This window comes from Bos grunniens, chromosome 19 (genome assembly GCF_055505025.1).
Source record: "Bos grunniens cultivar Pamir isolate PY7600 chromosome 19, Bosgru_T2T1.0, whole genome shotgun sequence".
Taxonomy (NCBI): Eukaryota; Metazoa; Chordata; class Mammalia; order Artiodactyla; family Bovidae; genus Bos; species Bos grunniens.
In genome coordinates, this window is record NC_141183.1 from 54,532,139 (window position 1) to 54,676,317 (window position 144,179).

Consider the following 144,179-nt stretch of genomic DNA (forward strand, 5'->3'; position numbering starts at 1 on the left):
TATAGCTTTTCACCCACCCAGAATCAACACCACATACTTTTTGAATATTGACTATCAGCAAAGTGTGCATGGTAGGGCATACATAAATTATAAGATACATATTTATACCTCTTGGAGCTGAGAGTTGAATTATAGAGGGAAAACATAGATTCATGAAACATCCATTCATATTATAATGTGTTAACTGTTGCTTGATAAATGACTGATACAAAAAATGTATTAGAGACTGGAACATGGGTTTATTTAGATTAGGACGCTACACAGAGGAGAGTGATGAACATTTATTATTCCAGATATGTTCTAGAAACCTTATGTGTTATTTAATTCCATGGAAAATTTCTAGAAAGGAAAACTTCTTAGAGATGTGGAAACAGACTCAGGTAAATACCTTACTCAAGGTCAAATCTCATGGAATATAAAGTTCTGAGATTTGACTCTGGTTCTGTTGGACTCTGTTTTCCCACCACTATATTACACTGAATCTTTGAAAAGCAGATAGCATGCATCTGGATGGCTTTAAAATATCTCATGAATGTGTATTCCAGCATCAACTAGTGAAATCTCCAAAGACTAGGCCACTTATATCAGAACATGGTATTATGATTTACAGATGAGGGTGTCCATCATTTGGACTTGGACAGTTGCTTTGAGTCACTGAGCACTAAAACAGCATGTAGCAACTTCATGCATCTCTGTCTGTGGTGTGTTTTCTTTAGGTGTATGGAGAAGACATCATGGCATCACGGAACCACACGTGTATGACAGAATTTGTCTTTCTGGGGCTCTCACAGACTCACGAGCTCCAGCTAGTCTTGTTTCTGGTGTTCCTGTTTGTCTACACAACCACTGTCATGGGAAACCTCCTCATCGTAGTGACAGTGACCTCTGATTCCAGGCTCCACACACCCATGTATTTTCTGCTCAGAAACCTGGCTATCTTAGACCTCTGTTTCTCCTCAGTCACTGCTCCAAAGATGCTGGTGGACTTGCGTGCTGAGAAGAAAACCATCTCCTACCAGGGATGCATGACTCAGGTCTTCTTCTTCCACTTTCTGGGAGGTGCCATGGTCTTCTTCCTCTCAGTGATGGCCTATGACCGCCTTGTTGCTATATCCCGGCCCCTCCACTATGTCACCATCATGAACACTCAGCTCTGTGTGGGGCTTGTGGTGACAGCCTGGATGGTAGGTTTTGTTCATTCCATCTCCCAACTGGTCCTGATGCTCCCACTGCCTTTCTGTGGCCCCAATGTCCTAGATAACTTCTACTGTGATGTTCCACAAGTTCTGAGACTCGCCTGCACTGACACTTCTGTCCTGGAGTTCCTCATGATCTGCAACAGTGGGATGCTGGATGTCATCTGGTTCCTCCTCCTCCTGGTATCCTACTCAGTCATCCTGGTGATGCTGAGGTCCCACTCAGGACAGGCAAGGAGGAAAGCAGCTTCCACCTGCACCACCCACATCATCGTGGTGTCTATGGTCTTCATTCCAAGCATTTACCTCTATGCCCGGCCCTTCACCTCCTTCTCCATGGACAAGGCTGTATCCATCAGCCACACGGTCATGACCCCCATGCTCAACCCCATGATCTACACCCTGAGGAACCAGGAGATGCAGGCAGCAGTGAAGAGATTAGGGAAACGCTGGGTGCTTTGTAAAAAGGAGTGATAGTGGGTCACTTCTCTTTGACTTTGTTTTCTATTTGCAAAGTGGAGAAAAAGCTGTCGTATCTGTCCTCTTCATAGCTTGTGGATGTGCTGTGAGGGTAATTGTAGAAGTGAATGAGTATCAAAGATAAGAAACTTGTTCAGATTTTTAGGAAAAAGTAAAATATCCTTTTTTTTTTTTTTTATGTGGTGGACTGTTTGAACACTCCAACGCAATAAGATGCGTTGCCATGGAAACTTTCTGGAAAGCCATACCCTCCTTTCTGCCTTCTTGGTGAACAGTTTCCTCTTAGGATGACAGCATTTCCCCAGAAGAACAGTTCTGTTTTCTGTATTTGACCTATGTAGGTGTGAGTCTGGATTGTTGGAAACTGTACCCTAACCCATCACTTACCAAATAGATAAGCTTGAATGAGACACTTGGCCTCTCTAGAACTCATAACTTCTTCTTCAACAAAGTTACTGAAATTAGTATCTGACTCCACACTTCCCAGCTTTATTATAAGAATCAAATCCAAAAAATTGTGAGAAAACATTGAGTAAACCATGTATTTTATTTGATTCAATTTTCAAGTTTGAAATTATCATGAATATGTAATTTTTTCTCTTTACCTTTTAATATAGAGTAATTATTACAAGCAAAAGATTATGTGTAAAATGCATGTAAGTTGTAAAACACTATTATGTGAACATTCATATACCTGCTACTCAGTTCAAGAACCATAGGGTACCAAAAGCTTATACCTACCTACCTGTAGATTCTCTCATCACATCACTTTTCCACAGATGAAACTATATTTTTGAATTTTGTTTATCATTCCATTGCTTATAAAAATAGCTTTACCACATTTTTACACAATCAGTTTATTGTAATGTTTTGCTTCTTTGAGTTTTATAATCATATCAGACTGCATATAATATTCTGATTTTTTCACTCAACAATTTTTTTTTTAATTTATTTATTTTAATTGGGGGCTAATTACTTTACAATATTGTAGTGGGCTTTGCCATACATTGACATGAATCAGCCATGGGTGTACATGTGTTTTAAATGCTGCATATTATTCTTTTTGGATTAGTTTAGTCATTTGTACTGCTGTATAATATGCCATTATGAAAATTAGCTTTGGAGGATTGTGCCGTTTTCATTTTAGCCAACAGTACTCTTTTGCATGTTCTTTTACTTGTCTCTAGCTGTTTTGTTGAGGAGCTATGGGCCTTACCTTGAAATGGAATTGCTGAGTCATGATATCTTCAAACATTTACCTTTACGTAAAAAGTGCCAAATGGTTTTCCAAAGTTGTGTCTCATTCACCTTCATCAGCAGTGCTGAAGTGTTCGCATTAATTCATGTTCTCCTAACAGTGGATATTGCTGAACTTCATTTTTGCCCATTAAGTGGGTAAAAATGGTATTTCACAGTAGTCTTAATTTTAATTTCTCTAACGTTTCTTTCCATATTTTTTATTGTATTCAGGTTTTCCATGAATGCATTTTGTTCACTTTTTCTATTGAATTTTTCTAGTTTATGTAGGAATTCTTATATAATTTGTTGATGATCTATTTTCAGTTATATTTATTATAATGCGTGTGTGCATGCTAAGTTGCTTCAGTCATGTCTGACTCTGCTACCCTATGGACTGTAGCCCACAAGGCTCCTCTGTCCCTGGGAATCTCCAGGCAAGAATACTGGAGTGAGTTGCCCTCCTCCAGGGGATCCTCCCAACACAGGGATTGAACCTATGTCTCTTAAGTGTCCCTGGCATTGGCAGGATTTATTGCTACAACTTCTCCCAGTTTGTGATTTGTCTTCTCCACTTTTGTTGTTAGTTTTCATGTAGTCAGGCATACCAATCTTTTATTTTAGTATTTGTTCTTATTGAGACCAAATTTTTAAACATTTTTTTCTTATTCAGAGGACAGAAAAATATTTCGCTAGTTCTTTTAACTTAAAAACATCCACTTTAAAAACATCTTAAGCTTTTTGAAAATTTTCAGACTTACAGTAAAGTTGCAAGTATAGTATAAAGGACTTTTTTCCTGACCATTTTAGGTCACTGCTTAAGTTGCCAACCTGATGCCCACCATTCCTTAATATTTGTCTACATTTTCTAGAGTCATTTCCCTCTATTACTGCCATACAGTCATTAAAATTGATATGCTATCAGTACGTTGCTATAATTTTTAGCCTGTACTCAAGTTTTGCCAAATATCTCAATAAAGTCTCATAGAAAGAAAATCTGCTTCAAAAACAAGTGTTGCATTTAGTTGTCATGTCTCTCCAGACTTTTTTGATCTGGAAGATCTCCTTGATTTTGATTATCTTGGGAACTTTAAAAAATTATTGGCCACTTATTTTGCAGGATATCCTCCAGTTTGGATTTGTCTGATGTTTCATGATGATTACACTCAGGTGATGCATCTCTGTTACCTTGCCAGAAACAACCCTCCAGTCATGCTGCATCCCTATTGCAGCCTATGAGGTGTGAATGGCTTTGTCCCATCACTAATGTGCCATCACTAGACTACTTGACTAACAGGTGCTCACTAGCTTTCATCCCTGATTTTTCTTAATTACCTTTTAATCCTCCTCCTTCTTTCTTGGCTCCCATCTCCTTTTCCCTTTCTCCTCTAGCTCTTCACCCTCCTCACATCATTAATGATTTTGAAGCTGGTATAGCTGAGTCCTGAACATAGGAAAATTATACACCTTTAACTGCCTTCATTAAGTCTTTGCTGAAACAGGATGGGAATATGAATAAACAGAGGAGCTGTACACCGCTCTGTCCATCCTCTCAGCTCTCCCCTCTTTCCTCTTCCCTCTTCCCTCTTGCCACAGAGGCCCTCCTCTGTACTCTTTTGCAAACTTCCTCCACTGGCTTCTAACCTCCCTCAAGGTAAAACGTAAATGTAGGCACCTGGTATCTTAACATTATTCAGAGTGATTTGTGCCTCCTCTTCTCTCTAATGTCCCACCACTTCCCCCTGTGCTCCAGCCTTGTCAAGGCTTTCAGGGTTCATGAAGTGTATGCTGTACCATTTCATCTCTAGATCCCTGTTCTGCCAGAAACACACTTTCCCTCCTTTGTCTGCCTAACACACTTGAATTTCACTTCTGTCTAAATGTTATATCCTCTGGGAAGCCATCCCCTCTTTCCCAGTCATGATTACTAAGTCTTTTAACCTTTCGTGTTCCTCTAGTTAAGCTATCTTTCCTGTGAAGTACATTTCTGTATTTCTGGGTCTGTTTTTCCCATGAGCCTGTAAGTTTGTTGAGAGGAGAATGTATGTCTTCTTTTTGTATTCTCAGCATTAAATATTGAGGTATACACAACTTGCCTTTTACTGCTCTGAGTCTGAGTGAACTCCGGGAGTTGGTGATGGACAGGGAGGCCTGGCGTGTTGTGATTCATGGGGTCGCAAAGAGTCGGACACGACTGAGTGACTGAACTGAACTGACTCTTAAAAAAGGATAACTTTCAGTTATGTTAACAAATGTTGACCTAAAACAAATAGCAAATATTTCTCCAGCAAAGATGGGTTTATTCAGCATCAGCAGAGAATTGGAATTTAGGCTCTGCACCCATGATGAGTGGAAGTGCAGCCATGTGCAAGTCCTTCAAGGCAAGAGACGAAGACTGTTTTTATGGAGAGGGAAACGAGGGTGAGAAGACAGGAATAAACAAAGAGTACATGGCTTTTCACTGGCTGAGTCCTTGCCAGGAAAGAAGAGGTGTCTTTCTTTTTCCTGTTGGGCTCTGCTACTGTCACGCAGTGTGAGAGCTCCCTGCTCTGGTCTCCCAACTCTACTTAACTGAGGTTTCAGCTTATTAACTTTTTACATTTATGAACTTTCAAAATAGCCCAATACAATAACTTCAAAACTACAAGCCATATTAGAACCATTTTCTAAAGCAGATAAATTATCCACAATCCTGATCTGAAGAATCAACTTTGAATTTTAGATGTGGTTTGGTAAATATTTTGTACTCATTTATGTGCCTTGAGAGGACAAATATATAAACTAGAGCATACAAAGTCTATCTTACTGAGAATTAACTCAGAATCATAAGGAATTAATTCAGGCAATTAATTAGTCACTTTATCAATAGTGACATCTGACAGTCAAGGAGATTGACAAGACATATTCACTTCCCTAGCATGAACTCAGGCTATCTTATTTTTTATTTTTAAATTATTATTTTATTTTTAAAATTATTATTTTTTTAGCTACAATGTGCAATTTGTGGGATCTTCATTTCCCAACCAAGGATCAAACTTGGGCCCTTGCAGTAAAAGTTCTGAGTCCTAACCAGGGAATTCCACCATGGAATTCCTCAGTCTGTGTTATTAAATGGTTGGATTTTAAAATGAACTAAAGCTAAGTGTGTGAGATGAGTACAATTGTGCAGTAGTTTGAACGTTCTTTGGCATTGCCTTTCTTTGGGATTGGAATGAAAACTGACCTTTTCCAGTCCTGTGGCCACTGCTGAGTTTCCCAAATTTGCTGGCATATTGAGTGTAACACTTTCACAGCATCATCTTTTAGGATTTGAAATAGCTCAACTGGAATTCCATCACTTCCACTAACTTTGTTAGTAGTGATGCTTCCTGAGGCCCTTTTGACTTCACATTCCAGGATGTCTGGCTCTAGGTGAGTAATCACACGATTGTGGTTATCTGGATCATGAAGATCTTTTTTGTATACTTCCCCAGTTTCCCCCATTGTCAGTCTCTCCTATCAGGAAGCTCCCATAAACCTCTTATCCTTATCTATGAGAAGGCAGACAGAATGAAAACCACAATCACAAAAAACTAATCAAATTGATCACATATACCACAGTCTTGTCTAACTCAATGAAACTATGAACCATGTCCTGTAGGGCCACCCAAGACAAATGAGTCATGGTGGAGAATTTTGACAAAATGTGGTCCCCTGGAGAAGGGAATGGCAAACCACTTCAGTATTCTTGCCTTGAGAACCCCATGAACAGTGTGAAAAGAAAACATACAGATGGCTAATAAACACATGAAAAGATGCTCAACATCACTCATTATCAGAGAAATGCAAATTAAAAAACACAATGAGGTACCATTTCACGCTGGTCAGTATGGCTGCCATTGAAAAGTCTACAAACAATAAATGCTGGAGAGAGTGAGGAGAAAAGGCAATCCTCTTAAACTATTGGTGGGAATGCAAACTAGTACAGCCACTATGGAGAACAGTGTGGAGATTCCTTAAAAAACTGGAAATAGAACTGCCATATGACACAGCAATCCCTCTCCCGGACACACACCCCGAGGAAACCAGAATTGAAAGAGACATGTGTACCTCAATGTTCACTGTAGCACTGTTTACAATAGCCAGGACATGGAAGCAACCTAGATGTCCATCGGCAGACAAATGGATAAGAAAGCTGTGGTACATATACACAATGGAATATTACTCAGCTATAAAAAAAAAATGCATTTGAATCAGTTCTAATGAGGTGGTTGAAACTGGAGCCTATTATACAAAGTTAAGTCAGAAAGAGAAACACCAATACAGTATATTGATGCATATATATAGAATTTAGAAAGACAGTCAAGATGTAGGTAATGATATAGGTTTCCCTATATGCAAAACAGCAAAAAAGACACAGATGTAAAGAACAGACTTTTGGACTATGTGGGAAAAGGCGAGGGTGGGATGATTTTAGAGAATAGCATTGAAACATGTATATTACTGTATGTAAAATAGAAGACCAGTACAAGTTTGATGCATGAAGCAGGGTACCCAAAGCCAGTGTGCTGGGACAACCCAGAGGGATGGGAAGGGGAGGAAGGTGGGAGGGGTGTTCAGGATGGGGGAACACATGTCGATGTATGGCAAAAACCACCACAATATTGTAAAGTAATTAGCCTCCGATTAAAATAAATAATTTTTTTTTTTTTTTAAGAAAACGCAAAAAAAAAAAAAAATCTGACTTCTTAGAGCTTTCTGAACTGCATAGGATTCCCAGGTTGGTCTGAATTCTTTGCAAATGTTTACATTTGGCAAAATAAAGTATCTGCCTATGATAAATAAGAATATACTGTGAAACTCTTCTACATACAAGAGATAATAGATTTTTAAAGTTATTTTTAATGCCATTAAATATTTTTATTATTTTTTTCATTTATTTATTTTATTTTATTCTTTAACTTTACAATATTATATTGGTTTTGCCGTATATCAACATGAATCTGCCACAGGTATATACGTGTTCCCCATCCTGAACCCTCCTCCCTCCTCCCTCCCTGTACCATCCCTCTGGGTCGTCCCAGGGCACCAGCCCCAAGCATCCAGTATCATGCATTGAACCTGGACTGGCGACTTATTTCATATATGATATTATACATGTTTCAATGCCATTCTCCCAAATCATCCCACCCTCTCCCTCTCCCACAGAGTCCAAAAAATCTGTTCTATACATCAGTGTCTCTTTTGCTGTCTCATATACAGGGTAATTGTTACCATCTTTCTAAATTCCATATATATGTGTTAGTATACTATATTGGTGTTTTTCTTTCTGGCTTACTTCACTCTGTAGAATAGGCTCCAGTTTCATCTACCTCATTAGAACTAATTCAAATGTATTCTTTTTAATGGCTGAGTAATACTCCATTGTGTATATGTACCACAGCTTTCTTAACCATTCATCTGCTGATGGACATCTAGGTTGCTTCCATGTCCTGGCTATTATAAACAGTGCTGCGATGAACATTGGGGTACATGTGTCTCTTTCCCTTCTGGTTTCCTCAGTGTGTATGCCCAGCAGTGGGATTGCTGTGTCATATGGCAGTTCTATTTCCAGTTTTTTAAGGAATCTCCACACTGTTCTCCATAGTGGCTGTACTAGTTTGCATTCCCACCAACAGTGTAAGAGAGTTCCCTTTTTTCCACACCCTCTCCAGCATTTATTACTTGTAGACTTTTGGATCACAGCCATTCTGACTGGCATGAAATGGTACCTCTTTGTGGTTTTGATTTGCATTTCTCTGATAATGAGTGATGTTGAGCATCTTTTCATGTGTTTGTTAGCCATCTGTATGTCTTCTTTGGAGAAATGTCTATTTAGTTCTTTGGCCCATTTTTTGATTGGGTCATTTATTTTTCTGGAATTGAGCTGCTTGTATATTTTTGAGATTAGTTGTTTGTCAGTTGCTTTATTTGCTATTATTTTCTCCCATTCTGAAAGCTGTCTTTTCACCTTGCTTATAGTTTCCTTTGTTGTGCAGAAGCTTTTAAGTTTAATTAGGTCCCATTTTGGAGAAGGCAATGGCAACCCACTCCAGTACTCTTGCCTGGAAAATCCCATGGATGGAGGAGCCTGGTGGGCTGCAGTCCATGGGGTCTTGAAGAGTCGGACACGACTGAGCAAATTCACTTTCACTTTTCACTTTCATGCACTGGAGAAGGAAATGGCAACCCACTCCAGTGTTCTTGCTTGGAGAATCCCAAAGATGGGGGAGCCTGGTGGGCTGCCATCTATGGGGTTGCACAGAGTTGGACACGACTGAAGCGACTTAGCAGCAGCAGTAGCAGGTCCCATTTGTTTATTTTTGCTTTTATTTCCAATATTCTGGGAGGTGGGTCATAGAGGATCCTGCTGTGATGTATGTCGGAGAGTGTTTTGCCTATGTTCTCCTCTAGGAGTTTTATAGTTTCTGGTCTTACATTTAGATCTTTAATCCATTTTGAGTTTATTTTTGTGTATGGTGTTAGAAAGTGTTCTAGTTTCATACTTTTACAAGTGGTTGACCAGTTTTCCCAGCACCACTTGTTAAAGAGATTGTCTTTAATCCACTGTATATTCTTGCCTCCTTTGTCAAAGATAAGGTGTCCATATGTGCGTGGATTTATCTCTGGGCTTTCTATTTTGTTCCATTGATCTATATTTCTGTCTTTGTGCCAGTACCATGCTGTCTTGATGACTGTGGCTTTGTAGTAGAGCCTGAAGTCAGGCAGGTTGATTCCTCCAGTTCCATTCTTCTTTCTCAACATTGCTTTGGCTATTCGAGGTTTTTTGTATTTCCATACAAATTGTGAAATTATTTGTTCTAGCTCTGTGAAAAATACCGTTGGTGGCTTGATAGGGATTGCATTGAATCTATAGATTGCTTTGGGTAGTATACTCATTTTCACTATATTGATTCTTCCAATCCATGAGCATGGTATATTTCTCCATTTATTAGTGTCCTCTTTGATTTCTTTCACCAGTGTTTTATAGTTTTCTATATATAGGTCTTTAGTTTCTTTAGGTAGATATATTCCTAAGTATTTTATTCTTTTCGTTGCAATGGTGAATGGAATTGTTTCCCTAATTTCTCTTTGTATTTTATCATTATTAGTGTATAGGAATGCAAGGGACTTCTGTGTGTTGATTTTATATCCTGCAACTTTACTATATTCATTGATTAGTTCTAGTAATTTTCTGGTGAAGTCTTTAAGGTTTTCTATGTAGAGGATCATGTCATCTGCAAACAGTGAGAGTTTTATTCTTCTTTTCCAATTTGGATTCCTTTTATTTCATTTTCTGCTCGGATTTCTGTGGCCAAAACTTTCAAAACTATGTTGAATAGGAATGGTGAAAGTGGGCACCCTTGTCTTGTTCCTGACTTTAGGGGAAATGCTTTCAATTTTTCACCATTGAGGATAATGTTTGCTGTGGGTTTATCATATATAGCTTTTATTATGTTGAGGTATGTTCCTTCTATTCCTGCTTTCTGGAGAGTTTTTATCATAAATGGGTGTTGAATTTTGTCAAAGGCTTTCTCTGCATCTATTGGGATAATCATATGGTTTTTATTTTTCAATTTGTTAATGTGGTGTATTATATCGATTGATTTGTGGATATTGAAGAATCCTTGCATCCCTGGGATAAAGCCCACTTGGTCATGGTGTATGATCTTTTTAATGTGTTGTTGGATTCTGTTTGCTAGAATTTTGTTAAGGATTTTTGCATCTATGTTCATCAGTGATATTGGCCTGTAGTTTTCTTTTTTTGTGGCATCTTTGTCAGGTTTTGGTATTAGGGTGATGGTGGCTTCATAGAATGAGTTTGGAAGTTTACCTTCCTCTGGAATTTTCTGGAAGAGTCTGAGTAGGATAGGTGTTAGCTCTTCTCCAAATTTTTGGTAGAATTCAGCTGTGAAGCCGTCTGGACCTGGGCTTTTGTTTGCTGGAAGATTTCTGATTACAGTTTCAATTTCTGTGCTTGTGATGGGTCTGTTAAGATCTTCTATTTCTTCCTGTTCCAGTTTTGGAAAGTTGTACTTGTCTAAGAATTTGTCCATTTCTTCCACGTTGTCCATTTTATTGGCATATAATTGTTGATAGTAGTCTCTTATGATCCTTTGTATTTCTGTGTTGTCTGTTGTGATCTCTCCATTTTCATTTCTAATTTTATTGATTTGATTTTTCTCCCTTTGTTTCTTGATGAGTCTGGCTAAAGGTTTGTCAATTTTATTTATCCTTTCAAAGAACCAGCTTTTGGCTTTGTTGATTTTTGCTATGGTCTCTTTTGTTTCTTTTGCATTTATTTCTGCTCTAATTTTTAAGATTTCTTTCCTTCTACTAACCCTGGGGTTCTTCATTTCTGCCTTTTCTAGTTGCTTTAGGTGTAGAGTTAGGTTATTTATTTGACTTTTTTCTTATTTCTTGAGGTATGCCTGTATTGCTATGAACTTTCCCCTTAGGACTGCTTTTACAGTGTCCCACAGGTTTTGGGTTGTTGTGTTTTCGTTTTCATTCTCTTCTATGCAAATTTTGATTTCTTTTTTGATTTCTTCTGTGATTTGTTGGTTATTCAGCAGCGTGTTGTTCAGCCTCCATATGTTGGAATTTTTAATAGTTTTTCTCCTGTAATTGAGATCTAATCTTACTGCATGTGGTCAGAAAAGATGCTTGGAATGATTTCAATTTTTTTGAATTTACCAAGGCTAGATTTATGGCCCAGGATGTGATCTATCCTGGAGAAGATTCCCTGCGCGCTTGAGAAAAAGGTGAAATTCATTGTTTGGGGTTGAAATGTCCTATAGATATCAATTAGGTCTAACTGGTCTATTGTATCATTTAAAGTTTGTGTTTTCTTGTTAATTTTCTGTTTAGTTGATTTATCCATAGGTGTGAGTGGGATATTAAAGTCTCCCACTATTATTGTGTTATTGTTAACTTCCCCTTTCATACTTGTTAGCATTTGTCTTACATATTGCGATGTTCCTATGTTCAGTGCATATATATTTATAATTGTTATATCTTCTTCTTGGATTGATCCTTTGATCATTATGTAGTGACCTTCTTTGTCTCTTTTCACAGCATTTGTTTTAAAGTCTACTTTATCTGATATGAGTATTGCTACTCCTGCTTTCTTTTGATCTCTATTTGCATGGAAAATCTTTTTCCAGCCCTTCACTTTCATCTGTATGTGTCCCCTGTTTTGAGGTGGGTCTCTTGTAGACAACATATATAGGGGTCTTGTTTTTGTATCCATTCAGCCAGTCTTTGTCTTATGGTTGGGGCATTCAACCCATTTATGTTTAAGGTAATTATTGATAAGTATGATCCCATTGCCATTTACTTTATTGTTTTGGGTTCGAGTTTATACACCCTTTTTGTGTTTCCTGTCTAGAGAAGATCCTTTAGCATTTGTTGGAGAGCTGGTTTGGTGGTGCTGAATTCTCTCAGCTTTTGCTTGCCTGTAAAGCTTTTGATTTCTCCCTCATATTTGAATGAGATCCTTGCTGGGTACAGTAATCTGGGCTGTAGGTTATTTTCTTTCATCACTTTAAGTGTGTCTTGCCATTCCCTCCTGGCTTGAAGAGTTTCTATTGAAAGATCAGCTGTTATCCTTATGGGAATTCTCTTGTGTGATATTTGTTGTTTTTCCCTTGCTGCTTTTAATATTTGTTCTTTGTGTTTGATCTTTGTTAATTTGATTAATATGTGTCTTGGGGTGTTTCGCCTTGGGTTTATCCTGTTTGGAACTCTCTGGGTTTCTTGGACTTGGGTGATTATTTCCTTCCCCATTTTAGGGAAGTTTTCAACTATTATTAAAGTTATTTTTTAATTGACATAATAGTTGCTGTATAATATTATGTATGTTACAGGTGTACAATATTCTGACCAACAATTTTAAAGGTTATACTCCATTTATAGTTGTTATAAAATACTCGTTGTATTCCGTGTTGTACAATACATCCTTATTCTCCATGTCCATTCACATTGCTGAAAATGGCAAATTTCTATTCCTTTTATGGCTGGGTAGTATTCCATTATATATAAAACATATATATAAAACATCTTCTTTGTCCATTCACCTTAGACACTTTGGTTGTTTTCATATCTTGGCAATTATATAAATAACATTGCTATGAACATTGTATGTGTGTCTTTCAAATTAGTGTTTTGGGGATTTTTTGAAAATATATCCAGAAGTGGAATTGTTGGGTCATGTAGTAGTTCTATTTTCAATTTTTTCAGAAACCTCTATACTGTTTTGCACAGTGGCTGCAACAGTCTACGTTCCCACCAATAGTATATGAGGGTTCCCTTTTCCCCACATTCTCACCAACATTTGTTATTTGTATTCTTTGTGATGATAGCAATTCTGACAAGTATGAGGTGATATCTCATTATGATTTCATTTGCATTTACCTGACAATTAGCAATATTGATATTTTTTTCTTCTGCCCGTTAGCTATATGTATTTTTCCTGAAAAGTATCTATTCAGGGACTTCCCTGGTGGTCCACTGGCTAAGACTCCCTGCTCCCAGTGTAGGGGGCAAGGACTTGACCTCATGTGGGCAAGGATCCACGTGCCACAACTAAGAGTTCACATGCTGCAACTAAAAGAGCCTGCATATTACAGCTAAAAAGATCTCGCTTGCTGCAATGAAAATCGAAGATTCTGCATACTGCAGCTAAGGCCCAGAGAAGCCAAATAAATACTTTAAAAAAAAAAGAAAAAAAAAAAAGTCTATTCAGTTCTTCTGCTCATTTTTAAATTGGGATTTTTGTTTTTTGGATGTTGAGTTGCATGAGCCATTTACATATGTTGGATATTAATCCCTTATCAGTCCTATCATTTGCAAACATTTCTTCTCATTCTCTACGTTGGCTTTTCACTTTGTTGATGGTTTCCTTTGTTGTGCAAATGCTGAGTTTAAATAGCTTCCATTTGTTTATTTTTGCTTTTGTTCCCTTTACTTTAGGAGACAGATCCAAAACAATATTGTCGCAATTTATGTCAGTGTTCTGGCTATGTTTTTCTCTATGAGTTTTGTAGAGGATGTTCTAATTTCATTCTTTTACATATAAGACTCCCTGGAGAAGGGAAAGGCTACCCACTCCAGTATTCTGGCCTGGAGATTTCCATGGACTGCATTGTCCATGGGGTTGCAAAGAGTCAGACATGACTGAGCAACTTTCACTTCAGTTCTACATATCAGTTCAGTCGCTCAGTTGTGTCCGACTCTTTGCAACCCCATCAACCAAAACACGCCAGGCTTCCCTGTCCATCGCCAACTCCCAGAGTTCACTCAGACTCACGTCCATCGAGTTGGTGATGCCCTCCAGCCATCTCATCCTCTGTCGTTCCCTTCTCCTCCTGCCCCCAATCCCTCCCAGCATCACAGTCTTTTCCAATGAGTCAACTCTTCGCATGAGGTGGCCAAAGTACTGGAGTTTCAGCTTTATCATCATTTCTTCCAAAGAAATCCCAGGGCTGATCTCCTTCACAATGGACTGGTTGGATCTCCTTGCAGTCCAAGGGACTCTCAAGAGTCTTCTCCAACACCACAGTTCAAAAGCATCAATTCTTAGCGCTCAGCCTTCTTCACAGTCCAACTCTCACATCCATACATGACCAATGGAAAAACCATAGCCTTGACTAGACCGACCTTTGTTGGCAAAATAATGTCTCTGTTTTTGAATATGCTATGTAGGTTGGTCATAACTTTCCTTCCAAGGAGTAAGCATCTTTTAATTTCATGGCTGCAGTCACCATCTGCAGTGATTTTGGAGCCCAAAAATAAAGTCTGACACTGTTTCCACTGTTTCCCCATCTTTTTCCCATGAAGTGATGGGACCAGATGCCATGATCTTCATTTTCTGAATGTTGAGCTTTAAGCCAACTCTTTCACTCTCCACTTTCACTTTCATCAAGAGGCTTTTGAGTTCCTCTTCACTTTCTGCCATAAGGGTGGTGTCATCTGCATATCTGAGGTTATGGATATTTCTCCCAGCAATCTTGATTCCAGCTTGTGCTTCTTCCAGCCTAGCGTTTCTCATGATGTACTCTGCATATAAGTTAAATAAGCAGGGTGACAATATACAGCCTTGATGTACTCCTTTCCTATTTGGAACCAGTCTGTTGTTCCATGTCCAGTTCTAACTGTTGCTTCCTGACCTGCATACAGGTTTCTTAAAAGGCAGATCAGGTGGTCTGGTATTCCCATCTCTTTCAGAATTTTCCACAGTTGATTGTGATCCACACAGTCAAAGGCTTTGGCATAGTCAACAAAGCAGAAATAGATGTTTTTCTGGAACTCTCTTGCTTTTTCCGTGATCCAGCGGATGTTGGCAATTTGATCTCTGGTTCCTCTGCCTTTTCTAAAAACAGCTTGAACATCAGGAAGTTCACGGTTCACGTATTGCTGAGGCCTGGCTTGGAGAATTTTGAGCATTACTTTACTAGTGTGTGAGATGAGTGCAATTGTGCTGTAGTTTGAGCATTCTTTGGCATTGCCTTTCTTTGGGATTGGAATGAAAACTGACCTTTTCCAGTCCTGTGGCCACTGCTGAGCTTTCCAAATTTGCTGGCATATTGAGTGCAGCGCTTTCACAGCATCATCTTTCAGGATTTGAAATAGCTCAACTGGAATTCCATCACCTCCACTAGCTTTGGTCATAGTGATGCTTCCTTAGGCCCACTTGACTTCACATTCCAGGATGTCTGGCTCTAGGTGAGTGATCACACCATCATGATTATCTGGGTCATGAAAATCTTTTTTGTATGTTCTTCTGTGTATTCTTGCCACCTCATCTTAATATCTTCTGCTTCTGTTGGATCCATACCATTTCTGTCCTTTATTAAACCCATCTTTGCATGAAATGTTCCCTTGGTATCTCTAATATTCTTGAAGAGATCTCTAGTCTTTCCCATTCTATTGTTTTCCTCTATTTCTTTGCACTGATCACTGAGGAAGGCTTTCTTATCTCTCCTTGCTATTCTTTGGAACTCTACATTCAAATGGGTATATCTTTCTTTTTCTCCTTTGCCTTTTGCTTCTCTTCTTTTCATAGCTGTTTGCAAGGCCTCCTCAGACAGCCATTTTGCCTGTTTGCATTTCTTCTTCTTGGGGATGGTCTTGATCTCTGCCTCCTGTACAATGTCACAAACCCCTGCCCATAGTTCTTCAGGCACTCTATCAGATCTAATTCCTTGAATCTATTTGTCACTTCCACTGTATAGTCATAAGGCATTTGATTAAGGTCATACCTGAATGGTCTTGTTTTTTCCCTCCTTTCTTCAATTTCAGTCTGAATTTGGCAATAAGGAGTTCATGATCTGAGCTACAGTCAGCTCCCAGTCTTATTTTTCCTGACTGTATAGAGTTTCTCCATCTTTGGCTGCAAAGAACATAATCAATCTGATTTCCGTATTGACCATCTGGTGATGTCCATGTGTAGAGTCCTCTCTTGTGTTGTTGAAAGAGGGTATTTGCTATGACCAGTGTGTTCTCTTGGAAAAACTCTGTTAGCCTTTGCCCTCCTTCATTTTATACACCAAGACCAAACTTGCCTATTACTCTAGGTATCTCTTGACTTCCTACTTTTGCATTTCAGTCCCCTATAATAAAAAGGACATCATTTTTCATTGTTAGTTCTAGAATGTCTTGTAGGTCTTCATAGAACCACTCAACTTCAGCTTCTTTAGCATTACTGGTCTGAGCATAGACTTGGATTACTGTAATATTGAATGGTTTGCCTTGGAAACAAACAGAGATCATTCTGTCGTTTTTGAGATAGCATCCAAGTACTGCATTTCGGACTCTTTTGTTGACTATAATGGCTACTTCATTTCTTCTAAGGGATTCTTGACCAGAGTAGTAGATATAATGGTCATCTGAGTTAAATTCAACCATTCCAGTCCATTTTAGTTCGCTGATTCCTAAAATGTCAGTGTTCACTCTTGCCATCTCCTGTTTGACCACTTTGAATTTGCCTTGATTCATGGACCTAACATTCCAGGTTCCTATGCAATATCGCTCTTTACAGCAACGAACTTTACTTCCATCACCAGTCACATCCACCACTGGGTGTTGCTTTTGCTTTGGCTCCGTTTCTTCATTCTTTCTGAAGTTAGTTCTCCACTGATTTCTTTCATTAGTGTCTTATAGTTTTCTGTATACAGTTCTTTCATCTCCTTAGGTAAGTTTATCCCTAGATATTTAATTCTTTTTGTTGCAATGGTGAATGGGATTGATTCTTTAATTTCTCTTTCTGATTTTTCATTGTTAGTATATAGAAATGCAAGTGATTTCTGTGTATTGATTTTATATCTTACAACTTTGCTAAATTAACTGATTAGCACTAGTAATTTTTTGATAATATCTTTAGGGTTTTCTATGTACAGTATCATGTCATCTACAAACAGTGAGAGCTTTACTTCTTCTTTTCTGATCTAGATTCCTTTTATTTCTTTTTCTTCTCTGATTGCTGGAGCTAGGACTTCCAAAACTATGTTGAATAATACTGGTGAAAGTGGACACCCTTGTCTTTTGCCTGATCTTAGGGGGAATCCTTTCAGTTTGTCACCATTGAGAATAATGTTTGCTGAAGGCTTATCATGTATGGCCTTTACTATGTTGAGGTAGGTTCCTTCTATGCCCATTTTTAAAAGAGTTTTAATCATAAATGGGTGCAGAATTTTGTCAAAGCCTTTTTCTGCATCTATTGAGATGATCATATGGTTTTTATCTTTCAATTTGTTACTATGGTGTATCACATTGACTGATTTGCATATATTGAATAATCCTTGCATTCCTGGAATAAACCGAACTTGATCATGGTGTATGAGCTTTTTGATGTGTTGCTGAATTTTGTTTGCTAAAATTTTGTTGAGGATTTTTGCATCTATGTTCATCAGTGTTATTGGCCTGTAGTTTTCTTTTTTTGTTTTATCTTTGTCAGGTTTTGGTATCAGGGTGATAGAGGCCTCACAGAATGAGTTTGGAAGTGTTCCTTCCTTTGCAATTTTTTGAAAGAGTTTTAGAAGGATAGGCATTAGGTCTTCTCTAAATGTTTGATAGAATTCTCCTGTGAAGCCATCTGGTCCTGGGCTTTTGTTTTTGTGTGAGATTTTTGATCACAGCTTCAATTTCACTGCTTGTAATTGGGTTGTTCATAATTTCTATTTCTTCCTCGTTCAGTCTTGGAGGATTGAACTTTTCTAAGTATCTGTCCATTTCTTCCAGGTTATCCATTTTATTGCCATATAGTTTTTCATAATAGTCTCTTACAATCCTTTGTATTTATGCATTGTCTGTTGCAACCTCTCCTTTTTAATTTCTAATTTTGTTGATTTCATTCTTCTCTCTTTTTCTTGATGAGTTTGACTAAAGGTTTATTGATTTTTTTATCTTCTCAAAGAATAGCTTTTAGTTTTATTAATGTTCACTACTGTTTCTTTCATTTCTTTTTCATTTATTTCTTTATGATTTCTTTGCATCTACTAATTTTGGGGGGTTTTGGTTCTGCCTTTTCCAGTTGTTTTAGGTGTAAAGTTAGGTCATCCATTTGATGTGTTTGTTGTTTCTTGAGGTAGGATTGTATTGCTATAAACTTCCCTCTTAGAATTGCTTTTGCTGTATCCCATAAGTTTTGAGTTGTCATGTTTTCATTGTCATTTGTTTCTAGAAATTTTTTGATTTCTCTTTTGATTTCTTCAGTAACCTGTTGGCTACTTAGAAAGGTGTTGTTTAATCTCCCTGTGTTTGTGTTTCTTACAGTTTTTTTTCTTGTAATTGATATCTAGTTTCATAGCATTGTGGTCAGAGAAGATGCTTGATATGACTTCAATTTTCTTAAATTTACTGAGGTTTGGTTTGTGACCAAGATGTGGTTTATCCTAGAGAACGTTCCATGTGCACTTGAGAAGAAGGTGTATTCTTCTGCATTTGGATGGAATGTCCTGAAGATATCAGTGAGATCCATCTCATCTAATGTATCATTTAAGACTTGTGTTTCCTTATTAATTTTGTTTTGATGATCTGTCCATTGGTGTGAGTAGGGTGTTAAAGTCTCTTACTATTATTGTGTTACTGTCAATTTCTCCTTTTATGTCTGTTAGTGTTTGTCTTATGTATTGAAGTGTTCCTATGTTGGGTGCATAGATATTTACAATTGTTGTCTTCCTCTTGGACTGATCCCTTGATCATTATGTAGTGTCCTTCCTTATCACTTTTAATCTTCTTTATTTTAAAGTCTGCTTTGTCTGATATGAGGATTGCTACTCCAGCTTTCTTTTGCTTCCCATTTGCATGGAAGATATTTTTCCATTCTCTCACTTTCAGTCCACATGTGTCATGAGGTCTGAAGTGGGTTTCTTGTAGACAGCATATATATGGGTCTTGTTTTTGTATCCGTTCAGCCAGTCTGTGTCTTTTGGTTGGAGCATTTAATCCATTTACATTTAAAGTAATTATTGATATACATGTTCCTATTGCCATTTTCTTAATTGTTTGGGGTTGATTTTGAAGATCTTTTTTCTTCTTTTGTATTTCTGAACTATACAAGTCCCTTTAACATTTGTTGTAAAGCTGATTTGGTGATACTGAATTCTCTCAACTTTTGCTTTTCTGAAAAGGTTTTGATTTCTCCATCAATTTTGAATGAGATCCTTGCTGGGTACAGTAATCTTGGTTGTAGATTATCCCCTTTCAGTACTTTAAATATATCCTGCCATTCCCTTCTGGCCTGCATAGTTTCTGCTGAAAGATCAACTGTTAAGCATATGGGGTTTCCCTTGTACGTTACTTGTTACTTCTCCCTTGCTGCTTTTAATATTCTTTCTTTGTGTCTAGTCTTTGTTAGTTTGATTAGTATGTATCTTGGTATGTTTCTCCTTGGGTTTATCCTGTGTGGGACTCTTTGTGCCTCTTGGACTTGATTGACTATTTCCTTTTCCATGTTGGGGAAATTTTCAACTATAATCTCTTCAAAAATTTTCTCACACCCTTTCTTTTTCTCTTCTTTTTCTGGGACCCCTATACATCAAATGTTGGTGCATTTGATATTGTCCCAGAGGCCTCTGAGACTATCCTCAGTTCTTTTCATTATTTTTACTTTATTCTGCTCTTCAGAATTTATTTCCACCATTTTATCTTCCAGTTCACTGATTCGTTTCTTCTGGGCTTCAGATATTCTGCTATTGATTCCTGGGCTTCCCTGGCTCAGATGGTAAAGCGTCTGCCTGCAATGCGGGAGACCTGGGTTTGATTCCTGGGTCAGGAAGATCCCCTGGAGAAAGAAATGGCAATCCACTCCAGCACTCTTGCCTGGAAAATCCCATGGATGGAGGAGCCTGATAGGCTACAGTCCATGGGGTCGCAAAGAATCGGACACGACTGAGCGACTTCACTTTCACTTTCAGAGTATTTTTAATTTCAGTAATTGTGTTGTTTTTCTCTGTATGTTTATTCTTTAATTCTTCTAGGTCTATGTCAATTGATTCTTACATTTTCTCCATTTGGTTTTCAAGGTTTTTGATCATCTTAACTATCATTTTTCTGAATTCTTTCTCAGGTAGTTTGCCTATTTTCTCTTCATTTATTTGGACATCTGTGTTTCTAGTTTGTTCCTTAATTTGTGTAGTATTTCTCTGCCTTTTCATTATTATTATTTTTAATTTATTGTGCTTGAGGTCTCCTTTTCCCAGGCTTCAAGACTGAATTCTTTCTTACTTTTGGTTTCTGCCCTCTTAAGGTTGGTCCAGTGGTTTGTGTAAGCTTCGTATAGGATGAGATTTGTGCTGAGTTTTGTTTGTTTGTTTTTCCTCTGATGGGCAAGGTTGAGTGAGGCGGTAATCCTGTCTGCTGATGACTGGGTTTGTATTTTTACTTTGTTTGTTGTTTAGATGAGGCGTCCTGCACAGGGTGCTACTGGTGGTTGGGTGATGCTGGGTCTTGAATTCAAGTGGCTTCCTTTGTGTGAGTTCTGACTACTTGATACTCTCTAGGGTTAGTTCTCTGGTAGTCTAGGGTCTAGGAGTCAGTGCTCCCACTCCAAAGGCTCAGGGCTTGATCTCTGGTCAGGAATGAAGATTCCATAAGTGGTTTGTTATGGGATTAAGTGAGATTAAGACAAATATCCAAAAATGAGAAGCCAAGGATGAACCCCAGACAAATGACAGTTACAAAATCAGGCAAATATTAATTAAAATAATGGAATATATACATATACATCCTATGTCAATCCTAAAGGAAATCAGCCCTGAATATTCATTGGAAGGACTGATGCTGAGGCTGAAACTCCATACTTTGGCCACCTGATGGGAAGAATTGACTCATTTGAAAAGACCCTGATGCTGGGAAAGTTTGAAGGTGGGAGGAGAAGGGGACGCAGAGGATGAGATGGTTGGATGGCATCACCGACTCAATGGACATGGGTTTGAGTAAACCCTGGGAGTTGGTGATGGACAGGGAGGCCATGCTGCAGTCCATGGGGTCGCAAATAGTTGGACATGACTGAGCGACTGAACTGAACTGAACATACACACCCATGAGCAAAGTCAAAACAGTCCAACAAAAATAAACTACAGTAGATTGACCCAGTGAACAAAGGAAATCCAAAATTTTATTTACCAGTTAAGAACAAAACTAACTAAAGCACAAACTGGAAAACAAAACTAGAGCAGGGTGCCAAGTGCGGAATAAAACAATGAAAACACAAACTAACAAATACACTGAAAGGAAAGGAAAGAAAGAAAAGAAAGAAAGAATAGATATTCAAAGTTAATTAGAGGTAGATAAAGAAGATTTATATATATTAAAGGTTAACTGTAAGGGGAAAAAACAGTAGGGAAGGCAAACAAAGGAATAAATGTAGAAAAAACTATAATAGATTAAAAAATTAAAAACTAAAATTATAAAAAAGAGAAAAGTAAAAAAAAAAAAAAATGGAAGGAGAAAGAAAAAAGGAAAACTACACAGAACTGGCACCTTGTTTTAGTTTTGTTTTCCAGTTTGTGCTTTAGTTAGTTTTGTTCTGGTAGATATAATTTTGGTTTCCTTTGTTTGCAAGGTCAGTGTATTGCACTTTATTTTTGTTGGACTGTTTTGATTTTGCTTATAGGTGTATGTGTATATTCAGTCACACTTTTTATTGTTATTATAAACCTCTGCATCTACAGATTTTGCAGTTCTGTGTAGTTTTCCTTTTCTTTTTTCTTACATTTTTTCTTTATTTTTCTCTTTTTTTATGATTTTAGTTTTTAATTTTTAAAACCTACTATAGTTTTTCTACATTTATTCCTTTGTTTGCCTTCCCTACTGTTCTTTTCCCCTTACAGTTAATCTTTAATGTATATAAATCTTCTTCATCAACCAGAATTGAAAGAGACACGTGTACCCCAATGTTCATCATAGCACTGTTTACAATAGCTAGGACATGGAAGCAACCTAGATGTCCATCAGCAGATGAATGGATAAGAAAGCTGTGGTACATATACACGATGGAATATTACTCAGCCATTAAAAAGAAGGCATTTGAATCAGTTCTAATGAGGTGGATGAAACTGGAGCCTATTATACAGAGTGAAGTCAGAAAGAAAAACACCAATACAGTATATTAATGCATATATATGGAATTTAGAAAGATGGTAATGATGACCCTATATGCAAGACAGCAAAAGAGACACAGATGTAAAGAACAGACTGTTGGACTCTGTGGGAGAAGGCGAGGGTGGGATGATTTGAGAGAATAGCATTGGAACACGTATATTGCCATATGTGAAATAGATCACCAGTCCAGGTTCAATGCATGAGACAGGGTGCTAAGGGCTGGTGCACTGGGATGACCCTAAGGGATGGGATGGGGAGGGAGATGGGAGGGGGGTTCAGGATGGGGAACACATGTACATGCATGGCTGATTCATGTCAGTTCAGTTCAGTTCAGTTCAGTCGCTCAGTCGTGTCTGACTCTTTGCGACCCCATGAGTCGCAGAACGCCAGGCCTCCCTGTCCATCACCAACTCCCGCAGTTTACCCAAACTCATGTCCATAGAGTCTGTGATGTCATCCAGGTATCTCATCCTCTGTCATCCCCTTCTCCTCCTGCCCCCAATCCCTCCCAGCATCACAGTCTTTTCCAGTGAGTCAACTCTTCGCATGAGGTGGCCAAAGTACTGGAGTTTCAGCTTCAGCATCAATCCTTCCAATGAACACCCAGGACTGATCTCCTTTAGAATGGACTGGTTGGATCTCCTTGCAGTCCAAGGGACTCTCAAGAGTCTTCTCCAACACCACACTTCAAAAGCATCAATTCTTCAGTGCTCAGCTTTCTTCACAGTCCAACTCTGACATCCATACATGATTACTGGAAAAACTATATCCTTGACTAGACAGACATTTGTTGACAAAGTAATGACTCGCCTTTTTAATATGCTATCTAGGTTGGTCATAACTTTCCTTCCAAGGAGTAAGCATCTTTTAATTTCATGGCTGCAGTCACCATCTGCAGTGATTTTGGAGCGCAGAAAAATAAAGTCTGACACTGTTTCTACTGTTTCCCAATTATTTCCCATGAAGTGATGGGACCAGATGCCATGATCTTCATTTTCTGAATGTTGAGTTTTAAGCCAACTTTTTCACTCTCCACTTTCACTTTCATCAAGAGGCTTTTGAGTTCTTCTTCACTTTCTGCCATAAGGGTGGTGTCATCTGCTTATCTGAGGTGATTATTTCTCCCAGCAATCTTGATTCTAGCTTGTGCTTCCTCCAGCCCAGCGTTTCTCATGATGTACTCTGCATAGAAGTTAAATAAGCAGTGTGACAATATATAGCCTTGATGTACTCCTTTTCCTATTTGGAACCAGTCTGTTGTTCCATGCCCAGTTCTAACTGTTGCTTCCTGACCTAAATATAGGTTTCTCAAGAGGCAGGTCAGGTGGTCTGGTATTCCCATCTCTTTCAGAATTTTCCACAGTTTATTGTGATCCACACAGTCAAAGGCTTTGGCATAGTCAATAAAGCAGAAATAGATGTTTTTCTGGAACTCTTGCTTTTTCGATGATCCAGCAGATGTTGGCAATTTGATCTCTGGTTCCTCTGCCTTTTCTAACACCAGCTTGAACATCTGGAAGTTCAAGGTTCACATATTGCTGAAGCCACTACAATATTGTAAAGTAATTAGCCTCCAGTTAAAATCAATTAATTAATTAATTAAAGGAAAAAAATGAAGATTTATATACATTAAAGATTAACTGCCAGGGGAAAAGAACAGTATGAAAGGTAAACCAAGGAATAAATGGAGAAAAAATATAATAGTTTAAAAAATTAAAATTAAAAAAAAGAGAAAAGAGAGAGAGAAAAGAAATTAGGAAACTCCACAGAATTGCAAAAGCCCAATGTAGAGGCAGAGGTTCATGCCAACAATAAAAAATGTGACTGAGAAAAAAGAAAAAAAAAGCTCAAAAGCTTAATTAGATTCATAGTGTCAATAAAATCGACAACTACAGCAGAGGGGAAAAAAAGAGAAAAAAGTCCAAAGAATCTACAGAACAAGTCAAAACATAAGAATAATAAGTGTTTTTCTTGAGTCACTGCTGTCAGAGACCTTTCCCTCGCGGGGTGTCACAGTCCACCTTACCTCCCTGGGATGCCCTCCAACACTGTGCTGATCTCTGAACCTGCTGTGGGGGCAGCTCAGATTCTAATCTGGTCCCACTCCTATGTGTTCTTGCCTTCGATGTCCACAGTTAACTAGTGTGCTTTCTTTTGTGGCAGCTCTCAATGTCCTTTTATATATTCCATAGACATAGTCTGCCTAGTTGATCATGTGGATTTAATCTGCAGCTTGTACAGCTGATGGGAAGATTTTGGGTCTTCTTCCTTAGACACAGTGCCCCTGGGTTTCAACTGTGGTTTTATTTCCGCCTCTGCATGTGGGTTGTCCACTGGGGTTTAGCTCCTGAGGCTGCCCTGGAGGACTTGGGTTTGCCCCTGTGAGGGCCAGGTGTGGAGGTGGTGCAGCTGCTTGGGTCGCAGGGGTCTGGCAGCACCAGGTACTCGGGGGAGTTGGTGGCTAGGGAAGAAGGGAATTTAGTGCTCTAGAAGGGTATGGCAATCAGTATTGGCCAATATGCTCCAGTATTCTTGCCTGGAGAACACCCCCTTCCCTGACTGAGAAGCCTAGATGGCCACAGTCTACAGGGTCGCAAAGAGTCAGACACTGCCGAAGCGATCCTGCCCATAGAGATGGAAGACTTTTTTGCCTTTGGCAGCTGTGCTCCAGTGAGAGTTGAGCGTGAAGGTGGCAAAGCTACTTGGGTTTTGGGGACCCTGGCAGCACCAAGCATGCAGGGACACGGACTGCCCCCACTGAAGGACTTGTGGCCCTCTCAGAGTCTTTTTTTCGAGCCTCTTGTAGCTGGGGCTCAGAAGGTCTCTTTGGCCAGTCTTTCTCTGTAACTATGCCTATTCAGGCACTTAAAAGGCTCCCTTGCCTGGGGTCCTTCTCTGTAGATCAGTGCACCAGGCACTTAAAGGGGCACCCTGGGTGGGGTCCTTCTCTGTAGTTCCCTGTGTCAGGTGTTTGATTGGCCAGCCTCTCTGTTGTTCAGCTGCCATAGCTGACATGTAGGGAGAGAGAGGCTATGGTAATGGCTCCACCCACTACTTGTGACTCAGCAGTATCTCCTTGCTTCAGTGGCTGCCTGACTTTCCTCCACAGGCATTTCCCACCAGTCTCCTCCCTCACATCCCTTCAGTCTGTCTGCAGTCAACAGCAGCCCTCGCCCTGGGATTGCTCCACAATCCCTCAACTCCAGCTCCCAGCCACTGCATCTTCCAGGACAACTCTGTGTCCCTGTCCAGGGTATGTATGGCTGCAGCAAGGACTCTCTGATTCTCATTGCCTTTAGTTTGCTGCAGATTAGCTATTTCACTCTCAGCCTTAAACGTTTCTCCTCTGACTCAGACAATTGCCCCGATGTGGGGATCAGAGTTCTCCCACCTGCCAAGGGCAGGTCCAGTCCTACTAACACTCCTGTTTTTCCCCCTGGTTCCTTCATCCTACCTAGTTTTGCATGGTTCTATATATTCTTTTCTGCTGGTCAGGTACTCCTGTCCGCTCTCAGTTGGTGTTCTGCATGCACTTCTGTGTCTGAAGGTGTATTTCTGATGTATCCATGGAAAAAGAAGTACTCCACGTCCACCTATTCCTCCGCCATCTTATTCTCTATTTTTACTTTTTTTATAAGCAGGTAATTTTAAGTAAAGAAAATCATCCTAGCTAATCTGCATGTACCTGATTCTATAAGTTAAAAGACCTTAAGAGCAGGACCAAGCTTTCTTTGAGAAAGACAAAATCCTGGACTGCAGCTTCATAGCTAAGAATTTCAGCCTGCTCTTCCTGTTGGCCTGCTCTACAGATTTCATGCTTACCTCGCCAGTCTCACAATCAGGAAGGAATTCCTTGCAATGAATCTCTCTCTCTCTCTCTCTCTCTCTCTCTCTCTCTCTCTCTCTCTCTGTCCCCTATCTCTCTCTCTCTCTGTCTCCTCAGCATGTGGATTATTTTGAGGTGAAAACAATAAACCCAAAAGACTCAGGAAGAAAGTCTGACCTTCCTCTTCAATTTCAAAACAAATTTAGATGGAGGACCTGTTCCCTGAATGGAGATATCACCAGAAACACCTGCAAATAATGTGGGCTAACTATTGGTGGTGGTCGGAGCGGGGGAGGGGGGGGTGGGGGTGGGGAGGCGGTTCGGCAGGCCTAGATAGTGTCCACTCTGTGTTCCGTTGTCTCCACATGGCCCAGCAAGCATTTATTTACCAAACACTTTCTTTTCCATCTCTGTGCAAACTGTCTTTCTCCCTTTCAGAGCCCCATACCCCTTCCTCCAACACCTTCTTTTGTCTTTAGCTGAAGACAGTATTTAAGTGAAGGTTCCAGCCATTTTGTTGAGTTACTCAGTTTGCCTGGATCTCTCCCATGTATACATGTTCTCAAACTTTTATTTTCTTCTATCAGTCTGTCTCATGTCATTTTCATTCTTAGACCAGCGAGAATAACTTAATAAAGTAAAATTTCTCCTTCCCCAAATAGTATGATTTCCATATCATACTAGTCCTGTTTCTCTGGTGGAATTCTGACTGATACAACACTTTTAATGGATTGTATGTGAAGTAAACTTCATAGGTAAAGTTACTGAGGTTATTTCTCTCCTTACATTTAAATTACCCATAAGCTTGATTATTAGTACAAGTGGAATGGCAAGATCAAGGGATTAATGAGGCTGTTGTTGTTAAGTTCCTGAGTTGTGTTTGACCCTTTTGCGATCTCACGGGCTGTAGCCCTCCAGGCTCCTCTGTCCATGGGATTTCCCAGGCAAGAATACTGGAGTGGGTTGCCATTTCTTTCTCCAGGGAAATTCCTGACCCAGGGATTGGACCCAAGTCTCCTGTGTCTCCTCCACTGGCAAGTGGATTCTATACCACTGAGCCACCACAGAAACCCAATGAGGTGAGAACAAGTAAATTATTCTCTGGACCATAATTATTCCAGTAGAATCATATATAGCTTTCTCTCAACAACTTTTAAGAGAGCTGCTTTCACTAATCATGTAAACAAAATAACTGAAAGGAATTTCTTGACTTGATTGTTCAGATCCTGAGTAACCTGATGCCTAACTATCTTGGCTTAATAGTAAAATATTGATGGGAGTTTTTTTAAATGATGAATGGGAATGTGTGAAAAACTAATATTAATTGAACACTTACTATTAATATGTGTTAAGTGCTGTGCTGGGTGTTCTACATTTACCTCATTGGTACACACCACGCTGTGAGGTGAATATTATGTAATTTTTGCAGCTAAAAATCTTGAGATTGAATGATCTCCAAGGGGCTCTCTTGGTGGCTAGGTCAGTAAGGAATCCACCTGCAATGGATTCAAACCCTGTGTTGGGAAGATCCCCTGGAAAAGGAAATGGCAATCCACTCCAGTATTCTTGACTGGGAAATCCCATGGACAGAGGAATCTGGCAGGCTACAGCCCATGGGGTCACAAGAGTCTGACACAACTTAGTGACTAAACCACCACAAGAGGAGGAAGACCTGGGGGGATCTGAGTCCCATAGCCTCACAGACTGTAATTGTTCCACTGTACTCTTCAAGACAGATTTTATTTTCTTAGGCTCCAAAATCACTGCAGATGGTGACTGCAGCCATGAAATTAAAAAATGCTTGGTCCTTGGAAGGAAAACTATGACAAACCTAGACAGCATATCACAAAGCAGAGACATCATTTTGCTAACAAAGGTCTGTCTAGTCAAAGCTATGGCTTTCCCAGTAATCATGTATAGATGTGCAAGCTGGACCATAAAGAAGGCTGAGTGCCAAAGAATTGATGCGTTTGAACTGTGGTGCTGAAGAAGACTCTTGAGAGTCCCTTGGACTGCAAGGAGATCAAACCAGTCAATCCTAAAGGAAATCAACCCTAAATATTCATTGGAAGGACTGTGCTAAAGCTGAAGCTCCAATACTTTGGCCACTGATGTGAAGAGCTGACTCATGGGAAAAGACTCTGATGCTGGGAAAGATCAAAGGCAAAAGGAGAAGGGGTGGCAGAGGAAGAGGTGGTTGGATAGCATCATCGACTCAGTGGACATGAGGGTGAGCAACTCTGGGAGATAGTGAAGGACAGGGAAGCCTGGTGTGCTGCAGTCCATAGGGTCACAAGGAGTTGGACAGGACTGAGCAACTGAACAACAACAGAGGAGATGGCCAGGACAATGGAATCAGGAAATTTGTCACAATAGGAACAATTAAAGGAATGTAGATGCTGCATCTGGAGAAGAGAAAAATTAGAGGATGAGAAAAGTATCGTCAGATAGTTAAAGGACTTTAGTGTAGAAGGGAAAATGCTGTTCTGAGGGACATTCAGATTAAACATGACAGAGTCCATTTTCTGTCCCCTCATCTCCAAACACCCAGCATGAATGGGGAAAATGTGTGAAATGGGGCAGGGAGGTAGACGTGGAGAAAGAATAAACTCAGAGCTGCCATGATGGCTTGAAGAGCCTGTAACTTTTATTTCCTGGATGGGATAGTTGCTGGGAGGGAAGCAGAAACAAAAAAGCTCTGCATTATCTTCTTAACTTCAGATCAATATTATACATTGCCCAAGACTCTCACAAAAGAAGCATACCTCAAAGGAGATAGAGTAAACATATATAAGCTTTAGAAAGATAAATGAAAAGTGGATTTGAACTTGATAGGGAAAGAACAGGGTGCAAGAAAAAGTAGAAATGCCTCTCTGGATAAGATACTGTTCAATGTGTTGAGCAAATTTAAAAGTGAATAAAGCATGGCCCCACCCTCAAGGAGCCCTCATTCCGAGGCAGGAAGTCAAAGAGAAAGGCAAAAACCCATGAGGTGGCAGCCTTGGATTGAACCCATATCTCAAATCTGGACCACTAATAGACATGGCTTTGCCCTCTCTGGCCTTGGATCCTCAACCATACTACAGGACCCTCCTCTCAGCCATATTATGCAAGTGATGTGAAGATTAGGTTGGGAAACTAGAATAGCTTTCAGATTATCCAAGGAATTTTTGTAGAAAAGGAAAAAAATCCAAAAGGAAATACTCTTATGGGAAATAGTTAGAAAATGTGAAAAGTGAGACCACTTCCAAAATACCACAGCAAGGAAGGAGGCAGAGAGCAGGGAGCAGAAAGAAATGATTGTTCCAGAGTTGAGATGAAAGTGCAGGCTATAATTAGATTGAGAGAACATTAAAAGGTAAGGATTGATAAGATTATTAAAGTTGGAAAGTTTAAATGGGTTTTATATAAAGAAGTTGTGCCTCCTTTACCTGAATATTTTAGGGAAATGGATATTGTGTTTAGCTTGGGGAACACTTCCTTTGCCTAGTATTGTAAAACCAAAATCTATTGGGTTGGCCAAAAAGCTCATTTGAAACTAACCTTTTCTTGGTTTGTGTCAAAAATTTTTAACAAAATACTTTCTATATAATGGAAAAAAATATAGCCAGTGTCTATGTTGGTTATCAAACATAATTACAAAAGACACATCTGAAAACCATCTCTTAAAAACCAGACCACTACCTTTGAAATGACCTAGATGTTTCCTCCTGATTGGTTGACCTGTGATAAGGAAAACTCTAAAACTTGTGTTCATCACTGCACCATTTTAAAATGTATATCTTTACCTGTATATCTTTAAGCAGTACTTGGTTTGTTTTTGAGCCTTATAAAAATGGTACCATAGTGTATATATACAATGGAATACTACTGAGCCATAAAAAGGAATGAAATTGGGTCATTGGTAGTGATGTGAATGGGTGAACATAAAGTCTATCATACAGAGTAAACTAAGTCAGAAAGAGAAAAACAGATGTCACACATTAATGCATATGTGTGGACTCCAGAAAGACAGGACAGATGAGCCTATTTACAGGGCAGATATAGAGACACAGACATGTGGACACAGTGGCAGAGAGGGCAGAAGAGCTGGGAGAGCAGAGCTGACATGAATACACTATTGTGTGTAGAACAGATAGCTAGTGTGAAGCTGTTGTGTAGCACAGGGAGCTCAGCTCAGTGCTCTGTGACCTAGATGGGTGGGATGGGAGTAGGTGGGAGGGAGGTTCAAGAGGGACGGGATATAAAAATCCAACTAATGTTTTGGCCAGCCCAATATGACTAAAGTCCTAATGGAGGCTCAAAAAAAAAAAAAAAAATGAAAGTGTTGAGTATTCATCACAGATATTCATCCATAGATGAGGAACTCTCTAAGTTCTCCCTTGTGATTATTTGAGACTCTGAGTTTCAAATTCCATCCATACCTCCTGCCTCGAAACGGAGTCAGAGGAAACATCTCCTGGCCAAGCTCTGCCCCTCACTTGCTCTTCATTGTTGAGCAAGTCACTTCTCTCCTAGTTTTCTGGCTTGTTAAACTGTTTAATATGATAATAACATATTCACTGTCAGTTTTGTGAGAATGAGACAAAAGTACAGAAGTGCCTAACATCTGACACAGGAGTAGGTACATAGAAATATTAGTTTAATCTCAACTGCTGTACTCCACAAAGACTTTCCTCCACTTCTTACATGGGAAAACAAAGGTTCAGAGAGATTTGTCATTTAAATTACCTATTTTAAGTTCACTCCTTGCTGGAAATCACTAGGCACTTGCCAAATCTCTTTATGGCTGCCTTCATCTCCTGGTTCCTCAGGGTGTAGATGATGAGGTTGAGCACAGGAGTCAAGACCCTGTAGCTGATGGATGCAGCCTTGTCCATGGAGAAGGGAGTGAAGGGCCGGGCGTAGATACAGATACAGGGAATGAAGATCATAGACACAACGATGATGTGGGTGGTACAGGTGGAAGCTGCCTTCCTCCTCGCCTGCCATGAGTGGGACCTCAGCATCACCAGGATGACAGTATAAGAGATCAGAAGGAGCAGGAACCAGATGAGGAGCAGCATCCCACTGTTAGAGATCATAAGGAACTCCAGGAGGGAGGTGTCCATGCAGGCAAGCCTTAGCATTTGTGGAATGTCACAGTAGAAGTTATCTAGGATGTTGGGGCCACAAAAAGGCAGTGGGAGCATCAGAACCAGCTGGACAATGGAGTGGACAAAGCCCCCTATCCAGGCAGCCACCACCAGCCCCACACACACTCGAGTGTTCATGATGGTGACATAATGGAGGGGCTGGGAGATGGCTATGTAGTGGTCACAGGCTAACACTGGGAGGAAGAAGACAGTCCCACCTCCCAGAAAGGGGAAGAAGAAGATCTGGGTCATGCAGCCCTGGTAGGAGATGGTCTTGGTGTCATGCAAGAAGTCCACCAGCATCTTTAGGAAAGTGACTGTAGAATAGCAGATGTCTATCACAGACATTCTGAAGGAGATCAGCCCTGGGATTTCTTTGGAAGGAATGATGCTAAAGCTGAAACGCCAGTACTTTGGCCACCTCATGTGGAGAGTTGACTCATTGGAAAAGACTCTGATGCTGGGAGGGATTGGGGGCAGGAGGAGGAGGGGACGACAGAGGATGAGATGGCTGGATGGCATCACTGACTCGATGGACGTGAGTCTCAGTGAACTCCGGGAGTTGGTGATGGACAGGGAGGCCTGGCGTGCTGCGATTCACGGAGTCACAAAGAGTCGGACACGACTGAGCGACTGATCTGACCTGATCTGATCTGATCTGATGACAGACTGATTTCAGAGAAGAAATACATGATTATGTGGAGCTGAGAGTCAATAGTCACTGTGACCATGATGAGGAGGGTTCCCACAATGGTGATGACATAGACAAATGGGAACACCACAAACAGGAATTTTTGGAACTCCTCCATCTGTGAGAACCCCAAGAGGACAAACTCTGACACCTGTATGATGTTCTGTGTTTCCATGGGACCTTCCCCACATGCCTAGAGAGAAACCATGCAAAATGAAAACCATAATAATTCAATCATTCTCCTTTGGAGAGTCAGGATTGAATTGATCAAAGTCACTGTTGAGTACCACTCCCAAGTGGAACTTAGAAGAGCCTTCCAAGGAGATAAATATATATTTCAAGGCTTTCACACTCATCTCCCTAACCACACCCTACATTGTATTATAAGCATTAATACATTACATTAGTTGTACAATGCTGTCCTTGTCCATGGGTCATGTCTGATTCACACTTGCTGTGTCTGTGAACTACAGGCTTCACAAATATAGTTGAACCAATCAATGGATTGATACACATGTCACCAAGTACCTATGACCACAAACATTATCAACCTAGGTGCATAAATCCTGAGAAGATATTGAGATTAATGATTAATGAAGTTAGATAAACAGATATTCTTCATGGTGAACATTTGATGGGCTTCCCATGGTTAATTTGCTAAAGAAAGAGAAATGTGTACTAGAAGAAATTGATGTGTACAAATTCAGAGGAAAATGTAAAGAAAAATAAGCAGTAGATTTTGGCCATAATGAAGCTGGGATGCTTAGAGTTTCTCAAATCTTCCCACGTAAATAGTTCTCAAGTGGTGTTTGTTGTCATGGGCCATCTGTGGGATAACTCAAAGCAGCCCAGGACAAGTGTAAAATCTCTTTAAATCCTCCTGTGTTATATTTTAAAACTTATGTGAATTTTCTATTAAACACATATCTCTAGATAATCTTTGGAAGTCAAATTTTGTGGCTTGTAAATCTTTGTAAGACCAAAATATTATAGAAAAATAGGATAGGGAAGGGAGGGGGATCGAGATGGTGGAGGAGTAGGATATGGAGTTCATCTTCTCCCACAAAAATGTTGAAAATGTATCTACAAGTGGAATGATTCATGCAGAACAGCTACTGAATGCCAACAGAAGACCTCAGGTATCCACAAAGACAAGAAAACTGGTAAATGATATTTGATTAATAAATACAAACAGGAAATCACAATGGTCAAGAACATTTAAAATATATTTATTTATAAATAATACTCTACTAGAAAAAGGACAAAGGGAAAAAAAGAGTGAAATGTCACTGGCCAATATATTAAAAAGAAATAATGCAGATTATCTAGCAATCAAAGAAATCTAAATTCAAGTCAACATTTTAAAAAATCCACTTATAAAGGCATATTGAGATAGCTTTTCTCACACCCTAGTGGTAAAAGTATAAATTAATATCACTTATCTAGAATGCAATTTGTCAATCTACTTCTGGATTTTTAATATATACTAAATCTATTGCGACTTCAGGAACTTGAGCCTGTAAAAATACCAAAAATGTAAACAAACACTTATGGAAATAGATGTACAGTTCACTGTTATTTCCAGAAGAAAAACAGGAAATAATCTAAAACCTAACTACAGAAAAAACAGAAGAATCTACAATAATTAATCCCCCAGTGAAAGATGCTCAGTAGCATCTGATTCTTTGCAACCCCCATGGACTATACAGTCCATGGAATTCTCCAGGCCAGAATACTGGAGTGGGGAGCTATTCCCTTCACCAGAGGATCTTCCCAACCCAGGTCTGCCACATTGCAGTCAGAGTCTTTACCAACTGAGCCACCAGGGAAGCCCAAGAATACTAGAGTGGGTAGCTTATCCCTTCTCCAGGGGATCTTCCCAACCCAGGAATCAAACCAGGGTCTCCTACACTGCAGGTGGATTATTTATCAGCTGAGCTATCAGGGAAGCCCTAATTGTTTCTGTTTACTGAGTTTTCTTAACATGCCCACTTTTGTCAAGGGCTTTGTAGACGTGATATTATTTTGTCTTTATAACGAGACAGAGAAGTAGGACTCTTCACATTTTGTACTCAAGAGAGTGCTATCAGAGAGGTCAGGATCATAATGGACATTACCAAACTCATACCTGGTAAGGTTTGTATTCATGTGATTGAAAAGTGAATGTTCTTCAATATTATGTCAATATTTCTTTACTCTGTAGTAATACCGTGCATCCATTTTAAATGAGCTGTTTATTTGTTGAACCATCACTAAATTGACCTAGAAAAAAATGTTGGTCAAATACAAATGTTATCTCATTAAAGTTTGGTTCAGTTCAGTTCAGTTCAGTCACTCAGTCGTGTCCGACTCTTTGCAACCCCATGAACTGCAGCACGCCAGGCCTCCCTGTCCATCACCAACTCCCGGGCTTAACCCAAACCCACATCCATCAAGTCAGTGATGCCATCCAACCATCTCATCCTCTGTCATCCCCTTTTGCTCCTGCCCCCAATCCCTCCCAGCATCACAGTCTTTTCCAATGAGTTAACTCTTCGCATGAGGTGGCCAAAGTACTGGAGTTTCAGCTTTAGCATCATTCCTTCCAAAGAACACCCAGGGCTGATCTCCTTTAGAATGGACTGGTTGGATCTCCTTGCAGTCCATGGGACTCTCAAGAGTCTTCTCCAACACCACAGTTCAAAGGCATCAATTCTTGGGCGCTCAGCTTTCTTCACAGTCCAACTCTCACATCCATACATGACCACTGGAAAAACCATAGCCTTGACTAGACGGACCTTTGTTGGCAAAGTAATGTCTCTGCTTTTGAATATGCTATCTAGGTTGGTCATAACTTTCCTTCCAAGGAGTAAGCGTCTTTTAATTTCATGGCTGCAATCACCATCTGCAGTGATTTTGGAGCCCCCCAAAATAAAGTCTGACACTGTTTCCACTGTTTTCCCATCTATTTCCCATGAAGTTTGGTTATTGATACCTATAAAAAGAAAGAAAGAAAATATAGAATGGGGAATAAACATTTCTTTAGTTCAGTAAGTAAAAGTTCTAGAAGACATCTATTTGAAAAATAAACTGCATTTTTTGGTATTAAATCTATTCCCCTTGGGGACTTCCTTGGTGGCCCGGTGGTTAAGAATCTGCCTTGCAATGCCGGGAATGTAGGTTCGATTCCTGGCTGGGGAACTAAGATCTCACATGCTGCAGAGCAACTAAGCCCAGGCACTCAACTAGAGAATCCTTGCACCACAACTAGAATGTTCTTGTGCCACAACTAAGACCCAATGCAGCCAAATAAATAAATAGATTCATTCCCTTGGATTACACTTTTCCAGAATTTTTTTCTCTAATCATTCAGGAAATTTTGCCCCGAGGCTCCACCCTGTGAAGAAAATAGAACATAGAAAGATCTCTCCTCCCTGATCCCTTCCTGAAATATGGGAAGAGCAGCAGCAAAAGCACTGATGTTCATTTTACAAGGGAATTTAATGAATATATGTAAAAATATTTCTATCAACCTGTAGACAAATATAAAACAGACTTCACTCTAAAATTATCTGTGAGGTTAATAATCTATGAAGACCTACAAGACCTTTTAGAACTAACACCCAGAAAAGATGCCCTTTTCATTATAGGGGACTGGAATGCAAAAGTAGGAAGCCAAGAAACACCTGGAGTAACAGGCAAATTTGGCCTTGGAATATGGAATGAAGCAGGGCAAAGACTAATAGAGTTTTGCCAAGAAAATGCACTGGTCATAACAAACACCCTCTTCCAACAACACAAGAGAAGACTCTATACATGGACATCACCAGATGGTCAACACCGAACTCAGACTGATTATATTGTTTGCAGCCAAAGATGGAGAAGCTCTACAGAGTCAGCAAAAACAAGACCAGGAGCTGACTGTGGCTCAGACCATGAACTCCTTATTGCCAAATTCAGACTTAAATTGAAGAAAGTAGGGAAAACCACTAGACCATTCAGGTATAACCTAAATCAAATCCCTTATGATTATACAGTGGAAGTGAGAAATAGATTTAAGGGCCTAGATCTGATAGATAGAGTGCCTGATGAACTATGGAATGAGGTTCGTGACATTGTACAGGAGACAGGGATCAAGACCATTCCCATAGAAAAGAAATGCAAAAAAGCAAAATGGCTGTCTGGGGAGGCCTTACAAATAGCTGTGAAAGGAAGAAAAGCGAAAAGCAAAGGAGAAAAGGAAAGATATAAACATCTGAATGCAGAGTTCCAAAGAATAGCAAGAAGAGATAAGAAAGCCTTCTTCAGTGATCAATGCAAAGAAATAGAGGAAAACAACAGAATGGGAAAGACTAGGGATCTCTTTAAGAAAATCAGAGATACCAAGGGAACATTTCATGCAAAGATGGGCTCGATAAAGGACAGAAATGGTATGGACCTAACAGAAGCAGAAGATATTAAGAAGAGATGGCAAGAATACACAGAAGAACTGTACAAAAAAGATCTTCATGACCCAGATAATCACAATGGTATGATCACTCACCTAGAGCCAGACATCCTGGAATGTGAAGTCAAGTGGGCCTTAGAAAGCATCACTACGAACAAAGCTAGTGGAGGTGATGGAATTCCAGGTGAGCTATGTCAAATCCTGAAAGATGATGCTGTGAAAGTGCCGCACTCAATATGCCAGCAAATTTGGAAAGCTCAGCAGTGGCCACAGGACTGGAAAAGGTCAGTTTTCATTCCAATCCCAAAGAAAGGCAATGCCAAAGAATGCTCAAACTACCGCACAATTGCACTCATCTCACACGCTAGTAAAGTAATGCTCAAAATTCTCCAAGCCAGGCTTCAGCAATATGTGAACCGTGAACTTCCTGATGTTCAAGCTGTTTTTAGAAAAGGCAGAGGAACCAGAGATCAAATTGCCAACATCTGCTAGATCATTGAAAAAGCAAGAGAGTTCCAGAAAAATATCTATTTCTGCTTTATTGACTATGCCAAAGCCTTTGACTGTGTGGATCACAATCAACTGTGGAAAATTCTGAAAGAGATGGGAATACCAGACCACCTGACCTGCCTCTTGAGAAATTTGTATGCAGGTCAGGAAGCAACAGTTAGAACTGGACATGGAACAACAGACTGGTTCCAAATAGGAAAAGGAGTACATCAAGGCTGTATATTGTCACCCTGTTTATTTAACTTCTATGCAGAGTACATCATGAGAAACGCTGGACTGGAAGAAACACAAGCTGGAATCAAGACTGCCAGGGAAAATATCAATAACCTCAGATATGCAGATGACACCACCCTTATGGCAGAAAGTGAAGAGGAACTCAAAAGCCTCTTGATGAAAATGAAAGTGGAGAGTGAAAAAGTTGGCTTAAAGCTCAACATTCAGAAAACGAAGATCATGGCATCTGGTCCCATCACTTCATGGCAAATAGATGGGGAAACAGTGTCAGACTTTATTTTTCTGGGCTCCAAAATCACTGCAGCCAAGAAAGTAAAAGACGCTTGCTCCTTGGAAGGAAAGTTATGACCAACCTAGATAGCATATTCAAAAGCAGAGACATTACTTTGCCAACAAAGGTCCGTCTAGTCAAGGCTATGGTTTTTCCAGTGGTCATGTATGGATGTGAGAGTTGGACTGTGAAGAAGGCTGAGTGCCGAAAAATTGATGCTTTTGAAGTGTGGTGTTGGAGAAGACTCTTGGGGGTCCCTTGGACTGCAAGGAGATCCAACCAGTCCATTCTGAAGGAGATCAGCCCTGGGATTTCTTTGGAAGGAATGATGCTAAAGCTGAAATGCCAGTACTTTGGCCACCTCATGCGAAGAGTTGACTCATTGCAAAAGACTGTGATGCTGGGAGGGATTGGGGGCAGGAGGAGAAGGGGACGACAGAGGATGAGATGGCTGGATGGCATCACTGACTCGATGGACGTGAGTCTCAGTGAACTCCGGGAGTTGGTGATGGACAGGGAGGCCTGGCGTGCTGAGATTCATGGGGTCGCAAAGAGTCAGACACGACTGAGCGACTGATCTGATCTGATAATAGTATTCAAGATATTTCCATGTTTATCTCATCTCAAACCTACTTTTATCCTCAAATATTTATATAAAAATGTTTCAGGAACATAAACATTACCATATGTAAAACAGATGACCAGTGCAAATTCAATGTATGAAGTAGGGCACCCAAAGCTGGTGCTCTGGGACAACCCAGAGGGACGGGGCAGGGAGGGAGGTCAGGGGAGATTCAGGATGCAGGGAACACATGTATACCTGTGGTAAATTCGTGTTGATGTATGGCAAAAACCATCACAATAGTATAAAGTAATTATCCGCTAATTAAAATAAATAAATAAAATTTTTTAAAAATGTTGTTTCAGGAAGATGCATTTTGTTCATTCTGTGGCTACATCGACTGTCAGCATAGGACCACTGGAAAAGCATCCCCATGGGCCACCGGGACCCTTGCAAGACCTTGGGAGGGAAATGATATGATGAAACAGGGTAAAAATGGGCTTATCCTAGCACAGTAGGGCCTTGAGACAGGCAAGAGCACAATAATACTTCCTAAGATGTTGTCAGAGCCACCCCAACAAAAGGCAATATGCTTTAGTCTAGCTTTGTGTCTTTGCTCCTCCACATGTCTTGCTCTTGGGAAATTAGTTTACACAAGACTAAGAGAGAGAAGGGAAGGAGAAATAAGTGGTTCCAAAAATGGGGATGAACCTACTCTGCAGTCATCTTGGGAACACTAAGAGTTTTTATTAAATACAAGATGTAAGAGAAAGGAAAAGATGGAGGAATAGCAGTAAAGAAGGAAATGAAAACCTGGAGTGGGAGAGGCAGCGAGGAGGAGGAGGAAAATAGGCTTAAAAGGGAAACGTTTGAGGGTGGGAAGGGAGAGAGAAAGGCCTGGTTTGTTTCTCTTTGGTGTGGGAAGGAGCTGTAGCACATGCGTGGGAGGTGGAGGAGAAACCATTGGAATCTATATACTGCTCTCCCTCCCACTCTCTGTCCTAAATTTCACCCAACACACAAGCTGGTACAGACAAAAGTCCTAGTCCCAAATAAAACCAACTGTTCCCCAAATCCCATTCCCCAGCCTTCTTGCCCAAAGACATCTCCATGGCTTCCCTCCACACCGTGCTTATGTTACAATAGGCTTTGGCAGGAGCTTTCTCAGTGCTGACTTGTCCATGGGAAGGACCCTGGGGCCATCACCTAGCTCTAGCCCAAGGAGGTCAAGGAGACAGAGCTTCCCGTCATCCAGGCCACCCTTTTCCTGTAGTTCCATTTATCTCCTGGCCTCTCTCAGACCAGAAACACATATAGGATTGGTCTTAAGGGGACTGACAATCCTCAGAGGACAAAACTCAAGCTTAATTCATGAAATAAAGCTAGGCTCAGGCTGCTGAGGGCAAGGGCAACAGGAGTTATTAAAAAGAATGTGAGCTGTTACATCATATGTATATTATCACTGAGAAACTGTCTTGGGGCAAAACACTTCAGGGGCACTAATCATAGGGCCAAGATGAAGAAGGATAAAAGCGCTTAAGGGAAATAAATTCCCAGGGAGGTTTAAAAAAACCAGATTCCTTGAGGTCAGCACCACGGGCAGTACAAGGCCTCTACCCTCTCCTCCCACCACTGTCAATGAAAAAGCGAGCTAAGTCCTAGGACCTGGTCCAGGTCATGCTCTCTATAGTGTACACTCTATAGTGAAGCCTTTTGCACATGTATCCCTCACCCCAGCCTCTGATCTGCAGTCCTTTCAGTCAGAGTGAATTTCTCAATATAAATCAACTAAGTTTACTCTCAAGATAGAATTCATATACCATAAAATGTGGACTTCCCAGGTGGCGCTAGTGGTAAAGAGCCCACCCGCCAATGCAGGAAGCATAGTGGGTTCCATCCCTAGGTAGGGAAGGTTCCCTGGAGGAGGGCGTGGCAACCCATCCCAGTATTCTTGTCTAGGGAACCCCATGGACAGTGGAGCTTGGCAGGGTAGTGCAGTTCATTTAGCACGCACGCTTGCAGACCGCTATCCAAGTCCCAGACTGGTCGATAGGTGGCGCCCACCGGGCGCAGACTGAATAGTACTGAGAAGGCTTTGAATAGCCGCTGGCATTGGAACCACACCTCACACCACACAGATCAGGACTCACGGGGCTGACTGCTAAAGCAAACAACAAACAAGATCAACGTTCTGCAGAGGATGTTGACAAGACTAAAAATCTTACAAAAATAATATTTCCAGGATACAATACAAAATTTTCAACTAAAAAAAAAAAGATAACTTCAATAACTTAAGAGAAAAAGACAACCACAAAGAAAGACCAATTCTAACGTTATGCTGATGCTGAAATTATAAGACTTTAAAGTAGCTATTATTACCAGGCTCCCTGCAATAAAAGTGAATACCGTTGAAACGCATGGAAAGATAGCAATTCTCAACAACAAAAACCTGAAAGCTGTTTTTTTTTTAAAAATAGAAATGTTAGAACTGAAAAAGACAACAATGGAAAAGAAATTCTCTGAAGGGGTTTAACGGAGATGGCAAAGAGAAGAGTCAGTGAACTTGAAGACAGAGCAGTAGAAAATATCCAATCTGAAAACAGAGACAAATGATCACAATCATGGTTGAGTTCATGCGTGGTCAGAGTTCACCTTAGAGATGATGTGTCTGGGTCTGATGATGTAGACTCACCACCTTCCCACTTCTCCAGGGTCTCATTTCCTTGTGCCTGCATGTGTGTTTGTGTCCTCTTTTCTGCTTTAGCTGTCCCTCCTTGCCGTAGAGAATGGGAGTTCATGGGAGCTCAAGAGCTCTGAGGTCTCTGAGCTTCCCTGGGCAACTACCTTGGATTAGTTTTCCTTACCCAAAGGCTTAGCTCATTCCCGCTTTAACTTCAAGGCTGTTTTATAGATTCACCAAACTTCTGCATCTGCCCTTGGATAGGTGCCTCTCCTATCTCCCTGCCACACATTATCTTTCAAACATTGTCTCTGTTCATGAAATCAGTGTTATTCTTATCTCATTCTTTTAAAATCTGCCTTACTCAAGTGGTGCTGGGAAAACTGGTCAACCACTTGTAAAAGAATGAAACTAGAACACTTTCTAACACCATACACAAACATAAACTCAAACTGGATTAAAGATCTAAATGTAAGACCAGAAACTATAAAACTCCTAGAGGAAAACATATGCAAAACACTCTCTGATATAAATCACAGCAGGATCCTCTATGACTCACCTCCGAGAGTAATGGAAATAAAAGCAAAAATAAACAAATGGGACCTAATTAAACTTAAAAGCTTTTGCACAATGAAGGAAACTATAAACAAGGTGAAAAGACAGCATTCAGAATGGGAGAAAATAATAGCAAACAAAGCAACTGACAAAGAATTAATCTCAAAAATATACAAGAAGCCCCTGAAGTTCAATTTCAGAAAAATAAATGACCCAATCAAAAAATAGGCCAAAGAACTAAATAGATATTTCTCCAAAGAAGACATACAGATGGCTAACAAACACATGAAAAGATACTCAACATCACTCATTATCGGAGAAATGCAAATCAAAACCACAATGAGCTACCATCTCACACTGGTCAGAATGGCTGTTATCAAAAAGTCTACAAACAATAAATGCTGGAGAAGGTGTGGAGAAAAGGGAACCCTCTTACACTGTTGGTGGGAATGCAAACTAGTACAGCCACTGTGGAGAACAGTGTGGAGATTCCTTAAAAAACTGGAAATAGAACTGTCATATGACCCAGCAATCCCCCTGCTGGGCATACATACCAAGGAAACCAAAATTGAAAGAGACATGTGTGCCCCAATGTTCATCACAGCACTGTGTATAATAGCCAGGACATGGAAGCAACCTAGATGTCCATCAGCAGATGAATGGATAAGAAAGCTGTGGTACATATACACAATGGAGTATTACTCAGCTATTAAAAAGAATGCATTTGAATCAGTTCTAATGAGGTGGATGAAACTGGAGCCTACTGTACAGAGTGAAGTAAGTCAGAAAGAAAAACACCAATACAGTATATTAATGCATATATATGGAATTTAGACAAATAGTAACGATGACCCTATATGTGAGACAGCAAAAGAGACACAGATGTAAAGAACAGACTGTTGGACTCTGTGGGAGAAGGCGAGGGTGGGATGATTTGAGAGAATAGCATTGAAACATGTATATTATCATATGTGAAATAGATCGCCAGTCCAGGTTCAATGCATGAGACAGGGTGCTCAGGGCTGGTGCACTGGGATGACCCTAGGGAATGGGATGGGGAGGGAGGTGGGAGAGGGGTTCAGGATCGGGGACACGTGTACATCCATGGCTGATTCATGTCAATGTATGGCAAAAAACACTACAATATTGTAAAGTAATTAGCCTCCAATTAAAATAAATAAATAATTTTTAAAATAAAATAAAATCTGCCTTACTCAAAATTAAGGATATGTGACAAAAGTTTCATTGCTTTCCCCAAAAAGTGATTTGACCACTTTCTACCCAAGATTTCCACCAATAATACCCTGGATCATGCTTCCTTACCATCCAGATTTGTTCTTTTTCTTAAATCCAGCCTCCCATCCTCACCCCTTTTCCTTCGCTCCTGCCAAGTCTTTCTACCCCAACAATGGACAGGGAAGAAGGAGATAGAAGTCACAGCACCCAGTCATCCTGGAGGAAATTCTCATGGAAGAACTCAGATTATTTGTCGAGTGATCAGATAAGTATGGCAATGGCAGCCCACTCCAGTATTCTTACCTGGAGAATCCCTTGGACAGAGGAGCCTGGTGGGCTGCTGTCCATGGGGTCGCACAGAATCAGACACGACTGAAGTGACTCAGCATGCCAGCATGCATTGGAGAAGGAACTGGCAACCCATTCCAGTATTCTTGCCTAGAGAATCCCAGGGACAGAGGAGTCTGGTGGGCTGCCGTAGATGGGGTCGCACCGAGTCGGACATGACTGAAGCGACTTTGCAGCAGCAGCAGATAAGCATTGGACTAGGGACCCAAAACTGGATTCTTACCATGGTTCTGTCACAAACAAGCCACACAACTTTCAATAGGATGTGAAGTCACAGAATTTTGAAGTTCTATGAAGCCTTAAGAGGCTTAAGCCTAATTAGCCTTAAGCCTAACCCAACTTTCTACTTTCACATATGCAGAAACTGAGGCCTAGAAATATGATATAACCTGCTTCAAGTCACATGATTGGCTAATGGCATAGCTGGGTCTTACACACAAGGACAACTACAGCAATGGCCTTTCCATCACCCCTTGCTGAGTGTCTCCATCCCTCAACTAACAATGGGCAGGATGAGGATTACAGATGAGAACAAATGAGCTAATGCTGCTGTAAGATGAGAAACAGAAAATAGTATTCAGATGAGAGGTTATTAACTTCATTGACAATCCCTCCTGGAAATTGACTCACTACTGTGCCTCAGTGGAAGGTCAGAACCCAAGGGAGGTCTAAGATGGCTCATCCATTTCTCTTGGGACCCATAAACTTTTAATGGAAACAGTGGGCAAAGAGCCATGGCCACCACAGCTAATAAGGCTCACTGGAACCACTTTAAAAGTTTTGTTCTAAAATATCCAGAGTATATACCCAGATCTTAACAACAAATATGTTAAGAGATGTGGGATTGTGGATGGTTTATCCTCTTCTTTCTATTTTACAAATTGATCACAATTTGAGTTATTGTTTTGGCATATCATACCTGGTCTATTGTGGGCATTCAGCCAATTTTGTTAAGTTCGGTATTAATAATTTGAAATTAAATTTCCTGAAGAGTTAAAAAGCAATGAGAGGCAGTTGGGGGCACACCTCTATGTTCAATGTTGAGGATACAAAAATAGGACTTATATTCTGCTCTCAAGGAACTCACAGGCTGATGGGGGAAACAGATCCAGAAACATATAAATGCACCTCAGGGAGGAAATAGCTGTACTAGGAGAATGCTCAAAGTTAAAGGTATGAGCAACTAACTATGCTTAGGAGAGAGGTGAAGGCTTCCCAGAGGAGGTGACATTTGAACAAAAGGGAAATTTATGTCTGTAGGTAGAACTGTGCTTCTGGCAGGGAAAACGGAGATCCAAAGACTTAATGGCACAATATACACTCCAGGAAACTTAAGTGTCTCAGCAAGGCTGGAGAACAGAAGGAGTGGCCTCTGGAGAGCTTTGAGGGAATCAGATTAATAATATAGACTTTATCCTGTAGGACATGAGAAGCCAGTAGAGGACATCATATAGAATAATGACCTATAGATGAAGGCCCCTCTAGAAGTAGGGAGGAGGAGAGATGGGAGGGCTGAGAGGATGAACATAGCAGTGAAGCTCCTTTGTTTATTCATACCCCATTTTGTTTCAGAAGAGACTTAACGAGGGCAGTTAAGGACCTGTAGCTTTTCCTGTGTCCTTGTATCCTGTGTGTCCTGTGTTCTTGACTCAGACCATCCCAGCTTCAAAAGCATTAAATATGTGAAGAGGGTAAGAAGAGAAGAATAAGGGAAAAGGAGATGGGAGCTCAGAAAAGGAGGAGGATAAAAGGGTAAGTAAGAAAAATCAGCAGTGAAAGCCAATGAGCCAACAGAGACCCACATCTCACTGATAGCAGGACACGGGTTCAGTGAGTCTGCAGGGCACTTGGCCTCTCCCTCACGAGTCAAGATGGCCTCCACGCTCTTCCTCATGAGTCAAGATGGCCTCCACGCTTCATTATCATGTGTGTCCTCACACATAGCATTCAAAAGTTGGAGGGGAGTAAAGGGGACTGGGACAAAATCTTTTTCTTTCTGAATCTCTTGCCTTTAATCATGGAAGAGAATTCCTTTCCCATAATTCTTTTCCCCTATGTCTTATTGGCTGATACTAGATTGATCACATGACTCTTCCTGGCTACCAAGTAGCAACATAATACTTGGGGTTTTGGTTGAAGGCAGGCAAGAGAGAGGGATTTTGAATGGAAGTGCTGGGTAGGCAACTTTCAGTGTCTGCCATGTTGCCATAAAGTTCCTGGCAACAAGAATGAATATGATTGGACAAAAGCAAGAGAATCTTGAGAATGACACAAAGTCTATCTTGTACAAAAAAAGTTCTTATAATATGGGTCACAAACTCAAATGTAGATAATATAAATGAGAGAATGTAGGTGGGAACGTCCTTGATTAAAAGAGGACTTAAAAAAAAATAAATAAAAAAGGACTTAGTTTCATCTCTCTCCTTCAATTCAGTTCCATTGCCCAGTTGTGTCTGACTCTTTGCAACCCCATGGATTGCAGCACACCAGGCCTCCCTATCCATCACCAACTCCTGGAGCTTGCTCAAACTCATGTCCATCGAGTCAATAATGCCATCCAACCATCTCATCCTCTGTCGTCCCCTTCTCCTCCTGCCTTCACTCTTTCCCAGCATCAGGGTGTTTTCCCAGTGAGTCAGTTCTTCTCATCAGGTGGCCACAGCATTGGAGTTTCAGCTTCAGCATCAGTCCTTCCAATGAATATTCAGGACTGATTTCCTTTAGGATGGAGTGGCTGGATCTCCTTGCAGTCCAACAGACTGTCAGAAGTTTTCTCCAAAACCACAGTTCAAAAGCATAAATTCTTTGGTGGTCAGCTTTCTTTATAGCCCAACTCTCACATCCATACATGACCACTGGAAAAACCATAGCTTTGACTAGATGGACCTTTGTTAGGAAAGTAATGTCTCTGCTTTTTAATACGCTGTCTAGGTTGGTCATAACTTTTCTTTCAAGGAGCAAGTGTCTTTTAATTTCATGGCTGCAGTCACCATCTACAGTGATTTTGGAGCCCTAAAAAATAAAGTCTGTCACTGTTTCCCCATCTATTTGCCATGAAGTGATAGAACCAAATGCCATGATCTTATTTTCTGAATGTTGACTTTTAAGCCAACTTTTTCACTCTCCTCTTTCACTTTCATCAAGAGGCTCTTTAGTTCTTCTTTGCTTTCTGCCATAAGGGTGGTGTCATCTGCATGTCTGAGGTTATTGATATTTCTCCCGGCAATATTGATTCCAGCTTGTGCTTCATCCAGCCTGGCATTTTGCATGACGTACTCTGTATAGAAGTTAAATAAGCAGGATGACAATATACAGCCTTGATGTATCCCTTTCCCAATTTGGAACTGGTCCATTGTTCCATGTCCAGTTCTAACTGTTGCTTCTTGACCTGCATATAGATTTCTCAGGAATCTTTAGTCTGGTATCCCCATCTCTTGAAGAATTTTCCACAGTTTGTTGTCATCCACACAGTCAAAGGCTTTGGCATAGTCAATAAAGCAGAAATAGATGTTTTTCTGGAACTCTTGCTTTTTCTATGATCCAACAGATGTTGGCAATTTGATCTCTGGCCTTTTCTAAAGGGACCCCAGTGATCCCAACTGAAAATGAGAGATTGGAAAAAAGAACTCCTTGCAAATAGAAATAAAAAGAAAGCTGGGGTAACCATACTTATATCAGACAAAATAGATTTTAAAACAAGGACTGTAGCAGGAGACAAAGACATTACATAATGATAAAAGGATCAATCCAACAAGAAGATACAACAACCATAATACATATGTACACAACAGAGTACCTAAATATATAAAGTGAATATTAACAAATATAAAGGGGAAAACTGATAGTAACACATAATAGTAAAGGATTTTAACACCCACTTATGTCAAAGGATATATCATCCAGGCAGAAAATTAATAAGGAAACACTGACCTTAAATGACACATTAAATCAAATGGACTTCATAGATATATATATAGAAAGCAGAAGAATATACATTCTTTTAAAGTATACATGAAATCATCTCAGTATAAAGCATATGGTAGGCCACAAAACAAGTCTCATTAAGGAAAACTTAAATCATATCAATCATATTTTTCAACCATGATGATATGAGACTAGAAATTAATTACAAGAAAAATCTGCAAAAAAACACAAACACGTGGAGGCTAAATAATATGCTACTAAACAGTCAATGGCTCACTGAAGAAATCAGAGGAAATTTTTAAATAACTGGATACAAATAAAAACAAAAACACAGCAAACCAAAATCTACAGGATGCAGTAAAAAAAAAAAAAAACTTCTAAAACTGAGGTCTATAGTGATGCAAGCCTACCTCAGGAAACAAGAAAAATCTCAAATAAGCAATCTAAACTTAGCTCTAAAGAAAATAAAAGAAAGAGAACAAACAATAGGCAAAGTTAGAAGAAGTAAAGAAATAATAAAGATCAGAGCAGAAATAAATGGAATAGACTTAAAAATAGAAAAAAATCAATGAAACCAAAAGCTGGTTCTTTTAAAGGTAAACCAAACTGATAATCCTTAAGCCAGACTCATCAAGAAAAAAGGGAGCAGGCCCAAACAAAATCAGAAATGAAAGAGAAGTTTTATCTGATTCCACAAAAATACCAAAGAGCTTTGGGACTAACATACTACTATATACAAAACAGATAACCAACAAGAACCTACTGTATTCAATATCTTGTAATAGCCTACAACAGAAAGTATTCTGAAAAAGAATATATATTATTGTTGTTCAGTCACTAAGTTGTGTCCAGGCTCCTCTATCTTCCACTGTCTCCCAAAGTTTGCTCATATTCATGTCCATTGAGTCAGTGAGGCTATCTAGCCATCTTATCCTCTGCCTTCCCCTTCTCCTTTTGCCTTCAATCTTTCGAAACATCAGGGTATGGTCCAATGAGTCAGTTCTTTGCATCAGGTGGCCAAAGTATTGGAGCTTCACCTTCAGTATCAGTCCTTCCAATGAACATTCATGGTTAATTTCCTTTAGGATTGACTGATTTGATCTCCTTGCAGTCCAAGGAACTCTCAAGAGTCTTCTCCAGAACCATTAATTCAAAAACATTATTAATTTTTTTTAATGAATTAATTAATTCATAAAATTCTTTGGCGCTCAACCTTCTTTATGGACCAACTCTCACATCTGTATGTGACTACTGGAGAAATCATAGCATTAGACTATACAGACCTTTGTTGTATATAGGTCATGTATACATATCTATGTATATGTGTGCATGTATAATTTTCATTTTGCTGTACATTTGAAACTAACACAACATTACAAATATCTATGTGCTGCATGCTGAGTTGCTTCAGTCATGTCTAACTCTTTGCGACCCCATGGATTCTAGCCTGCCAGGTTCCTCTGTCAATGGGATTCTCCAGGCAAGAATACTGGAGTAGGTTGCCGTACCCTTCTACAGGGGATAGTTCCTGGAGAATTAACTACACTTAAATAAAAAAAAGAAATACTAAAGATCATAAAAGATTACTATGAACAGTTAGGCACCAATAAACTTGTCAATGTAAAAGAAATCAATAAATTCCTAGAAACATACAATCTCCCAAGTCCGAATCAGGAAGAAACAGAAAATATGAACAAACTGATTACCACTATTAAGACTGAATCAGTAACTGAAAGCCCCCTCAAAAAAACAAAAACAAAAACTCCCTAAAAGCAAAAGTCCAGGATCAGATGGCTTTATCAGTAATTTCTACCAAATATTTAAAAAACAGTTAACACCTCTCTTTCTGAAACTATTCCCAAAAAAGTCGAAGAGGAAGAAATGATTCCAAAATCATTCTACGAAGCCAGGATCATCCCGATACCAAAAGCAGACAACTATACTACACAAAAAAAGAAAGTTACAGGCCAATATCACTGATGAACATGTATGGAAAAATCTTCAACAAACTACTAGCAAACTGAATTCAACAATACATTAAAAGGATCATATACCATGATCAAGTGGGATTTATCCCAGGGCTATAAAAATGTTTCAATATATATAAGCCAATCAATGCGATACACCACATTAACAAAGTGAAGAATAAAAATCACACGATCATCTTAACAGATGCAAAAAAAATAAAAGCTTTTTTCCCAATAGGCCTTTTTTAAAATTGGGGTTTAGTTGCTTTACAATGTTGTGTTAGTTTCTGCCATACAACAAAGTGAATCAGCTACATGCATACATATATATCCTTCTTCTTTGACTTGCCTCCCACCACCTCCAACCCCAGAAAAAACTTTTGACAAAATTAAGCATCCACTTATGATTGAAAAAAGAAACTTTCAACAAAGTGGGTATAGAGAGAACAAACCTCAACATAATAAAGGCCATTTATGACAAACCTATAGTCAACATCATATTCAGTGATGAAAAGCAGGAAGTATCCTCTAAGATCAGGAAAAAAGATTCACACTCATCATTTTATTCAACAGAGTATTGGATGATCTATAATCATCCACAGTAATGAGACAGGAAAGAGAAATATAAGGTTGGCCAAAAAGTTCATTCTGGTTTTTACATAAGATAATATAGGAAAACCTGAACATACGTTTTGGCCAACCCAATAATATGAATCTAAATTGGAAAGGAATAAGTAAAACCACTGCTGTTTGTAGATGACATGATACTATGTCTGTGTGTGTGTTAGTTGCTTAGTTGTGTCCAACTCTTTGCAACCCCATAGACTGTAGCCCACCAGGCCCTCCGTCCATGGGATTCTTCAGGCAAGAACACTGGAGTGGGTTGTCATTTCCTTCTCCAAAATGAACTATAGAAAGAAAGAAAGTGAAGTCGCTTGGTCGTGTCCAACTCTTTGTGACCCAGTGGACTGTAGCCTACCAGGCTGCTCCATCCATGGAATTTTCCAGGCAAGAGTACCGGAGCGTGTTGCCATTTCCTTCTCCAGATACTAAGTCTAGAAAATCCTAAAGATGACCAAAAAAAAAAAATTGATTGGAAATAATTAATGAATTCAGTAAAGTTGCAGGATGCAAAATTAATATACAGAAATCTGTCTCATTTTATACACTAACGCCAAACTATCAGAAAGGGAAATTAGGAAAACAATTCAGTTTCAATTGTATCAAAAAGAATAGAATATACAGGAATGAATCTAACCAAAGAGGTACAAGACTTGTGCTCAGAAAACAATGAACACTGATGAAAGAAACTGAAGACAATGCAAACAAATTGAAAGGTATACTCTACTTATGGATTAGAAAAATTAATATCATTAAAATTACCATAATATCCAAGACAATCCACAGATTCAGTGCAATTCCCATAAAAATACCAATGGCGTTTTTCACAGAACTAGAACATAAGTCTAAATTTTTTATGGGAACACAAAAGACCCCAAATAGCAAAATAATCTTGAGAAAGAACGAAGACTGAGGTATCACACTTCCTGATTTCAAATAATATCAGAGCTACAATAATCAGTATGGCACTGGCACAAAAACAGACCAGTGGAATAGAATAGAGAGCCTAGATTTATATCCATATTTACATGGTCAATTAATCTACGACAAAGGAGGCAAGAATATAACCTGAGGGAAATACAGCCTCTTTAATAAATGGGGTTGGGAAAACTGGACAGCTACATGCAAAAGAATCAAACTGCACTACTTCCTCACATCATATACAAGAACAAACTCAAAATGGATTAAATAATTAAGTGAAAGAGCTAAAACCGTAAAATTCCTGGAAGAAAATATAAGCAGCATGCTTTTTGACATTGGTCTTAATATTTTTTTGGATCTGTCTCTTCAGGCAAGGGAAACAAAAGCAAAAATAAACAAATGGAACTACTTTAAACTAAAAGCCTTTTGTACAGTGAAGGAAACTATCAACTAAATGAAAAGCCAGCCTACTGAATGGGAGAAGATATTTTCAAATATATCAAATAAGAAGTTAACAGCCAAATATACAAAGACTTTATACAACACAACACCAAAAAAAAAAACAACCTCTGAAAAATTTGATTAAAAATGGGCAGAGAGGAACTTCCCTGGTGGTCCAGTGGTTAAGAATCCACTTTGCAATGCAGGGGACACCAGTTCGTTCCCTGGTCCAGGAAGATCCCACATGCCACAAGGCAACAAAGCCCGTGTGCCACAGCTACTGAAGACTGCATGCCCTAGAGTCTACGCTCCACAGCAAGAAATGCCACTGAAATGAGAAGTTTATGCATCTCAGCTAGAGAGTAGCCCTTGCACTCCACAACTAGAGAAAGCCCACGTGCAGCAACAAAGACCCAGTGCAGCCAGAAACAAAAATAAATAAACTTTTTAAAAAACTATTAAAAAATGGGCAGAGGACCTTAATGGACATTTTTCAAAAAAAAGACATACAGATGGTTAACAGACGCATGAAAAGATACTCAGCATCACTAACCATCAGGAAAATGCAAATCAAAACCACAATGAGATACCACCTCACACCTGTCAGAATGGCTATTATCAAAAAGACCATAAAAACCAAGTGTTGAGGAGGATGTGGGAAAAAACGAACACTTGTACCTCATGCACTGTTAGTGGGAATGTAAACTGGTGCCACCTCTACAGAAAATAGTAAGGAGGTTCCTCAAAAACTAAAATATAACTGCCATGTGATTCAGCACTTTTGGCCATTTATTCCAATAAAACAAAAATAGCAATGAGAAAATATATATGCACTTTGGTGTTCACTGCAGAATTATTTACAATAGCCAAGACATGGAAGCAACCTAAGTGTCCATCTACAGATGAATGGATAAAGAAGATGTGGCATATATACACAATAAAATATTACTCAGTCACCAAAAAAATGAAAATTTGCTATTTGTGAAAACATGGATGGATTTAAAGGGTATTATGCTAAGTGAGATCTCAGACAAATACCATATGATCTCACTTATGTACAGAATCTAAAAAACAAAACAAATGAAACAGAACAAAAACAGAGACAGAGAACAAAAGAATGGTTGCCAGAAAGGAGTGAGAGAGGGGTGAAATAGATGTAGGGGATTAAAAGGTACAAGTTTCCAGTTATACAACAAATATGTACAGAAATGTGATATACAGAATAGGGAATATGGTCAATAAAATTGTAATAACTTTTCATGGTAACACGTTTACTAGACTTACCATGGTGATCATTGCATAATGTATGAAAATGTCAAATCATGATGTAGTACACCTGAAACTAACATAATATCATCAAATATATTTCAAGAAAAATTATATTAGGTAGGCATAAAAATTCTTAGATGAAGAGTTGTGGTTTTTTGTCCTGTACGAACTGGGAAGAACATGCAGTCATTTGTAATATGTTTGTGAAACCAGCAACTGATGCAGTTCGTAATTATATTGATCATAAAGAGAGTTGAAGTGTAGTACCCATACTAAAACGAAATTATTTTAATCCAGTGGAGTTCAAGAAGGAAAATGTAAAAAAGCAATGTATGGGTGTATTTTGAAATATATAAGCCTTCAACATTGCAAAAAGTTAATTTTAAAAATCTTAAGAAATAATCAATACAAGTTGGTGTATCTACAGCACCTATACCAGAAACAACACAAAGATTCAAGTGATTAATTTTTCCTTTTTGTACTTAAATTTTTTTACTGGCATTATACATATGAAGTTCAAAAAAAGAAAATTTTTACTCTGTGTTTCTTTTTGATCCCTTGTTATTACTGGTTTTATTTCATGATTATCACTGTAAATAAAATTGTCATACAGAGGAGTGTCAAAAAATGATCCATGGGAATTCCCTAGTGGTCAATGGTTAGGAATCGGAGCTTTCACTGCCAAGGGCCCACGGTTCAATCCCTGGTTGGGAAGTAAGATCCTCCAAGTTGTAAGGACAAAAAAATATCCAAACAAAAAGAAAAAAAGAAAGAAACGATCCAATCTAGGCATCATATATGTATTGTGGATGTTGATTCAATGGATAGTGATGAAAATTACATTTGGAGGATGAGAAGAGGTTGCGCATACACATGTTAGGATGAGGGCTCAGTAAATTATCTAGCACCTCAACTGCCTCAATAGCAGGAAGTCAACGCTTTGGGATATGAATGTGATGGCAAAGGAGATCGCTGTAGGAGGTGGAGATTTGGAGCAGTGAGCCTTGGATGAATGAAGACTTGAAGCAGAGAAATGCTGTTTCATTATGAGCCAAGTGGTAAAATTTGACTTTTTAATTATGTGCCTATATTCTTTGAAAACAAGTATAAAATCAAAAGAACTTAAGGAAGGAGTAAGACAGTGTAAAAAAAGCCAGCCTTTATTAGTATTTTCTTTATTAATATGAGGCGGCTGTGACGGGCAAGCTAAGCGCGACGAGAAGGGCCCCCCACGTCCAAGGTCAGGGGCAGAAGCCGGGAGGACCCTATGCCCAAAAGGCGGCGGCCAACAGGAGTTACCCCACGTCCGAGGTCAGGGGCAGCAGCCGAGAGTACCAGACTGTGACAGCGCAGGAACGGCCAAGAGGAGCTACCCCAGGTCCGAGGTCAGGGGGGGCGGCCGAGAGGAGATACCCAGCTTCCGAAGTCAGGGGCGGCGACAAGAGGAGTTACCCCGTGTCCGAGGTCAGGGGCGGCGGCTGGAAGGAGGTACCCCACGCCCCAAGCCCGAGGCCAGGGGCGGCGGGTGGGAGGAGCTACCCCATGCCCAAGGCCAAGGGCGGTGGCCGCGAGGACCAACCCCAGGTCCAAGGAGCCCTGGCTGCGCGGGTGCAGGAAGGCCTAGAGGAGCTATCCCACGTGGAAGGTCAGGAAGGACTGCGGTGAGGAGACACCCCTCGTCCAAGGTAAGGAGCAATGGCTAAGCTTTGCTGGAGCAGCCGTGAAGAGATACCCCACGCCCAAGGTAAGAGAAACCCAAGTAAGACAGTAGGTGTTGCAAGAGGGCATCAGAGGGCAGACACACTGAAACCATACTCACAGAAAACTAGTCAATCTAATCACACTAGGACCACAGCCTTGTCTAACTCAATGAAACTAAGCCATGCCCGTGGGGCAACCCAAGATGGGCCGGTCATTGTGGAGAGATCTGACAGAATGTGGTCCACTGGAGAAGAGAATGGCAAACCACTTCAGTATTTTTGCCTTGAGAACCCCATGAACAGTATGAAAAGGCAAAATGATAGGATACTGAAAGAGAAACTCCCCAGGTCAGTAGGTGCCCAATATGCTACTGGAGATCAGTGGAGAAATAACTCCAGAAAGAATGAAGGGATGGAGCCAAAGCAAAAAGAATACCCAGCTGTGGATGTGACTGGTGATAGAAGCAAGGTCCGATGCTGTAAAGAGCAATATTGCATAGGAACGTGGAATGTCAGGTCCATGAATCAAGGCAAATTGGAAGTGGTCAAACAAGAGATGGCAAGAGTGAATGTCGACATTCTAGGAATCAGCGAACTGAAATGGACTGGAATGGGTGAATTTAACTCAGATGACCATTATATCTACTATTGTGGGCAGGAATCCCTCAGAAGAAATGGAGTAGCCATCATGGTCAACAAAAGAGTCCGAAATGCAGTACTTGGATGCAATCTCAAAAACGACAGAATGATCTCTGTTCATTTCCAAGGCAAACCATTCAATATCACAGTAATCCAAGTCTATCCCCCAACCAGTAAGGCTGAAGAAGCTGAAGTTAACGGTTCTATGAAGATCTACAAGACCTTTTAGAACTAACACCCAAAAAAGATGTCCTTTTCATTATAGGGGACTGGAATGCAAAAGTAGGAAGTCAAGAAACACCTGGAGTAACAGGAAAATTTGGCCTTGGAATACAGAATGAAGCAGGGCAAAGACTAATAGAGTTTTGCCAAGAAAATGCACTGGTCATAACAAACACCCTCTTCCAACAACACAAGAGAAGACTCTATACATGGACATCACCAGATGGTCAACACTGAAATCAGATTGATTATATTCTTTGCAGCCAAAGATGGAGAAGCTCTATACAGTTAGCAAAAACAAGACCAGGAGCTGACTGTGGCTCAGACCATGAACTCCTTATTGCCAAATTCAGACTTGAAGAAAGTAGGGAAAACCACTAGACCACTCAGGTATGACCTAAATCAAATCCCTTATGATTATACAGTGGAAGTGAGAAATAGATTTAAGGGCCTAGATCTGATAGATAGAGTGCCTAATGAACTATGGAATGAGGTTCGTGACATTGTACAGGAGACAGGGATCAAGACCATCCCCATGGAAAAGAAATGCAAAAAAGCAAAATGGCTGTCTGGGGAGGCCTTACAAATAGCTGTGAAAAGAAGAGAAGCGAAAAGCAAAGGAGAAAAGGAAAGATATAAACATCTGAATGCAGAGTTCCAAAGAACAGCAAAAAGAGATAAGAAAGCCTTCTTCAGCGATCAATGCAAAGAAAGAGGAAAACAACAGAATGGGAAAGACTAGGGATCTCTTCAAGAAAATCAGAGATACCAAAGGAATATTTCATGCAAAGATGGGCTCGATAAAGGACAGAAATGGTATGGACCTAACGGAAGCAGAAGATATTAAGAAGAGATGGCAAGAATACACAGAAGAACTGTACAAAAAAGATCTTCACGACCCAGATAATCATGATGGTGTGATCACTCACCTAGAGCCAGACATCCTGGAATGTGAAGTCAAGTGGACCTTAGAAAGCATCACTACAAACAAAGCTAGTGGAGGTGATGGAATTCCAGTGGAGCTATTCCAAATCCTGAAAGATGATGCTGTGAAAGTGCTGCACTCAATATGCCAGCAAATTTGGAAAGCTCAGCAGTGGCCACAGGACTGGAAAAGGTCCGTTTTCATTCCAATCCCAAAGAAAGGCAATGCCAAAGAATGCTCAAACTACCACACAATTGCACTCATCTCACATGCTAGTAAAGTAATGCTCAAAATTCTCCAAGCCAGGCTTCAGCAATATGTGAACCGTGAACTTCCTGATGTTCAAGCTGGTTTTAGAAAAGGCAGAGGAACCAGAGATCAAATTGCCAACATCTGCTAGATCATTGAAAAAGCAAGAGAGTTCCAGAAAAACATCTATTTCTGCTTTATTGACTATGCCAAAGCCTTTGACTGTGTGGATCACAATCAACTGTGGAAAATTCTGAAAGAGATGGGAATACCAGACCACCTGATCTGCCTCTTGAGAAATTTGTATGCAGGTCAGGAAGCAACAGTTAGAACTGGACATGGAACAACAGACTGGTTCCAAATAGGAAAAGGAGTTCGTCAAGGCTGTGTATTATCACCCTGTTTATTTAACTTTTATGCAGAGTACATCATGAGAAACGCTGGACTGGAAGAAACACAAGCTGGAATCAAGATTGCCGGGAGAAATATCAGTCACCTCAGATATGCAGATGACACCACCCTTATGGCAGAAAGTCAAGAGGAACTCAAAAGCCTCTTGATGAAAGTGAAAGTGGAGAGTGAAAAAGTTGCTTTAAGCTCAACATTTGGAAAACAAAGATCATGGCATCCGGTCCCATCACTTCATGGGAAATAGATGGGGAAACAGTGGAAACAGTGTCAGACTTTATTTTTCTGGGCTCCAAAATCACTACAGATGGTGACTGCAGCCATGAAATTAAAAGATGCTTACTCCTTGGAAGGAAAGTTATGACCAACCTAGACAGCATATTCAAAAGCAGAGACATTACTTTGCCAACAAAGGTTCGTCTAGTCAAGGCTATGGTTTTTCCAGTGGTCATGTATGGATGTGAGAGTTGGACTGTGAAGAAGGCTGAGCACCAAAGAATTGATGCTTTTGAACTGTGGTGTTGGAGAAGACTCTTGAGAGTCCCTTGGACTGCAAGGAGATCCAACCAGTCCATTGTGAAGGAGATCAGCCCTGGGATTTCTTTGGAAGGAATGATGCTAAAGCTAAAACTCCAGTACTTTGGCCACCTCATGCGAAGAGTTGACTCATTGGAAAAGACTCTGATGCTGGGAGGGATTGGGGGCAGGAGAGAAGGGGATGACAGAGGATGAGATGGCTGGATGGCATCACTGACTCGATGGACGTGAGTCTCAGTGAACTCCGGGAGTTGGTGATGGACAGGGAGGCCTGGTGTGCTGCAATTCATGGGGTCCCAAAGAGTCGGACACGACTGAGCGACTGATCTGATCTGATCTGATCTGAAAGCAGTCAGCTTTAGATACATTTAATAATAATGTGGAATTTATGATTACAGAACACGATATAAATAATATAAATCTCAATGAAAGGAAAAGCAACAGAAGTAACAAATTGGGACATTGATAAAAGGAGGAGGATGTATAATGTGCTAACCACATTAATTTTTATAGCAGGGAATCAATCAATACTGTCTAACACTGAAATATGAGGTTTGAAAAATCAATGACTCTAACCTACTTAACAGTTTTATGGTTTTCATAGTCATTTTTCTTTATCTTTGGTGGGATCTTTTAGAAATTAATATCTCCTGTGAAGAAAAAATATTTAAAGTACAGCATTTTCTTCAGATCTATTTCAACTTCTTGTGTTGGGTTTTATTAAAATTAAGCCTCAGTCAGTCAGTTCAGTTGCTCAGTCGTGTCTGACTCTTTGCAACCCCATGAATCGCAGCATGCCAGGCCTCCCTGTCCATCACCAACTCCCGGAGTTCCTCAGACTCATGTCCATCGAGTCAGTGATGCCATCCAGCCATCTCATCCTCTGTCCTCCCCTTCTCCTCTTGCCCCCAATCCCTCCCAGCATCAGAGTCTTTTCCAATGAGTCAACTCTTCGCATGAGGTGGCCAAAGTACTGGAGTTTCAGCTTTAGCATCATTCCTTCCAGAGAAATCTCAGCGCTGATCTCCTTCAGAATGGACTGGTTGGATCTTCTTGCAGTCCAAGGGACTCCCAAGAGTCTTCTCCAACACCACAGTTCAAAAGCATCAATTCTTCGGCACTCAGCTTTCTTCACAGTCCAACTCTCACATCCATACATGACCACTGGAAAAACCATAGCCTTGACTAGATGGACCTTTGTTGGCAAAGTAATGCCTCTGCTTTTCAATATGCTATCTAGGTTGGTCATAACTTTCCTTCCAAGGAGTAAGCATCTTTTAATTTCATGCCTGCAATCAATATTGATAAAATGTAGAGTAGGGACCATTTATTACAATATCATTTGTCTAACTTTATCTAAAACTTCCTCTCACTTCACTCATTCTTCTTTTTGCATATAAGCATAGAAAGATATTTAAATCATGTTTATAAGTTTCTGTTTTCATCCTAAAACACAGATTTATTTTTTCACATATAAGCAGCTTTGAAGTCTAGTGAGTTCATGCAATAGCTGACATTGCTGACACCTTCTGGCAAGATAAAGAAAGTGCCAGCATCAAAATGCATCACTGGATATCAGTGCTTTGGTAAAGTCCAGAGATGATAGGTGAGCACTCTTTTAAGGAGAGGGTGGGATGTATAGCGAGAGTAACATGGAAACATACATCACCATATGTAAAATAGACAGCCAATGGGAGTTTGCTATATGACTCAGGGAAATCAATCTGGGGCTCTGTAACAACCTAGAGGGGTGAGATGGGGAGAGAGATAGGAGGGAGGTTCAGGGGGGAGAGGACATATGTATACCTATGGCTGATTCATATTAATATTTGGCAGAAACAAACATAATTATGTAAAGTAATATCCTTCAATTAAAAAAATAAACATTAAAAAAAAAGAAATGCTGCATCACCCACATGTGCACACGCACACGCGCGCACGCACACACACACACACACGACTTGGAGTCAAAAAGTGATACAGAAAAGTTGAACTCTAAATGTGAAGATGGTTTAGAAATATATTGCTCAATTTATTTCACATATATTTTCCTTTCCATGTTTGCATAAGAATAATACATGTTAAAAAACAAAGAATAATACATGTTTACATAAGTCTAAGAGTCTTTCAACAAGAAGTCTAAGTGAAAAAAAACATTGTGTCATGGCTTAACTGGCAGCATTTTTGTATGATACAAAAAAAGATTTGTCTTAGAATCAAGATCAATATTTGATGAAATATGGTATTCCTGAGTAATATAACTGGCTTGCTGCTTTCATCTTTAAATTTTTCTATATGGCTTAACTTTATAATGAATATATAATAAGGAATTTATAGCTTAATTATATATCATGTATAATACATTTTATGTATAATATATATTATAAATGTAATATATAGAATATATTAAACAAACAATATTTCACACTATAAATATACAAAATACACAATAATATGCAATGAATATAAATTTCCATGTGGCTTGATTTTATAATGAGCATGTGATAAAAAATAAAAACTATGGGCTCTTTGATGTAATAACTGATATCACTTCACTAGAACCATCTTGATATTGCTCTTTCAATTTTATCCATATACTCACCCACATTTGCTTAGGTTGGTATACAGATTTGTACACATTCTTCAGCTTTTCAGTATTTTAGACATTGTGCAGGTCAAAGGTCTGTCTAGTCAAAGCTATGGTTTTTCCAGTAGTCATATATGGATGTGAGAGTTAGACTATAAAGAAAGCTGAGTGCCGAAGAATTGATGCTTTTGAACTGTGGTGTTGGAGAAGACTCTTGATAGTCCCTTGGACTGCAAGCAGATCCAAGGAGTCCATCCTAAAGGAAATCAGTCCTGAATGTTGATTGGAAGGACTGATGCTGAAGCTGAAACTCCAATACTTTGGCCACCTGATGTGAAGAACTGACTCATTTGAAAAGACCCTAATGTTGGGAAAGATTGAAGGTGGGAGGAGAAGGGGATGACAGGGGATGAGATGGTTGGATGGCATTACTAACTCAATGGACATGAGTTTGAGTAAACTCTGGGAGTTGGTGATGGATAGGGAGGCCTGGCGTGCTGCAGTCCATGGGGTCACAAAGAGTCGGACACGACTGAGCAACTGAATTGAACTGAACTGAAGGTGATTTTGTTTTTTAATAATTATTTATGTATTTGGTTGAGTGGGGTCTTGGTTGTGGCACACAGGATCTTCGTTGCATCAGGCAGGATATTTCATTGCGGTGCATGGACTCTCTAGTTGTGGCACATGGGCTCAGTAGTTGTGGCACACCGCAGGTTCCAGAGCACAGGGGCTTCCCTAGTTATTCTGTGACATGTAGGGTGTTAGTTCCCTGACCTGGGATCAAACCCACGCCCCCCTACAATGTAAGGTAAATTCCTAAACCACTGGACCACCAAGGAAGTCCCTAAGGTGATTTCTTTCATGGTAGAAACAAATATTTCAAAACCTAAACTCTTTGGCAGTCTTTTGGAACTGTGCCTTTCTCACAGCCTCTTGTATTTTCTCCCTTACTCGCTCATGTGCTCACACTTGCTCTCTCTTGATGCCTGCTATTTTTTCCTCCACTTTCTTATTCCTTATCTATTTCACGATCTCTAGGAGATGTTCCACAGAACTCCCTAATGTCCCTGGGTTAGAAGAATCAGGCATATCCTAAAGAGTAATGATGATATTCATTATTCATTAAAGCAGAGATATTCATTAAAGCAGAGGCATTACTTTGCTGACAAAGGTCCATCTAGTCAAAGCTATGGTTTTTCCATTAATCAGGTATGGATGTGAGAGTTGGACCATAAAGAAATCTGAGCGCCAAAGAATTGATGCTTTTGAACTGTGGTGTTGGAGAAGACTCTTGAGAGTCCCTTGGACAGCAAGGAGATCAAACCAGTTAATCCTAAAGGAAATCAGTCCTGAATATGCATTGAAAGGACTGATGCTGAAGCTGAAACTCCAATACTTTGGCCACCTGATGCAAAGAGCTGACTTATTTGAAAAGACCCTGATGCTGGGAAAGATTGAAGGTGGGAGGAGAAGGGGATGACAGAGAATGAGATGGTTGGATTGCATCACCGACTCGATGGACATGAGTTTGAGCAAGCTCCGGGAGTTGGTGATGAATAGGGAAGCCTGGTATGCTGCAGTCCATGGGGTCGCAAAGAGTCGGACATGACTGAGTGACTGAACTGAACTGAATGATGATATTCAGGACCACGGACAGTAACATGCAGCCAAGCATATGCAAACAAGCTCCCAACACTCACCCAGCAAGTTCCTCCCATGGAGACCAGTCAAGTCTGGTCCTGGGACCTTGCAAGTCAAATTCATGCTCTTATTTCACATTAGGCTTAGAAAACTCTCCTGAGCAAGATATCATATAGTGTTTGAGGAACAAGAGCCCAGTGTCGGTTTCCCTGGTGGCTCAGACAGTAAAGAATCTGCCTGCAATGCTGGAGACCTGGGTTCAGTCCCTGGGTCAGAAAGATCCCCTGGAGAAGGGAATGGCAACACACTCCAGCATTCTTGCCTAGAGAATCCCATGGACAGAGGAGCTTGGTGGGCTACAGTCCATGGGATCACCAAGAGTCAGACACAACCGAGTGACTAAAACAAGAGCCCAGTGTAGCTATGGCAGCTGAGAATGGAAGAGCATGGTAAGAAATTACCAGTGAAGTCATGTTGATTATTTATATGTTAATTACAGCGCAGCTCTGAACCACATGGAAAATGTAAAAAGTATATATAGTCAAGTCTTCTTCACCCATGTCCTCCAGCTCTGCAGTTCCCTTCCTAGTAGGCAACTAATGACATTGGTTTCTTGTATATCCTGTGCATATATAATTAAGTGCATACGTTTATACAATAATTTTCTCCTCTTACTGAAAAGGCAATGTGCTATACCTTGTTCTTTACTGTGCCCTGTTCCCTTAACAATATACCTGAAAATCTTCCTGAATATTTTGTTTATAGCTGCATATCTTGTGAGGATGTCTTGTAACTTGTTTAGCTAATCTCCTACTGATGGATGTTTATATTTTCAATCTTTTGATGTAATAAAAAAACCCACCACAGCTCTACCATATGACCCAGCAACACATTCCTGGGCATATATCAAGAGAAAACCATAATTTTAAAAGATACATGCTCCCCAATGTTCACTGCAGCACTATTTACAATAGCCAGGACATGTAAGCAACCTAAATGTGTCCATCAGCAGAGAAATGGATAAAGAGGATGTGGTACATATATTCAATGGAATATTACTCAATCATAAAAAAGAACAAAATAATGCCATTTGCAGCAACATGGACAGACCTAGAGATTGTCATACTGAGTGAAGTAAGTCAGACACAGAAAGACAACTATGATACCGCTTATATGCAGAATCTTTTAAAACAGGGTACAAAAGAGCTTATTTATAAAATAGAGTCATGAATGTAGAAAACAAACTAGGGTTACCAGGGGATACAGGGGGAGGGATAAATTAGGATATTGAGACTGACATATATGCATTGCTGCTGCTGCTAAGTCACTTCAGTCGTGTTTGACTCTGTGCGACCCCAGAGACAGCAGCTCCCCCATCCCTGGGATTCTCCAGGCAAGAACACTGGAGTGGGTTGCCATTTCCTTCTCCAATGCATGAAAGTGAAAAGTGAAAGGGAAGTCACTCAGTCGTGTCCGACTCTTTGCAACCCCATGGACTACAGCCTACCAGGCTCCTCCGTCCGTGGGATTTTCCAGGCAAGAGTACTGGAGTGGGGTGCCATTGCCTTCTCCGATATATGCACTACTACATATAAAAGAGATAACTAGTAAGAATCTGCTGTATAGCACAGAGAACTCTACTCAATACTCTGTAATGGCCTATATGGGAAAAGAATCTTAAAAAAAAAAAAGAATTGCATATATGTGTTTGTGTATAACTGACTCACTTTGCTGTACACCTGAAAGTAACACAACCCAGGAAATCAATTATATTTCAATAAAAAAAATTTTTTTTAATCACAGCCTTTAGACATAAGGCCAAGGCTCAGAGTTAGTTCAACCAAGGTTAACATTCTGTTTTTATTTACAAGCTAAATTAATTTGGGCCAGCTATTCAGGCTCCCTGTGCCTTTCTTTCCTCATTTGCTAAGTGAGGGTAATAATACTATGACATCCTTTGCAGAAGGCTCAAAGGAAAAAAAAAAGTATGTAAAGTGCTTCTTAGCACAGTACCTGGCTCAAGAGAGTAATACTGCTAATAATAGTCACCAAGTACTGAGTACTTACTATGTACTACACTCTGTACTGAGAATTCACATGCTGTCTCCTTCCATCACAGCTGTAAAAGGTAGAGACAATTGTTTCCACATTTACCAAAGAATAACAGAGAGGTTAACCAATATGCCCCTCAACTCATAGGTAAGCAGAACAGGATTCAAACTCAGGGTTTCCTGACAGAGACATGTTCTAAACCATTACATCCATCTGCTAGTGCTCAACAAATGTTGTCACCATCATCATCGTCTCCATCGACAGCATCACCACCATCATCACTATCCTCACCATCAGTAGCATGACCTGCTTTAGGCCTGTTGCTCTCTGTACTGACCTGTGCCTTCAGGCTCCTCAGCAGCTGGTGCAAGCTTTTCCAGAAGCAATTGGTTTTTGTTGATTTCAGGTTATCACTTCCTCTGATCTCAGCTTCCTGAACATGCGTGTGTGTGCCTGGATGCACATGCACAGACTCGGGCAGATTTAGGGATTTTTATTACCCTACAACATCTGTTTGAGACGGTCCATATTTTGTGATTATATTTGACCAACGTGACTAGCAGAGGCAGCTGGGCAAAGTGAAGTGGAATTGTGAGGTGAATGGGGAGGGTGGTCCAAGATGTTTATGGTCCATCATCTCCCTCACCCATCCACCTCCCCCAGGGATAGCAGACAGAGGAAAAGAAAAACTCAGCAACCATTAAATGACTGTCTACAACATTACAAGAGGTGTTTTATGTGTATTATCTCTAATCTTCAAGGTAGGCACTCTTCACTTCATTTTACAAATAAACTGAAGTTCATAAGAGGTAAAGTGAGTGGCCAAAGGCCAAAGCTAGTGTGTACCTGAGACGAGTCTATGGAGATGGAGCCCGTCTGCCTTCTGAGGGAACAGTCAGTGTGTCACCACCCCAAAATCCAGACAACCAGGGTTAGCTGGGGAGAGTCTGAGCCCCTGAAAGTGGTCTCTGACTTCCTAGACCCTTTCCTTCCAGGCCTTCCCTGAGGCTGACGCACGGGCCAGGAAACGCACTGACATTGTCTCTCTGTCTTCCTTCAACCTGTGAAATCCTGGCTCCTCTGTCGTATCTTCAGGACAGTTTAGGTCATACTGCTTTAACACATAAACTCCAAATCTCATGGTCAGCATGGAAGTGTGGGCAAGATCTGCTCATCGTCCTTACTCAGGAATCCAGGCTAAATGAGACTTTATTCAGCTGAGGGACAGGGGATTGGCAACTCAAGCCCTGGCTCCTAAAGTTTCCACCTGGAAGGGACATATGTCAATTTCACTCACATTTCATCAGCCACAGCAAGTCTCATGGTCCACCTACCTCAGAAATACCTGGTGACTAGCGCTGTGGGTGCCCCAGTCAGAGGTGCTGCCCCACTTGCCTGCCCACTTCTCTACCACCCCACCACCCCACTGATGGGGCACAGCTTTTTTGTACTCTCTTCCCCTTCCCCAAGGCCATGAGGGGCACTTGACTTTACTACAGAGTCCACAAGATTTTATTCAGTCACTGGAGTGCCACGTGCTTCATCAGGGCATCAACCTTGGGCTGGAATTGCAAAGAGTCCTGGGAAAGTCTCTCTGTCCCTGTCTCTGGGCTAAAAGCACCACAGTAAGACAAGAGAATTCCCCAGTCCTCTTGCAGGGCCTGGACTTTCTCCTGCAGCATTAGCTGCTTTTGTACAGTAAGGCAGAATTTAGGCCAAACTGGAAACCAAGGCTGTGGATAAAAAGCACTCCCCTTCAGAGTGTAACTCAAGGAAGAGCCACAAATCCACCAAAAGGAGCGCTGGCTGGTGGTCCCCTGAGGCCTCTGTCTCAATGACCCCAGGAAACAGCTTCCTTTTCCCTCCTGCCCACCCAGGCCAGCCATACATAGTCGGAGAAGTTGCCCCCGAGGTCTAGTATCTGAGGGGGCAACAAAGCACACGCTTCTCATCTCCAAGTATGGGATCTTCTCTTCTTAACTTCCACTGCTCCCTGAGGTTCCCACCACTAAAGATCGAGATTCCAATAAATATTTTCCAGGAAAACTAAAAACTACACATTCTTCCTATCTTGACCAAGATGCTCTGGATCTCTAGTAACAAGAACTTATCTAAACTACCTTGGGCAGAAAAGGGTAATTTACTGTGAAGACACAGGTCTAGATCACAGAACTCAACAGCTGGGCCTCCCAGGGGTGGAGAGCAAGGAGGTGTCTCTCTCAGATTGTCTTTCTCTGCGGCACTTCACTGAATACCAACTGGGTACCAGGCACAACAGAAGCTCTGTGACTAGTCAAACACAAATGAGACAAGGTCTGTTCCTTCAGGAAGTTACTGCCTGAATGGAATGATAAAACAGAACACATAAAAGAGAGCAAAGGTGGGAGGTGTTACAGGGGCGTAGGCAGTGACCACACAGAGATGGAGGACAATCCAGGGGCTGGGTGCAGAGGGGCAAAGCCACGGTGCCCTTGGCTAAATTATGGAGATGGTGAACGTGGGTCATGAGAAACAGGCTGGGAAAATAGGTTAGGATGAGATCATGGAGGGCTTGGGTGCCAGGAAAATAAATTTAGCTTTTATCTAGAAAAAAGAAAATCAGAAGACACAGAAGGTCTGATTACAGCAGAGTGGTGGGATCAGACATGGACCCATCTGTCTTTGACCTGAGGGAGGGAGGGGGACAAATGACCGTGGCTTTCGGAGCAGCACGGAGAGGAAGGGACCGACCAGCCGATTGAGAAGCAAGCTGGGTGGGAAGAGCAGTCAACACCACCTGCGACCTCCCACACACAGACACGAACACACAGATGTCCCTTTCAAGCATCCATCAGCCCAGAGGGCCAGAGAGAAGGGGCCCAGGCCAGGGCCTCTGTCTGGAGAGGGTGGTGGGACTATCAGGCAGAATCCAGACCATGGGCACCTCCATGGGGCAGCAGGGACCGGGGTGGGGATGAACAGTTGATGGTGGTGAACACAGATGTACCTAATCAGAATCACACGTGCATGCATACACCACACCAAGCACACGAGGCAGTGACTACAGGAAGAGCTGAGAATCGGGCAAACTCTGGTTCAAGTCCTGGCTCTGCCTTTTCCTAGCTGTGAGATCTTACGTGACTCTCTCAGTGTCTCTGAGCCTCAGTTTTCTCATCTGTAAAATGTTGATGGTAAGATCTACCTCCCGCCTTGCTGTGAGGATTAAAGTGAAATAATAGTAACTATTGATAGATGAATCCTAAAAAAACAGTACACATTCTTGCTCTCCTGTATTTACGCCGTGGCAATCTGACCTCATAGCTCCTCCCAATAAGAGATGGAGTCTATTTCTTAAGCTCTTGAATCTAGTTCGTAACTTACTTTGGCCAAAGGGACGATGGCAGAAGTGATGCTAGAATAGACTTGAATCATGGGCCCTTGCTCTCGTGTGTTCTTGGTACCCAGACACCCTACGAACAAGGCCAGGTTAGCCTGCTAGGTGATGAGACACGTGGCCCGGTTGCCCCCGCCACTCCAGCCAACAGCCACCAAATGCCCAGGAAGCAGAGTATCAGGCTGACTCATAGCTGACTAACAGGTCCATGTGTTAGCCCAGCCAAGACAGCAGGCCTGCCCAGCCCAAACCGCCAACTTGCCAAATCATGAGCAAATAATGGTTACATCACCACATTTTGGGTGGTTTGTTATGCAGCAAAATCTAACTGATAGACTTATGTTCCTGCCCAAGATGAAGTGGCAGGGATCAGATTTATCTTCCTGCTTGAAATAGCCAAAATAATTAAGCAAGACTTTGGACATTGGGTGAGTATTAAAGGATGGTGATCCCCAAAAGACAGGAAAAACAAATGAAGGGAGCCCTAAGTTCACCCCAGCTTACTGTCCAGGCTTCAGTTCAGATGAGGGGACCCAGATGGAGCCTGAGCTGAGGAGACGTAGCTGAGAGCCTTGAGAGACCAAGGAGGGTGGAATTCTCAGAACAGAGAGCTGGAGAATGGAGAGCTGCTCACAGAGAGAACCCTGGAGACTTGCAGAGGCTCCCCCTTGAGTATTCAGCAGGGTACTTATCAGTGCACACATATCAGGGAGCTACCTGAGGCCAGGAAAGACTCATTTGAAAAAATGAGAAGACGGTGCTCTGCACTCACCCAGGGCCAGAAATGGAGACTGCTGCCCGAAGCCAGACCGTAAAAACTCAATCCACAGGGTGCTGAGTAGAGTACTCAGGAAGGCCATGCCTCAGTAGTGGGGGAAAACTCATCCTAGACAGAACACTCCTCCAAATCTGCCTGATAAAAGCAAGATCCCAAGTGGTCAGACTGTGTCCAAGTAACTTCACTGTATTCCAGAAAATCTAACTGATACAAAACCTAAAATTTATGGAGTGTTTATTATGTTCCAGGAACTTTACATATACATTAACATTTTACATGTATTACTACATGTCTATTACTTTATTAACATTCAAACAGGTTTTTATCCCCACTGTACAGATAATAGAGCCTAAGATAACACATGTAAAGTGCCTGGTGTGTTCAATAAATGCTATTTCTCTCAACTCCTCAACATCACTCCCTGCCTGCAACCATCAACAACCAAATCGTTTTTCCCAAATTGCACATGTAGTTCAAAGAAATTATGGATTTTAAAAGCCAAATAAATACTGTAGCCTTCAGGAGGAACGGGTTCTCTGGCTGGGGTCGTGGAGAAAATCCTTAGGGAAGAGTTAGGAGTCCTAGTTTCTGGGCTCTGCCACTGTCTTGCAAGGTGATCTTCAGTCAGCTCTCACCTCTCTGAGGCCAATTCAGCCACCTGCGATGGGGGGAGGGATGACTTCTCAGAGCAACCGTCATTGCACAGGCCAAGATGCCTCCGTCACTCTCAGCCTACATTCTGATGTGGAGGATGGCAGAGTCGGAAAAGTAGAGCGGTATCTGCCACAGTTGGAACATGTGTGCGTACACACACACGGAGCCTCTTGTCGAGTGGTATCTGCCATGGTTGGAGCATGTGTGCATACACACACACACACACACACACACACACACACACACACACACGGAGCCTCTTGTCGAGCCTCTCTCCAGAGGTCTCTTCCCCATGCAAGTAGCTCTTCCTCGTCCGCCCCAGTGCAGCATTACAGCCTTAGACCAGAAGATGGTGCTGCTTCTCCGTGCACTTTCAACCGCATTTCTTAGGTGCGTGTTCAGAAGATAACGGTATTCCTCTCCAGAATACCACACTCCAATCACAAGCAACCAAAGACAATTTGAAATTAGAAAGGAATTGGGACCTTTTTGGAAGGAAACTAAATATTATCAGAATGTGCCAAGCACTGTGCGAGCTACTTTACAACCCTTCTTTTAAAAACCAGGCATGCCAATGCTCAGAGACAACAAAAAGAAGAAGCAGGTGCTTAGTAAAAGTTAGTTTTATTTCCATGTCTTTGTAGCCTTCATTACATAGGACATTTGATTGATGATCAAGTATTACTGCAGATGGTGACTGCAGCCATGAAATTAAAAGATGCTTACTCCTTGGAAGAAAAGTTATGACCAACCTAGATAGTATATTCAAAAGCAGAGACATTACTTTGCCAACAAAGGTCCGTCTAGTCAAGGCTATGGTTTTTCCTGTGGTCATGTATGGATGTGAGAGTTGGACTGTGAAGAAAGCTGAGCGCCGAAGAATTGATGCTTTTGAACTGTGGTGTTGGAGAAGACTCTTTAGAGTCCCTTGGACTGCAAGGAGATCCAACCAGTCCATTCTGAAGGAGGTCAGCCCTGGGATTTCTCTGGAAGGAATGATGCTGAAGCTGAAACTCCAGTACTTTGGCCACCTTATGTGAAGAGTTGACTCACTGGAAAAGACTCTGATGCTGGGAGGGATTGGGGGCAGGAGGAGAAGGGGATGACAGAGAGTGAGATGGCTGGATGGCATCACTGACTCGATGGACGTGAGTCTGAGTGAACTCTGGGAGTTGGTGATGGACAGGGAGGCCTGGCGTGCTGCGATTCATGGGGTCGCGAAGAGTCGGACACGACTGAGCAACTGAACTGAACTGAAGTATTGATTGGTTAATTGAGTTGTAACTGCTGATAGAGAACTAAAGGCCAAGCAGGTTGTAGCAGGACCAAAGGGAGCATTTAGTCCTAAACTACAACTTCTGGATATAAAATGATGCCCAGAGAGAAATGAGAAGAAAATAATGTGCCTGACACAAAGCAGGTTCTCACCAAACATCTACTGAATTAGTAGATGAAGTGCTTTTGCCCACATCATCCCTCACTCCATTAAGCAATACTTTTTTATCCCCCTTTACAGATGGAAAAACTGAGGCCAACACAAGGAACCTAGCCAAGTCACAAGTGTCTTCAAAGCACTTTGAGCAATTTCCCTGGTGGTCTAGTGGCTAAGACTCTGTGCTCCCAATGCAGGGTACTCCGGTTCTGTCCCCGGTCAGAGAACTAAATCCCACATGCTGCAACTAAGACCCAGTGCAGCCAAATAAATAGATTTTTTTTTCAAAAAGCACATTGAGCCCTGCTCCTAAGAATAATGTTTGTAAATTATTTCTATTGATCTTGACATGTTGTCAAGCACTTTCCTATACACTTTTTCATTTATTTTAATCCTCATAGGATCCATGAGGAGTATGTATTACTATTACAGTTTTACAGATGAGGAAACTGAGGCTCAGCAAGGTTGTCTGCCCAAGGACACAACTGCTGAGGGTCAGATCCGAAAGTGAGGTCCCTAGTCTCTGAGTCTACCCTCCATCAGCAGGGGCTGTTTTTGCCGGTACAAGAATTCACTGGAATAATTTTTCACTTTGTTTTTTCATTGTTAACTGTCTTCCCAGCTTTACTGAGATATAATTGACATAACATTGTGTGAGTTTAGGCTTTCCTGGGCGGCTCACCGGTGAAGAATCCACCTGCCAATACAGGAGACACAGGTTCGATCCCTGGTCCAGGAGGATCCCACAAGCTGTGGGGTAACTAACTAAGCCCATGTGCCACAACTACCACGCCTGTGTTCTAGAGCCCAGGAGACGCCACAGCTGAGCCCACGTGTCAAGAGCCCATGCTCCACAAGAGGAGACATCGCACTGAGAAGCCTGTGTACAGCTAGAGAGTAGCCTCTGCTCTCCACAACCAGAAAAGCCCGTGCGGCAACAAAGACCCAGCACAGCCATAAATAAATAAATACAATTATTTTTAAAAAACAACATTGTGGGAGTTTAAGATGCACAATGTGATGACTTGATGCCAGTATATATTGTGAAATGTTTACCACGGTAAGGTTAGTCTTCCTCCTCACATAGTTACCCGTTTGTTGTTGTTATGGGGAGAACATTAAAGCTTTATTGTCATAGCAACTTTTAACTATACAAGACGGTATTGTCAACTATAGTCACTACCTTAGACCCCTGGAACTTACTCGTCTTTATTTGGAAGTTCGTACCCTCTGACCAACATCTCCCCATTTCCCCCATCCCCCAAGCCCTTGGCCAGCTTCCTTCTACTCTCTGTTTCTTTGAGTTCAGTGTTTTTAGATTCCACATATAAGTGAGCTCATATAACATTTGTTTTTCTCTGTCTGAAATTTAACTTAGCACAATGCCTTCAAGGGCTATTCATATTGTCACAAAAGCTTTTTTTTTTTTTTTTTAACGAATGGGCACTTTAAAACTAATAGCTGCCTCCCAACTTCAGTGTCCTTGTTTATATTTTCCGATGGCTTCAGCCATTTTAATTATTCAGAGCCAACGAGAGAGAAGAAAAGAGAGAGAGACCTAATACCTAAATGATGCACTCATACCACGTGAAAGTCAAATGGTTCGAAGATACATTGTTAGAAGGGAAGATTTATAGGGGTTTAAATCAAGGCAAGGCTGGGGAGGAGTGAGTGAGCTGCCTGGCACACCCCCGGGCGTGCCGCCGCGTGCTGTGGCTGCTGAGTACTAGTGCCTGTCGGAAAGTGCGACTTGGATGTAGAAAGAAAAAAATAACATTAGTGTCGCTCATTTGAATTTTAGAAATGTTGTAATTCTGTTTGCATTTAATCTGTAAATTTGCTTTTGGTTTCATAGTCACATAAGAGCTACAAGCATATGATTATACCGAGCTTCATGCTTCTACCTGCTTAAGTAATATAATGACATTAACTTGTCAACACAGAGTCCCTGGGAGTATTTTTCCCTTTAAAAGGATTGTGCACACAGTCAGGTTAGACCTGTCTTCCACACTTCCTGCCCTCAAAGCCGGGGCCATAGCCACGGATATCTTTTTTCCTCTGGTTGGGAAGGAGCTCTCTCCCTAGAGAACAGGCAAGAGTTCACTCCCAGGCCAGATGCAGGGCAGCGGGGAGGCAAGCCCTTCTCTCCTTCCCAGCCCTTCCCTGCCGCCAGGCACAGGCACAGGGAGTGTTTGCTTTGAGGCTAAGAGGAGGATCCCGGTAGAAGCTTGGCAGCTCTCACCTGGTTCAGTCAGGAAGGCAAGAGGGTGGTGGACCTTAAAACTAGGGTGAAGTGGAGCCACGTTCCTCTCACCTGACTCACTAATAAAACAACTGGGATTCACGTCCAGGCAAATGAAGGTTAGGTCCAAGGCAACAGTTAGGTCCAAGATCTTACTGTTGGTTTCCTTTAGAATTTTACTAAACTCTTCAAAAATCACAAAAATAACTTACGCTGATTGCATTCAATGAGACAACTGTATAATATCCCCCTAAAAAAAGAATAAGTGATTAATCTCTTCCCCACCTCCCCAGTACTAGCTGCTCAATGTGATTCTCTACTCACGTCGCCATACTCACACAGCCATATCCAAACACACACATCCTGCTTAGAGGGTGCTCTGGTCATTGTTTGACAACACAGGACCATGCCACTTGCTTATCTCCCCTAACATCATCTTAAACTTTCGGGTCAAAGGATAGACCCTCAGCTCATTCTCTTTGAAGAGCTACATGACGTTGCAGACTGCAGACGGGACACAATTTGCTCACCCACTCCCTTGAGGATTGACAGGTTGTTTCCAAGTTTTCCTTCCTGACCATTTCAAGCAAGGCTGCAAACAACCATCCTTGGACATATGGCTTTCTCCTTCACACTCCTTTCTGATGGATCTTAGACGTGAGCTGGGTCAATATACGTGGGTCACTCTTCTTTCGTTCAACAGTTACTCCCCACATTATTATTCTTGTGTCCTTTTCTCAGATCTGCACTGAGCATCTGCTGTGTGCAGAGCACTGTCTTAGATGTGCAGAAGTAAATGAGACAAGGCTCTGCTCTCAGGCACATGAATACTAAGGAGATTTACACAGCTGGCATATATTAGTTACATATGCAATTATTAGCGATGTGCTAGAAAATCCCATGGATGGAGGAGCATGGTAGGCTGCAGTTCATGGGGTCACTACGAGTCAGACATGACTGAGCGACTTCACTTTCACTTTTCACTTTCATGCATTGGAGAAGGAAATGGCAACCCACTCCAGTGTTCTTGCTTGGAGAATCCCAGGGACGGGGGAGCCTGGTATGCTGCCGTCTATGGGGTCGCACAGAGTTGGACACGACTGAAGCAACTTAGAAGCAGCAGCAGCAGTTATATAGTATATAACTAGTATTTACATTTAGACAACAGACAAAGTAATAACACCCTAAGGGAGGTAAATACAGTCAAAGGGGTGAGTGACTATGTATGAATCTGTGTCCTCTTACTCCAGGGCAGCCAGAGAGTGAGGGTGATCTGAGGGGGCTCTGCCCAGCACGGGCAAGTGCTGGGGCCTTTCCCCTGGGTCCATCTTTCTCATCCCTGGTTGCCCACGAGAGAGCACCACTGGAACTGGAGGCCAGCTTTCCCACTCACACTAGCCACCATTTATCATGGTGGCCCTTCTACATGTTAAACATCTCACATACATTCCCCTACTCACATGAATCCTTACAAACCCACTGCATTCATTAGCTATTGTGTTGTTTGTGTTAGTTGCTCAGTCGTGTCCAACTCTGCAACCCCATGGACTGTAGCCCGCCAGGCTCCTCTGTCCGTGGAATTCTCCAGGCAAGAATACTGGAGTGGGTAGCCATGCCCTTCTCCAAGGGATCCTCTCCACCCAGGAATCTGCATAGCAGGCAGATTCTTTACCATCTGAGCCACCAGGGAAGCTGTCATTAGCTATTGCTATGTAACAAATTACTTCAAAATTTAGTGGCATAAGCAATAAACTTCTGTTATCTCACGGGTTTTATGTGGCCTTTTGGATCCAACTTCTTTCACTTATCGTAACATTTTCAAGGTTCATCCATGTTATACACATGAATACATATGCCATTGCTTTTTATGGCCAAAAAAATTGCATGGTATGGATATACCACTTTCCTTCATCCATACATCAGTTAACAGACATTCTTTTAAAGTTGCCTTAGATATTATCAAACTAAGTGAAGCAAGTCAGACAGAGAAAGGCAAATATCATATGATATCACTTATATGTGAAATCTAAAAAAATTGATACAAATTAACAAAGCAGAAACAGACTCACAGAAAAAGAAAACTAACTTATGGTTACTAAAGAGGAAAGGTAGGGGGAGGATAAATTAGGAGTTTGGGATTAACATATGCACACTAATAGGTATGAAATAATCAATAAGAACCTACTATATAGCAGAGGGAATTCTACTCAACATTCTGTAATAATCTGTGACTTGCCCGGCAATCCAGTAGTTGAGACTCTGTGCTTCCACTGCAAGGGGCACAGGTTTGATTTCTGATCAGGGAACTAAAAGCCCACATGCCCCTTGGCAAATGTGTATGTATGTATATGTAGGTATATATATACACACACATACATAAATACATATATATTCTGTAATAACCTATATGGGAAAAGAATGTGAAAAAGAATGGATATATGTGTATGTATAACTGACAACTTTGCTGTACATCTGAAACTAGCACAATATTGTAAATCAGCTATACCCCAATATGAAATAAAAATTGAAACAAAAGAAAAATCTAAGCAAGCAAAACACCTAAAAATATTCTGAAGAAGAATAATGGCTAGTAACTCTCTCTACTGGATAATAAAATATTTTTTTAAATCTATGATAATTAATGTTGTTGACATGTTAAATAAATATATAAATGCAACAGAATAAAAATTCTACATTATTCCCATGTAAAAAGTACTATTATAATAGCACAGAAAAAGGAAATGGATACAAATTAATAAAATATATGTAGAATCTATATGCTGAAAATTACAGAGCACTTATGGGGAAAAAAATCAAAGAAGTCCAAAAAAAAAAAAAAAAAAAATTCCAGGTTCATGGATCAGAAAACTCGGCATTGTTAAGATATCAGTTGTCTTCAAATTGATCTATGAATTCAGTATAATTCAAACAAAAACCCCAGAAAGATAACTTATAAGCATTAACAACACGATTCTTAAATTTATATGCAAAGGCAAAGAGACTAGAATATCCAAACTAATTTTGAAAAGGAATAGCCTTGGAGGATTTACATTACCCAAGTTCAAGACCTACTATAAAGATACAGTACGATGTTGGCAGACAGACAAATACATGGATGGAATAGAACACAAACTCCAGAAATAAAAATATGGCCAATTGAAAAATAAAAAGGGGCAAAAGCAATTTAATGGAGAACACAGTCTTTTCAAAAATGATAATGAAACAATTGGAAAGGACTACAACATACAAATGGAGGGGAGAGAGGGAGGGAGGGAGAGAGGAGCAGAGAAATAAACCAGGACCCATACCTCGTATTATATATAAAGTTAATTCCAAATGGATTATAGATCTATATGTAAAACTCTAAAACTTGTAGAAAAAACATTAGTAGGAAACCTTTGTTACCTTGGATTAAGCTAACTGTCCTTAGATACACCAAAAGCACTATGCAAAAAGAAAAAAAATTAGACTTCTCTAAATGTTTTAAATGTTTTCTCTATAAAAGACAAGAGAATGAAAAGACAAGTCAGACACTAAGAGAAAATATTTGCAAATCGTATATTTGACAATGGACTTGAATCCAGAACACATAAGAAATTTTTAAAACTCAACAATGAGAAAACAAACAGCCCATTAAAAAGATGAAAAAAGGTATACAGGTAGCAAATAAGCACATGAAAAGATGCTCAATATCTTTTACCATTTGGGAAACATAAATCAAAATCACAACGAGGCATCACTACAGTTATCGTCCAGTCACTCAGTCGCGTCCGACTCTTTGCAAGCCCGTGACTACAGCGCACCAGGCATTCCTGTCCTTCACTACCTCCCTAAGTTTGCTCAGACTCATGTTCATTGAGTCGATGATGCCATCCTACCATCTCATCCACTGTTGCCCCTCCTCCTCCTGCCCTCCACCTTTCCCAGAATCAGGGTCTTTTCCAATGAGTTGGTTCTTCACATCAGATGGCCAAAGTATTTGAAAAGTTAAAATTAATAAAGAACAACTGACAATAGCTAGTGTCAACAAGGTGAAAGCAAATAATACTCTCATATATTCTTGGTGGGAATGTAAAATGGTGTGGCCACTCTGGAAAATAGTCTGGCAGCTTTCTTTATTTTTATTAGAGTATCGTTGCTTTACAATAGTGTTAGCTTCTGTGGTACAGCAAAGGGAATCTGTTATACATATATATCTATCCCCTCTTTTTTGGATTTCCTTCTCATTTAGGTCCCCACAGGCAATCTCTCTTAAACAAACACCATAAAATACAGTAATCCCACTCTTATTTATCCAACATTAGCATTAAACCTGTACACATTTATATTAATAGCAGTACTCGTAATCATCAAAATAGAAACCCAAATGTCCTTCTGTTGGGGATTAGATTAATACATCTTACATATTCATATGCTGCAATATTTCTCAACAATAAAAAAGAATAAACTATGATACACAGGAGAGCAACATGGATGAATCTCAAAATAATTATGCTGAGTGAAAGAAACCAGACCCAAAAAGAGTACATTGTATGAAAGAGTGAATGGTATGATTCCATTTTTATAAAATTCTGGAAAATGCAAACTAACCTCTAAGTGACAAAAAGGAGATCAGTGGTTGTCTGGTGAAGGGAGTTGCAAGGGCAGCAAGGACGGGAAAGGGCAGGACGACAAGCGGTTATGAGGAGACTTTTGGGTGTGATGGGCATGTTTCTTAATTGCAGTGATAGTTTTAGCAGTAGCTACCTGTGTCAAAACTTATTAAATTGTCCACTTTAAATGTCTGGTTTTTCCAGTAGTCATGTATGGATGTGAGAGTTGAACTATAAAGAAAGCTGAGCGCCAAAGAATTGATGCTTTTGAACTGTGGTGTTGGAGAAGATTCTTGAGAGTCCCTTGGACTGCAAGGAGATTAAACCAGTCAATCGTAAAGGAAATCAGTCCTGAATATTCATTGGAAGGACTGAAGCTGAAGCTTCAATACAGGAGAAGCTGAAGTTCTCCTGATATGAAGAACTGACTCATTAGAAAAGACCCTGATGCTGGGAAAGATTGAAGGAGGGAGGAGAAGGGGACAACAGAGGATGAGATGGTTGGATGGCATCACCGACTCAATGGGCATGAGTTTGAGTAAACTCCGGGAGTTGGTGATGGACAGGGAAGCCTGGCGTGCTGCAGTCCATGGGGCCGCAAAGAGTCGGACACGCCTGAGCGGCTGAACTGAACTATTGTATGTCTATTACACTAAAATAAAGCTGTTTTTTTTTTTAATGACCTGCCTCTTTGAACATGTTTGGATTCCTCTATAAGAAGTTGTAACTTTCTCAGTTTACAAACTCTGTTGGTTTTGTGTCATCTTGGTTGGGTTATGGTACTCAATTATTCAAATATTAATAATAACATAGGTGTTGCTGTGAAGGTATTTTGTAGGTGAGATTAATATCAGTTGAAAGAAAGAAGGAAAGGAGATTATCCTGGATAATATTGATAGGCCTGATCCAATCAATTGAATGGAACTGAGGTTTCCCTGAGGAAGAAGAAATTCTGCTAGCAGACTGAAGCTTCAATTCCTATTAGAGTCCCAGCCTGCCAGCCTACAGATTTCAAACTTGTCTAGCCAGCCCCCCAAAACACATAAGCCAAGTACTTACAGTAAATCTCTTTATATAGAGAGAATATATTACATATTAATATATTATATATCTTATATCTATTATAATGGCAATATATATGTATGAATGTATGTTATATATGGTTGGATATATATACACAAGTATCTCAGTTCTTTTTCTTTGGTATGAAGTGGCCCAAATATACATAGTCACTACTCCTGCCACATTACCTTTTCTCTCCCAGTCTGCCCCTACGACCTCATGGTGAGTTCCCTATAACCAGCTGACTGAGGAAGAAAAAACTCAGGACTGGCTTGAAACCATTCATCTCAGATTGGGGCTTAAACCCACGTGCCTGGACTCAAACCCAACCAAAACCCTGTTTGGGACTCTAACCCACCATCTTTTAAATAGAACCACTCACCTGGTGTCTGGACTTACTGAGGCTGAGGATCTTTGTGTCTCAGCACAGAAGGAATTCAGCCAGAGGCAAAGTGATAGGCAAGAAACAGATTTATTAGTATGGAATGCTTGTAAGAGATGCAAGCAGACAGGCGAGGGAGCTCTGCCCCAAGGATTAAGTGGGCTACAATTTTATAGTCAAAGAAAAGGGGAAGGGGTAAAGACTGCCTTCTTCAAGGCTCACATCACTAGCCCCTTCTTTGTATCAGGCAGGAGAGTGTCTGACCCTGAGGTCAAACTAGGATTATTATAGGCTTATTCAAATCAGTAGAAGGATGGTGACATTTTTCTTTGTCCTAATGACCTAAAGCACATCTCGTGCTTTTATTTATAGCTTTATAATTAAGCAGGGCTTCTCTGGTGGCTCAGTTGGTAAAGAATCTGCCTGCAATGCAGGAGACCTGGGTTCAATCCCTAGGTTGGAAAGATCCCCTGGAGAAAGGCATGGCAACCCACCCTTGTCTGTAGAGTTCTTATCTGGAGAATTCCCATGGACAGACGAGCCTGGCAGGCTACAGTCCATGGGGTCGCAAAGAGTCAGACACGACTGAGTGACTAAGCACAGCATAGTTAAGCAAGCCTACTTCATCCCACAAAGTTCCAATAGCCTTCCTAAGCGATCATTAACTTACAGTGATCTCCCAAAGTTTCCTAGGTTTCCCTCTATCTAGTCCGCTACTGGAACTTCTACAACTACCTGTTATAGTCACCAAGTCCTGTCCAACTCTTAGTGACCCCATGAACTGTAGCCCACCAGGCTCCTCTGTCCATGGGATTTCCCAGGCAAGAATACTGGAGTGGGTTGCCATTTCCTTCTCCAGGGGATCTTCCCAACCCAGGATTCGAACCCACATCTCCAGCATTGGCAGGCAGATTCTTCACCACTGAGCCCCCAGGGAAGCCCCACAACTACCTGTGTAACCATCTGATTCTACCCCTATCAGGCTTACAGATGGTTTTGCACAGTATGTAGGCACCTCCCTAAAAACGTGGACAGCTACAGCACTACAGTGGTAGTACACCCCTTTCTAGTGCATTCTCAAGGACAGCAGTGGCAGTAAATCTCCCCAGTGGGCAGCATTCTGATCAGGGCACCTGTCTGTTCATTTTGGGGAAAAAATGGCCAGAGGGATAAGTTTGATTCGTGCCCGTGGCCAATGGTTTGGCTAGATAGCCAGGGACTTGGAAGGAACATGATTGGAAAATTGGTGACAATCAATCTAGGTCACAGTCCTATCTGAATGAACATAGAATGTGAAGACATTTATATCTGATGTGAATGCTCACCAAAGGTGACTTTAATAATCAGAGGTGGATTTTAGTAATCAAGTAGAGAGGGTGACCAGCCAGCCTGTCATTGCCCACTGGCTTATAAACAAAGTAGACAGATGGCAGGGATGAAGGTTATGCATGGGCTTAGCAGCATAACTTCCACTCGCCAAGGCCTAACTGGCTACAGCTACTGCTGAGTGTCCAGTCTGCCAGCAGCAGAGACCAAGGCTGAGCCCCGGCACCCTTCCCTGGGGTGACCAGTCAGCTACCTGGTGGCAGATCGATTACACTGGACTGCTTCCACCACGGAAGGGACAGTGCTTTGTTCTTATTCTGCACATGGATTTGCTTTCCACGCACGTACTGCTTCTGTGGACTTCTAGAATGCCTTATCCACCATCATAGTATTCCACACAGCATTGCTTCTAGTCAAGGAATTCACAACAGATGAAGTGCAGTAATACACTCACGTTCACAGACTTTACTGGTTTTACCATGTTGCCCACCATCCTGAAGTTGCTGACTTGATGGTTGAATGGCCTTTTGAAGACCCAGTCACAGATGTAACTAGGTGGCAACACTTTGCAGGGCTGGGGCAATGTCCTTCAGGAGACTGCCTGTACTCAAATTAGCATTCCGTGTATGGTGCTATTTCTCCCACAGCTAGGATTCATGGTTCCAGGAGTCAAGGAGTGGAAATGGAATGGCAGCATTCAATATTAACCCTAGTGATTCATTTGAAAAATTTTGTTTCCTGTATCTGCAACCTTATGCTTGCTGATCTAGAGGTCTTCCTTCCAAAGGGAGGAACGCTTCCACATTCACATGAGGATTCCACTGAACTATAAGTTAAGACTGCCACTTCCATTTTAGACTCCTCATCCCTCTGAATAAACAGGCAAAGATGGGAATTACTACACTGGCTGGGGGGATTGATACTGGCTACCAAGGGGAAAGGGGGCTGCGACCACATAATAGAGATAAGGGAAAGCATGTCTGGAATACAGGAGACCCCTTAGGGCATCTCTTAGCACTATCATAACCTGTGACTAAAGTCAATGGAATACTGTAACAATCCATAAGTCAAGATTTCTAATGGCACAAACCCTTCAAGAATGGATGTTTGGGGGCATCCCACCAGGAAAAAAACAAAAACAAAAACAAAAACAAAACACACAACCAGTAATGAGGTGCTTGCTGAGGGTAAAGGAAATACAGAGTGGAGAACAGAAGACAGTAGTTGTAAATACCAGTTATGACCACCTAACCAATTTCAGAAATGAGGACTGTATGAGTATTTATTCCTTATTTTATCGTGAATACGTCTGTGTATTTTTTCTTCCCTCTCTTATCTCCTTGCCATCTAATATAAAATGTATTAATAAAAGCTAACTTTACATTAGTGAAGTTCAGTTCAGTTCAGTTCAGTCGCTCAGTCATGTCCAACTCTTCGCGACCCCATGAATCGCAGCACGCCAGGCCTCCCTGTCCATCACCAACTCCCGGAGTTCACTCAAACTCACGTCCATCGAGTCAGTGATGCCATCCAGCCATCTCATCCTCTGTCGTCCCCCTTCTCCTCCTGCCCCCAATCCCTCCCAGCATCAGAGTGAAGTTACAGGATTATTAACATCATCCAAGGACTTGGCCTCCTCTTTTGGGGGAAGTGTTAGTATATTTTCAGTCATACACAGGATAAATGTATCATGTTAGGTGGAAGCATGACTTTTTTACTGTCTTTATAAGGAGATTAAATGTGGTTTAAGGAGATGTGTATTGGTGTCAGGTTGACTGGATATAATCTGTGATCATCAGTTTTATGTGTGATCAGTTGACTAGGCTCTAGTACCTAGATATTCAAACACTAATCCAGATGTTGTTGTTAAGATACTTTGTAGATGTTGTAACATCTACAATCAGTTAACTTTATGTAAAAAAAAATTCCTGGATAATCTGGGCGGACCTGATCCAACCAGCTGAAAGGCCTAGAGGTTTCCTCGAAGAAATTCCACTCCTACCCAAGTGTTTCCAGCTTGTCCTTCCTTATGGCCTGCACTACAGATTCCAGACTTGCCAACCTGACCCCTACCACTGCAAAAGCCAATTCCTTGCAATAAATACAGATGAATAGATAAGACGATTGATAGATAGGAGAGAGAGAATAGATATCCACAGGTTGCATCTCTATCTCCTCTGTGGTGGAAAATCTTGCATCCCTTGAGAGTCAGAGCTTGTTTTACATCCAAAAGGGATCACCCAACATATTCATCAGGCATGTCCCCTAAAATTCCTGGGGAAATCCCAGGAGTTCAAAGGATTATTCTAACGGAGGAGTCAATTGGGCAGGTCAGGGCAACACTCCTAGTATTTTTTCAGGGCATGGCTTCAGATATGTTAAGTCCTTTCATATTTATTAAACTATCTGTAACACATTGGAATGCTACACAGTCACTTAAAAATATGCTCTTTATCAACTGTCTCTGAAAGGGGATACAAAACCTCTTAATAGTAATTGCTTCTAAGGAGGGAACCCAGTGGTGTGGGAACAGGAATGGGAGGAATAATTTTCACTGTTTGTACTTTAGGAATGTTGGATTATGTGAATCTATCATCAAAGCTAGGGATTGGCAAACTGCAATCCACAAGCCAAATCTAACCCACTGCCTGTTTAAAGTTTTGCTGTAACGCCTTCATGCCCATTTGTTTACATACTGGCTATGGCTGCTTTCATTCTGCAATGGCAGAGTTCAGTCATTGAAACAATTACATACACTACAAACATGATGTCATATGGCCCACAAAGCCTAAAATATTTACTATCTGACCTTCTATGGGAATTTGCTGATATCAATTTAGATTTTTTAAAAATAGAAAAGTAAACTGACATCAAAAGATTAAAAGATACCCCCAAAAGAACTGAAAACACCTGTCCACACAAAAACTTAAATGTTAATGTTCACAGCAGCACTAGTCACAATAGGCAAAAAGTAGAACCAACCCAAAAGTCACTCGACAAATGAATACATTAAACAAAAGATATATCCACACAACGGAACACTGCTTGGCAAGAAAAAGGAATGAAATGTTGATAAATGTTAAACACAGATGAACCTTGAAAACATTATGCTAAGTGAAAGAAGCCAGACATAAAAGGCCACATTTCATTTATGTGATACACATTATGATTTCATTTATGTGCTATGTCCAGACAAGGCAAATTCACAGTGACAGAAAATACATTAGGGGTTTACAGGGGTTGCGGAGGAAGGAAGAACAAAGAGTGACTGCAAGTGGGTTTCTTTGAGGAGTGATGAAAATGTTCTGGAATTAGATAATGGTGATAGTTGTATAACTCTTTGAATATATTAAAACCAGTGAATTGTATACCATCACCAAGTAGAAGGCATTTCACAGTAGGGGAAAGTTCTACATCCCAACTATTCCAAACATCCATGAGATCTTAGGTAAGTTTCTTTCCCTGTCTGGTCCTTAATTTCCTTCTCTATAATACAGATGCAATTGGACAACGAGGGGAAAGGCCAGTACAATGAGATGTGAGGGGAGATTTGGGGGGCCTGACTTCCCAGAATCCTTTATTCTTTCTTCAAGATTCATAATCACTGACTCTAAAAACCACTATTTTCATCATCATCATGTTCCAATTTCAAAACACTTTCACATACATGTCAGTTGATACTCATAACCACCCTTTAGGGAAGACAGGTATTATCCCCATCTTACAGATGAAGAAATTGAACTTCAAATGACTTGCCAAAGTTCATACAGTGGTTAAATGTAGAAGCTGGGACTCAGTCCTAGGTTCTGTCCACACCACCACACTGGCCTCTCTCTAAAGCCCTAGACACCACTGTCCAGCATTCTCATTACAAACTATACATCGTCTGGATAAAGCAAGGGAGGAGAGGCACAAGGACTTGGGCCCTCCTCGGCCTTTTCTTATGAACCTCTCTGTTTCGGCATAGCAGCAGCCTGTGCATAGGAGTAGACGTACACTGGTGAGGACACCAAGCCCACGGTGTCACAGAGACGTACATAAAGGTATACAGGACCTGCTCGACAGGTGACAGGTCACTCCTCGTTACCAGAATGGTGGGGAAGCTGTGCCTTAAGTTCAGGGGAGACCTGAGAGTTCAGAACTCTGGGGGTCTGCTCTCTCCTAAATCTAGAAGACTCATTAACCCTTCTCATGAAATTTCTAGAAGGGACAGCTCCTCAGTGCTTAATAGACAAGAGAAATGAGGAGGGAGGGCCTAGGAATTATCCTCATTGCCTTTGCTGAAGTAGAGTCTAGGAAAGGGAATAACAGTGAATAAGGCATTCAGTCCTAAGCTCAGAGAACTGGACCTAAATCTCAAGGAATATCTTTGAGACGACTGCTGTCAAACCCAGGTCAGTCCTTGTAAGTCAGTGTCTGAGCACCAGTAACACTACCAGCTATGTGCGCTTCAGCAGGTCATTCACCCTCCCTGATTCAGTTTGCGTATCCAGAACTGTGGCTAATGACTGCTGGGGTCTAGCTCAGAGAGGATTTCAGTGGCATAAACTGAAATGCTTTAAAAATAAAATGTACTTTATGAACACTCTTTCATTTTCCCATGGCTGCCAAGAAAGAAGGGCTGAACACACTTGGGGAGTGACCCACTGACTTTCCAGAGCTTGCCAGCAAGGGGGAGTCAAGCCAAAGGCTAAAGTCTCTTCAGAAAAAGCCAGGTTGCCCATGTTTGCTTGTCCTTTTTTTTCATTTTACCAATAACATTTATCAAGTATTTCCTACAGCATACAATGTTGTTCTGGGAGCTTGAAGATTAAAGCAGTGAAAAAGAAGAAATGGTTCTGCTCTCAAAAAGCTTATTTTCTACTTGTGAGAGATGAATAAATTAATGAATGTCAAGCTTAGGGCAGGTGCTGTGCTGAATTTAACTGGGTAAGATTAATAGTGATAGGGGAGTGGTACTGTTTCCTATAGGATGTCAGAAAGCCCCTCTCATAAGAGGGTGTTTGAACAAAGACGTGAAGGAAGGAGATAGTTTAGGAAACAGCCACACCCCTGGTCTAAGTTCTGGGGAGAGACAGACACATTGTCCAGGGCAACAGAATTTCCTACCATGCTGGTTTGGTTTGCCCTTCTTGGATTCATCTCCATACTCTTCTTCCTGCTATGCTCCCTGGGGAGAGGCGGGCTGACCCCTAGACTGGATCTCTGGGTCATCCTTGCCATCTTCTGCCTGTTAGGTTCAGCCAAAAGGAGGCCCCAGAAAATTGGAGTACAGGATGGAAGAAGTGGAATACTGATGCTCCAGCTTTCTCAGCCTGGCCACAGCTCTGACTGGCTGCATCCCTCTGCCACTGCTCCCATCAGCTTTCCACAGCCCTTTTGTAGTCCATCCTCCCATGCGATCCTCCTGGGTCCCAGTGGGCAGGAGTCTTGCAGGATTCACCTAGATGAGCACCAACTACCTACCTGGGCCAGAGTGCCTTGTCCATAGTTGCCACCTAGACTGCCCCTCCCATCAGGACAGGAAGATGAGTTTTGACCCTAGAGGCATCCATCATAGATATTGTGGACCGTGGCCTCACTCTCCTCCCTCAAACTCCAGTTCTGTCGAATTCTTCACACCAGCAAAGGTAGGAACAGAAATTGAGGTTCTAGAGGGCCCCCCCCATTACTTCCTTAGGACCTCACTGCCCTGGAGGCTTTTCTCCCTAAGATCCAGCCCATAGACTTCCTATGTGAAGGAACTTGACCTACCTAACTCCCAAAACCAACAGCTCATTGCCCAGTTCATTTCCTTGATAGCATTTATCACTATTCCCTGTAGCTCAAACGGTGAAGAATCTGCCTGCAACGCAGGAAACCCAGGTTCGATTCCTGGGTCGGGAAGATCCTCTGGAGAAGGGAATGACAATCCATTCCAGTATTTTTGCCTAGAGAATCTCATGGTTAGAGGACCCTGACAGGCTACAGTCTGTGGGTCGCCAATCGCCAAGAGTCAGATACACCTGAGTGACTAACACTACTACTATTTATTACTGGCTTTTCATTGGGTATGTCAGCTCTGTCCACTAGAATGTACATGTCATGAAAGAAAACTTTGCTGTTTTATTCTCCTTTGTGAACAGCATCTTAGGCTCAAGTATAAAACTCAAATGTTTCTCAGTGAATGAGAACAGAAATGAGTATAAAGAATCTCTGCTCCCTAGCACCCTCCACAAGGATTATAGCCATAAGCCTAGACATAAATGGCTTAGGGTCACTGGCCTGGGCAGCTACTCTCAGAAGCATCTTAGTACCGCTGACTTCTCCAGGTGTATGTGGGCAGGAGCCCCAAGCAAGCCAAAAGATAACCCAGGAGTCAGAGAACTACTCAGGTTCCATCTTGCTGAAATGAAGGCCCTCGGCTTCTCCATTCCCAAGTGGCCAGAGAAGGATTTAGCTGAGACACGGTCTTCTGGTCTCAACATCTATCATACAGAAGAATCAAAATGTGGCTCACCAAACCATCTCCACCAATAACCCAAGAAATCTCGTAGGTGAGTGCTGCTGGTTATTTTCCCTCACTTAAGGGCCCCAAGCCTTGGCCCTCCAACTAAGACCGGATTCAGACCAATCAGTATCTCTTTAGCCCCATTCCACTCCATACTATATACCCACCCCACCCATGTGTGGCACCCCTGCCACCAACTAAGCCATCCCCCCTTTACCCCCAAAGAAACCCAAACAGCTCAGAAGTGCATCAATCGACCTTTAATGTCCAAAAGAGGCGTGGATGCAGAGCACAGGAGATGTGGCGGGGTCTCAGCCCCTGCTCCAGAAATGAGGGAGAGATGAACACAAACTAGACATTTCCAACTGGCCACACAAGTCTGGGAGGGCAGAGGGAAACAGATCTAGACATTCATAAAAAAATAAAACCTAAAATCAAGCACTCAGCTTTGTGCCCACCGAATGATTTGATATGGGGAACTCACTCACCATCCAAGTCCCCACCCTCCCCTGTCAGCATCAAAAAGAAAGCTCAGTACACACTAAAGGCTTGGGAAGGGGGCATTCTCCTGCCTCCCCGCCAACCCCAAGGATGGACTTGGAAGAAAAAGAGAATGAGCTGGATCCCAAACCCCCCCACAGCATCAACCCTACACATGAGAGTTTTCAATGCAATTTATAAGAATCAAAAGCTCAATCAGCAATGACTTTCCCCCCACCCCATCCCCCACCCCATCCCTTTTGATCCACAGATAAGATTTCCCTAGCACTCCCCTTGGAATCTCCTACCACTAGTGACCCTGCTCCATCCCCAAATTCCTGGCTTCACCACTGTAAGACTGACCTCCTCTGAAGTTCCCCCAAAGCCCCTCAACAGCCCTTTATCACTTCCATCCTGCCTCCCACAAGAGGCTGCCACCATTCACAAAGTCACTTTCCTTCACCACTGAGACTAGGCTCCAGAATGGATGGTAGCATGGCCACCTCATCCTGGGCTATCCTCCTAAAGCCCACCTGGGAGCAGATGGCCATAGGGCAAGCAGTGTCTAGGCCAGATGGCTGAGGGGGGTGATACCCATACTCACCCCCAAAACAGATGCCCCAGAGGTTAACATAGGTCCACTTATCTACCCATATACCGGAGAGATTCCACAGTCCTGCCCCTCCCTCCCCTCTACCCCAAACCAAGATACACACACACATTCACACACATATACACAGAGGAAAATCAAGGGAAACATTGATTTGGTTTGATTGCTAAGACCTAACTAAGAACTAGTCATCAGAAATTCCCTTGCCAGCCAACTAACAGGGGCTGCTCTAAGAGAACTCCAGAGGAATGAGAAAACCAAGGGCTAAGCAGGGAGCAGACAGGAGGGAAGAATGAAAACAAACAAAAAAAATAGAGCTAATCCTACCCTCAACATCCTCCAAGCATGAGCTCTGGCTGGAAGAATAAAAGAAGATAATCCACAAAGACACAGCCCTTACTTACAAACTCTTCTGACAAAGACAGCAAGACAAGTCTGCTCCCCACTCCCACACACCACAGACAAACACGTCTCAGGGCCCCTTAAAGAATCCAGCCCCACTCCCTGCCCCAAGCCGTGGAATCACAGTTCAGTGGAATATTCTCCCTGGTACTAGATCATCCCCCTACCCTCCGTCCTATCCCTCTCTCCTTGTCAATCCTCACTGTCCCTCCCGCAGCCTTCCTGGCCCTCCTAAAGCAGCATCCACCACCAGAAAAGGCAGCTGCAGTTTTAGTTCCACCTCCAGAAACCTATTTCTTTTCCCCAGCCCTCCTAGTCTTACAGGCTTTTTGAGGGCTTTTTATTTGTATAGGGAGAGAAAGAGAAAAGGGAGGAGTGGGAGAGATTTCCTAGTGCAATACAACCAAAAAAAAAAAAATTTAAGTCTTGAAAAATAAACATAAAGCAGCCTTCTTCCCCAGGCAACTAAACAGAAAGAAGTTTGGTTTTGTTTACTGCGACATACACATGAAATCGAGTATACAGTCCATGCAGTAGCACAGCCATTGGAGAGGACATCCTGATGCTGGCCCCAGTGCAAAACAGTCCCAGCAACGCTGCCTGCTTGCCATTGCTGCCGCCGCCACTGACACCTTCACTGTGGCCACCTAGCCTGACTTGAAGAGGAGGATTGCAACTTGACCCAAGTAAAAATAGATGAAGTGCTTTGTCTCATGTGTAACGTAGCTGCCAAAATTTCGGCCCACGATACAGTGCCAGGTAGGGTTATATTTCTTGTCAAATTCCTAAAAGAAGAATAAAAAGGAGAAGAAAGGCGATTAGGACAGCTGGAGGATGAGAAATCAGAATAAGAGTCTGATTGGTTTAGCTGTCATCCCCACCCCATCCCCAGTCTACGGCCTCAGTTCTCTGAACTTCAGGAGCTCAGGTTCTAAGGTTGGCTAGAACACTCCTTCATTAATAATATAATACCACAAAGGCTCCATTATTTCTCTCTAGAACTTTACACCCCTAACATCTCTTGTCTCTCTAGCTACCCTACTCAAAAGCCCACCCCGCGATTCTTCAGCAAGGGAATCAGAAAAACCAATAGAATTAAGAAACACTCCAGTGATGTCACACAGCATTGAGTAAAAGAGAAAAGCAAGTCTCTCTGACTTGCCACTCACATTTCACACTACTGAACTAGCACTTCCAAATGCCAAAAACCAAGACACTAGAGCAAAATGGGGACCGAACAGGAAGCAATTCTGTCTAAGCCAGCTTTAAAGGCACTCCAGTGTGCCAGGCACTATGTGGGCTGTAAGCACGGACAAGGGCCTCAGTCATGAGATCGAGGCAATTCCCTCACTTCTCCCAGGGATCTAAGTTCAACATCAAAAGCCAGCGAGGAAATCCTCAGAACCTAATCAGACAGGCCCTGGCACCCTGTGAACCCAGCAGAAAACAGATGGCTCAGTTCTAGATGCATCCTGCCATGACTGTGAAAGGAGAACAGCCCTCCACCACAGGCTCAGCAATGCTGCCAACCCTGGAACTCTGTCTGCCAGGAGCTCAACCAACAACTTGTTTAGTTTTCTCACAGCCCCCATACCACATGACTCCAAAAGGTATTGGCAAACAGTGGATAGGGCATGGATCACCACACAGAGCTTTATTCCTGACTGAAGACTGTGTAACATAGGAGACCCATAGTTGCTTCCCCATAAGCAAAACAACAAAGCAGGACTCAATATAACCTAAGGATTCTCCCCAGAGTCCATGATTCTACACTTTCTCCCTGAAAAGAACAGAAAAGGCATCACTCAACAAGGAACCAGCACCCCTAGCAGCCTTGCTGGCTCTGCATCCCTTGGCTACACACACAGAAAAAGTCTCTCAGGACTCCAGTTTCCACTTCTCATACCACATATGGACAGCAAAGAGCTCTGTTAAACCCAAGGACACTATACCACCTGTATGGACCATAGTGCCATGGCTCTTAGGCATCCTTGGGATACCAGAGCTGAGAATATCACACTGGGACTATGCCACCAATGTACGTGGACCCTGACCGGAAATTAGGGACCCTGAGTACCACCTCTCACCTCTAGCTCAGCTGCTTCCTCGCTATATATATGTTAACTACATCTATTCACCCTTTCATTCAGAAACTTTTCAGGGATTAAATCTATGGCCCCAATAATGCTCATCTATTAAAAAATATATATATTTTATATATATATACATATAAATATATGTATATATATATTCAAGCACACCCTTTCCTTAAGAAAGTAGGGAGAAGGTAATTAGTACATGAGTCCATTTTTTTATGCAGGGCAGGGGCGCACAAGTCGACTTGTGGGATCTTAGTCCCTTGACCAGGGATTGAACCCAGGCCACAGCAGTGACTGCACTGAGTCCTAACCAGTGGACCACCAGGGGTCCTTTTTAAAGAGAAGAAAAGGAAATCTCCTACATAATGAGACTATACGGCTATCCCACTTTAAATGATGCAGCTCCCCCAAAATTTATGATCTTATCTTATCCATTCAAACATCCCTGATCTTCATTTTGAATAGTTCTGAATTGGGACAGTTATATTTAATCCTGAAGTTTCACACCCTGTTGTTCTGCAGTCACATAATTATCTGTAAACACACCCACACCCCAGCACAGTTCCTACTAAGAACTCTTAAAGTGAACATGCTAGTAAATAAGATTCATTCCCCAATTTACCTGCTTTGCAAGTTCCCAGGGTTCCGTCTGCATGGACTACACCTACTTTCATATGTCCCCAGCTCCAGCCCTCCCTGGGGCATAGGTGAGCTATCCATCCCTACCCCGACCACCAGCCACAGCTCTCCCAGCACACCTTCTTGATGTAGGCAGCAATGTCCTTCTCTATGTTGTACTTCTCCATAGCCTGCGTGGCACAGTCAACGGCATCTTGTTGCATGTCCTCAGACATGTCTGCATTCTTGATCACTGCCTTCCGGTCAGACATGGTGACACTGCAGAAGAAGCAGAGAGGTGAGGCTGCAACCCCGTGCTCCGGGCAATGAACAGGAACAGCTGGGTGTGGGGCCTCAGCGGAAGAAACCAGCACAAAAGGTAAGGGCAACAGAAAACATAGACATGAAGCATTATAAGAGGGACATCGTAAGATTTTAGCAGAGATGAGATTGCCAAGTCTGGAAAATACAAGATAAATAGTTAAAAAGACATAAGTCGTCAGTTTTTGTATGTAAAATGAGGCTTTTCTAACTCTCAATTTATCTATTTCTAGTATTCTGAACAGCATGAACAGCCAAAATACCACAATATACCAGCTACCAGTTGTATCCTTGGGCAAGTTACTTAACCTTTGTGCTTTATCATCTTAAAATGGGGACTTGAGTTAACCTGAGGGCAAACCAGGTGATATAACACCTGAACATAATAAGCCCTGATTTAATGACCATTATTATATTATTGGCATCACAGTAGGAAGATGAATGAGGTCTGGTCCTTGAATAAGTCACTCAGCCTTTCTGCATTTGATTACTTCCATTTTAGCAATGAGGATAGCTCTCTATCAGGAGTTGCTATAAGAATTAAAATGAGGTTATATGAGAATAGTGCAAACAAGGGCAGTCTACACAGTGGTCTGTCCCATTAACCAGATTCAGCCCACCACCTGCTTTACATAGCTTTATAGAAATACCCTACAATGGCAGAACAATGGCAGAGTTGAGCAGTTGCAAGAGATGATATGGCTTGTAATGCCTAAAATATTTATTATCTAGCCCTTCAAATAGAAGACTGCTAAGTCCTAGGCTACCAATGTGCAATGGTGACAGAGACAAAGGTAAAGAATTATTATTTTAACTGCACTGCTTCATAACCCTGCCATCTAAGCCACTGCATTCACCCTACAGCAATCAAAGTTCCAGTGCAGACCTTGCATGTTCCCTCCTTAGGAAAACAGAAATTCCAAGTGGGCTGGCAAGGGCCTGCCTAGCAGTCTATGGCATGTGAGGTGCTTTGCAGGAACAGAGATGAGCTGCAAACTCCTGTCCTCTGTCCTTGACCACAGTCCCTGCAGCAAAAATCTATATCCCACCTCCCAGGTACTATTCCCCAAAGCACCACTCTGCGATCAGCCCAGTGGGCAAAAGATGCTGCTGTTTCAGCCCTATCTGATACAAAGCTACACAGGAACCTGTCTGCTCAAGGAGAGATCCCTGGTATCATTCCAGGATACCTTGATCTGAGTCCACACTAACCTGTGGGTTTGATGGGCAGAAAGGGAAGCAGAATTCATGACTACTCAGCCCGCACCAGATGCAAAGGATGCATGCATGCCAGCTGCTAACCAGGCAGCCCTTTAGTGCATCCAGGGTACCTCTGTCTCGCACTGGCAAATTAAGTAGGGCTGGTTCCACTTCAGCAAGAAGTGGCAGAGCAATGGGTTAGTGCCCCAGCGCCCTCTGCTCCCACACTCCTGAGAGAAAAAAGTCAAGAGCCTCAAGAGGAGTCTGTGAATACCACCTGGGGCTGAAGAAAAGGTCAGGAGAATCCAGTTCTAGCCCTAGCCATTATGACCTGAGGCAAATCAGCATCCTTTTCAAAAAAACAATGGTTGAAATAAATGTGGCACCTTCAATGGGTTTGAGCAAAGGTACAACAGCAACACAGAGAATATTCTAAGGCTCAATAAGTGTGACCAAAACTAGTGTCACCTGGTGGCTACCACTCAGAAGGGGGCACTGTTTACAGATCCAAGGGTGGGAGTGCGGCCCGGTTAAAGTATGAAATCAGCATCCCTTTTCCCAGCAAGCTAACCTGCTTCACTGCCTCATCCTCAAAAGTCCAAAGGAACAACTTTGTCACAGTGATTAAAAGCTACCTTACCCTCCAGGAGAGCCTGCAGTTACATAATGTTGGTCTTGTGACTACAATGCCACGATTCTTCACCCCTGGCCCCCCAGGCGTCAGAGAGGTGAGGCCTTGCCCCAGCCTCCCCTGTCCAAGGTGCCAGGGAGAAAAAGGGAAGGGAGGGGCCAACGTAGCCCCTCCCCCTGGTAGAAAAAAAAAAATGCTAGGGACCTGGGCCTCCAGACTGAAGGATGACCAGAGGGCCCCAGGCCAGCTGCCTCAGTCACGACCCAGAGGCTCCCCTGAAAAGCAGAGGGCACTCCAGGACAGCTCTCCCTCCTCTATTACCAGCCTTGCGACAAAAAGGCCAAGCTTTCGAACGACACGACCCGCCCTCCCCAGCCCCCAACACGCACAACGCTCGTATTTCCTCCCTTCGGAACCCCAAGGGGCTGTCTCCCTCCACTACCCCATCCTCCAGAGGGCTGCAGTCCCGAAGGCCGGCACCTGGGCGATGAGAAAGCATCCTCCCCGCCACCTCCACCCGGCCGGCCGGCCGCCCTCCCCCGCCCGGCCTGGAGCAGCGCCGGAGTGACGGGGCGTCCTCGCTGCAGGAAGGACGCCCCAGAGGGTGGCGGCGGGAGGAGCCGCGTCACGCCCGAGCCCGCTCCGCCGATCTCCCTCGGCCCCGACACCAGGGCCTCTGTGCGCGCAGAAAGATCCCGGGGGGCTGGAGGCCGCACATCGGCAGCCGGTGGCCCCGGCCGCGCCCCGAGGTCGTGAAGATACAGGGTGGCGCAACCCTGGGCCGGAGAGGCGACGGGGGCGTCATGCCGAAGCCGGACCTGCTCCAGGCCTCGCGGCCGAACCTAGCGCGTCGGGCCACCGCCCCGGGGCGCCCCCACCCACCGCTCACCTTCACAGAGGCGAGTTCTCGCGGGGCCCCGGGGGAGTAGCGATGGCCTGAGGCAGAGCGCGGGCAGGGCGGTGTCCCTTCGCCTCCGGCAGCAGCCGCCGCCGCCGCGGTCTCCGGCTCCCGCAGGCCCGGACCGAGCGCTCGCGCCGCCGCCGTCCGCCCTAGAGCTTTCCTGGCCGCCCGCGCTCCGCCTCGCGCCCGCCGACCCGTCTGCTCCGCGCTGGCACCTCGCAGCTCCGCTCTGCTCTGCCGCTGCTCTGCCGACGCGCGGTCCCCACTGAAATAGCGCCCCGCCCCCGCCCCCCCGCCGCGCGCGCCGCCGTCCGCGCTCCCCATTGGCTGGGCCCGCCCGGCCCCGCACTGCGGGCTTCTCCCCGCGCCGCTCTCGCCCCACATCTTGTTTCCTCCCACAATGCCTCGGGGCGGAGGGAGGGGGTGGGGAAGGGGAGCAGGAAAGAGTTGGGGGAGGGAGACGTGGCCTTCAGAAGAGAAAAAAGAAGTATGCAGACCCCCCTACCCAGGGCTGGAGAGGCCAGGCCTAAAAAGGAATAAAGAGGCAAGGTTCAAAGTGATGGAAAAAGAGGGAGGGGCGTCAAGACCCCAGTCCTAAGAAGAATAAAAGGAAAGAGTGGGATGAAGATTTCAAAGGCTGGGAGCAGATGGGAAAGGGGTAGAGACCCTGACCTTTGAAAGAGGAAGGGAAGGAGGTGAAGTCATAAGCTTTAAGGAAAACAGGACTCCTTCCCTCCCCCCAAAACTGTGGGAAGGAGAGGACAGCCAGCACTAAGGAGAGGTAAAGCCATAAACTGCCCCAGGGCTCCCCTCCCCGCACTTTCTGGGAAGGCCCCTTCCCTCCTGCTCTTTGTTCCCGAGTCTTAAGGCCTCGGGACCTAAGCTCCCAGCTGGGACTCCAGCTGCTGTTGAGCTTCGAAAGCAACGGATGCAGACCCTACGCACACTTGTGAGAGGGGAGGTTTGTCTTCGATACACAGGCCCATGGAAAATAATGAAAGTAAGCCATTTTTGGTCAGTCCGCCCTAACCATCTGGTTAGACGGTACCGGAGGGAGAGTGAATAGTACCTCCTAGAGGTAAAAACCGAAGTACATCAGGACTGCCAGGACTCTTAAAATTCACCCTATCCATATTCCTCATCTTATAAACAAGGAACAGAGAAAGGGGAAGCCCTTGCCATACCACCACGGTTCAGGCCCAGACCTGGCCTCTAGGCTGAAAAGTGATGCTTGTAGGCAGCAGTCCCCCTGGTGTTTGTGGGTGGGTGTGTAAAATACCTGTGCACACTGGGAGAGTGCGTGCCCCTCCAGGCCACCCGCCCACCGCCAAAGGAGAGCGAGAAACAGCTGCTCTTATCCCGTCCACCTGCTTCACAAAGGAAGTGTCTACTTAAGGGGGTGGTGAGGGTCTTTTGTTGTTATTTAGGCGGTTAGTGGTTTCTGACTCTTGTAACCCCATGGACTGTAGCCAGTCAGGTTCCTCTATCCGTGGGATTTCCCAGGCAAGAATATTGCAGTGAGTTGCCATTTCCTTCTCCAGGGGATCTTCCTGACCCAGGGATTGAACCGAGTCTACTACATTGTCAGGCGGATTCTTTACTGCTGAGCTATCAGGGAAAACAGAGCGTCTTTATTGGGAGCCAAGCATTTGGGCCACACAGTGTGATTAAGAAGCTTCCATTCATTCCTATCAGTTTCCCTTCATTGCCCCAAACCATGGTCAGGAAATTGGACTTTTTCTGGCCCTCGCCTACTCTTTGGCGCATCATAATTTAGTGTTCATTACGAGTCAGGGGGAAAGTGGAAAATAATCCCCTTTCACTCCCGCTTTTGCAACCTGCTCTATCATCTTCAACCTCAATCAGATTTCAAAGAAACAGCCAAGACCTGTGGTAGCCCCTCACACCAAGGGTATTCTGATGTCAGCCTCAGTGTGAATGAATGGGGGGTGGGGCATATATAGTCAGGAGGAAATTACCTCAGAGAAGTTCAGCAACTTGCCCCAAATTACCTAGCTGGTCAGAGGCAGTATTTAACCCCAGGCTGCCTGTTGCCAGTGCCTACACTTTAAGCTTTTCCACTATCCTGACAGAGAAAAGATAAAACTATAAACTAGGCATTGGGTGCCCTATTTCAATTATACCAGCATTTCCTAAGCTTATCTGACTCCAAAGACCTTGTTTATCCAGACATTTTTTATTAACATCTCCAGGAACTATTCCATAGGACACAGTTTTGGAAACTTGTGCTATACTAATTACTACTATTTATGTAAAGTGCTTACTGTTTAGGATAATTACTATACAGCATAGTAACTATTATAATTAATGTTTCTGCTTAACTTGGTGGACATTTCTATTTGATACCACTACGGGTTCATAATTGTCCAGTTTTCTGTTGCCGGATAGCAGAGCCATGTCTTCAGATTTAAATATCATCTGGGACGTATGTTTTCCTCATATCTGTGAGCCCCTTACCCGTTAGCTGCTTCTTTAACTTAAGGGGACTGTGGTCAACTTAAGTAGTTTACACCATGATCTAAGTCTTGATGGCAGGTCCCTAAATTCCAGACCTCCACTGTGGGTGCCCCACAGGCTCTTTGGACTCTTCGCATACACATATATCCTGCCTGGTCATTAAGAACATTGGCCCTGGAGCCAGAATGCCTGGATTTTAAACTCTTTCCACCACACAATCAGCTGTGCAGATCTACCCAACCCATTTAACATCTCAAAGTTTCATTTTCCTCATCTATAATCAAGAATAATACCTACTTTATAGAGTTATGAGAAGATGCATGAAAAACTCTTGGCACAATGCCTGGTCCATATAAGTATTTAATAAATGTTAGCCATCATCAACATCTCTCTTCCAGATGTATTTCCCTTTCCTGTGTTTCTTCCCTCAGTTCCTGGCCCTATCAACCACCTCAGAAACCTGCAAGCCCACCTGATTTCCCTACCACCTCTCCATCTCCATCATCCCTCACCTCCTGGCCATTTCTCCAGTCCATGTCCCTTTCATCAGGAGTGCCTCATTCTCATTGTGTACACCCTGCAACTGACACTCATCATCACTTTCAGTAGGTTCCCTGCCCGCATTCTTGACTCTTCCTCCCCAAATCCACATGCAGAGGCAGTGACCTATCTAAAATGTGAATCTCCCAGGTACTTCCCTCTTCCCTGCTCAGAAAAAAAGACCCTGTTCTTTCCCATAACTTACTTCCCCTCCTCTCCCTTCATTCCCCACCCCCAACAAACGAACCCCAGCCTCTCTGCCTTATCTCCCCACACTTCCCATCTCCTTCTTCAGGCTCTAGTAACACTGTCAGCTGTTGCCTGTGGCTTCCCCTACACCCAGATGTAGGGGAATTTCCCCCTACACGGGAAATTCTCTGTATAGGTATTAGTTAAACTGATCATGCCCATTAATGACTGAAAAGTACAGCTTGGAAGGGCACATTTCATCTCTTCTCCACCCAAAGAACCTTGTCCGGGCTCTTCTGTCTCTTTCCTTAGAACCAGTAATGCATTCTATTTACACTGGGCCCTTACTGCCCAGTGCAAGTTGCGAGCTAAGGTAAGTCATTGTCAGCCCTGGGGAAACTCCAAGCCTGGTTTCTGAATTGATTTCCTTCTCACATTCTCTGGTTATTTGCATGATATCCTTATACTGTTAGGTAAAGACCATCAAGGCTCTCTCACTCCAGCTGACTGGGTCACCTACAGGGAAGAGACCATGGCAGTGACAGAGGTCATTTCACCAAGCCCTTTTGCTATTGACTTGCTTCAAGGACTCCAGGAGGATGGAGAAGAAGGGTGGGAACAAAAACACATACCATATTGCCATGCAAAGTCTGGTCCCAGTTCCTTCTGCCAAGTCCCCACTGGGAAAACCTAAGGAAAACAATCCAACTAGAACTACTGGAATTTGCTGGTTTCTTGGGTGGCCTTGCAAGACATACTTCCCTAGGCAACCATTTGCCAAGCCCCAGATATTACCCCTCCTCCTCCCCAGTCCCCTGAAACTTAGAGGAGCCAGCCAAGGTCAGCCACATGACTGGGAACTGGAGAGGTGAACACTGGACTAGGAGTCAAAGACAAAGTCTTAAGCCCAACTTGGCTCTAGTCAGGTCATTTCTGTAAGGTCCCTGTCAGCCCCAAAGTCTGATTCTCTTGTTTCAATGCCCTATCCCAGGGGGCATCTTCCCTGTGGATGGAAGAAATTTCTCAGGCTAAGAGCCTCTACCTCAGGTTAAGTTTAAATGCTTCTTTCCTATTCTTTCTGTCTATCCATGTAGTCTGAATTCAAAGAGCATTTCTCTACATTCACACCACCCACCAAAGGTGGGATATGATTTTGTTTGCCTTTTATTCCTTCAACTAACAAAGCAACTTCATATAGCTAAGAGTCAATTAATGTTTAGAGCTTCAGTTAAAATATTAAAGCAGATGGTCACCAAGAAGGAACCAAGAAAAAGATGCTCCAATGGAAGTAATGGTTTCCTTATGATTTAGGAAATCACTAAATCATAAGGAAACCACCAATTTTTCCTTCATTGTCTGGACAGTCCTAAGGAATCCTGCCCCTGCTGTGGAAGAACTAAGACAATGGTATGGAATGTGTCAGCTATTGAATATCCAAAAGGCCAAGTTAGGGTTCTTGGGTACGAGAAACCCCTGAAGAAAATAGCAGGACCTGAATACCTCCCCTGACTCTAGGGACCTGGAGCCCTGGAACTGTCTCCTCAGGGCAGACCAGTTGTTGCAAATCACCGGGTTTTTCTTTGAATCACCCCACACTTGATCCAAATTCCCAAAGAAGGGCATCTGATTGGGTAGATTGAGTCATAAGTCCACCTGTTGACCATGCAGCCTGACAGACCTTCTGAGACGGATGGGGGGATAGCTGAGAGGAAAATCTACATGCATTTACAAGAGCCAAGAGAGTAGGCACTGGGTGAGCAGAAACCACGGAGAGCCTCAGGAGTGGGAGCTAGGGAGGACTTCGCTGGTGGTCCAGTGGTTAAGAATCTGCCTTCCAATGCAGGGGACACCAGTTCAGTCCCTGGCTGGGGAACTAAAATCCCACATGCCATACCGCAACAGAGATCCTGTACAGCCAATTTTTTTTTTTTAATTAAATGAATTTTTTAAAAAGAATGAGAACCAATGTTATTTATGAGGGGGATCCTCATCCCCACTGTTACAAAAACATACATTGTGCTTTCTCACCCTAAATCCCTTAGAGTGAGGTGGGAAATGGTGAGAGGAGCTCTAAAACATGAGACCTGTACAACTTTGCCTTCCTTTCTGAGGACAATTTTGAAGAAGAAAATCTTGTCTTGTCAGGCATATTATGGCATATTCCAGTTGGAAAAAAATTTAACCTTCTCACCAGGAAATGGAGGCATACCTTACATTTAAACACAGTAATGTATATGTATATATGTGTGTGTGTGTGTGTGTGTGTATACACAAACATTTTATAGTTCATATACCATAAAATTCACCTTTTAAAATTGCACAATTTGGTAGGTTTTATTTTATTCATAGAGCTATGCAACCATTGCCACCATCTAATTTTAGACAATTTTCACCACCCCAAAGAGAAACCCCATACTCATTGACAATCCTGCCTCCTTTTTCTCCCAATCCCTACTAATTTACTTTCCATCTCTATGGATTTGCCTGGACATTTCATATAAACTTCTAATAATGACGTTTCATATAAACAGAATCATAAAATACATGGTTATGGCCTTTTGTAACTGTCTTATTTTACTTTGTATAGAGTTTTCAAGATACATCCATGGTATAGCATGACTCTACTTCATTCTTTTTATGGCTGGTTAAAACCTCATTGTATGAGCATACTATATTTTGTTTATCCATTCATCAGTTGGGTTATTTTCCACTTTTTAGCTGCTATAAATAATGCCTCTGTAAACATTCATGTATAAGTTTTGTATTGGTATATATTTTCAATTCTCTTGGATATACACCTAAGTGTAGAATAGCTGGGTTTTATGGGGCTTCCCAGGTGGCACAACCCATCTACCAATACAAGACACATAAGAGATGTGGATTGAATACCTGGGTCAGGAGATACCCTGAAGGAGGGCACAGCAACTCATCCCAGTATTCTTGCTGGAGAAGCCCGTGGATGGAGGAGACCACATGGTGGGCTACAGCCCTTAGGATCACAAAGAGTCAGACACAACTGAAGCATCTTAGCACACAGCACACGTGGCAACTCTCTATACTTCACTTTTTGAGAAATGGTCATACTATTTTTTAAAGCTGCACCATTTTGTATTCCTACAAGCACTGTGTGAAGAATTGTGATTTCTCTACATCTTCACCAACACCTTTTATTATCTTTTTTATTACAGCTGGCCTAGTGTGTGTGAAGTGGTATCATTGTGGTTTTTCATTTGTATTTCCTTGAATAGATGTTGAGCATCTTGTCGTGTTTATTTGCAATGTGTATTTTCTTTGGAGAAATGTCTATTCAGATCCTTTGCTCATTTAAAAAAAAATTTTTTTTTATTGTTGAGTTGCAGGAGTTCTCCTCTTACAGAGAGACATGGTTCACAAATATTTTCTCCCATTCTCTGAACTGTATTTTCACTTTCTTGATAGTGACCTTTGAAGCTACATTGTTTTTAATTTTGATGAAGACCAGTTTACCTATTTTTACTTTTGTCCCTTGTGCTTGCAGTGTCACACCCAAGAAATCACTGCCTAACCCGAGATCACAAAGATGTGTCCTGTGTTTCCTTCTAAGAGTTTTAGAATGATCCATTTTGAGTTAATTTTTCTGTATCGTGTGACAGGGTCTAACTACATTGTTTTGCATGTGGCTATCTAATTGTCCCACATCTTTAATGGAAGAGACTATTCTTTCATCACTAAATGGTCAAAGATCAGTTGACCATAAATAAAAGAGCTTATTTCTGGACTGTCGTTTCTTTTCCATTGGGCTATAGATCCTTATGCCAGTACCACACTGTCTTCATTACTGTAGCTTAGCAGGAAGTTGTGAAATCTGTTTGTGTAAGTCTTCCAACTTTGCTCATCTTTTTCAAGATTCTTTGTTTAATCTAGGTCCCTTTCATTTCCATAAGACTTTTAGGACCAGATTACCAATTTCTGTAAAAAAATAAAACAGCTGGGATTTTGATAGAGATTGTGTTGTATCATAGATCAATTTGGGGAGTATTGCTATCTTAACAATATTAAGTTTTCTGATTCACAAACACAGTATTTCTTTCCATTTATTAGGTCTTCTTTAATTCTTTCAATAATGTGTTATAATTTTCATTGTGTATATCTTATACTTATTTTCATACATATATTCCTAAATATTTCACTCTTTTTAATGTTGTAAATCAAATTTTTTCTTAATTTCATGTTCCAGTTGTTCATTGCTAGTGCATAGAAATGGAGAAGGCAACGGCACCCCACTCCAGTACCCTTGCCTGGAGACTCCCATGGACGGAGGAGCCTGGTGGGCTGCAGTCCATGGGGTCACTAAGAGTTGGACACGACTGAGTGACTTCACTTTCACTTTTCACTTTCATGCATTGGAGAAGGAAATGGCAACCCATTCCAGTGTTCTTGCCTGGAGAATCCCAGGGATGGCGGAGCCTGGTGGGCTGCCGTCTCTGGGGTCGCACAGAGTCGGACACGACTGAAGTGACTTAGCAGCAGCAGCAGCAGCAGTGTATAGAAATACAATTGGTTTTCATTTATTATATTTTGTATTCTGCAACCTTGCTGATCTCGTTTATTAATCCTTAAAAGTTTGTATGTATGTGTATTTTCTTTAGAATTTTCTGTATACAAGATCATATCATCTATGAATAGAGATAGTATTACCTCTTTCTGTCCAACCTGAGTGCCTTTTGTTCCTTTTTCTTGCCAAAGTTCCTAGCTAGAATTTTCAGTGCAGTGTTGAATAGAATTGGTGAGGGCAGACATCTTTGACTTGTTCCTGATCTCAGGGGGAAAACTTTCATCTTTCACCCTTAAGTCTAATGTTAGATGTGGAGTTTTTCTAGATGTTCTTTGTCAAGTTAAGGAAGTTCACTTCTATTCCTAGGTTTTTTGAGTATTTTTATCATGAAATGGTATTGAGTTTTTCCAAATACTTGTTTTGCATCTGTTGAGATGATCATATGATTTGGTTCCTTTAATGTATTAATATGGTGTATTACATTGATTTTCAAATATTAAACCAATATTGCACTCCTAGGATAAATCCCATTTGGTCATAACATGTAATCCTTTTCATATGTTGCTGGCTTCATTTTGCTAGTATTTTGTTGAGGATTTTTGTATCTATATTCATGATATTGATAATATAGTTTTCTTATGGTATCATTGTCTGGTTTTGATATCTGAATAATACTAGACTCATGGTATGAGTTGGAAGTGTTCCTTCCTATTCTATTTTTTGTAAGAGTGTGAAGGATTGTCATTAATTAAACATTTGGTAGAATTTACCAGTGCAGCCATCTAAGCCTGGACTTTTCTTTGTGGAAGGTTTTGAAAATACTGCAGGGTTTTGAGGGCTTTCCTGGTGGTTCAAATGGTAAAGACTGTGCCTGTAACACAGGACACCAGGGTTCAATCCCTGTGTCGGGAAGATCCCCTGGAGAAGGAAATGGCAACCCACTCCAATATCCTTGCTTGGAGAATTCCATGGACAGAGGAGTCTGGTGGGCTACAGTCTGTGGGGGCACAGAGAGCCAGACATGATTGAGTGACTAAGACTTGAAAACACTAAACAATCCCTTTACTTGTTTTAGGTCTATTCAGATTATCTACTTCTTGAAGCGGTTTTGATAGTTTGTGTTTTTCAGAGAATTTGTCCACTTATATATATTATCTCATTTAGTCTAAACTTATTCATAGTGTTCCTGTATAATCATTTTTATTTCTCTAAGGTCTCTTTTTTCACTCCTGGTTTTGGTAATGTGAGTCTTCTTTTTTTTTTTTTTCTTGGTCAGTCTAGCTAAAGATTTGTCAATTTTGTTCATCTTTTCAAAGAACCAACTTTTTAAAAACTATTTACTTAGTTAGCTGTGCCTTAGATGCAGCACTCAGAATCTTTATTTGCAGAATGCACACTTTTATTTGTGGCATGCGAACTCCTACTTGTAACATGTGGGATCTAGTTCCCTGACCAGGGATGAAACCCAGGTCCCTCGCATTAGGAGCTTAGAGTCCTAGCCACCAGACCACCAGGGAAGTCCCAAAGAACCAACTTTTATTTTCACTAATTTTTTCTATTGCCTTTCTGTTAATAAGGTGATTCTTGAGCACCCAGATGACACAAGCTGCTTAGGTCAGCATAAACTCAGACCGGGACCCTTCCTTTGAATGGCTAGATTCAAACTCAACTCTTTGACTATTTCCTTCTTAAATCAGGATGCTGTCTATTTTGGTGTCCCCCTCATCATCCCGAGAGTAACATGACAGAGAAGACAGAGACTGCATTGTTATCTGGGGGCTGTGTGAGGGACAACAGTTCCATTAAATCCATAAGCATTTTTTAAACATCTGTAATGAGCTCCATGGAAAGCACCAAGAGGCACAGGGATGAGAAGCCAGAAGCAGCCTCAGGCTGTCCAACCTCACGGTCTAGTTGAGGCGGCACACAAGGACACAGCCAGCTTTAACACAAGCTAGACTACCATGATGGAGAAGGCAATGGCACCCCACTCCAGTCCTCTTGCCTGCAAAATCCCATGGATGGAGGAGCCTGGGAGGCTTCAGACCATGGGGTCACGAAGAGTCGGACACGACTGAGCGACTTCACTTTCACTTTTCCCTTTCATGCACTGGAGAAGGAAATGGCAACCCACTCCAGTGTTCTTGCCTGGAGACTCCCAGGGACGGGGGAGCCTGGTGGGCCGCCGTCTATGGGGTCGCACAGAGTCGGACACGACTGAAGCGACTTAGCAGCAGCAGCAGCAGACTACCATGAGGGCTGTGATTGAGAGTGATGAAAATGCTCCCAGGGGCCTGGGGTTGGAGGAGAGCAATTGACCAGCCTAGAAAAGTCAGGGAACAGAAGAGCTGGCATTTAAGGTAAGTCCTGAAGCATGACAGGATTTGTAGGGGGAGGGAAGGAAGGAAGGTTCTTCAGTCCAGAGAAGCACACGTGCCAAGGCAGGGAGTGGTAGGAAGCCAGGCCTGGCGTGGACAGACTGTGCTGGGGAAAGGACAGGCCGGACAGAAAAGCTAGGGCCAGACTTTGGAGGAGCCTGAAGGATGTGCTGGGCTTCCTTGGTGGCTCAGAGATTTTAAAAAAAAAAAATCCTCCTGCCAGTGCAGGAGACAGCTTCAATCCCTGGATCAGGAAATGACAACCCACTCCAGTATTCTTGCCTGGAAATCCCATGGACAGAGGAGTCTAGCAGGCCACAGTCCATGGGGTCGAGAAAGAGTCGGACACAACTTAGCAACTAAACGCCAACAACAACAAAGGATGTGCTCCAGAAACTAGAACTGTGTCTTTAAGCTGCATGGAGCCCACTGAAGGGTATCGCGCTGAAGGATGACATGTCCGGCCTTTATTGAAGCTGGAGACCGCAGCAGACATCTAGGTTGGTTTATTTGGGCTCTCTGATGCCTTCCTCACCTGGAGGGGCAAGCAGAGACGGCGGTCTTTACCCGTGTTGGTCACCCCATCCTGGGGACTCTCTCCTCCCTATGCTTCCATACAGCAGCTCTTCCCTGATTTTCTTCCTACCTGTCTGGTGGCTCCTTTTCAGTCTCCTCAGCAGGCTCCTCTTCCTCTGCCCATCCTAAGTGCTGGTGTTCCTCAAAGTTCTGTTCTAGAACTTTTCTTCATCTCACAAGACCATTCTTCCTTGGAGATCTCATAGGTTACCATGGCTTCAAGGACCAAATATGGATTGGGAGATTTCTCAGGTCTCTCTGCTTATTTAGACCCATCAGATCTGTCCATTGGACATCTCCATTTAGTTATTTTCATTAAAATTAGCTCCAGCCATGAGTAGAGGGAAAACTCTAAGTAAAATGGCCCAAACAAGATAGTTTATTTCTCTTTCAGATAAAAAGAGTCCAGAGCCTGGTATATTTCCAAGCCTGGTATAACAACCTGGGAGTCACATCTCTGAAATCTCTCCCTTTGTCTCTATCCCCAAGCCAGCATCCTCCCCCTTGGTCACCTGCACCAACTTCCCTGTTCTTGCTCCTCTCAAATGCATTGTCCACATCTACGCTGCTCAGCATGGTGGCCAACAAACACATGTGGTTATTCCTAAGTACTCAAAAGGTGGCTAGTCCAAATGGAGATGCACTGTAAGTGCAAAAGGCACACTGGATTTCAAAGGTTTAATATGAAAAAAAATGTAAAATATTATGGTTTCTCTACTGATTATATGATAAATGATAATAGCTTTGATATATTAGAGTAGATAAAATATATTATTTAAAATTAATTTCATCTGTTTCTTTTTACATTTTTACTAGAAAATTTTAAATTACATTTGTGGCTCTCATCACATAGCTATCAAATAGCACTGCTCTACACCAAAGCAAAAAGCATCCTTCCAAAACACCAATCTGGACGTGTCACACATCTGAAAAACCTTTCAGTGGCTTATCAGTTGTCTTTAGGCTAAAGTTTCATCCACTCCATATGGCTTTCCAGTCCTCCGTGGCCCAGCTTCTGCCTCTCCCTCCAGCCTCATCGTTCACCATCTCCTCCCTTTGCCTTCCCCTTGCCTGCCTTTCAGTTCCTGAAACATGACAAGTGCTCTCTAGCCTCTGGGCCTCCACACATGCTGTTCCCTGTGTCTGGGACACTCTCTCCCCTCTTGAGTGGCTTCATGCTCCACTCATCTCTTTCCCACCTCAGCCTAGATGCATCTCTTCCTGGGAGGCCTCCCCAGGTCCCCTGCTTCTCAGAGTTCCCTTCACCTCTCTACCCTGACCTCACCCCACCCACCCACAAATGACTGTGCCCACTTACTGTGACTTTTACCAGATTGATCAGAACCTTGTGTTCACTGTGGTACCCCCACCCCACCCCCATGCGTCACCACAGCACCTAGAGCTGGCACGTGGTCAGTAGTCAACAAACGTGTGCAGGATCAATGAATGACTCACCTCAAAGCCAGATAAACAAAGTGCCAGGGTAGGGCCTGACTAGATGTTTCTAAGCCTCGTCAGCCAGTGACCAGAGACTCCCAGTTTGGGAGATGGGACACAGGGCCTACACAGGCCCACTGTGTGGAGACCCAGGCCACCAATATCCTGTGCCCCTTCCCAAGGGCAACAGCAGTGACTCTCCTCCCAGGAAAGCTCCCTGGCACATCCCCAGAATTTTCAGAATGAGTTATGCTGAGAATTCTCTCAGAGATGAGCTTCCTCCTGGGTGGGGTTAGGAGCTGTGGATGGTGGAGGAATAGAGGGAGAAGGGGAGGAGGGTGTCTGTTTACCCAGCACCAAGAGAATTCACGTTCCTGTTGCTCATGAAGTATGAGCCTCTCTGTGAAGATTTTCTTTCAGGGTCAAGGGCTGGCGGGGAGGTGGGCACCCAGAACTGAAGACACAAGTGGGTTTACATGAAGACAGAGCTGGAAACCGTTCTCCCAAGCCAGGGCCCAGTAGCCTGATCTGCTTGTTCTAAACTTGGACCAGAAAAGCTGAATCCTTTTTTTTTTTTTTTAAGTTTTTATTTTGTGTTGGGGTATAGCTGATTAAAAATGTTGTGATAGTTTCAGGTGGACAGCAAAGGGACTCAGCCATACATATACATGTATCCATTCTCCCCCCTCCTCCCATCCAGGCTGCCACATAACATAGAGCAGAGTTCCCTGTGCTACACGATAGGTCCTTGTTGGCTATCCATTTTAAATATAGCAGTGTGCACATGCCCATCCCAAATTCCCTAACTATCCCTTCCCCTCATCCTTCCCCACCCCTGTAACCATTAGTTCACTCTCCAAGTCTGTGATTCTGTCAGAAAAGCTGAGTTTTGAACAGAACCTGGCAGGAACTGTGCCCTGGTGGTTCCCCAACCTTGGGGGGCCGGAAAGAAGCTCATGTCACATTTTGGGTTCCTTTGCTTCTCCTGACACACTCAGGCATGCACAAACAGACAGGCACACACAAGCACACACACTTTGTAGATGATTCTCTGCCCAGTGCCTTGCACCCAAGAGCCTCCTGTTACTCCTCCTAAACTTAGAAAGTCTCCCAGGGGATTGACCCTGCCCTTAATCCAGCTAGAGACCACCCTGCCATGGGCTGTTTCATATGGAGTCCCTGATCCCTGGAGTATGACACAGAAAGGGTGGCTAGAGTCCTCTCCGCCCTACCAAGTGGACCTTGAAGGTAGGATGCATGCTGGAGGCCTCTGCTCTCAGGGCAGACCCTGCCCCTGGCAAAGCCATCGCTCCCAGGATGTATTATCCTCTCCTCTCTTTTCCTTTCACTGCCATGTCAGCTCACACAAAGCAAGAGGTAGTACCTGCAGTTCCCAACCTGGAGAACTGAAAACACGTTCCCCAGCGTGCTGCCAGCAGCAGTGGCTCGAAGAGGCTCTGTAATTACAGACATGCAGGGGTTTGCGCTACTGTTCTCACTCATCTATGAAACCCTTCCGTTCCCTTCATTTCCCATGGTGCCTTTAAAAAGGAAACGTGAAGCTGGGACCTTCAGAAAAGTGACTTCCAACTCCCTGCTCTACCATGGGCAGACACATTAGCCCTCACTACGATTCAGATTCATTCGGTCGTGTATTCATTCTTTCATCCGAAACATTTAATGGCCCCCTGCCATGTGCTAGCACTGGGCCTGTGCTGGGGACACACCAAATGTGACCCAGGTCGTGCTTTTGAAGACTCACAGTCTAGTGAGGAAGTGAAAGCATATGATCTAAGTAGTTACAGTCAAAATTCAAAAAGTGATGCGAGAAAAGGAAAATGCAGATAAAATCCAAGCGAAGAGCAAGATAATTTTGGAAAGGGTCGCTGCTTCTTGAGAGATAATCAACTGTAGTGACTGAAAATATAGACCCTGGAGACTACAGTGGGTGCATGCGTGCTGAGTCACTTCATTTGCGTCTGACTCTTTTGTGTCCCTATGGACTGTAGCCCACCAGGCTCCTCTGTCCATGGGATTCTCCAGGCAAGAATACTAGGGTGGGTTGCCATGCACTCCTCCAGGGGGGTCTTCCCTACCCAGGGGCTGAATTTGCCTATCCTGCATTGCAGGCGGATTCTTTACCACTGAGACACTGGGGAAGCCCCAACTTGTGGAGAAATGGGGAGAATTTTGAGGTTAGAATGAAGACAAAATGCAAGGTCCAGCACCTGATACAGCTCAATTGATATCAGTTGCTAGAATCAGGGAAAGTGACTTAGGACATGGGTTTTCCACATGTGTAGAGCAGGCATTCTAGAACAATTGGGACACAGGGAAGATGTGGTGCTTGGATGGAATTCCTTTTGGGTGCAGCCTGTGAGAAGGGAAGAAAGAAGACATGAGGCCAGAAAATCAGGTTAGGGTTAAACCTTGGAACACTGAATGCCAAAAATCGACCTTAGAAGTACAATGACATCAACAGCCTTAAGAAGACAGTGCCCACCTAGCCTCATGCAATGGGCCTCATCTTTAAAGCCATGTTCAATTGGGCCAAATTTCAGGGTCTTCAAAGATGGGAGCCAGCCCACGGGGCTTGGTGCAGTTTTGGCCTGTCTCCTGATTCTACCCACCTAGAAAGGCCTGGTTCTGCCTCTCTGGCAAACTGAGCTCTGGAGTCAAAGCTGAGGGAGAAGAGCCATCTTCTTTTCAAGGATGAGTAGATACGGGCGTCTCTGCCCCACGTGAAGGCTGGTGCTGGGGCACAGAGGCTGGGAGAGGCCACACAGAAGGGGCCAACCAAGGGGAGGAGGGAAGGCAGGGCGCTTGAGGCCGGGCGAGGCTGAGCAGGCTCCCAGTTATTATCACCAGCCTCTATTTTCCCCTGCGGATATACAGAACCTTTTCAATCCTATTTTCCAGAGGGGCAGACTGAGAGCAAAGATTTCATCAAGTACAAAACAAATTTAGGAGCAGCCCTGCTGGGAGACCTTAAACGGGGCAGGGGGTGGGGGGCCAAGAGTCTCAGAGAGCGAATCCCAGCTCAGATGCATTCCCACCCCTGGGTTGAGGGGCCAGATTGGGAGGCAACGCAGCACAGCTCAAAGGCTCCTCACCTGGAGAATCTGGAGGCCCGGCCTCATTCTTGTCCAGGTTGTATCTCTGTGCTACTTTGGGGAAATCGCTTCCCTTTGGCCTCTGTTCCTTCTCAGTAAAACAAAAGATCTTTGCTGGGAGAATCTCAGAGGTCTTTTCTAGCTTGGAAATTTAATGTGTAGTTAAATGAAGCAATGCCCTGCTGTTAGAATGTGGGGTGCCTGAGTGCATGCTAAACCCAGGAAGGAACCCAGAACAGCCAGACTTCAGAAAAATAAGGAACTAGAGGGGTTGTCTGGAGCCCCCAACCCTCAGGTGAAGGGCAGAAGGGGTGAGGAGAGCAGGGGGAAGGAGGGGAGGGTGGGGGCCGCCTATCTAAGTGCCTGGCATCTCAAGGGCAAAGGAGGCTAACTGGTAAGAGGTTTCTTCTCCCGGCTCCAGCTACCTCGGGAGCCTGTGGAAAAGCTGCATTCAAATCGATAGCCTCATCAATAAATAAAGAGTCAACACATCCCATCTCCAGCTCAGGGCTCCTTCAGGAAAATTGACCCTCGACCCATTTCTGCTCACCCATTCTGGATTTCAACAGAGGCTGCCAGAGGGAAGGGACCCTTAAAGGTCATCTTGGGCACCCCCCTGCCTCCAGGCTGGCCTGCCAGGTGCCCCATCCAAGAAGGTCTAGGCCGGGCCCGTGCCCCCTGCCCACCACCCCACTGCCTCTCCTGGCCGGCTCCTTCCTCCCAGTCCCCTGGGGCCACTACCTTCACTCCCTCACCCCCAGTCAACTCTCCTCTTTCAGCTCCACTCTTTGCTTCTCACCTCTTCCGACTCCGTGTCTTTCATCTGACTATTGCTTCTCATCAAATGGAATGAGCACCAGGAGAAGGGCTCCCCACTCCCCTGCAGTCTACCCTCTATATTCACCCATCAGACTTCTTGTCATCCACTGTAAATGAGCCCCTCAGGGTCGGACAGAGAAAATGCATCTCTGGAAGCAACGGATAGAGACCTTTGTAACTTTACAGAACAGATAACGTGTCAGCAGTTTGACTGCGAGGCAGCCCTTTCTCTCTCTGACTTCTACTACAACAGAGGCTCTTCTCCTAGGAAAACGCAAGTCTCCAATAAAGCAAGTTCATTCTTTCAGACCTCAGAGACCAACACAGTGGTCACCCATGTATGACGATGGATGACTGCCTTCTGGGTGGGCCTTGCAACACCTCAAGACCTCTCCTCTGCTTGGCTGCCTCGGTCTCCCCTCACCCTCCCTAGCCTGAGTGGAGAACATCCCCACACCTAAGGAGGCCTACAGGCTGCTGGGCTAGTTAGCTCAGAGAAGAGACTTGTAGGGTTGTGACAGCCTCTCTGTTCCTAGTACTTGGCCACTACGCTCCAGCAGATCCCTGGGGACTGAACATTCCTTTAATTAAAGGTTTCCGACAAGAAGAAATCGCATCCCTGCTTTCTCTGTTCTAAGTATAAAATGTAGACAATTTCAGTTCCTCCTGAGTTATCCAAGGCAGAATTGCAACCCCAGCCTCCCAGCCCCACCTGGCCTCCTCCTGTCAGTAGTCATTAAGTGAAGGAAACAATCAGGAGGCGAATCTGTAGCAAGTGTACCCACCGTGCTTCCTGGCACACACACCTAAGCAGGACAGTGTTGTTCTGAGACATCTGCTCTGAGGTTCTTTCCCTCCATGATACCTCGGACTTAATCATCTGAGGAGCGGGGATGGGGGTGAAAGATGGGATGTGGGGGGAACTCAGGCCTTGGAGGTAGTCAGTATTCCAGGCTCCTGGCTCTAGCTTAACCACCTCACAGCTGACTGGAGGCTCATCTGGCCTCCCAGAAAGTGGCAAAGGATTCATTCCCCGTATCTCCTAAGAGGCAAGGGTGGCCAGTAGCAGAGCTTGGTGGTCTTGGAAAGCTGGTTACTAATTTGCAAGGGGGCATTAATGAGCTCCCCCTGTGTCAAGTGTGGGGAATGTGTTTATGAGACAGACTACCTACCCTAGGAGGAGGCCACACAGCAGCACAACCAGCTTCAGGCATAGCTCTTAGAGCCATAAAGGTCTCAAGAAGTCATTTGGCCCAGGCCTCCCCCTTTCATCAGTCCCCGAGGCCCAGCCTTGCAGTGACCGGCCCGGGGTCTCCTGCAGGAGACTAGAGCCCAGCTGCCAGCTCTCCTCACAGCACAGCCTGGGCTGGCGCTGAGCAAATGGGTTGTGGCTGTCACCAGAGAAGAGCTGGCAGCAGACACAGCAGACTATGTTTTCTTTGCAGACTGAGGGTAACTAGAGGAAGCTGAGAATTCCGCTGTTCTGCTCCGCTCTGCCTCCAGCAGGCAGGCAGCCGGCGGGCAGGAGGAGGGGAGAGGGAAGGCCAGCCGCTCTCATGCCAAAGCAGGAATCTTTCCTCCTAGGATAAGCAAGGTCATACGGACCAAAGATGGAAGGGAAGACCACCTTAGGGCCCCATGGCATCCCTGGGGAGGATGTCGGAGCCTAGGTCCCCTGTCTGGAGCTGCTCTGGGGGTGTCATGGTAAGAGCTCACATCCATGAAACACTTGCTCTGTGCCAGGCCTGGCACTGCAAACTCTGTTGCAATGTGAAGGCAGTTCGTGTGAGGGATGGGAACATGGTCTAAAGGGCACAAGAGTGGGTTCAAACCCCGCTTTGATACCAGCTCTGTGATCTTGGGCAAGTCACTTAACTTCTCTGGGCCTCAGTTACTTCATTAATAAAATGGGAGTAATAATAGCACCCACCTAATGAAGTCATTGGAAGATTGAGTGCATTCACACACATACAGCTCTTCAAACAGTGTCTGCCATGGAGTCAGCAGTAGATAAGTTATTGCTATTACTGCGTGTTGGAGCCGACACAAAGCTTTGAAGTAGATATTCATCCCTGAGGCTCAAAGTCCATTGACTTGCCCCAGGTCCGTCTGATTGACAGCACAGGTACCAGCTCCCCAGCTCCCCACCTCGAGTCCATTCCTGTTTGGAAACCTCTTCCAACCACAGCGGGAACAAAGGTGGATCTCTGTCCTGCCTCTGGGGGCTAGGCTGGTTGGTGGCTTCAGGCCCAGCCAGAAAGTCCCTGCCTCACACTCCGGCAGTCCCCGGACCTGGGAGCCTCTCACACCCCCGCCCAGGCTCCCCTGGGGCCTCCACCTTCCTCGGCAGTCTCCCCTCCTCGTGCAAGGCGGAGGCCGCCTGCCTGGAGCGGGGACCCTCTGGATCTCAGGATAAACAAACCATCGCTCTGGCCCAGCCCTCCGCCGGCTCGCGCTCCCCGCCCCCTCCTGCCGCAGTGCACAGCCGCTCTGCCGCTCTGCTCCGCTGCCAACTTGGCAGCTCGTCTCTGCTGTTACTATCAACACCTCCGAGGGAAAAGAGAGAGAACTCAGCTCTCTCTGATCGCTTGGCGCACCGAGCAGCGAATTCGTGTCAGAGCCAGCCCTGGAATACCTCCGAAGCTCCCAAGACTTCCTTGGCGTGGAAGAAAAGGTGGGAGCAGCCCTTAGAGCAAACCAGCCTCCTAGCAGAGCCACCGGGCCTGGCCAGGGCTGCAGGCTTCCAGGGAGCAGGTAGCTCTGATCCAAACGGCTGTAGGAGGGTGCTTTAGGCCAGGCAGGTGCACAGGAGAGGGCTAGGAGGTCTTCTCTCTCCAGACTGTGAGCCCCTGGAAGGCATGGACTGTACCTTCTTCCCTCTACCCGCCTAGGATGCGTGGGCAGAGCTCTGGTCATATTCCCCTAAGAGATGACGTTTTCACCACCAAATGGGAACTTCTCCCAGGCCGAAGCCACCTTTGTCCTTTCCCAACCCCCGCCCCAGACTCTCAGGCCTCTCCCACTGGCTCCCTAAAGCAGTTGATGGCGGTCTATGGCTCCTGCCAGGACTTCAGCCTAAAAGAACAGAGAGCCAGTACCTTCAGGAACCCAGTGCCCACAGCGCAGCGTCTCTGGTCAGTCACCTAGCCCTTGACAGGCCCCAGGTTGGAGGAATTTCCTTTCTAGCGTTCTCTCTGCTTGACAAGGGAAGGCCTGCATTCTCTGCTCCAGAGCTTTTGGCATCAACCGAAGTGGTGGGTTCAGGGTCATCAGCTTCCTAATTCTACATCACCCGGCCACCTAGTCTCCCCAGGGATGCAGGTGTCGGCTCCCACTCTGGATGCTGCCAGCCTGTTTCCCTCCCTGTAACGTGGAAATAACCTTTTATAACTGACTGGATTACAGCTGATAGTGCTAAAGACGTGAAGACTATGGTATACGCTTCTAGAAGTGCTTAACACTTAGAATCAGTATGCTTCCCTCTCCTCCTTCCTTCCCTCCTTTCTTTCTCTACTCCCTCCAGGAACCCTTCTCCCATATGTGAAACTGATCTGAGACCCCCTCTATTCCCCTCTCTGGATGTCTGAAAATGACCACCAAGAGAGACACAACCACTTTTCTGGTGAGAAGCCCCCAGATCCCCAAAGGCCAGCTGACTTTCCAGTAGGCAAGAGGAACAGAGAATTCATTCAGTGTGCAGGGTTGTAAACAAGCCACGAAGGACTGTGCCATTCCAGGCTGCACCTGTGAGCATCCTTCTGCTGAAGCCCTGTCAGCGTTTCCATGACAAACTCGTGTTTCCGGATGCCTCTCTCCCAGCTTCAGGAGGATGCCTTGCAATGAAACGCAACACTGAAAATGCCTTCATAATTTTCTCCCTAAAAAAGGTTGCATGCTCTAAAATTCCACCTGCCTGTTATATGTGTTTGCTTTTTATTCTGAGAGTTTTGTTGGTATTCTGTTTATACTGTATACCTGCAAGCATATGATATCCACGTGGGAGTTCTGTGCTGGAGAGCTGTGGTAGCAAATACACCACCACATAGTGTGATGAGACATCTCTCTTCCCTAAAACGTCTCCTACATCCATTTGCCCATCCCAAAGCCTGAAATACCACCATTAGGGATTTACCACTTTTGAACTTGAATGATTATCCATCCCTAAGAGTCTACTGTGACAATGTACCAACCCCTGATAGGGACTAAGCTACCATTTGATGAGGGGCTAGCCAAAGAACCATGAGACATCAGGAAGGATGACCAAAGGGTGCATGCATGCATGCTAAGTCGCTTCAGTTGTGTCCAACTCTGTGACCCCATGGACTATAGCCCGCCAGGCTCCTCTGTCCATGGGATTCTCCAGGCAAGAATAGTAGAGTGGATTGCCATGCCCTCGTCCAGGGGATCTTCCCCACCCAGGGATCCAACCCATGTTTTTTGTGGCTCCTGCAATGCAGGCAGATTCTTTACCGCTGAGCCACCGGGGAAGCCCCCACCAAAGGGTTTTTCTTTTAAGAGGATATGAGAGGCATCCAAGACATGTCACCTACTTTACACATTTGCAAGGCTTGCCTGTGGGAGGACACATGGTTGCATACACATGCATGCATGCACACACAGTGCTCTCAATAGAGAGCAATTTGTCCCCAAACCTAAACAGTGTTCAGATTCACCTGTTGTTGTGCAGTCGCTGTCATGTCCGACTCTTTGCTACCGCATGGACTGCAGCACACCAGCCTTCCCTGTCCTTCACTATCTCCTGGAATTTGCACAAACTCATGTCCGGATTCACCTGCGATGCGTCCAAAAATGCAGATACCCAGGCCCTGCCCATTCATACTGAGTCAGAGCTTCTAGAGCTGGAGCAGAGCCCGAGACTACGTAGGAAGCGTCGGGTGCCGCTGCTGATCAGTCAGGTTTAGAAACCACTACGATAGAGCAGCATCCCCAACCTCCAGGACCCAGTGCCTGATGACCTGAGGTGGAGCCGATGTAATAACAGAAGTGAAGTGTGCAATAAATGTAGTGCGCTTGAATCATCCCCAAACCACTCCCCTCCCCCATTTGTGGAAAAATTGTCTTCCATGAAACCGGTGCCTGGTGCCAAAAAGGTGGGGACAGCTGCCAAAGGATAGAGCCCCAGGAGAGGAAACAGAACAGCTGAACTGGGGTTGCAGCACCACCCCAGGCGTTGCACTCTCTAAACCCTGAGGGAGACATGTGAGACCTGGCTCCCATGGTCTGGCTAGGTGACTGTTATGGAAATACCCACTGAAAGTCATCAGACATGGCCAGTGCTATCCCATTCCTACAAGGTGTGCAGCACGTGTGGGTATCCGTGTACCTGGCTTTCCTACAGAGAGGGCAGAACTGATCTTCATTGCTCTCCTTCACCTACGCTCATGGCTGTCTTTACATCCTTTCTCTCTTCAGGACTTGCCCCCTGCTCTCCTCTCTCAACCTCTTGGCATAGTCACTGATAATGTTGTTTGAAATTTCTCTCTAATAGGTTTATCTATCATCTACGATCCCTTCTAGAGAGGAAGAAGGAAGAGAAGTAGTCACTCCTGCTTTACAACAAGCGGAAACCCAGGCAGGGGGCATTAGAGGGCTTTATACCATTTAAACATAGAGCAGTGACACTTTCCTTTTGAAAACCTGGTGAAAATGTACACACACATTTCCCATACAGTTTCAGGGTTTCATGGGCTTTCTGGCACCTTTCCTAGGAGTCCAGGAAGCCCAGATAAAGAACATCTGCCCCACCTGGATCTGACCTCTGAGCTCCCAGACGGTCACATTCAAGCTTGACTAACATGTCACCCCCTTGCCCCAGGATGCAAGATGAACTTGCCTGACCTTCTCTTTCTCCCCAAGAAAGAGGGTTAAAACCCAGTGATGCACTGACACATCATCTCTGTCAAGACAGGATCTTCTCAGACCAGACTGGGCCTCCCCTTGCCTGAGCCTGCGGTACAAAGTCTGAGCTGCTATTAGGTATCGGAAGGGTGGATGACCTTTACTGCAATAACAGAAGATACACCTCAAACTGACTTAAACAATGAAAGGAATCTTCTGATCCCATGACAGTTAAAAAAAAAAAAAAGTTCCAGGTGAGCAGGCTTTATACAAGGTCTGATTCATCAGCTCTGTGCTGTGTCTTTCTTGTCTCTCCACCTTCCTGCGTGGTGCAACTTCATCCCAAGACTCTTAGCCTTCAAGGTTGCAACATGGTCTCCAGCAGCAACCAAAGCTGTTCATTCATTCTCAGAAGAGACAGTGAGCTGCTTTTTTTGATAGTTGACTGAAAGTAGAGGTTTCTTTCCAGAACCCCTCAGTCAGTAGCTCCCCACATCTCCGTAGTTCATGTTGGGAAACAGCTGATCCTGATCGGAGCCTCTTATTGGAGTGTCGCCTGGCTGGGAAATTCAGAACATGGTGTAGAAGGCTTGCCTCGGTGCTCAGACTCCGATGTCCCTAGGCTTAGCCTCCTCTGCAATTTAAACTGCTTCCAAGAAAGGAGTTAAGGACTCAAAAGAAATGATTTTATAAATGCTAAGGCTCTGGTCTTGTCCCACAAAGGTCCTGGACAAAAGCCTTCTCAGAAAGGAAAGAGGAGATGGATTCCACTTTCTTCTTTAAAAATTTATTGATGATTGATTTTTGGCTGTGCTGCCTCTTGGCTGCTGAGCGGGCCACTCTCTAGTTGCGGTGCTCAGGCTTCTCAGTGTGGTGGCTTTGCTCGTTGCAGAGCACAGGCTCTAGGTCGCGCAGGCTTCAGTAGCTGCAGCCTGCGGGCTCAGTATTCGTGGCTCCCCAGCTCCAGAGCATAGGCTCAATAGTTGTGACACACAGGCTTCATTGCTCGACAGCAAATGGGATCTTCCTGGATCAGGGATCGAAACTATGTCTCTTGTATTGGAAGACAGATTCTTTACCACGGAGCCACCAGAGAAGCCCCAGATTTTCACTTTCTAAAAAGGAAAAGCAACAGAATCTGCACTCAGTCAGTTGAGGGGGATTCAGGTCACACAGGTGTTCAGAGAGCTGGGATATACCTCCTTCCTCCTTAGAAGCCTTGGATGATCATCAACAACCTGTTTATCCTCTCTGACTTCTGTCCAAAGAGAGAAAAATGGTCATCCCTTCCCTTTCACAGTGACCCGTGTAAGGCACGACAGCTTGGAACGAAGCTGAATTCTCAGAAGTCTCCAGGCTTGTGTGCTGCCCCACAGAGGATCATGAGTGTGGTGTGTGCAGTGGTTTTCAGCCAGTTCTCAATTGCCAGAACCATCCAAAAGGTCTTTTGTAACTCCAATAAAACTAAAGGTTCCATGTGGCTCTGGATCTGTTTGGGGCTCATATAAAGAAACATTGCTCAGCAATTGAAAGTCTTTTATCTTTTATTTTTGGGCTGATCTGGGTCTTCATTGCTGAGCGAACTTAGTCGCCCTGAGGCATGTGGAATCTCCATTCCCAGACCAGGGACTGAAGCAGCATCTCCTGCATTCTAAGGCGGATTCTTCACCACTGGATCACCAGGGAAGTCCTGAGAGTCATTAAAAAAAAAAAAAAAAAAAAAATCCAATTAGTTCTTTATATCTCTTGAAGAGATATAAATGCTTAGTAAAGTTTTTCTAAAGCCCCTTTTACTCCTCCCCAGTTCGCTCCCATCCATAGCTACTCAAGGGCCTTTTGCATGTCAAAAGCTCCCATGCCCTCTCCAGCACCCAAATATCTCCCCTCTTTCTGAGTTCTTTATTATGAAAGGTGTTAGTGTCTGGTCTTGTTCCTTGTCCTCCAGGTTCTCTTCCCACTCATTGTCCCAGTTCTCCATCTCAGAAGATCTTTATCAAAGTTGAGGCAGAACTCTCCTTAAAATGCTCATTAAAATACTCTTTAAAATACTCATACATTTCAATAAGTCTGTCCCTCCCTGTCTCATAAGCATTGTCGGGGAAACAGATTTACAGTCTCATATGTTAATACACATAGGTTATTCTACTACTATGTATTTCAGAGAAACAGAACCCATAGGATTTATATAGATAGATAAACAGATTAGATACAGATATGGGTTTTATTATGGGAATTGGCTTGCTTGGTTATGGAAGCCAAGAATTCACACAATCTGCCATCTGCAAGCTTAAAAACCAGGAAAACTAGCTGGTGGTATAATTCTGTTCAAGTCTCAAGGCCAGAGAATCTGAGGAGGTACTGGATGACTCCTGGAGTCCAAAGGCTCAAGAACCAGGAGTTACTATGTCCAAGGGCAGGAGAAGGTGGACGTCCCAGCTCAAAAAGACACGGGGAATTCGCCCTTCCTCCACTTTTTCACTTTTCAGTTGAACTGGGTGATGCCCACCTACACTGGTGAAAGCAGATCTTCTTTACTCAGTCTATTGATTCTAAATGCTAATCTCTTCTGGAAACATCCTCACAGACACATCCAGAAATAATGTTTTACTGGCTATCTGGGCATCCTTTATCCCAATCAAACTGACACATAAAATTAACCATCACACATTCCATCTGTCTTTTGCTTTTTTTTGGACAGGCATGCAGGCTCTTTAGTTGTAGCACATGGACTTAGTTGCCCCACAGCATGTGAGGTCCAGGAGGCTGACCTGTGGGGGTCTGTATCAAGAGCATCCCTTGCCCTCTGGTTCCTTGTTGGGCTTGGCCAGTGGGAGCCATTGACAAGAGATGGGAAGGCAGAGGTTGGGATGTTTATTCTGCCAGCTCCCCCATTGCTGGATTGATGGTTGGCCCAGGCTCCAACCCTAGGCCCTCTCCCAACTACTCTCCTCCGGCAGGCTCTGGTCACTTCTCCCCACTTTCCCCTGCAGCCTGGAGGTGCTAGTGAGTTCCTGTTGTTGCCGGTCCCTGAGTGTCTTACCACCTTTCCTGGCTTCCTTACCCTTGTTGCTTCTCTGCAGCCTATAAACAGCTCCTTCATCCAGCTCTCCTCATTGCCTGGAGTGACAGCACCTGGACGATTCAGGGCCCCTGTCTTACATAGCTTTATCACCTCATGGACTCTCATCGCTATGGACTGGAGAGGTGAAGGAGGATTACACTCTTATTTTATGGAGGTTCTGGCATGTAAAACTTTCAATAGTGATTCAGCCAGATGTCAAGGTCTAACGTACCTTTGGTCTGGAACACCTATTAATACCATTTTGGGCCAAGTTAAGGATTTAGTCAGTGGCTAAAGAACAGTGTCTCTCTGAAAAGCTCAGTGACAATGAATACACCAGTTGTCACTACTGTGACCTAACTGAGGGACAACCCCAACCAGACAGGAAGCGCTAAAATTCAGGGTGGGACTCTGCTGCACTGTGTAGCCAGTTTACCTTACTCTGACCACAAGACCAAAAAAGATAGAGAAATACCCAGTACATGCCACCGGAAGACTGAGCCAGCAATCAGCATGATCTGAGCTATTCTGAAAAACTCCTCACTCCAAAAAAACCTACCCACATCCCCCATTTCCATCCCAGGCCTGATTAGAATAAAATCATATCTGCTCATATCTGAAATTTCATCATTGAAGACTTACAACTTTGCCTTTAGGCCAAATGGAAATATTGCCCTGAAAGGAGTCATTTAGTTATATTTGATGAATATTTCCAAATTCTGTGCAAGGCACTGCTGAACGCTATTGAATGTTTTAATCCTACCAGTCACCCTTGAGTAGGAATAAGCCAAATACCAGGAGAAGAAGGTGAAACTGCAGAGAGGTGGAGAGAAATATGCTAAAAAGAGAGGAAGTTGCCTTTATTCATACTGGGCTCTGGGAAGAGGCTCTGGATTAGAAACATAAATAAGGGGTCTGCAGCACATCAGTCAGTTTAGTTCAGTCGCTCAGTCGTGTCCAACTCTTTACGACCCCATGAATTGCAGCACGCCAGGCCTCCCTGTCCATCACCAACTCCCGGAGCACATGGATGGTGTTAAAGCCGTGGGGCTAGATAAGCACCCAGGAGGAAGGACTAAGAGGAGAAGAGAAAGGCAAGGCATTAAAGAGAGGAGGGGAGTAGGACACTGGGCCCTGGAGCACTCCAGTCTTAGAGCTTGTGAAAAGGGGGAAAGGGAATCCAGGAAGGAAAATGGAAAAGGAACAGCTGGTGAAGTAGGAGGAAGATTGGAAAACTCTGGTGTTTGGAAGCAACTGAGAAACTATTTCATGAAGTGAATGATCAAATGACTTGAATTGTTGCTGATGAGTTAAATGAGAACAGAGAATTGACCACTGAATCCCAGAAGTCCCTGGAGACCTTGAAAAATGTGGTTTTACTGTCATGGTAGGGACACGAGTCTCACTGAGGGGTATGTGACAGAGAACAGGAGGTAAGGAATTAGAAACAGTCCAGATAATTTTTTTTTTAATTTTGCTATGAACGGTTAGCAGACAAATGGTGAAGTAACTGGAGAGGAAAGTAGAAGCAAAGATTCTTTTTTTTTTTTTTTTTTTTAATTTTTAAACTTTACATAATTGTATTAGTTTTGCCAAATATCAAAATGAATCCGCCACAGGTATACATGTGTTCCCCATCCTGAACCCTCCTCCCTCCTCCCTCCCCATACCATCCCTCTGGGTCGTCCCAGTGCACCAGCCCCAAGCATCCAGTATTGTGCATCGAACCTGGACTGGCAACTCGTTTCTTACATGATATTTTACATGTTTCAATGCCATTCTCCCAAATCTTCCCACCCTCTCCCTCTCCCACAGAGTCCATAAGACTGTTCTATACATCAGTGTCTCTTTTGCTGTCTCGTACACCGGGTTATTGTTACCATCTTTCTAAATTCCATATATATGCGTTAGTATACTGGGCCAAAGAACTAAATAGACATTTCTCCAAAGAAGACATACAGATGGCTAACAAACACATGAAAAGATGCTCAACATCACTCATTATCAGAGAAATGCAAATCAAAACCACTATGAGGTACCATTTCACACCAGTCAGAATGGCTTCGATCCAAAAGTCTACAAATAATAAATGCTGGAGAGGGTGTGGAGAAAAGGGAACCCTCTTACACTGTTGGTGGGAATGCAAACTAGTACAGCCACTATGGAGAACAGTGTGGAGATTGCTTAAAAAACTGGAAATAGAACTGCCTTATGATCCAGCAATCCCACTGCTGGGCATACACACTGAGGAAACCAGAAGGGAAAGAGACACGTGTACCCCAATGTTCATCGCAGCACTGTTTATAATAGCCAGGACATGGAAGCAACCTAGATGTCCATCAGCAGATGAATGGATAAGAAAGCTGTGGTACATATACACAATGGAGTATTACTCAGCCATTAAAAAGAATACATTTGAATCAGTTCTAATGAGGTGGATGAAACTGGAGCCTATTATACAGAGTGAAGTAAGCCAAAGATTCTTTTTTTAAAAAATAAAAGTTATATACCATAATGGAAATGGTCCACTAAAAAGACAAAATTTGACAACACATATGAGAGAGCAGATAATTGCTGGAGTGATGCCTTCTAATAAGCAGGAAGGAAAGGATCCAGTGCACAAGAGGAAGGCCTGACCTCAGATAGAAGCACTGGATGGTCCATTCATCATAAGAGGATGGGGGCGGAGTTAAAGGGCCTGAATACTGGAGGTTGGTATTTTTGATGGGATGATAAGGACTTATTTTTTTCTGACTTCTTCTATTTTCTTGGCAGGGGTAAAAATGATATCATTGGTTGAAAGTGAGAAGCAAGAAGAGTTGCGTGAAGGCCTGGGAAGGGAGGAGTATAATAGTTATCACAAGGAGTAGGAGAGTGACTTACCTAGGGAGAGACTGTAGGATTGCTGGGCCACAACATGGTCCTCTTGAGGTTTAAGTCCATGGTTTTTAAGGGAGACCTTTCAGCACAGTCACATCTATTTTTCCAGCCACATTCAGCAGCTGGAGTGCAGGTGTGGGATAGGTGGAAGTTAGATTTAACCAGCGTTGGGGCTTCACTGGGCCCACAAGTTGGAAGGGAAGAAGGTCAAGGTGGTCGTTGTTCAGTTGCTCAGTCGTGTCCGACTCTTTACGACCTCATGGACTGCAGCACACCAGGCTTCCCCGTCCTTCACCATCTCCCTGAGCTTGCTCAAAGTCATGTCCATTGAGTCAGTGATGTCATCCAACCATCTCGTCCTCTGTCGTCCCCTTCTCCTTCTGCCTTCAATTTTTCCCAGTATCAGGGTCTTTCTAATGAATCTAATCAGGTGGCCAAGCTTCAGCTTCAGTCCTTCCAATGCATATTCAGGATAGATTTCCTTTAGGATTGACTGGTTTATTTATCTATTGCTGTTGAAAAAAAATTCCCAACACTTAGTAGCTTAAAACAATGGACATTATCTCTTATTTTTAAGAGATAGAACTTGGAATTTGGAGGGAGCTTATCTGGACAATTCTGGGATCTCTCATGAGGTTGCAGTCAAGATATTATCAGGGGACTTCCCTGGTGGTCCAGTGGCTAAGACTCTGTGCTCCCAATGCGGGGGCCTGGGTTCCATCCGTGGTCAGGGAACCAGATCTTGCATGCTGCACCGAAGACTCAGTGCAGCCAAATTAATAAATTAATTAACTTTTAAAAAAATATATTTTGTCTGGACTTTGATCATCTGAAAGCTTGACTGGAACTGGAGAATCTGCTTCCACTATGGTCCACATGCATGACTGGCAAACCAGATGTGATTGTTGGCAAAAAAGACCCAGTTTCTCGTTGTGTGAGCCTCTACACAGGCTGTTCAAGTATCCTCAAAACATGACATATGGCTTCTCACAGAGCTAGCAATCCAGGGAGAGGAGAACTAAGCAGAAACTATATTTTTATGACCTAGACTCAAGTCACAATGCAATCCTTGGCCACATTCTATTTGTTAAAAGCAAGTCACCAAGTCAAGCCTATGTTCAAGGGGAAGGGAATTAGACTCCACCTTTTGAAGAGAGGAGTGTCATTATGAATGGAATGTTTTTGTCCCTGCCCCAAAATTTACATGTTTTAGCTCTGACCCTTAGCATGGCTATATTTGTAGATGGTGCCTCTAAAGTTATTAAGGTTGTATGAGGTCATGAAGATGGGACTGTGATCTGATACAATTAGTGTCTTTATAAGAGACACAGCTGCCTGATACTCTGTAATAACCTAAATAGGAAAAGAATTTGAAAAAGAGTAGATATATGTATGTGTATAACTGAACCACTCTGCTGTACATCTGAAACTAACACAACATTGCTAACCGACTGTATTGTTGTTTAGTAGCTAATTCGAGTCCAACTCTTTTGTGACCCCACGGCCTATAGCCCACCAGGCAGCTCTTGTCCATGGGATTTCCCAGGCAAGAATACTGGAGTGGGTTGCATTTCCTTCTCCAGTAACCAACTACATTCCAATATAAAATAAATTTTTTAAAAAAGAAATATATTTAGAACTAAATTAACAGTGGGAAAAAGGGCTTAACATTTTCCTAGTGATAAAAAAAAAAAAACAAAAAACAGAAGAGACAAAGAGCTTGCTGCTTCTGAAAGCGAAGAGACCCTTAAACTGAATTGGCCAGAACTTTGATCTTAGACTTCTAGCTTCCAGAACAGTGAATAAATTAATTTCCATTTAAGTCACCCACTGTCTGATATTTTGTTATGGCAGACCAAGAAGACTAACGCAAGTGTCAAAGAACTTGCAGACACATTTTAATGCCATTACAAAGGGCAAGGACATATGCAAATGTTTTTTGTGATGGACCAGGAACTCCAAGCCAAGAACTGAGAGAACTGATGGTCTAGAGGGATGAATTAATGGACTAGAGAATCACTAAATGGAAGAGAGGTCACTGAGGGGGTGAAAAAATCTAGGAGTGGGAAGCAAATGGAACAGATACGAGGTAGCAGCCAGGGAGAGCTGCTTGAAATGAAGATTCCTGGACTTGGGGCAGTTGGTCCTGGTGACAAGATCTCGGCTAGGATGACAGAAGCTGGTGACTCAGGCGGGAGGAGGTTAATCAGCGGAAACGCAGAGCATTGGAGAGATCATCTCATAGACAATGAAGGGAGCAGGAGTGATGCCGAGTGTAGGGATGCCGGTGACTCAGAGAACTAAGGACAACACTCTGCTTACATTTACTGAGTAAAGAACACAAACGAACAGCTGGATGAAGAGGTGCACAGGGCAGATCTGGAAGAGTCTTGATGCAGGAGCATCTGTCCATGGAGTTGGGAGGCACCACCCTTCCTACATATGGATATATTATTCGCCAGACCAGAAGCTCTTCGAATCTTGCTGTTCAAGAGGGTTTTTTTTTCTAAGTCCATTTTTTAATATTATTATGACCAAAAAAATCTAATAATGTCATATGAAGAAAACCCTGGGTCCCATCACTCTGGTCTCCTAAACTTTTAGAATAACCATTATCAACAGTTTAGAATGTATTCTTCTATATTTTTTCTACACATGTACCTGTGTGTGCATGTATACAGTATCAAACATTGTATGTGTACATGCATGATAATTTTTCAGGTGCTATTATGCTTACCATATGTATTTTCTAAAATAATTTAACTGGAGAATAATTACAATATTGTGATGATTTTTGCCATACATCAACATGAATTGGCCATAGGTATACATGTGTCCCCCTATCCTGAACCCCCCTCTCACCTCCCTCCCCACACTATCCCTCTGGGTTGTCCCAGAGCACCGGCTTTGGGTGCCCTGCTTCATGCATCAAACTTGCACTGGGCATCTATTTTACATACGGTAATGTACATGTTTCAATGCTATTCCCTCAAATTATCCCACCCTCTCCTTCTCCCATTGAGTCTTAAAGTCTGTTCTTTACATATGTGTCTCCTTTGCTGCCCTGCATATAGGATCATTGGTACCATCTTCCTAAATTCCATATATATATGCATTAATATACAATATTTGTCTTTCTCTTTCTGACTTACTTCACTCTGTATAATAGGCTCCAGTTTCATCCACCTCATTAGAACTGACTCAAATGTGTTCCTTTATATAGCTGAGAAATATTCCATTGTGTATATGTACCACAATTTCCTTATCCATTCATCGGCTGATGGACATCCAGGTTGCTTCCATGTCCTGGCTATTGTAAATAGTGCTGCGATGAACATTGGGGTACATGTGTCTCTTTCAATTCTGGTTTCCTCGGGGTGTATGCTCATCAGTGGAATTGCTGGGTCGTATGGCAGTTGATGAAAGTGACAGAGGACAGTGAAAAAGTTGGCTTAAAGCTCAACTTCAGAAAACTAAGATCATGGCATCTGGTCCCATTACTTCATGGGAAATACATGGGGAAACAGTGGCAACCATGGCAGACTTTATTTTGGGGGCTCCAAAATCACTGTAGATGGTGATTGCACCCATGAAACTAGAAGACGCTTACTCCTTGGAAGGAAAGTTATGACCAACCTAGATAGCATATTCAAAAGCAGAGACATTACTTTGCCAACGAACGTCCATCTAGTCAAGGCTATGGTTTTTCCAGTGGTCATGTATGGATGTGAGAGTTGGACTGTGAAGAAAGCTGAGCGCTGAAGAATTGATGTTTTTGAACTGTGGTGATGGAGAAGACTCTTGAGAGTCCCTTGGACTGCAAGGAGATCCAACCAGTCCATCCTAAAGGAGATCAGTCCTGAATGTTCTTTGGAAGGACTGATGCTAAGCTGATACTCCAATACTTTGGCCACCTCATGCAAGAGTTGACTCACTGGAAAAGACTTTGATGCTGGGAGGGATTGGGGGAGGAAGAGATGGCTGGATGGCATCACCGACTTGATGGACATGAGTTTGAGAGAACTCTGGGAGTTGGTGATGGACAGGGAGGCCTGGGGTGCTGCAATTCATGGGGTCACAAAGAGTCGGACACAACTGAGCAACTGAACTGAACTGATGGCAGTTCTATTCCCAGTCTTTAAAGGAATCTCCACACTGTTCTCCATAGTGGCTATACCAGTTTGCATTCCCACCAACAGTGTAAAAGCATTCCCTTTTCACTACACTCTCTCTAGAATTTGTTTGTAGACTTTTTGATGATGGCCATTCTGACTGGTGTGAGATTGTACCTCATTGTGGTTTTGATTTGCATTTCTCTAATAATGAGTGATGTTGAGCATCTTTTCATGTGTTTATTAGCCATCTGAATGTCTTCTTGGGCACCTGATTTGAAGAACTGACTCATTGAAAAGACCCTGATGCTGGGACAGATTGAAGACAGGAGAAGAAGGGTACAACAGAGGATGAGATGGTTGGATGACATTACCAACTCGATGGACATGAGTTTGAGCAAGATCCAAGAGTTGGTGATGGACAGGGAAGCCTGGTGTGCTGCAGTCCATGGGGTCACAAAGAGTCGGACACGACTGAGCAACTGAACTGAACTGATTTGATGTCTTCTTTGGAGAAATGTCTGTTTAGGTCTTTTGCCCACTTTTTGATTGGGTTGTTTGTGTTTCTGGTATTGAGCTGTATGAACTGGTTGTGTATTTTGGGGATTAATTCTTTGTCAGCTGTTTCATTTGCTCCCATTCTGAGGGCTGTGTTTTTACTTTGCTTATAGTTTCCTGTTAAAGAGCTTTTATCTTGAACAATCTTGGGCCCTCCTCTTTCTCCAGAATTTGGAGGATGGGACTGAAAGCTTCCATCCTCTTATCTTGCCTCTTAGGTCTTTCTCTCAGCCAAGCTCCATCCTGAAGCTGTCTAGGGCCTTCACCCTGAATCATCTCATTAGCATAAACTCAGATGTGGTCAAAAAGAGCTCATTATGGATGACAAAAGACACTATCATCATTCAGGAAATTCCATGAGTTTTAGGAGTTCTGTGCCAGAACCAAGGACAAAGATCAAATAAATTTTATTATACCACGTCCTGTCTCATAATAAGCACTATATAAGTATTAATAATCCCTTGTTACAGATAAAGTCACTGAGGCACGGAGAAGTTCCGTAATTTGGCTTATGGGCACACAGCTACTAAGGGCCTGAGTGAGGGACTCAGAGTCGTGTTAAATGAGAGAAAGAGCCAATCTATTCAAGGAGCAGAAGATCTTAGGTGAACTCTCCCTGAGGCTCCATTGGTCAGCTCTGCCTGAACCCCCCACATCTAACAGTATCTGCTACCATTGTTTTCTTCTCCTTCTTCTTGAGATAGTCTGAGCTGGTGCTCTGGCATAGCTTATGTGACCAGTGAAAGCCAAGAGTGGCTGGAAACCATATTTAAAATGCCAATGGCAAAATTTCTCTTTGGAAAGAACTGTTTGAATCTAAAATAAAGGCTTTTAGGCAAAATCTGAAAGTGGAGGGCAGAACAAAAGGAGAGTTGAATTGCTTTGCTTAAAAATCAAAAGGAATTTGTTTTTTTCATTTGGCCTCCCCAGGAGAAATTTTAGGTTGTCTTTAACCTGATTTTATTATGAAGCTGTCAAGAACAAATATACTCAAACTTTGATCATACTTCTTTCTAATTATTTCCTTAAGACCAGATTCTAAGAAATGTAATTATATGGTCTAAGGGCATGGATATCTTAAAAATATTTTTTAACCAACTGCTCTCCCAAAAGATCAACATAGTTTATACGTTGACCAACAGTGTACGAGTTCTGGCTTCCTAGTCTGTGTGTGTGTGTGTGTGTGTGTGTGTGTGTGTGTGTGTGTGTGTGTGTGTGTGTTTTGGCTGGGTCATGCCGCACAGTTTGTAGGATCTTAGTTCCCCTATCAGGGATTGAATCCACACCCTAGGCAATGAAAGCACAGAGTCCTCCTCCAGGGAATCTTCCCCACCCAGGGATGGAACCCAGGTCTCCAGCATTGCAGGGAGATTCTTTAATGTCTGAGCCACCAGGGAAGCCCCCTAACCACTGGACCACCTGAGAATCCCCTGTATATATTTAAATCTTTGACAAATAGGTGAAAATTGCTTTAGCTTGTATTTTATATTATCAGTAAATTTAGATGTTTTCAATGTGTTTATTGGCCATATCTAGTTCTTCTTTTAAGAACTGCCTTCCCACAGCCCTCTGGAAAGATGTTTCCCATCCTTCTGGTGAACAAACTGTGACCAAGTCTTTTTTTCCTTCCCACTCTGCCCACATGGATTTACTCCTCACAGCCCCTTATAGGGTGATTGACTTCTCTGATCTTAAAACTGAAAATCCTCATGTTATAGAAATCCCTCATTCCTAGGCAAACTGAGACAGCTGGTCACCCTACCTCTAGGTCTTAGACCTTTCCATGGAAAACGAAGATCAGATGCCCTTTCATGCCCCTCCCAGATCCTCACTCATTCACCCCACAAGTATGGACCATATTCTGCTGCTCTGGACAGGCATTCTACTTCGGGAGGCACCAGAGATTCCTCCGTGATCAGGACCCAAGTATCCCTCATGTTTATGATGATAGTTCTTGGAGGGATACCATCTTGAAAGATTTTCAACTAAGACCTTCATGTGATGGGTTGACAGCAGATTGTTGTTCAGTCGCTAAGTCGTGTCCGACTCTGTGATCCCATGGACTGCAGCACGCTTGGTTTCCCTGTCTTTCACTATCTCCTGGAACTTGCTCAAACTCACGTCCACTGAGTCGGTGATGCTATCCAACCATCTCATCCTCTGTTGCCCCCTTCTCCTGCTTCCTCTTTCCCAGCCTCAGGGGCTTTTCAATAATTTGGTTCTTTGCATCAGGTAGCCAAAGTATTGGAGCTTCAGCTTCAGCATCAGTCCTTCCAATGAATATTCAGAGTCGATGTCCTTTAGGATCGACTGCTTTGATATCCTGGCTGTCCAAAGGACTCTCAAGAGTCTTCTCCATCACTTCAAAAGGATCGATTTTTCGGCACTCAGTGCTCTTTACAGTCCAACTCTCACATCCAAACATGACTACCAGAAAAACCACAGCTTTGACTAGATGGCCCTTTGTCAACAAAATGATGTCTCTGTTTTTTAATATGCTGTCTATATTTGTCATAGCTTTCCTTCCAAGGAGCAAGTGCCTTTTAATTTCATGGCTGCAGTCACAATCTGCAGTGATTTTGGAGCCCTAGAAAATAAAGTCTCTCATTTTTTCCATTGTTACCCCATCTATTTGCCATGAAGTGATGGGACCAGATGCCATGATCTTAGTTTTTTGAATGTTGAGTTTTAAGCCAACTTTTTCACTCTCTTCTTTCACTTTCATCAAGAGGCTCTTTCGTTCCTTTTCACTTTCTGCCAAAAGGGTGGTGTCATTTGCATTTCTGAGGTTATTGATATTTCTCCTGGCAATCTTGATTCCAGCTTGTGCTTCATCCAGTCCAGCATTTCACATGATGTACTCTGCATACAAGTTAAATAAGCAAGGTGACAATATACAGCCTTGATGTATTCCTCTCCCAATTTGGAACTATGCTGTTGTTCCATGTCCAGTTCTGACTGTTGCTTCTTGACCTGCATACAGGTTTCTCAGGAGGCACGTAAAGTGGTCTGGTATTCCCACCTCTTTAAGAATTTTCCAGTTTGTTGTGATCCACACAGTCAAAGGCTTTAGCATAGCCAATGAACCATAAGTAGATGGTTTGTCTGGAATCCCCTTGCTTTCTCTAGTAAGTCCTAATATGGAATCAGAGAATACCAAAAGGAAATTAGATATCAGGGAGAGTAAGTAACAGGCAAATCTGACCTTGGAGTACAAAACAAAGTAGGTCAAAGGCTAACAGACTTTTGCCAAGAGAACGCACTGGTCATAGCAAACACCCTCTTCCAACAACACAAGAGAAGACTCTACACATGGACATCACCAGATGGTCAAAACCAAAATCAGATTGATTATATTCCTTGCAGCCAAAGATGGAGAAGCTCTATACAGTCAGCAAAAATAAGACGGGAAGCTGACTGTGGCTCAGATCATGAACTCTTTATTGCCAAATTCAGACTTAAATTAAAGAAAGTAGGGAAAACCACTAAACCATTTAGGTATGACCTAAATCATAGATTTAGGGATTAGATAGGGATTAGATCTGATAGACAGAGTGCCTGGGATTAGATCTGATAGAGTGCCTGAAAAACTATGGATGGAGGTTTGTGACATTATACAAGAGGCAGTAATCAAGACCATCCCCAAGAAAAAGAAATGCCAAAAGGCAAAATGGTTGTCTGAGGAGGCCTTACAAATAGCTGAGAAAAGAAGAGATGTGAAAGGCAAAGGAGAAAAGGAAAGATACACCCATCTGAATGCAGAGTTCCAAAGAATAGCAGGGAGAGATAAGAAAGCCTTCCTTGGTGATCAGTGCAAAGAAATAGAGGAAAATAATAGAATGGGAAAGACTAGAGATTTCTTCAAGAAAATTAGAGATACCATGGGATTATTTCACACAAAGATGGCCACAATTAAGGACAGAAATGGTATGGACCTAACAGAAGCAGAAAATATTAAGAAGAGGTGGCAAGAATACATGGAAGAACTATACAAAAAAGATCTTCATGACCCAGATAACCACAATGGTGTGGTCACTCACCTAGAGCCAGATATCCTAGAATGCAAAGTCAAATGGGCCTTAGGAAGCATCACTATGAACAAAGTAGTGGAGGTGATGGAATTCCAGTTGAGCTATCTCAAATCCTAAAAGATGATGCTGTAAAAGTGCTACACTCAATATGCCAGCAAATTTGGAAAACTCAGCAGTGGCCGTAGGACTGGAAAAGGTCAGTTTTCATTCCAATCCCTAAGAAAGGCAATGCCAAAGAATGCTCAAACTACCGCACAATTGCATTCATCTCACATGCTAGCAAAGTAACGTTCAAAACTTTCCAAACCAGGCTTCAACAGTACGTGATCCATGAACTTCCAGATGTTCAAGCTGGATTTAGAGAAGGCAGAGGAACCAGAGATCAAATTGCCAACATCTGCTGCATCATAGAAAAAGCAAGAGAGTTCCAGAAAAACATCTATTTCTGCTTTATTGACTACACCAAAGCCTTTGACTGTGTGGATCATAACAAACTGTGAAAAATTCTTAAAGAGATGGGAATACCAGACCACCTGACCTACCTCCTGAGAAATCTGTATGCAAGTCAAGAAACAACAGTTAGAACTGGACATGGAACAACATACTGGTTCCAAATTGGGAAAGGAGTATGTTAAGGCTTGTGTCACCTTGCTTATTTAACTTGTATGCAGAGTACATCATGCAAAATGCCAGGCTGGGTGAAGCACAAGCTGGAATCAAGATTGCTGGGAGAAATATCAATAACCTCAGATAGGCAGATGACACCACCCTTACGGCAGAAAGTGAAGAAAAACTAAAAAGCCTCTTGATGAAAGTGAAAGAGGAGAGTGAAAAAGTTGGCTTAAAATTCAACATTCAGAAAACTAAGATCATTGCATCTGGTCCCATTACTTCATGGCAAATAGATGGGGAAACAGTGACAGACTTTATTTTCTTGGGCTCCAAAATCACTGCAGATTGTGACTGCAGCCACAAAGTTAAAAGATGCTTCCTCCTTGTAAGAAAAGCTGTGACCAATCTAGACAGTATATTAAAAAGCAGGGATATTACTTTGCCAACAAAGGTCATCTAGTCTAAGCTATGGTTTTTCCAGTAGTCATGTATGGATGTGAGCGTTGCATTAGAAAGCTGAGCACCGAAGAATTGATGCTTTTGAACCATGGTGTTGGAGATGACTCTTGAGAGTCCCTTGGACTGCAAGGAGATCTAACCAGTTCATCCTAAAGGAAATCAGTCCTGAATATTCATTGGAAGGACTGATGCTGAAGCTGAAACTCCAATATTTTGGCCACCTAATGCAAAGAATCGACTCATTGGAAAAGACCCTGATGCTGGGAAAGATTGAAGGCAGGAGGAGAAGGGGATGACAGAGGATGAGATGGTTGGATGGCATCACAGACATGATGGACATGAGTTTGAGTAAGCTCCAGGAGTCGATGATAGACCGGGAAGCCTGGAGTGCTTCAGTCCGTGGGGTAACAAAGATTTGGACAGGACTGAGCGACTGAAGTGAACTGAACTAAATAGGGATGAAGAGACAAAAGATAAGCCTGCAGGACTTTGAAGTTTGGCTAGGAACAGTAAACAATGTACATTTCCTAGGGGGCAGATTCTCTACAATCTGAGGCTATTCCTTTGTACCCTTCCCAAAGTCCTTAAAATAGGCATTTGAGGGAATTCCTTGGCATTCCAGCCTTTAAGACTCCTTACTGACGAGGGCCTGGCTTCAATCCCAGGCTTCAATCCTAGAGAACTAGGATCCCACAAGCCCTTGGGTGCAGCCAGAAAAAAGAAAAACACATTTGAGAAACTCTCCTGGGTTCCCAGGGCTATAGTGACTAATATGGGTCTCTCTTGCTGATCCAGGTTTATACGTCCCAAGATTTGGAAAGAGTCCCTCTCCATGGGACATCCTGTAGAAATGAGCATCACTAGAGATCATGTATATAAAGCGAGCACTTTTCTGCCCCATGTTACTGAAGGGCAGAAATATATTCTCACTGTCCCCAAGAAAGGACCTGAGAGAGAAGCCACCAAGGACACAGAGCTGTCCAAAACCTTTCTCTCCTCTGCCAGGCTCAAATAGGCCTATCTTTTGATTCCAGTCAATAGACTGCTCGGCGGATGGTGAGCTCGCTGAAGGCAGGAACAAAGATACCCCCTGCAGCACTGAATACAACCCGCACTCCTCAGAAGCTGAGAAAGCTTGGCTCAGACCTGGCTCTGAGAGGAGGCAGCAGAAAGGGGGAGGGAGCCAGAGCCAAGAGCTCCTGCCTCCCCCTTCAGGCGGCGGGGAAGTTCTAATGAAAAGCCTGCCAGGCCTCTAACGAGAACTAAACCGCCAGCAGGCTGTGATTGCTCATTGTTTGGTTATAATTAGCCGTGTGTTCCGCGATGGCAAAGCTGCAGCCTGCTGCAAGCAGGAGCAGAGCTGGGGGAGGGCTGCCACCCTCGCAGCCACCAGCCTCTGGCTCTGGGCTCCAAGACCTGCTTCCTGGCCCTGCCTGCCCTGCACCCTGGGGCAAGGCCCCCGGCTGGCCTACGTAATCACTGGTACTGGGCCCACACCAAGTCCTGTCCCTAAGCCAGAGAGGAACTGCCTACTGTGGCAGCAGGAGAGAGTGAGCTGAAAAAGCAGGTACGGCTGAGCGGTAGACCAAGTTGTAATTCCAAGCTGTGTGACCTCAGACAAGTTATTTAACCTCGGGGCCTCACTTTCCCCACCTATAAAAAGGGACAGTAACAGTACCCGTCTTCCTTGTGGGGTGTAGTGAGAGTTGAAAGGGATACCTCATCTAAGGCGTTTGGCAGAGTGCCTGGTGTGCTGTTGGAGCTCAGTGCCCTGTGCCTGCAGTTGTGGAGGGGATGGGAAGTGGGCCTCTTCCACTCAGGCCCTTTCCTCTCTCCTATCTCCACTCCTTGTCCTCACACCCTTGGTTGGGCTCCACACCCCTCCCCGACTCCCCCAGCCCCCACTCCAGCCTCTGGCTACTCTTTTTTTCTTCCCTATGGAACCAACTTTTGGGTGAGGGTCTGCCTTAGCAGTTTCAGTCTCAGTGTGAACTCTGTGACCTCTCCTAGGAGGTCTTGAAGTTTTTTTAGTGACCATCAGAAAAAAAGGGCTTCCCAGGTAGATGATGATTTAGTTGTTAAGTTCTGTCTGACCTTTGCAATGTCGTGAACCAGAGCCCACCAGGCTCCTCTGTCCATGGGATTTCCCAGGCAAGAATACTGGAGTGGGCTGCCGTGCCCTCCTCCAGGGGATCCTCCCGACCCAGGGATCAAACCCAAGTCTCCTGATCAAACTGATGTCTCCTGCATTGGCAGGCAGTCTTCTGCATTGCAAGCAGATTCGTTACCACTGAGCCATGAGGGAAGTGTTAAAGAACCCGCCCGCCAGTGCAGGAGACATAAGAGATGCAGGTTTGATCCCTGAGTCGGGAAGATCCCCTGGAGGAGGGCATGGCAGCCCACTCCAGTATTCTTGCCTGGAGAATCCTATGGACAAAGGAGCCTGGTGGGCTACAGTCCACAGGGTCTCACAGAACTGGACATGACTGAAGTAACTTAGCACTCACATGATGGAAAAAAAAAAAAAAAAATTTTACATAGTGACCCAAGACACACATATATATAGGTAAATAAAACAGAAGAATCAAAAGATTCAGGAAACAGTATTTATCCAAATCAAGTGTGATATATTCTGACACATTCTGTTCTCTTCCTTTTTCTTTTCTATTCTGTGTCTCTGTCTAAATCTGTATCTCTCTGTCTACCTGTAGTTTTGAAGTTTTGCTAAAACTTAGTACCTTTTAAGGGAGAAGGCAATGGCAACCCACTCCAGTGTTCTTGCCTGGAGAATCCCAAGGACGGAGGAGCCTGGTGGGCTGCCGTCTATGGGGTCGCACAGAGTCGGACATGACTGAAGCAACTTAGCAGCAGCAGCAGCAGCAGTACCTTCTAAATGGATTTCAGGACCTAACAGTGTGTTGAGACCAGTAGTGTGAAAAACAATGCCCCAGGTGGAAGAGGCCAGTTAACTCTCACCTTTGATTATAGAGTCAAACTCTATTCCCTCTTAAATGGATTTTTATCAGGGAATTAGTGGAAAAGAGAATTCTGAAAGCTGAAGCCATACAGCCACATCTGAGACTTAAAGATAAAAGCAAGTTTGAATCTCTGTTTATCAGGAGAGTGGGTTTTTTTGCATAAGTTTTGGGGGCTTCAGAATCAAGCTTCCAAATACAGGAGATCTCCCATCCTTTGTTCCTACACCAACCCACAAGCTAACTTTTCCTTAGCTGGGATTCCAGCAAATCTTTCAAATGCCACTCTGCCTAGGTGCTGGGGAAGGACAAGATTTATATAGATTCAGCTGGACAGGAAATGCTCTGAGTTAAGATTGTACTTACAGTTTTTTTTTCCGTAACAGATTCAGGGCATGTGGCCTTGCAAGTACTTATGAAGACAATCGGATAAAATATTTAAAACTAGAACTGTCCTGGCAAGCCCCCAACTTAGAATCACAAGGTTACCATAAGAAGTGAAGAATCTGATGCCAAAAGAGTCAGAAGGAGGGCGAAGTCCTTTATCCCATACACCTAGGTCCAGGTGTATTGATTGGAGGAAACGAGCCTTGGGCTTCCAGAACCTTCTGGAATACCAGAAACGTCCCCTAATACCCTTGAGGGTGCTTAGTAATTAAATACACTAGTAGATTTGTAGGAGGACTGGCTCCTGATTGGGAAGAGAAGAAACAGAGTAAGGGGAAGAAGGCTTCCAAAGTGTGTCTTGATTTGGCTTACAGCCTCATGGGCTCTCAGTTTCTTGCTCACCCGGCTCTGCTCCAATCTCCCCCTACTCCCTGCCAAGCCCTCACAGCTCCCTCAGCCGACTCTGCCCTTCACAACTTGACTTTGGTCAAAGGTGGCTGTTTTTATTGAAGAAGGAAGAAGTCCTGGGCCGGGCTGAATGTTCTCACTTGATTCTTCTTGGATCAGTACCATGGAGAAGAGTGACTGAATAATTTCCTCGTCATTTAGGCGCTCAGATGCTGGGATTCCTTCTTTCTATACTACAACCTGGGTTTCTGAAGCTTGAGTAGGACAACAGTCCCTTGGAAGGATCTAAGGATCCCACTCTTCACGACTGTCTACTTCCAGCCCTAGCTGTACATGCTGCCTGCATCTACACTTCTCAGCAGGACACAGAGTCGGTCGGAATGGTCATCTCCAGGCCTGGGCCTCTGTGAGTCCCTCAGGAAGGAGGTTGATTCCAACATATACAGAAGGATTTGCTTTGGGACACAAGGGAGAAAACCAGGTGAGATGAACAAAAGCCTCATCTGAGACCTTCCTCTCACAGACCACAAGGAGAGAAGGTGAAGGGCGCAGGGGGTCATCTTTCAAGATGTTTTTCGATTGCTATTAAACAAATTGGTTCAGCCCAGCACATGAGATCAACGTTCACAGACTCCCAACCTCAAAGCCAGAAAGTAAAACTCAAGTCCTTTAAACCGTTTACCCAGTCGCCTCCTGCCAAGCTCCGACCTCACTCTTCCTTAGCCCTGCACCTTCGGAAAACAGTGCCTTTGATGAAAAGCCCTGGCTGCTGTTACTTTCTGCCATCTACCTCCTTTGCCTACTGGTTTCCTATGTCTATGTCTCTGGGAGTCTAATTGTGATTAAATTACAGGGTAACGCTAATAGGGGGGTGAGAACCCAGCTAATGGCTCACTGTTCCACTAGGCAACAATTGCAGTAATCACAAAGTGAAAGGCTCCCGCATGTTAGCTGGAGGTTGCTGGGGTTTCCTGGCCTACGCTTCCTCCACACCCCTGTCTGAGCAAGTGAATACAGTTCACAGGGCACACCAAAAACCCAGAGGCAAGTGAAGACGAAAACAACATTATTGAAGGAGTGAGGGGAAAAGCAAGAAAACTTTCAGAAATGAGAACTGGCGCCACAGCAAAAGCAGAAGCAAAGAGAACTGGGTTCGACATCTTGGAAAAAAATACCTTGGAAAATGAAACCAGGTAACCACATCAATACGAAAGGGCTTTGGTGTAGGATATCTCGGATGTGATGAAGTTGGAGAAGCACCGGTCCTGCCCTCACTTTCTCTGGATTTGGCCTGACAGAGAGCACATGTGAAATAAACAGGCAACTCTGCAAAGCAAATCCACACCACAGGTGTTCCAAAGAGACACAGGCAGCAGCACTACCATTCCACCTAATAAACTGTACTCGCCTTGAGATAGGAGAAAAACAACATGACTCAGTGTCTGACGTCAAGGTCCACACAGTCCAGGGTGGGGGACTCAACAGTCCCCAATTCCTGACCCTTATGACCCATTTCTCAAAAAGCACTTCATAGGATCTCAGCTATAAGGAACATAGGGCTTCCTGTTCTCATTCTACAGATGTAGAAACCAAGACTCAGAGAGGTAAATTGCTCAAGACCACATACAGTCCAAGTTTCCAAATTTCTTTGGCACTTGCCTCATCCTGCAGGAGTCCCCAGTGATATCTCAGTCTGTTCTTGAAGAAATCTGCTCCACCACCTCATACCACACCCTGGAGATGCTAGAAAGCAGGGAGGGACTGCGAAACCAAAACAGCAAGAAAGATGGCAGGGTAGAGTTTACTTTTGGAAAGTAACTATACTCACAGAGTTGTTGGGGCAAACATGAGAGCTTGTGAGTGAAAGAGGGATGCCTAGAATAGTCAGAGATCCTACCAAGAGAATAGCTGAGAGGGGCAGAGAGCCCTCAGCCAGGAGGAAAGTGAAGGGAAAGCGCAAGTCGCTCAGTTGTGCCCGACTCTTTGTGATCCCATGGACTATACAGTCCATGGAGTTCTCCAGGCCAAAATCCTGGAGTGGGTAGCCTTTCTCTTCTCCAGGGGATCTTCCCAACCCAGGGATTGAACCCAGGTCTCCCACATTGCAGGCAGATTCTTTACCAGCTGAACCACCAGGGAAGCCCAAGACTACTGGAGTTGGTAGCCTATCCCCTCTCCAGGGGATCTTCCCGACCCAGGAATCCAACTGGGGTCTCCTGCATTGCAGGTGGATTCTTTACCAACTGAGCTATCAAGGAAACCCAGAGAAGCTAGAGGTATGGCCAGATTCCTAGGGATGGGGGAAGGAGCAAGTGATAAGCCCAAGGAAAGTACATCAGTCCGACTAAAGAACTGTGGATGACAGCAATGGAGGTGTTATGGACTGAATGTTTGTGCCTCCTCAAAATTTGTATGTAGAAATCCTAGCCCTAGATGTGACGGTGTTTGAAGGAGGGAGATCTGGGAGGTGATTAGGTCATGAGGGTGGAGCTCTCATGAAATGGGATTTAGTGTCCTTAGAAGAAGAGGCCGAAGAACTAACTTGCTCTTATTCTGCCATGTGAGGAAACGATGGGACTGGTTAGCATTCGGCAACCAGAATCAGCTCTCAGGAGAGCCCCGCACCTCAGACTTCAGCCTCCAGAACTGGGAGTAATCAATTTCTGTTCTTATAAGCCACCCAGCCTATGGTACTCTGCTATATAGCTCCCCGAACTGATTAAGACAGGAGGTGACATAAAGCATCCACACAAGTCAGCTTTAAACACCTGCCAAGCCCAGAAAACAAGGCCAGACTCCCACGCCTGCACCAAGCAAGTGGGAACTTCCCTACTTTTTCCTGCTCCAACACTGTAAGCATCAAAAACTACAGTTAAGAAGATGGAAGAATAATCCTCTAATAAAAAAAGATATCCAGCACCTAAAAAATAAAAGATGGAAGGGGAGGGACAGAGGTGTTGTTGGCTGTGAGTGCCTCACCTAAGCTGAAGGAGATGGGAAAAGCCTTAATTTCACATCATATTTGGAATGTTAATGATTATATGAACTTTTTAATCACTGAGTTTTTTCCTACTCCAAGGGCCCTTCCTGACCCAGGGATCGCACCCATGTCTCTTGTGTCTCCTGTAGGCGGATTCTTTACCACTGCGTCTCCTGGGAAGCCGGTCTATATTCAGGCTTGGATGAATACAGGCTAAGAAAGATCAAGAAAGTCACAGAGCCTGCCTGAAATTTTATCCAGGTGCAGCAGATACAACAGCCCCACCCAATGAATTTAAAGGCTTAACAAGAGAGAAAGCTTAAGGTTCTTTACAATTACTTCCCATGAGTTGTACTTGTTTAATGTGACAGTTGTTCAAAAAATATATTGATTGGAAGCTATACTCAGTATTTTGTAATAACCTGTAAGGGAAAAGAGAAATGCTGGGCTGGGTGAAGCACAAGCTGGAATCAAGATTGCCGGGAGAAATATCAATAACCTCAGATATGCAGATGACACGATCCTTAGGACAGAAAGCGAAGAAAAACTAAAGAGCCTCTTAATGAAGGTGAAAGAGGAGTGAAAAAGCCAGCTTAAAACTCAATATTCAAAAACTAAAATCATGGCATCCGGTCCCATCACTTCATGGCAAATAGATGGGGAAACAATGCAAACAGTGACAGACTTTATTTTCTTGGGCTCCAAAATCACTGCAGATGGTGACTGCAGCCATGAAATGAAAAGACGCTTGCTCCTTAGAAAAAAAGCTATGATAAACCTAGACAGCATATTAAAAAGCAGAGATATCACTCAGCTGACAAAGGTCCACCTAGTTAAAGCTATGGTTTTTCTGGTAGTCATGTATGGATGTGAGAATTTGACCATAAAGAAAGCTGAGCATTGAAGAATTGATGCTTTTGAACTGTGGTGCTGGAGAAGACTCTTGAGAGTCCCTTGGACTGCAAGGAGATCCAACCAGTCCATCCTAATGGAAATCAGTCCTGAATATTCATTGGAAGGACCGATGCTGAAGCTCCAATACTTTGGCCACCTGATGTGAAGAACTGACTCATTTGAAAAGACCCTGATGCTGGGAAAGATTGAAGGCAGGAGGAGAAGGGGACGACAGAGGATGAGATGGTTGGATGGCATCACCAACTCAATGGACATGCATTTGAGTAAACTCCAGGAGTTAGTGGTGGACAGGGAGGCCTGGTGTGCTGCAGTCCATGGAGTCACAAAGAGTTGAACATGACTAGCGACTGAACTGATAAGGGAAAGGAATCTGAAAAAAAAAAAAAAAAGATGGATTTGTATGTATAACTGAATCACTTGGCTGTACATCTGAAACTAACACAACATTATATATAAACTATACTTCAACTTAAAAAAAAAAAAACTGATTTGTTAAACTGCTCTCCTAAGAAAGCTAGGAACAGTGATGCCATTCATAAATAGACCTTTACTCCTCAGACTGGCTACTGGGGAGAGAGAAGCCAATGATAGACCAGGCTCCACTCCCACTAAAGGACCTGTTTGGCCAGGAGCCACCCCCCTCTACAGGGTGGAGCTGGGGGAACCGATACCCAAGGTCACCCTGAGCAAAGTCTGCAGCTGGTGGAACACCACCAACGTGTTCTGAGGATGTCCTGAGTGTCCGAGGCTCTCCCTGGACAGGAGGAAGGGGGAACCATGAGCAGAATCTGGTGCAGGAGGAGCCAGGAACAAAGAACCTGCTCCACTTGTCTGGATGGGAGGAATTCTGCTCTGGGCTGGCTGGGAGGTCGTGTTGAACTGTCCGTGCCACCAGGTTCTTTGTTCACAATGTATCATCAATAGGCCTCTTTGTGCCTGGGGTGAAGCAGACTCATTTAAGCTGGAGGCCCACAGGTGGGCAAGGGAGGATGGACATGGACATGTTGGAAAATAATGAAGGAGTTTAGAGGTCATGCCTCTGGATAGAGGCCCACCCTGTTCCCCACTCGAGTCCCAAGTCTGAATTCTAGCTGAGCATCAGGCTGAGACCTCTCTCTCTTACACACATACACACACACACACACACACACACACACACTCGTAGAAGCAGCATTAGGAAGTAAAACATAAAACCCCAGGATTTCTAGCACACATCTTCCCCATCGTGTCCTCACTGAACTCCCTGCCTTAAAATATCCCTCCTCAAACACAGCCCACACATCACCACCAGGTTAACATCTTCAGTCCCATTTTTATCTTGTCCCTTCCTCCAAAGTGCTCCTGGAGTCCCCGTTGCCTTCAGACTGTAGCCCAAGTCCTAGGAGGGTTTCAAATCACCCACGTTCTTGACCTTCGGTGGTGCTTTCTTCCAAACAAACCTGCTCTGCCTACCCCCAAAGCTGCTTTGTGCTTCCTGCCTCATTGGTCCATGGGCTTCCTGGGGCCTCAGCCAGGTGGACAGAGCTGCGGGTAGTGCACTGGACCTGAGACCTGGCCACTGAGTCTGCATCTGCCACTGCCTCTTTGCAGACAGGTGACCTTCAGGAAACCTCCTCACTCTCTAAGCCTCATTGTTTTCCGTCTTAAATTATTAGACAATGATTTTGACTTTTTTGTTTGCTTCTAGCTCAAAGTTACTGATTTTCCTGCTTTTAAGCAAACCTCTGCCTCTTAGGTAATTTCCAGATCCAAAGTGACCTGAATCCAATGACAGTCACTACATCTCTTCTGCTGCTCTTTATACGCATTTTTCTCTCCTGGGCAGCAAAGAGCTTGCTTTCCTTTTATGAGCAAATGTACCAGAAAAAGAAATTTTGTCTTCTCTTTTTTTTTTCTTAGTATTTTCTGGGTTCCAGTATTTGTGTTTTTATGGCAACAACTTGACTGGAGGCCCTTTCAAATGGTTCGAGTATTTTAAATTTCTGCTGTCCAAGCTTTAACTGGACACAAAAGGCTCTGAGTTCATTTGGGGCCACGGGAACAGGATTCTGAAGGAGAGAAGGGCAAAGGGCTAATTGGAATGATGCTTTCAAAACCCAAACCTGACTACAATTTCATCACTCAGGGAAAACTGGAAGCTTTCACATTCCAAGAAGTGTGCCAAGCGATGTTATGATTACCCACTTATCTGCTCTAGGTGCCTGTTTTGGTCCCACTCTGGGTATCAAGGTCTCAGGGTCTATCCTCCCACCTCTCCCATTTGAGAACCCCATTCAGATGAACATACGGTCATCAGAGTGGACATCAGTCCTCAGAAACGCAACATCTGCATTAAGAACCGGGCATCCCTGGGTACCAATAGTAGACACTTGTTTTACTAGCTAACTGAGTCTGGGCTAGGGTCTTAACCTCTTGGTGCCTAAGTTTATTGTCTATAAAAGAGGAAGTGAGACTTCCCTGGTGGCCCAGTGGTTAAGGCTCTGCTCTTCCACGGTAAGGGCCTCTGGTTCAATCCTTGGTCTAAGAACTAGGATCCTGCACGCCGAGTGGCGCGCTCACACCCCTCGCCCACCACCAAAAACAAAACAGAACTCGGCTTATCAGGGAGGAAGTCACAATAGGGTCGTCATAAGAATCAGATGAAATAATGCCTGTGAAGCCGTTAGCACTGTCCTTGGCCCTCACGGTTCATATTGTGCTTGTCTGTGCTCGGTCACTCAGTCGTGTCCGACTCTGCAGTCCCACAGACTGTAGCCCGCCAGTCTCCTCTGGCCATGGACTTTTCCAGGCAAGAATACTGGTTCATGTTACAGTAATAGTAATCACCATACCAAGGGTTCAAGGTCGCCTGGCTCTGTGCTCTTGAGAGTAGAGTTGGATAATGAGAGGACACAGAGAAAGAACAGAAAGGCCCAGGTTCTAATCCTTGCTCTCATTTCCTTGCTTTCAACATGAGTTCCAAAGCACCCCTTTCAGCATCAATGCTATAAAAATCAAAAGTAACATACATCAGGCAGTATGAACAGTTATTATGAGCAGCCATTAGAAAAGGCTTCTGTGTACGGTAAAGGTAAAATGTAAGAACTGGAGGAGCCTCAGGAAATCTGGACTCCATTCACCCTTGAACTTGTCTCAAAAGAGTCCAAAGAGTAACATCAAACCAAGAGTAGGACTAATTCAGGGAGGTTTTGGTAAATTGGAGACTCGGGGGAATATTTCTCCATCAGGTTTTAGGGAATTGTGAAGAAACTAATATTTATTGGGTTTTGTTGGTGGGTTTTGTTTTTGTTTTAAGTAAATGTTTACTGAAGGGTAGACCTGATGTTCAGAGAGAAAGAGCATTCTGTCATTGATTAAGGGAGCTGAGGGGAGAAATGGTCTGACTTGAACCAGAGAAAGAAGAGAGGGACAGAAGAGGTAAGCATGAGTCGTGGGAGCTCTGAAGTGACCGCAGACGAGGTGCGCCCCAGACACAGTCAGTGAAGAACCTGGGTTACACAGCTGCTTCCAAGCCAACTGCTGGCCCCTCAGTAATCAAATGAGTGTCATCTAAGGTTGTCCTATCCTAGGAGGTTCCTCCGAGGATGACAGCAGGCAGCAGAAGGGGAAGATCCAAAGGATGTGGTATTTGTGTGAAAAGAGAAAATCTTGATTGCTAAGATGTATGTCCTCAGTTACGTCCAGCTCTTTGCAACACTGTGGACTATACCCTGCCTGGCTCCTCTGTCCATGGAATTTTCCCAGCAAGAATACTGAAGCGGGTTGCCATACCCTCCTCCAAGGGATCATCTGACCCAGGGAGCAAATCTGCATCTCCTTTATCTCCTGCATTCACTGCAGGCAGATTCTTTACCACTGAACCACAGGGGAAGCCCTAATTGCTAAGATGCTGCTGCTGCTAAGTCACTTCAGTCGTGTCCGACTCTGTGTGACCCCATAGACGGCAGCCCACCAGGCTCCCCCGTCCCTGGGATTCTCCAGGCAAGAACACTGGAGTGGGTTGCCATTTCCTTCGCCAATGCATGAAAGTGAAAAGTGAAAGTAAAGTCGCTCAGTCGTGTCTGACTCTTCTCGACCCCATGGACCGCAGCCTACCAGGCTCCTCTGTCCATGGGATTTTCCAGGCAAGAGTACTGGAGTGGGGTGCCATTGCCTTCAATAGTGGTAGGTAAAAATACTGTCAGAGGTGAAAAAATCTAGGAAGTCTCAGGTAGGGAAGTGTGGAGAAGAACAAAGAGAAAAATAACTTTTCAGTCTCTTTAGTTCAGTTCAGTTCAGTCGCTCAGTTGTGTCTGACTCTGCGACCCCATGGACTGCAGCACGCCAGGCCTCCCTGTTCATCACCAACTCCCGAAGTTTACCCAAACTCATGTCCATTGAGTCGGTGATGCCATCCAACCATCTCATCATCTGTCGTTCCCTTCTCCTCCCGCCCTCAATCTTTCCCACCATCAGGGTCTTTTCAAATGAGTCATCTGTTCGCATCAGGTGGCCAAAGTATTGGAGTTTCAGCTTCAGCATCAGTCTTTCCAATGAACACCCAGGACTGATCTCCTTTAGGATGGACTGGTTGGATCTCCTTGCAGTCCAAGGGACTCTCAAGAGTCTTCTCCAACATCACAGTTCAAAAGCATCCATTCTTCGGCGCTCAGCCTTCTTCACAGTCCAACTCTCACATCCATACATGACCACTGGAAAAGCCAGAGCCTTGACTAGATGGACCTTTGTTGGCAAAGTAATGTCTCTGCTTTTGAATATGCTGTCTAGGTTGGTCATAACTTTCCTTCCAAGGAGCAAGCGTCTTTTAATTTCATGGCTGCAGTCACCATCTGCAGTGATTTTGGAGCCCCAAAAATAAAGTCCACTACTGTTTCCCCATCTATTTGCCATGAAGTGATGGGACCAGATGCCATGATCTTAGTTTTCTGAATGTTGAGCTTTAAGCCAAATTTTTCACTCTCGTCTTTCATTTTCATCAAGAGGCTCTTTAGTTCTTCTTCACTTTCTGCCATAAGGGTGATGTCATCTGCATATCTGAGGTTATTGATATTTCTCCCAGCAATCTTGATTCCAGCTTGTGCTTCATCCAGCCCAGTGTTTCTCATGATGTACTCTGCATATAATTTACGTGTGCAGGGTGACAATATACAGCTTTGATGTACTCCTTTCCCGATTTGGAACCAGTCTGTTGTTCCATGTTCAGTTCTAACTGTTGCTTCCTCACTGGCATACAGATTTCTCAAAAGGCAGGTCAGGCAGTCTGGTATTCCCATCTCTTTCAGAATTTTCCACAGTTTATTGTGATCCACACAGTCAAAGTCTTTGGTGTAGTCAATAAGCCAGAAGTAGGTGTTTTTCTGGAACTCTCTTGCTTTTTGATGGTCCAACAGATGTTGGCAATTTGATCTCTGGTTCCTCTGCCTTTTCTAAAACCAGTTTGAACATCTGGAAGTTCACGGTTCACAATTGTTGAAGCCTGGCTTGGAGAATTTTGAGCATTATTTTACTAGTGTGTGAGATGAGTGCAATTGTGCGGTAGTTTGAACATTCTTTGGCATTGCCTTTCTTAGGGATTGGAATGAAAACAGACCTTTCCCAGTCCTACGGCCACTGCTGAGTTTTCCAAATTTGCTGGCATATTGACTGCAGCACTTTCACAGCATCATCTTTTAGGATTTGAAAGAGCTCCACTGGAATTCCATCACCTCCACTAGCTTTGTTCGCTGTGATGCTTCCTAGGGCCCACTTGACTTCACATTCCAGGATGTCTGGCTCTAGGTGAGTGATCACACCATTGTGATTATCTGGGTCATGAAGATCTTTTTTGTGTAGTTCTTCTGTATCTGTGTCTGTATTTATAGTTCTTTCAGTCTCTGCTGCTGCTTCTGCTGCTGCTGCTAAGTCGCTTCAGTTGTGTCCGACTCTGTGCAACCCCATAGACAGCAGCCCACCAGGCTCCCCCATCCCTGGGATTCTCCAGGCTACCATGGGTCAAAAAATGCTAGATGGCATTTTTTAAAATATTAGTTTTCATGAGATATAATTCACATTTCATATAATTTACCGATTAAGATGTATGATTCAATATCTAAACGTACAATTAAAAATATACAATTCAATGATTTTTAGTATATTCTGAGAGTTGGGCAACCATCATTGGTATCTGATCT

The 144,179-nt window shown here is 43.2% G+C and overlaps 3 protein-coding genes and 1 long non-coding RNA gene across 6 annotated transcripts in view; 2 read left to right on the plus strand and 2 right to left on the minus strand.

Moving 5' to 3' along the window:
* The window catches only part of LOC147352727 (olfactory receptor 4D2-like), a 2,835-nt gene extending 656 nt beyond the window's left edge, over window positions 1-2,179 (plus strand). The window contains exon 1 of the mRNA XM_086360768.1: window positions 1-2,179. This exon is cut by the window's left edge and continues 656 nt beyond it. Within this exon, the coding sequence (XP_086216894.1) occupies window positions 735-1,670 (936 nt within the window). The 5' untranslated portion in view covers window positions 1-734 and the 3' untranslated portion in view covers window positions 1,671-2,179.
* Window positions 2,180-29,029: 26,850 nt separating this feature from the next.
* LOC147352728 (olfactory receptor 4D1-like) lies at window positions 29,030-32,494 on the minus strand. The gene is made up of 2 exons (XM_086360773.1): window positions 32,163-32,494; window positions 29,030-31,845 (listed from the first exon to the last, which is right to left on the minus strand). Exons 1-2 carry the CDS (start codon window positions 32,360-32,362, stop codon window positions 31,104-31,106), a joined length of 942 nt encoding a protein of 313 aa, XP_086216899.1. The 5' UTR covers window positions 32,363-32,494; the 3' UTR covers window positions 29,030-31,103.
* A 1,908-nt stretch (window positions 32,495-34,402) lies between these two features.
* Window positions 34,403-93,998, minus strand: DYNLL2 (dynein light chain LC8-type 2). 3 transcript variants are annotated; one of them, XM_086360769.1, is made up of 3 exons: window positions 92,697-93,107; window positions 89,796-89,934; window positions 34,403-35,161 (listed from the first exon to the last, which is right to left on the minus strand). In XM_086360769.1, the coding sequence occupies exons 1-2, from the start codon at window positions 93,090-93,092 to the stop codon at window positions 89,920-89,922; spliced, it is 411 nt and encodes a 136-aa protein (XP_086216895.1). In that variant the 5' UTR covers window positions 93,093-93,107; the 3' UTR covers window positions 34,403-35,161; window positions 89,796-89,919. The 3 variants fall into 3 exon arrangements, with proteins under 3 accessions (XP_086216895.1, XP_086216897.1, XP_086216896.1); XM_086360771.1 differs by lacking the exons at window positions 34,403-35,161; window positions 92,697-93,107 and adding exons at window positions 85,692-87,723; window positions 93,778-93,998; XM_086360770.1 differs by lacking the exon at window positions 34,403-35,161 and adding an exon at window positions 85,692-87,723 and having other exon boundaries at window positions 92,697-92,950.
* A 17,238-nt stretch (window positions 93,999-111,236) lies between these two features.
* LOC147352730 (uncharacterized) lies at window positions 111,237-112,680 on the plus strand. The gene is made up of 2 exons (XR_015148333.1): window positions 111,237-111,446; window positions 112,296-112,680. It is a non-coding gene; the product is annotated as an uncharacterized LOC147352730 (long non-coding RNA).
* Window positions 112,681-144,179: the final 31,499 nt, after the last annotated feature.

Bases quoted from the DNA above. Each gene is read 5' to 3' on its own strand.
- LOC147352728 (XM_086360773.1), bottom strand. From the start codon at position 32,362: ATGGAAACACAGAACATCATACAGGTGTCAGAGTTTGTCCTCTTGGGG. The intron at 31,846-32,162 runs GTCATCAGATCA...GATCTCCTTCAG, and splicing joins TTCTTCTCTGAAATCAGTCT to AATGTCTGTGATAGACATCT.
- DYNLL2 (XM_086360769.1), bottom strand. From the start codon at position 93,092: ATGTGGGGCGAGAGCGGCGCGGGGAGAAGCCCGCAGTGCGGGGCCGGG.